This window comes from Polyodon spathula, chromosome 16, assembly GCF_017654505.1.
Source record: "Polyodon spathula isolate WHYD16114869_AA chromosome 16, ASM1765450v1, whole genome shotgun sequence".
NCBI classification, from domain to species: Eukaryota; Metazoa; Chordata; class Actinopteri; order Acipenseriformes; family Polyodontidae; genus Polyodon; species Polyodon spathula.
In genome coordinates, this window is record NC_054549.1 from 36,673,309 (window position 1) to 36,815,900 (window position 142,592).

General features: G+C 41.6%; 9 protein-coding genes and 1 long non-coding RNA gene across 21 annotated transcripts in view; 4 read left to right on the forward strand and 6 right to left on the reverse strand.

Annotated features, from left to right (window-relative positions):
* Positions 1-11,420: 11,420 nt before the first annotated feature.
* Positions 11,421-20,690, reverse strand: LOC121329146 (hyaluronidase-2-like). Of its 3 annotated transcripts, XM_041274539.1 has the most exons (5): positions 17,019-17,229; positions 16,843-16,918; positions 14,876-15,858; positions 13,590-13,679; positions 11,421-13,321 (listed from the first exon to the last, which is right to left on the reverse strand). In XM_041274539.1, exons 3-5 carry the CDS (start codon positions 15,788-15,790, stop codon positions 12,929-12,931), a joined length of 1,398 nt encoding a protein of 465 aa, XP_041130473.1. In that variant the 5' UTR covers positions 15,791-15,858; positions 16,843-16,918; positions 17,019-17,229; the 3' UTR covers positions 11,421-12,928. The 3 variants fall into 3 exon arrangements, with proteins under 3 accessions (XP_041130473.1, XP_041130472.1, XP_041130474.1); XM_041274538.1 differs by lacking the exons at positions 16,843-16,918; positions 17,019-17,229 and adding an exon at positions 20,437-20,690; XM_041274540.1 differs by lacking the exon at positions 16,843-16,918.
* A 3,934-nt stretch (positions 20,691-24,624) lies between these two features.
* On the reverse strand, positions 24,625-28,601 carry LOC121328364 (tumor suppressor candidate 2-like). The gene is made up of 3 exons (XM_041272990.1): positions 27,464-28,601; positions 26,872-26,992; positions 24,625-26,482 (listed from the first exon to the last, which is right to left on the reverse strand). Exons 1-3 carry the CDS (start codon positions 27,610-27,612, stop codon positions 26,417-26,419), a joined length of 336 nt encoding a protein of 111 aa, XP_041128924.1. The 5' UTR covers positions 27,613-28,601; the 3' UTR covers positions 24,625-26,416.
* Positions 28,602-30,124: 1,523 nt separating this feature from the next.
* Positions 30,125-53,151, reverse strand: LOC121328363 (ras association domain-containing protein 1-like). Of its 2 annotated transcripts, XM_041272988.1 has the most exons (7): positions 52,283-53,151; positions 49,904-50,684; positions 43,753-43,877; positions 32,662-32,766; positions 32,259-32,547; positions 31,763-31,878; positions 30,125-31,445 (listed from the first exon to the last, which is right to left on the reverse strand). In XM_041272988.1, the coding sequence occupies exons 2-7, from the start codon at positions 50,202-50,204 to the stop codon at positions 31,299-31,301; spliced, it is 1,083 nt and encodes a 360-aa protein (XP_041128922.1). In that variant the 5' UTR covers positions 50,205-50,684; positions 52,283-53,151; the 3' UTR covers positions 30,125-31,298. The 2 variants fall into 2 exon arrangements, with proteins under 2 accessions (XP_041128922.1, XP_041128923.1); XM_041272989.1 differs by lacking the exons at positions 43,753-43,877; positions 49,904-50,684; positions 52,283-53,151 and adding an exon at positions 39,700-40,221 and having other exon boundaries at positions 30,646-31,445.
* A 610-nt stretch (positions 53,152-53,761) lies between these two features.
* zmynd10 (zinc finger, MYND-type containing 10) lies at positions 53,762-59,356 on the reverse strand. Its single transcript, XM_041273073.1, has 12 exons — positions 59,133-59,356; positions 58,643-58,751; positions 58,349-58,465; positions 58,179-58,232; positions 57,918-58,070; positions 57,368-57,456; positions 57,169-57,269; positions 56,656-56,828; positions 55,771-55,896; positions 55,359-55,480; positions 55,076-55,201; positions 53,762-54,682 (listed from the first exon to the last, which is right to left on the reverse strand). The coding sequence occupies exons 1-12, from the start codon at positions 59,225-59,227 to the stop codon at positions 54,583-54,585; spliced, it is 1,365 nt and encodes a 454-aa protein (XP_041129007.1). The 5' UTR covers positions 59,228-59,356; the 3' UTR covers positions 53,762-54,582.
* Positions 59,357-59,913: 557 nt separating this feature from the next.
* Positions 59,914-62,199, reverse strand: LOC121328428. Its single transcript, XR_005951685.1, has 4 exons — positions 61,790-62,199; positions 61,405-61,520; positions 60,874-61,016; positions 59,914-60,545 (listed from the first exon to the last, which is right to left on the reverse strand). It is a non-coding gene; the product is annotated as an uncharacterized LOC121328428 (long non-coding RNA).
* A 425-nt stretch (positions 62,200-62,624) lies between these two features.
* Positions 62,625-65,633, forward strand: LOC121328427 (cytochrome b561 domain-containing protein 2-like). Of its 3 annotated transcripts, none has more exons than XM_041273076.1 (4): positions 62,625-62,988; positions 63,539-63,791; positions 64,273-64,310; positions 64,515-65,633. In XM_041273076.1, the coding sequence occupies exons 2-4, from the start codon at positions 63,728-63,730 to the stop codon at positions 65,016-65,018; spliced, it is 606 nt and encodes a 201-aa protein (XP_041129010.1). In that variant the 5' UTR covers positions 62,625-62,988; positions 63,539-63,727; the 3' UTR covers positions 65,019-65,633. The 3 variants fall into 3 exon arrangements, with proteins under 3 accessions (XP_041129010.1, XP_041129012.1, XP_041129009.1); XM_041273078.1 differs by having other exon boundaries at positions 63,539-63,785; XM_041273075.1 differs by having other exon boundaries at positions 62,631-62,988; positions 63,539-63,854.
* Positions 65,634-67,471: 1,838 nt separating this feature from the next.
* LOC121328426 (transmembrane protein 115-like) lies at positions 67,472-70,468 on the reverse strand. Its single transcript, XM_041273074.1, has 2 exons — positions 68,659-70,468; positions 67,472-67,823 (listed from the first exon to the last, which is right to left on the reverse strand). The coding sequence occupies exons 1-2, from the start codon at positions 69,513-69,515 to the stop codon at positions 67,619-67,621; spliced, it is 1,062 nt and encodes a 353-aa protein (XP_041129008.1). The 5' UTR covers positions 69,516-70,468; the 3' UTR covers positions 67,472-67,618.
* Positions 70,469-70,542: 74 nt separating this feature from the next.
* LOC121328429 (protein ABHD14A-like) lies at positions 70,543-75,287 on the forward strand. Of its 3 annotated transcripts, none has more exons than XM_041273079.1 (6): positions 71,215-71,270; positions 71,784-71,838; positions 72,168-72,464; positions 73,034-73,149; positions 73,631-73,848; positions 74,641-75,287. In XM_041273079.1, the coding sequence occupies exons 3-6, from the start codon at positions 72,187-72,189 to the stop codon at positions 74,842-74,844; spliced, it is 816 nt and encodes a 271-aa protein (XP_041129013.1). In that variant the 5' UTR covers positions 71,215-71,270; positions 71,784-71,838; positions 72,168-72,186; the 3' UTR covers positions 74,845-75,287. The 3 variants fall into 3 exon arrangements, with proteins under 3 accessions (XP_041129015.1, XP_041129013.1, XP_041129014.1); XM_041273080.1 differs by lacking the exon at positions 71,215-71,270 and adding an exon at positions 71,330-71,385; XM_041273081.1 differs by lacking the exons at positions 71,215-71,270; positions 71,784-71,838 and adding an exon at positions 70,543-70,560.
* Positions 75,288-76,475: 1,188 nt separating this feature from the next.
* LOC121329388 (aminoacylase-1A-like) lies at positions 76,476-87,318 on the forward strand. Of its 4 annotated transcripts, none has more exons than XM_041274971.1 (16): positions 76,498-76,564; positions 77,653-77,728; positions 77,992-78,140; positions 79,224-79,288; positions 79,937-80,041; positions 80,567-80,661; positions 81,199-81,275; positions 81,742-81,831; positions 82,180-82,236; positions 82,773-82,846; positions 83,057-83,106; positions 84,700-84,844; positions 85,091-85,159; positions 85,965-86,044; positions 86,147-86,207; positions 86,327-87,318. In XM_041274971.1, exons 2-16 carry the CDS (start codon positions 77,697-77,699, stop codon positions 86,489-86,491), a joined length of 1,314 nt encoding a protein of 437 aa, XP_041130905.1. In that variant the 5' UTR covers positions 76,498-76,564; positions 77,653-77,696; the 3' UTR covers positions 86,492-87,318. The 4 variants fall into 4 exon arrangements, with proteins under 4 accessions (XP_041130906.1, XP_041130907.1, XP_041130905.1 ...); XM_041274970.1 differs by having other exon boundaries at positions 76,506-76,569; XM_041274972.1 differs by lacking the exon at positions 77,653-77,728 and having other exon boundaries at positions 76,476-76,569.
* A 42,924-nt stretch (positions 87,319-130,242) lies between these two features.
* The window catches only part of LOC121328816 (voltage-dependent calcium channel subunit alpha-2/delta-2-like), a 185,657-nt gene continuing 173,307 nt past the window's right edge, over positions 130,243-142,592 (forward strand). The window contains exons 1-2 of one of the 2 annotated variants that reach the window (XM_041273897.1): positions 130,243-130,681; positions 141,368-141,449. In XM_041273897.1, the coding sequence (XP_041129831.1) occupies positions 130,566-130,681; positions 141,368-141,449 (198 nt within the window). In that variant the 5' untranslated portion in view covers positions 130,243-130,565. The remainder of the gene's footprint in view (positions 130,682-141,367; positions 141,450-142,592) is intronic. The other variant, XM_041273898.1, reaches the window with a different exon arrangement.

Here is a 142,592-nt window from a genome sequence, read left to right on the forward strand (position 1 = left end):
TGAAGCACTGTTGATAAGAAGCATTTGATTTTTACATTAAAAGAAAAATAAAGTCTTTGTGGTCATCAATTCCGGTGAGGAGAAATGCAGCTCAAATCATGCACTACCTTCTAATTAACATTACGTAGTCGAAGATTTATTGGACGTTCGTTTGAAATGTTCCTTCCTTTCAAAGAACTGGATCATGTCTTATATAGACAATGATAAAGAAGCCTTTTCCATGGAAGTGAGATGGCACAGTGGGCTAATTTGCTAATGTGATCTGTTCCACCTTGAGGGTCTGGGTTCAAACCCAGCTGTTCCTTTTCCAAAAAATGTTTTAATTTCTTATATATTCAATGAAAAAGCTGGTTCTTTCACTGAAGTGAGGTGGCACAGTGGATTAATCCACCAGCAGGATGTGCTGTTCCTTTTTGGGGTACTGGGTTCGAATCCAGCAGATTCCTTCCTGTTTTCAGAAAATCGGTTAATTGATCTTATATTCGGTGTGAAAGAGCACTTTCCTGTGGGAGCTGGTGGTGCAGTGGGCTAAGCCCATGGCTTTCTCTCCCTGAAGACAGCAGTTCAAGTCCAGCTCTGGGTAAGTTCCTGTGGTGAGTAATATGATTGTTGGTTGTAAGTAAGGATGTTGGTTGTGTTTCCACAGATGGTGGAGGAGATGCAGACCTGCCCTGAGCCAGTGAGGATAGAAAGGGGGGGGTCTGGCCCCCCCCACCTGGGAGGAGAGTGCCAGGCTGGGGTGTTGTTACCAGAGAGAATTGTGGTTTAGTTACTTAATGTGTGGTCTCTTTAAACCACTAAATGTCAATAAGAATTAAGACCACACATATCAAGAATCTTGGATAAAAGTTCAAGTAACTGAACCACATTTCTCTTCACTCAGGTGACAACACCCCAACCTGACACTCCTCCCAGGTGGGGGGGGGCCAGACCCCCCCCTTTCTATCCTCTGCTGGCTCCTCCATCTGTGGAAACACAACCAACATCATTACTTATAACCCACAATTTTATTACTCACCAGAGGAACTTACCCAGAGCTGGATTTGAACTGTTATCTTCAGGGAGAGAAGAGCAAGGGCTTAGCCCACTGCACCACCAGCTCCCGCAGGAAATATTTGTTTCACTCTGAATATAAGGTCAATTCACCAATTTTTTAAAATTAAGGAATTTGCTGGATTCGAACCAATACCCCAAAATGAACAGCACAGCATGCTGGTGAATGAGTCCACTGTGTCACCTCACTTGAGTGGAAGAGCCTGCTTTTTCATTGAGTATATGGACTTCTTAACCAATTCTTTGAAACAAGGAAAAAAGGAACTCAATTCAAAGCCATTACCTCAAAAAGAACAACACAGCATGCTAGTGAATTAGCTCACTGTGCCATCTCACTTCCATGGAAGAGTCTGCCTTTTCATTGACTTTAAGGTTAATGAACAAAGTCTTTGAAACAAGCAAGGAATTAACGATTTGAACTCCGTACAAACCACACAGTACACATGTGAATTATTGTTTGAAAATAAAGGAAGGACAAGTGGATTTCAACACAGTCCTCCATGGAGAACAGCACTGTACCATCTCTTTCGTGGAACAGCTTGCTTTTGCATTGCCTATAACGTAAATTAACTGTCTTCAAAAATATAGGAAGACAGTCCACTTGATCCAAACTAAGTCCTGCAAGAAAGAACAACACAGCATGGTAGTGAATTATCTCACTGCACCACTAGGCTCCACATAAGACACCAACACTGCATAGAAAATCTTATATCAACCTCTTTATATTGTTAAGACCACTGACATACCTGGGTTTTGAGATAAGATCCACGATTCTCAACTCCAGAAGGTCCCAAGGGTTAGTATCGGTAGGCTCCTACACTCAGACACTTGGAAACAAGTAAGCAACTACAAGCAGCAATAAGAATGACACTTGCATCACGCAGACAGTGAAATGGGTTTTTATTCAAAATCACTGAGACATGGCAGACAAAAGCACACATTGCAAAGTCATTTTTTACAAAGATTTTCACAAAGCTTATAACATGATTTGCCAACCAAAAATATAATGGAAAAAATATCAGCACTATTCCATAGATCCAGTGTTAGCAGGTGTTAGCTAAAGCTGGAATACAGGCCCCTAGCATTCTGCATTTCAGTGTTCTAGAATGGAGAGACAAAGGGGAGGAGCACAAGTGTGTAGAGGGGCATGTCAATACAAGTAGGTGGGAGGAGCCTCACTTAGAGGCGGGGAATAAATACATTTCAAGTGACAGGTCATGACAAACTTCAATAGAGAAGACATTTAGTATAACATGCAGTAATAACTAAATGAGAGCAATAATGAGAAGTTAGTGAACAAGTTAATAGGGTAAGCAATGACAACACACAAATATGTTCAATGGGGTTGCAATGCACAATGCTGAATTATCAATAGGTGACAGTTCCAAAGGCTGCAACTTGATGAGGAAACTTATCAAACATAAAAACTGATCAAATAATGAACATCAACAAACCCCACATAGCTACTAGATTTATAGTAACCTGGGGAAATAAACCATGCAATTAACTCAAGCTAATCCCTACAGTACCACAATAATGAATATGTACCTAAACACACACACCAAGCACATATCCAGTACCAGCACATTCAGCACATACCAAATACCAGCACATAACCTTCCCAGCCTCACATCATTATCAACAGGGTGTGTTTACCAGCTCATTCTAAACCCTGCAATGCACAGCCTGCTGCAGCAACCCTGACTAATGCTATTAAATAATATCAAATCTAGCAAGACAACATTGTACAGCACATTCATTTAAAAAAAGAAGAAAAGGGTTACGGCTACAAGCTGGTATGGTTGGCAAACTCATTTAAAACAAGTGAATCATTTCTTCAACGCGGTCTATGCTGTGCCTCTGCTGGCTGCCAGCTGAACTGAAATAATGACATGATCATGCCAACACAGAAGGCAATGAGTATTATTAATACTAGTCAAACTATCAAGGAACAATTGAAACACACCTTTATCCAAACCCACTAATAATACAGACCCCAGCACCCACAGATGTCATCTGCACAACCTCAGAAATCTTGGATAAAGAAGATTCAGAGAAGTAGTAATAAGAGTTGGGGAAACTAAGTTATGTTCAGTCGAGGCAACCTGCGTGCCTGTAGTGATGGCAGGCTTACCAAATATTCACAAACACATTTGGAAAGAACTATTCATTCTTCACAATCAGAAATAATCAAGCAGATATTTCCTAAGCACTAATGGTAGTTTTACAAGAGATATATTTTGGTTTTTAATAAACAAGAGGATAAGTCTATCATTCATATATAATATATATATATATATATATATATATATATATATATATATATATATATATATATATGAATCAAAAGAATAATTAAAAAACACAATAACAACAACAACATAATGCAGTTTATGTGCAATGACACTGATTGTTATTTTTTATTTTTTTAGTTAATAAATAGATATCATATTTGGACAGTTCACTGGACTTTAAACCACGACATGACTATGACACTGACACACTACTAGAGCAACACTACACTGACACACTACTACAGCAACGCTACACTGACACACTACTACAGCAACACTACACTGACAAACTACTACAGCAACGCTACACTGACAAACTACTACAGCAACGCTACACTGACAAACTACTACAGCAACACTACACTGACACACTACTAGACCAACACTACACTGACACACTACTACAGCAACGCTACACTGACACACTACTACAGCAACGCTACACTGACAAACTACTACAGCAACGCTACACTGACAAACTACTACAGCAACACTACTAGACAAACAATACACTGACACACTGCTAGAGCAACGCTACACTGACACACTACTAGAGCAACACTACATTGACAAACTACTAGACAAACACTACACTGACACACTACTACAGCAACGCTACACTGACAAACTACTAGAGCAACGCTACACTGACACACTACTACAGCAACGCTACACTGACAAACTACTAGACAAACACTACACTGACAAACTACTAGAGCAACACTACAGACACACTACTAGAGCAACACTACACTGACACACTACTAGAGCAACGCTACACTGACACACTACTAGAGCAACACTACACTGACACACTACTACAGCAACGCTACACTGACAAACTACTAGAGCAACACTACACTGACAAACTACTAGACAAACACTACACTGACAAACTACTAGACAAACACTACAGACACACTACTAGAGCAACACTACACTGACACACTACTAGAGCAACACTACACTGACACACTGTACTACAGCAACACTACACTGACAAACTCTACTAGAGCAACACTACACTGACACACTCTACTAGAGCAACACTACACTGACACACTACTAGAGCAACACTACACTGACAAACTACTACAGCAACACTACACTGACAAACTACTAGAGCAACACTACACTGACACACTACTAGAGCAACACTACACTGACACACTACTACAGCAACACTACACTGACACACTCTACTAGAGCAACACTACACGACACACTCTACTAGAGCAACACTACACTGACACACTGTACTACAGCAACGCTATACTGACGCTCAGCAAACAGTAACAAACCGACCCATGACACACAAGTGAAAAACACCACAAGCGGGTACGGCCGGTCATTTGTCACTACCAATGTGGACTGCACGGAATAATAAAGAAGTAAACGGGGTGCATTCACCTGTTTTACGAGCTCTGTGTCGTAATATTCTCAAAACAGTAGCAAAAGCTTGGCTTTGTTGTTCAGCAAACTAACATTAAATACATTGGTTTCACACAACACGCCCCAGGTGGACCTCATTAATTCGGTGCGGTTGCGGTGCCCTCTGCTGTTTACAATGGGTAGTGCAGGTAGTGAAGTAGACGGCCCAGGCTTTAGCTTTCATTTCTTATACAATGCTGCCATCGTGTGGCCATTTAGTAGAACTGCTGTTTATATATAATCAAAACACGTAACCCAACCTGCCCACAATCTGATTGGATAAAACAAGCTACCTGATTGGCGATCTAAAGTTAGCGAATCAAACTGAAAAAAAGCAATATCTAATTTGCATATAGGCTGTGGCTGTCCACCATGCGCCATGTTTAAAAACGTACTTTTGATTATTTAAAAAAATTGCAGTACAGGTATCTACAGCCATATTTTACAAATATTATATTTTACTGTTTCTTGTGACGTATTGTTTTATTAGCGATAATATTTTAAAAGATGCGATTTCGAAATAACCAATAAAAACACATTAAGCCGTTTCAACTGTGGTTCTCTACCGACGCTGCCGACGTGTGTCGATAAAATGGACCTGTCACGTCAGTGCACTATATCTGTCAGTTCATCCGTGAGACAGAGAAATCATTCTGTCTGTGGATCAGAAGTGAGTTCATAACACTGGTCTGTGAGAATGTGAAGCAGTTACAGTTAATATGAATCCTGATCCATCCCATCGCTGTGCCTCTAGTTTGTTGTGGCTGAGTGTGTGTCCTAGCACCTTGGCAGGTCTGTGCGAAGGCAGGACAGTTTCACTGTTAGTACTCACTGTTGCCTGTCTGAAGTGTGTATTGAGACACGCCTTTGAGAATGAAGATGCAGTTTCAGTGTTTCATACTCATCCCCTCACTGTCTGAAGTGTGTGTGTTTTGGTCCCTTGATGGGTCTATGAGGATGAGAAGGTCTCACAGTCCGCTCCGAGAGACCCGAGGTTTTCTACGGTGTGGCTCTGCTGGTGTTTTTGAAGAGAACCCAACCCTCTGAATCTCTTCCCACTCTGAATACTGACTGCCCTGCACTTCGCTTGCAGGAGTCTGCTCGTGTATTTTCAGTTGTCACGAATCTGGGAAGCTCTTTCCACGCTTCACACCGTGTCTACACGGAGAGTGATCGACCAATCGGTGTCTTTAAGTGAACACCTTAAATCAATGACGTCTGATTTCTCGCTCCTGAAGTCCGGTGCAGTACTGCTGTAGTTTCAGTGAAGTAGTGACCGTCTATGGTTACAAACTTACGATTCAATTAATGCAATGAAACGCGCAATAAAAAAGTAAAGGCATTGTAAACATTTAAAAAAAAATATTAGCATCCAGTGCAGGGCTGTTTTTTTTGCTTGTTTGTTTTTGGGCAGAATATCTTGATAGGAGCTGGTGGTCTTGTAAAACTGTTGTGGGATATTTCTCCAAAAACTGACCCAACACATTGTGCCATTTTTGTAAAAGGGCTACAGTTTAGTACACCTTTTCATTGTGACCACGCCTGTGTGCACCGCTCCAGCTCCCACAGGCTGCGTGCACCCGTGTGGATTCCTTTTAAAGAAGCACTCACAGCACCTTGGTCCAGGAAGGGGCATTTTAAGCGCAGGCAGTACATGTCTTGCATGGAGCCCAGGCACCCAGGTGTTTATTGTGTTCTTGCCTGCTTGTCACACTTTCTTTCAAAAGCAATATTAATAAAATACTTTCACACAACAGATTGCCGTAGTAAATAATTACACTACCTTTTTACGATATTGTGTTTATACTTATGACCCTTGGTTTTATTAATATACATCCCAACCCTGTGACTTTATAGTCATCTTGTGTTATTAAGAAAGGCTTCAGATTGAAGTATTGCAACGGTTAATGTGTGCTGAACTGTAGTGTGTGTGTGTGTGTGTGTGTGTGTGTGTATATATATATATATATATATATATATATATATATATATATATATATATATATATATATATATATATATATATATATATTAAACTGGCCGGCGCTCACAGTCGGTTGTTTGCCCCTTTCAATACAAATCCAGACACACAGACCTGAAGTTTTAAAGAGCTGACTCGCTATGTGTAATAAACAATCAAATAAACAAAAATAAACACCTAGCTCATTTTGAGCACTACCTAAACGTTAACCGCAACTCTAAACTAATCACCAGTCAGCTACGCTGCAATTTGCATGTGAAGTACAATTAAAAGCTATTTTTATTTAATCTATTTGCAAAACAAACAAAAAAAAAAACATATTAAGGATGTAAGTAAATGCAGACACGTAAACATCTTTAGCAACATCATCACTGCTTCCCACACTGCGATCTAAACAAGCGTGTTACTAAACCTCTATGCTATACACATCTCACGCAATGTGAAACGCTCCACAGTCACAACTCCATAGTGCCAATATAAAATGTTCTCTTCATACTGTAAATGACTGAAACCCCCGAAAGGGCTGCAGAATAGTTGCACACACTGACACAGCGTGCGCTGAGGGGTATGGTCGGGACCCGAAGACTTTCTTCTAGGTATCATTTATTGGGAGCCGACAGTAACCATCTCTTGTCAGATTCAAAGTGAAATAGGAATATTAAGATTTTGGACATTCTGCAATCCTGTACTGATTGTGCTAATGCTAACACTGCAAATCTGTGTTTCACGTACAGAACATGAATCCATTGTTTTTGGTACTTCTAAAAGGTCTGCTGAAGGAGATGACTGGGAAAAGCTGTGCCCAAGTGATTCTCCAGTAAACCAAGTCGTGAAGCTTGTGTCTCAGAGTGCAGGTTACCTGTGACTGTGCGTAGTGCGCATCTCCCCACAGCACTACTCCAGCTGCTCCCAGAGCGGCACTCTCGCCAATAGTGTGAATCAACTCCTCCTGCATAACGATCAATCTGGTGATGTTCACAGTTTAGCCTGGGTCAGATGTGGCAAGTTTGCCTTTCCACTACTGATCTTTGTTCCAGCCCTGTTCTAAATTGTTTACTTGAACCAATTAAACCTCCTCAGACGCTGAAATAATGAAGTATCCTGTTTAACCCTGGAGTGGAATGGCCCTGCAGCCCTGAAACTGGACACAACCTTGTGCCTGCAGGGTCAGCACTGGTACATCTCAATAGTGCAAGAACTAATACAAAGAAAGACCTAAATAGTCCATAATCTATACAATATAAAAACAATACAGCAATAATATAATTCCAAAGAGTTACTATACATCCAAAAATGATATATCTAAAGTCTAATCAATTATTGAACTTGAGGATGTCCACTAACATCTCATTAACATGAGGAGTTTATATTAACTACGCCATTCCCTTTACCTGTGTGAGGAATTTCAAAGTGTAGGTGTAAACAATGTGGGCGCAGTCAGCCTTGACATGCAGGTCAGAATCCAGGTAGATACTGGGGTACAGGGCTGAGCTGGCACTCCACAGCCAGCCCAGCTCGTCATTGCACTTCACCTCCAGCTGGGGGCAGCGTCCTGTGTAGTTTTTCAGTAGAGTTCTTGTACTGGTAGCTGTAGTAGGCTGGGAAGCCATAGAAGCCCCACAAGCCGCCAGGTCTCAGGCTGAGGCCGAGCTTGAGGGTCCCCTCCATGAAAGATTGCCCAGCCTCCTGGAACATCCTCAAGCTCTCCCAGTTCACCGTCTTCAAGTTCCAGTTACGCACCCACAGGGGGCGCCAGCTCTCCCAGTCCACGACGGCCAGACTGCTAAAATCAGGGCGAGGGATGTACTTCCGGATGTCAGGTGTTCTGGGGGTCCATTTTTGTTCGAATATTTGCAACAGAACTATTAAAAACACACTTTACAACAAATAAATATGATGCTGGTGCAAGAAGAAATGGAAACCTGCTCACACTAAAAGAAGTCCTAGCCAAGTATTTGTTTTAAATAAATCATACAATATATTAGCGGAGAAAAAAAAAACTTACTTAATTAGCCAGGAAGTGAAAACACAAGCCCATTGCTGACTTCAGATCAGCAATATATGAGAAACTGTATAGCTACTGCAACAGATGGAACAAAGACTCTTATATGGAGATGGTCTTGCTGTGCATTATACAATATAGGCTACTGGTCCAGGGGCTAACAGTAATGTCTGCAATAAGACTCCCATTGCATAGCACAGTGATCCTTGCCAGGATTTATTATCTCACAGTGTGCGGGCAAGAAGCTCATGGTGTGTCGAGTAAAGTTCATTGACAAAAATGCTATGCAAAGAGTGTCTTATTTCCAGCCCTGCTGTCTGTCTGATTGTTTGTCTGTCCAAACCCAGGGCAGGTATTGTACAGAGAATAACACAGAGCCTGTTAAAGGTGAGGGTGTTGGGAGCACTAAATCTACAGTGAATAGCGCCCTGTCCTTCACTACACTGACAGACAGATCCCACCCAGTGCTGTGTGCTGGCTTAGAAATGCAGGAAGGGGTTTGGAAAGTACCAAGCTGTTTATCAACTTCAGGCCCCACAGAGAGCATAGGCTCAGCCAAACATACTCAGAGCTTCCTGCAGAGTCATTCTTACCAGAGGAAGCTGGGCTCAACACTAAGCAGAGTGTCTAAGAATTTTCCATTTTGACTGATAATGCTGGCAAAGCAGAGCACTGGGGTGGCTGTAGCTTTCAGCCCCCTCACAGGTTCTCCTGCCAATCAACAGCTTATCCTGCTCACGTGAGTATTCTTAGTGACTGTGCTGGAATAGCCAGAAAAACTCCTGTGCTGACTGATGGAATGCAAACGTGGCTTCAGATGTTTTGGATTTAGCTGTAATTCTATCACATCTCAAAGTATTAAAGACATTATAGACAAGCTAACTACAGGAAATACACACAGAGAGGAAACTAGCCAAAGTCAGGAAGCAGTTATTAACACATTAGGAGCTGTTTGCGCTTTATAAACAGTAACTGCTGACTTCAACCAGTGAGGATCTGTGCTAGAAATCACCTTCCACACTGCAGCCCAAAACTCCAACCACTGAGCTACTCAAAACCACTGCCTTCCACACTGCAGCCCAAAACTCCAACCACTGAGCTACTCAAAACCACTGCCTTCCACACTGCAGCCCAAAACTCCAACCACTGAGCTACTCAAAACCACTGCCTTCCACACTGCAGCCCAGAACTCTAACCACTGAGCTACTCAAAACCACTGCCTTCCACATTGCAGCCCAGCACTCTAACCACTGAGCTACTCAAAACTACTGCCTTCCACACTGCAGCCCAGCACTCCAACCACTGAGCTACTCAAAACCACTGCCTTCCACACTGCAGCCCAAAACTCCAACCACTGAGCTACTCAAAACCACTGCCTTCCACACTGCAGCCCAAAACTCCAACCACTGAGCTACTCAAAACCACAGCCTTCCACACTGCAGCCCAGCAGTTTTACAAATCTACACAAAACCATCACTGCGATCCCTCTTTAAAAGTACACCATACCAAAGCAGAGTAGTAAACCTTAGCATCACGGTGAAGCACAGGTAAACATGTTCAATCTCAGGTAAGATTGTCCCAGGCAAAGCATGCTTACATTCATGGCAGTGAACTTTTCCAACTGGCTATGTATGCAAACAAAATTGAAAAACTTGGTTTGCATGTGCTTCTCAAAAAGAGCTGTGTGAGGAAGCTCGTAATTTAAGGAGCAATACCCCCACCCTCCCGCAGCATTAAAAACTGCTTCAGGGTCCTGCCCCCTGCTAAGGGTCAGAGTGCAGGGGCTTGTAAATCCAAGGGATCCCTGCGTGTGCTGCTGTAGGCCTGGTTTAAGTTAGAAAACAAGGCATTCTCTGTTTTGCAAGCGCAATAATATTGTTTTTGGCATTTGCGCATTGCCCATTACTGGAAAAGATCCCCCCCCCCCCCAAAAAAAAAGCAAGGAATGTTGTCGTGCACAATGGTAATCAGGTTCATTCATACTGCCTGCAAACACATTCAGTGGCTGCCTGAGGGAGAAGGCTACCCAGAGGAGAAGGCTACCAGGAGGAGAAGGCTGCCAGGAGGAGAAGGCTGCCCGGAGAAGAAGGCTGCCCAGAGAAGGCTGCCCGGAGAAGAAGGCTGCCCGGAGAAGGCGGCTCGGAATTTTACCACCGGATATCAGTTTTGACAGAGTTCAAGCATTAAATTAAACTGATAAAAACAGTAAATTAAGAAGCTGTTTCAGGCTTCACTTGCTTAATCAGCCATACCCTATCCACAGTACCTAAACAATGCGTGATCAACACACATCTTGTGATTGCCATTCACTTTATTAAACGTCCATGTTTTGGAGACTTGATAATTGCACCTTATTTAGGTGGCATGCTTAGGTCTTCGTCCTCCAGGATGTGCCTAATTTAGCTCCGGTGCGAGTAATTAAGATCATGGTTACAATGCAATGGTAGTCTTATGTGTTTGCCTGATTGCACTATAGCATCTTCAACAGGGTTATTTAATGTGTGACCTGGGACGCGGTTGAAGGTCTATTTCTTTGGCGGGTCGGTGTGCATGTCGAGCCCGGTGATTCAGATATCAGTCACACACACACTAGCTTTGCAAAAATTTCTATTGCTTTTGCGGTCCTTGGGAAGCAACAAACCATCACAACAAAGCTGTATATCATCAATGAAAACATATTTAAGCACTGTATTCAAAACAATACAAATACAAAATGTTCATAACAACACCTGCCATTTAAACAATAATTTAGATCCGGTTACATTTGCAGATCATTCTAGTTGGCATAAAAATCCAGTTTGCTTTGCTTTATACATGATTGCACTCATAAATCAAGAATTACACTGCTTGGCATCAGGAGGTCATGAAAACTGCAAAAACAAAAGTTAACAAAAATGTAAAAGATTCTTTAACGGTCAGTGACCAGCTACCTGTGTTTTAAACAGCCTCTGTATGTTTTTAGAACACAACCCCAATCGTGCTTCAGCCAGCCTGTGAAAACCCAACGCCACTAATCAGCTTACAAAGACAGCCGTGAATGTTTCCTAAATGTTAAGCAAACCAGAAAGGGGTAAGCGTGTTCTTTCACAAGCTGAAGCTTTATTACACAATTGTGTTTTCCAGTTAATTTTTTTTTTCGTCCTTGAAAATAATGTTAAAGGTAGCGCTGAAGAAGATTATGTGAGGCACTTGTTAAAAAACAGACACACCCTTTGAATGTGGATGAGTGGAGCGGCACATGCAAGCGGAATTTACAAAAAGGAAAACGGAACAAAGACTCCTGTCATGGAGGTGAAATATGTTTGGAGACAATAAAAAGAGGGATGCAGAACGGGGAGTGGAGTACACATTAGCCTTGAGATACGGTCTGACATTTATCTTTGGTTTATGTCCAGAGATTAACTTGTCTTTCCAAGAACCTTTAAAAACTCTCTCCTCCCCTCTGATTTTTAATAAACAAGCTGTGGTTAAACTAATTTCCAGATACAGCCCCCCCTCCCCCCTTCAATGCTATTTCCTCCTTCAATGTTATTTTTAAAAAGCTAATATATTAACAGCATTTAGGTTTCACTTTTTCTGAACATATTAGCAAAGTTCAAAAAACAAATCAGCCATGTTTACAAACTTTACTGCTTCTTTCTTTTTTTCTGCTTGCAATCTGATTTTAGGACACATGGCAAATACTGTAAGACAGTTTACACTGCCTGCAAGAAAATCACGTCTTGAGTAAAGGTAAAGTGTGTCACGCACTGGTTGCACCGAGTTGAGATTAGGAGTCTAAAGTTCTTTAAACCCTGGAAAACGACACTGCTCAGTGTTATCTTGAGAAAGTTGACACACAATGGCGTGCGGAACAAGAAACAATCTTTGGATATTTCACGCTGCGTTTCAGGATGAAGTCTATGGTCCACCAAAGTCTTTGGAAGAATGCACTCCTAATTATTAATTGCTATTTATTCTTTGGATAACACATACTCTCATAGGTTCATTACCCTCCTCCAAAAGACACGATTTTCTGTCATGATTTTGGTTGATTTAGTGTTTTGATTATCCCTGGAAATATTAATTTATCCTTTGGGAAAGTTGATACTGGATTAGGAATGCTGGTTTGGAGTCTCTAGAGAGTTTAATTTGCCCTTGACATGCTGTTCTTGTTGTTTCACAGCACTACTGGAGGAGAACCTGCAGAGCCAACACTGCCAGCAGGGCAGCGATAGTGGGTGTCAGACAGAGGGCAGCACCCCTCTGGGCCCCAGCCTCCGGAACCCCGCAGGAGTCCCCGCTGTAGCCGCTGTAGCACTGGCAGATGAAGTCCCTCCGGAAGTCGTCCCTGTCAGCGGAGCTCAGCTCCCCCTTCACCTCCAGGCTGCCCCCCTCCTGTGTGATCTGGAAGCTGCGGGCGTTCAGGTGCAGGTAGGTGTTGGTGTTGGGGTTGAGCCGCACGCAGCGCCCGTTCAGGCTGCACCGCGAGCCGCTGCAGAGCTGCGCTGCCGTCGACACGTTGAGCAGGTAGCTCCCCAGCGTCCCCTGCAAGGCGCCCTGCAGCACCCTGCAGCTAGCCTGCAACCACAGGGAGAAAACATCAGCTCACATGTTACACAGCAGTCAGCCACTCAGCCCCTTGCAGTTCTACTAGAGAGAGGACACAGGCACTGGGAAAGCAAAAGTTTTGAAGTCCAGTTCACTGCCAGGCAGAATGAGAAAATAAAAAACAAGGCTGATGTCTTCGGCAGGAATTTCACAAGCATGCAAATTGCTACATCATGTCTGGTACCTAGTTAACTAAAAAAAAAAAAAAAAAAAAAGAAAGAAAGAAAGACCAACTTACAGAGCTGCTGGCATGAGTTGCATCTCCCCAAAAGATAAGTCCAGCAGCTCCCAGAGCTGCACTCTCTCCAATGGTATAGACCAGGTCCATCTGCAGAGAGCAATGAACAGGCATTTTATACAACCATACTTCAAGAAAAGCTCTCTTGCATTTAGACCAGAGCTTCTCAAACTCGGTCCTGGGGACCCCCTGTGCCTGCTTGTTTTCATTCCAGCCAAGCTCTCAATTACTTAACTAGACCATTAATTGAACTGAATTTGCTTATTTAGACATTTTTACTTATTTTCAGCTCTTAAACAGTTGCAGTTCAAGTTACTTATCAAACGTTACAGCTAACTTGAAATATGCAACTGTTCAAGAGCTGAAAACAAGTAAAAAGGTCCAATTAAGCAAATTATCAGTTCAATTAATGGTCTAGTTAAGTAATTGAGAGCTTGGCTGGAATGAAAACGAGCAGGCACAGGGGGTCCCCAGGACCGAGTTTGAGAAGCCCTGACTTACACAGTCTGGGGCAGGGGTCTCCAACCCTGGTCCTGGAGAGCCCCTGTCCAGCAGGTTTTATAGATGTCTTTACATCATCAATGGCTAAAGATCTGGAACACCTGTTAATCTTGACTAATTAAGCCAATAATTGGTTCAATTAAGTAACAGAGATTGGTTGAAACAAAAGCCAGCAGCCAGAGTAGCTCTCCAGGACCAGGGTTGGAGACCCCTGGTCTAGGTTTTACTGGGAGCCGAATAAGTCACACCTGTACCTCATTAGGAAAACCGTAGACAGCTCAGGTGGCCAAGTCATGGTACTACTCCGATATTACACAAAGAGAGGCACGCTACTGTGCTGGATTGTGGCAAAATGATTATTCTGTATTTTATTCGGTATGTTTCTGTCAACAAACTGACGTTGAAATGAAAACCTTACTGTAGAACTAAACTGCCCAGTTTGTGATCAATGCCCTTTAATGATTACTGCTCCTCTGCTTCCAGAAGGTCTCTGGTTTTACTCAGCCAGCAAAAATATTTGCTGAAACGAACTTCTGAAATTCAAATACAGAGGAAAATAAACTCTACTCCCACGACTCCCCAGTTTTAAAAAGTACAAAGAAGTGCATTTAAAGCCTTTTAGAAATGCGGCTCTTCACTGAAAGAGAGGTGGGCTGCACTTCGAGGAAAAGTTTCCCCGGAACAACCCAGAAGAGAAAAGATTGCACCCCAATTTCATGGCTGTGAGAGAGGGGCATCTGTGTGATTGTTACAGTCTGAGTTCAGAAGTCTGACCCCAGTCTCACCTGAGAGAGCAGCTCCAGGCCGTTAGAGTAGGTGGGCCGTGTGTAAACGAAGACCGGTCGTGCCAGCCCCTCCCCGACAGACGCCAGCCTTATACCCTCCTTGACCCTGTTGCGCACAAACTGCCGGCCGGACTCGCTGGAGCGCAGCACAGTGCCCATGTAGATGGAGGGGTAGAGGGCTGTGCTCTCCTCCCACAGCCAGTCCAGCTGGTCATTGCGGCTGATCTCCACGTCGGGGCAGCGGCCAGTGTAGTCCTTCAGGCTGTTCTTGTAGTCATGGTTGTAGCAGTCTGGGAAGAGGTAGTAGCCCCAGAGCTGGTTGGGCCGCAGGCTCTTGGCCGTCCTCAGGGTCTGCAGCATGAATTGCTTGGCAGAGGCTTCAAACTCTACTTGGGCCACCTTGTTCACCTGTTCCTTGGACCAGCCGGGGTTCTTCTGGGCGATCATTGAGCGCGAGATGTTGCGGTAAACGTCCTTGGTGTCCCAGTTACGGATCCACAGGGGCCGCCACTCCTCCCAGTCGATCACAGCCAGACCACTGGACTGGGCATCTCGGATGTATTTGTCCATCGCTTCTGGCATCTTTTCCAGGTGTTCTCGGAGGCGGGCGAGCTGGGGTATCCCCCTGTTGACAGGCTGCCCTTTCTCTGTGTGATAGGGGTAAAGGCCCAAGCGGTCATTGTAGAAGATGGTAAGCTTCTGCCCCACAAAGCCCTCGTTGGGCGAGGCCGTGACCTGGAACTGTTTTAAATTGAGCGTCACCCCATAGCGTGGTCTGCAGTCCTCAGTGGGCGCATTCCAGACCAAGGCAAAGGGCTTTTCAGAGAAGATGGGGTAACTGGTTGGCTTCAACCTTTCACCCCAGCAGCATGCCCAGAGCTCCACCAGCAAGAGGAGGTAAATTCTAAATGACATCTTTTTTCCGTCCTCTTTTCTTTTTAAGCTAGGAGGTAGACACTTAATGGTAACACCAATATGTTTATCTAAAAAGAGGGGAAATAAAAGAGAAAATATTTTTTATGTTTAATCTAAAACATTTACACACAGTATTCTTGTGCGGAGTCTGTTCATTATTACATAAAATAACAGTACTCATTTTACACTGGACCAAAATGTTAGCAAACCAGGCTTGATAGGAGGTCTATATAAAGACTTAAATGGGAAGATTAGCCACTATTGCCAGGCACTCCCAATTTCTAAAACTTCCAGTTCATAACCAAGATTGCAAAAACATGCTTGAGAAAGGGGCACAGCCCTCCTTCTGAACACACCACAGGCCTGCTCTTGCTGGATTTCAATGCAAGAACTAAAACCCATCTACACTTGCTGCAAGGATAGAAATAAGACTCCCGCTGCATAGCAGTTTGATCCATTCCTGGCTTTATGAGCCACACCAACAATTTAGTGCAATTAAGTAACTGAGAACTCGGTTGATTAAGCTTGCAAACAGAAAGATATGCTTGCTTTAAAGTTTAAAACCAAAGAATGTCAGCCAATCTAAACCAGGGGCTGCATGCAATAAATACACATAGGGCAGTGTAGTCTATACCTAAACATAAACCGCTTGTTAATTGCGTACTTTTGTTTTAATGATTAATTGAACATCGTCAACCAACATTTGGTCTCAAAGTAACAATTAGCAAAATAGCTTGCGGAGATCGGGCAATTAGAGCCATTACGACCTTGTCAGGAGATAATTACGATTATGTTGGCACACATAGCTGTATGTGCATTAAACACACCTGTCGCGACAAACCTGCGCGACACGGGACCGCTAGACCACACAGGAGCGAAGCGTCTTAATAAATCAGACACATTAAATAAATCAAAGGTCGCAACTTGGATACAATTACGCTTGCAGTACTTTGAAAAAGCTACTGTAAAGTCAACTGTGAAATGCGCTCTTCTTAATCAAAACAGGACCATTGCTTCCCACAGAGCTCCAAACTAAACAAACTTTACCATACCTTTTCAGTGTGTGTGTTACATTAAAAGGTAAAAATAAAAGAGCACGCAGCTTGTTCGACCACTGGAAAAGATGACCTGGAACAAGAAAAATACCCGGTGAAAAAACCGGCGACTGTGAATTAAACTCGATACGAGTCAAGGAAAAAAAAAAAAAAAAAAAAAAAAAATCACTGACCAAAACTTCATCGTTCATTAACCATCCTCCTTCGCGTAGTGTCCTTCCATGCAAATATTTTTTTTTATAAAAGTGCTGGTACTCTAAAGTTTTGTTGTTTTGTTTTTAATTCGTGTATTTAGTCCAAACCACATGCTCAGACCTGACAGAAATGCACAACTAAAATACAAACAATCAGGTTTTTATTAAAGAGCACGCTAAAAATGTAAGAATCCAGCTTCGGCACGTTTCATAAGAAGGAAGGGGTGGTGGCACTGATGGCGCATAGATAAAAAATAAAAATGTGAAATATATCTAGGGTGTGCATTTCTGTAGAAATCAGATGTGCTGCTTCTAAGAGAAGACGTTTACTTTTGAATTATAACATATCAACGGTTTTGTTGTCTGTATATTGTTTACACTCCACCCCCCATTTCATTTTGGTAGCATCCACAGGCAGCACGCGCTCCCTGCAGTGAAGGAAACTTTTTGCAAACTTTACAATGATTTGGTCGCTGAGTCAGAATGTAGCAACGTTAAGACTGGCCGTGTTCAGATAGCTGTAACTTGTGAAAAAAAAAATGGCGGTATAATACTAAATCTTGTATGGTACTGATAATATCAGTCGTATGGCGAAATATATTTTTAAATATGTAAACCGTTACCGTCTGGAACTGGATTTTTCAGGGTTATTATTTGAGAAGATTTACATTAAAAACTCTCCACACTTCTCTTCCGGTTTATGTGGCAAATTAAATTGCCCACAACGCAGGAAGTAAAAAAACAAACAAACAAACAAAAACTTAAGGATCTGAGTTTAATATATATATATATATATATATATATATATATGATTTAACAGTTACAATCCTCCTATGTATCTCGAAAAAGCTTGCTGACATTAAAACTGAATAAGGCGAAAACTCTGAGACGGAAAGTCAGGAGCCCCATAGTATATCGGCGGGGATATATATATATATATATATATATATATATATATATATATATATATATATATATATACACTCTATATATTCTATATATTCTTACTAATGCTATAAAAAACTGTATTTTTCCAGTTAGGCTAATAGAAAAACTACCCTGGTAAATGTGACCCTGGGGTTAAAATCACCCCGAACGACACAGTCTTTCCAAGCCGTTGCTAAGACAGCCTCTCTGCCCTGAGGAATGTGTGTTCTCAGCATGGGTGTGTCTGGGGTCAGCGCTCTGAAAGCATGGAGCAGGATGCTGGCTGGCATCTGTTTATTTATTTTAACCTTTATTTAACTTGGAGGTTGTGTTATGACACAGGTAGAGACTGCTCTCAAATGTTTTGTAAAATGCAGGCTTCACTTCTTGGCTTTTGTAAACCCCGACAGCTGTAACAGACTGACTGACTGACCAGCAGTTGAAGGATAGGGGTTATTCTCTGGCATCTTGTTTGTTTTGTTGGAGTGGGGCAGCACAGTACACTTCCACCCTGCACTAAGAGTATGTAATGCCTTTCCTTCCTTTGTTGTCACTTTTTAATGCTGACTCACCTGCCGATGTCATTCAATAAGGGAATGGCTGCATCCTGTGCTGACGGTAGCTGCATCTACTTGATTCTGTTCTTGGGATTTTCAGCCAGGAAATAAAGACAATGGGGGCCCCTCTGATTGTTATCACACCGCACAGGCAGTGGTGTGGCCTGGGGGTGGTTATAGAGGTTACTATGACTCCTGGTTTTTAGTCACAGGATTATTTTTTCCCTGTGCCCAGATCTAGTTTGGGTGGGGACACACACACAAAAAAGTGCTACCATCAATCAGAAGATCCGCTTTTCCAGTATGATGCCTGTCCACTCATCACACAGTGCTTTATAAAGTGAGTACATTATAGGGACAGTAGGAAAGTTCAAGGACAAACTGCATTTCTCTCAACTATGTAGTAGCCACCTGAACTTATCAGCTAGTACTTTGAAAGAGGGAGACCTTAAATAAGCAGTCACAGCACGTTTGGTGACAGCCGATCTGATGTGTGGGGTCTATTTTAATGATCTAGATACTGCCGCACTTTAACTCTGTATTAATCCTGCTAGTGTTTCCATCCAGGGCTGATTTATTGACCTGCTTATTTTTATTACTTCATGAAACGAGGACCATGGAACTCGGGTTCAGACATTTTAGAAGCGAGATGTTTCTGTTTGTCACTTCTGCAAGAAGTTCTCAAAGCACACAGTCATGACATCATGCTGTGCTACTCAGTATAATTAGCAGATAGGAAGCCTTGAACTGCTAATTCCATTGCTAGCTGAAAACACAACAGCCTCACCTTATCCCAGCTTCCCTCAGCAACTTGACTCAAATTGCCTGCAAGAATTCTACAAATCAGGGGATTTGTGTTCTCTTTGTTCTTTCAGAACAGCGCTGCTACTTTGAGGTCTGTGAGCGCAGCTGTTTGTTTAAAGATATTCTTTAAAGTACAATGTCTTCAGGTTAGCCTGTGTTTCCTAGATCTGAAATGGTCTTAATAAAACATGTTGATGCTTTAGAACACAATCGTCTGGCTTCTCAAAGCTATTTACTTCATATTGTAAAAACTTAAGGCAACTCACAAGCCCTTAAATGAAATGTCTGAGTTGTTTAGTTTCTAGTTTGTGTAACTTTATTAGGTGTATTTTTACTATCTGAATAATGCCTGTGACAGTTTGGAGTGAATATCTCAATGTGGCGCAATAAGCACAGGTTTTGAATTAGATCTGGGAAGACAGCAGCCATATACCTTAGAATCTCAAAGTTACGAGCCCCACACTGATGAAGTGGAGCTGTCAACACTCGCAGACAGGGCTCCCTGTTAGTGTAAAGCACATGAAGATCTGATCTTTTGCACTGGACATTTTATGAAACTACTTTGGTCAGTTATGTCTCCCTGGCAACGGCCGCTGCATCTGACATTAATGTTTCTTTATTAGCCTCAGCCAATCCGGTTGTGAGTTTCGTGGTCATTATCTTTAAAATAGTTGCTGTCAGTAATCAAGAAGGGATGGCTGTTGTGTGGTATAGTAGTATGATCCCTGAGAACCCTAAAAGACTGAGGGAATCAGACACTCACAAAACAAACAAAATATTGTACGAACAGTCCAACAGCTGCTTTTACAGATGATCAGCACTAATTGTGGACTATCTTACCTATGAAAAGAGCTGTAAAACTTTTTTCCAGCAGTAATACACAAGGAAGCTGTATTTCCTATCTGATAATGTCCTTCTGGGAGGCTTGTCCATATGAGCAGGGCATTGCCATGTGGTAATTACTGTGAGGATTCAATGTTGCATATGGGAAAAATTCTGTCTTACATGATATGCAATCACTCAGCTGGCTTCAGGAAGCAAGGTAAAGGAGTCAAGAATCCCAGACCTTTTCAATACTAGTACATCCCCAGAAGAATAAAAACACTTACCCAGTAAAGCAAAACCAACAAGCCCTCCGAGGAATAAGCGCTCTTGTGCCCTTGTGCCTTCACCTCCAGGGAAAGAAAAGGATTCACTTATAGGATCACCAAATAGGAAAAATAACTATATATAATTCTTTTCTGTAAAAATGTTGAATATTGAATGGAGAATGTCGGAATTGTAGCTGTAGTCTGCATTTAAGAGAATTCACCCCCTTCACAATCTTAATATCTCTCTCGCTCTCTGTCTCTCTCTCTCTCTCTCTCTCTCTCTCTCTCTCTCTCTATCTATCTATCTATCTTGGAGCAGCCGTTGCCTTCTAGTGACACCCTTCCTCCCAGTCTCAGTGCAATTTCCTGACATTACTGGAGAGAGGAAAGTCAAATTCAATCTGCCTAGCCCTCACAGTCTGGATGACTGGCCAGGACTGTGCAGAATCAATGGGATTGCAGGGGAACCCCCCATCCACTGCTCTTCCTCAGTTTACTGTAGACCCTAGCAATTGTATTTCATTATCTACAGGTGAGATTCAGTGAGGTTGTGATTGCCAGTGTTCACAAGCCTCAGCAGCTTGATAAGCACATGCTAGGCACAGCTCCGCACTCCCAGGCAGTCATCCCACCTCTAGCTATCTGCTTTTTCACGACTTCATGAAAGCATCTGTCCCCAGCCAGTGAACTAGCTATAGATATTCCAACACAGTACCCTCTCTGATAAAATGAGGTAACAAGAGATGTGGCACAACAAGTAGTTTGTTCTGCAGAGAGTCTCAGAGCTGAATGGGTGCATTGTTGGGGCTTTACTGAGATGCTCACATGTCGAAGCTCCTGCCTGCACCTGTTTTGGCCGGAGCCCTCACAATAAAGCAAAATGCATGAACTCAGTTTACATTAAGTGTCAGGTTAAACGTTTGTACAAGCAGTTTATCAGTTGATAGTTTTTTTGGACAGTGCTATATTATTTAGTTATATCAGATAGATAAGGGTTCCTTTGGGGTTGTTGGGTTTCCTGGGTTTTGTAAGCGGTTTGTTTGTAATATTGGTGCCCTTAAAAGCTTTTCTGATCCATTGTTACGTGAATCAGGAAACCTCTGACACAACATTTACACCGGATGCCGTGTGTTACCAGTGTGTGCCATTCACAGAAAATCACAGGCCTGTCCAGAACTCCTTTCCTTAGTAAAGGGTGTAAAACTTGGCTATAAAACGACATGCTAACAGAAAACGGGGGTAAAGACTGAGGATAGAGGTTCTTCGAAGTTGTTTGCTGTGTTGTGAGTCTTTAATATAACAGAACTCAGTTCTAGACAGCTAACCATGACATGCTTTTCATAACTAAGGGACATGATTCAGAGTAGTACTCTGTGATCACAGGCAGGGCACAGTTAGACAAAGACTTATCAGCTGTGGAAACTGTATACAGTAGCTTAATGTCATCTAAAGAGATTGAGCATGCACTAACTTGTCAGTAAGTACATTTTAAAAAAAGTTTGTTGTGGTTTAGTGAAAGCACAGCAAAGTGTAATCACAGGTAAGCATGGTAAAGAACAGATATGTACAGGAAAGCACGTGAAAGCATGGTCAAACTGCAAAGCCTCTTTGCATTATTGTATTTACCATAAGAAATGTTTATATGTCATATTCAGTGAATAGATCACACACACACACACCCCAGCTAAAATGCTAATTAAATCTGACAACTTAGGCTTCAGATCGTAAAGTAGGAAACTTGCATTCCAGAATTACATGTAGAATGTACAACACTGTTGGGCTGTTTAAAGTGTCTGCGCTGTGATCCAAGGGCATTCTTAAGTGTGCTGTGAATCCATTATAGCGGATAAACCACAGAAGCAGCCATACTGAAGCAGGACTGTGGATCAAGAGGTCTAATCATCCTTGAGAGGAAGTGGGTGATGTCATCATGCCAAGAAGCACTGCAAAGAGACTTTAAAGAGCTGCAAGAAAGGAGAGGGCCCTTCAAAGGGGACGGCTTCTCTTGCCTGCACTGTATATTCATGAACACCAGTCATTATTTTCTTCTAAATGACTTGCAGAGCTCCAAGAAAGTGGCAGTCCAGCAATTGCAGCCGTGCGTGCCTGCAGAGCACAAAGGAACCCTGCCTGTCTGCTTCTCACAAGGCTCTTCATTGAGCAGTGAAGTTCTGCGGGGACACTGTCCTAGCACAATGCTGTAAAGGACTAGGCTTCTCAGCATTAATGGAGAAACAGGGTCTGGACACAAACTAAGAAACTCACGGATCAAAGATTAATGTCAAGGACAGAGCTAGCTCCGCAGTCATAATCTACTTGTGATATGGTAGATTTGAATTTACACTTGAGCAATATTACTCTAACAGACAGAATCATTCCCTGTATGGAAGGCATTATTAGGGTTATATGGCAATTCATTTTCTTCTATTCTTTGGCTGCGGAAAGTGAAACAATTTGTGGTAAATAGGGATACAGAGCGAGCGGTTAACATAGGTGAACCATTCTGAGTAACGGAAACAGTCAGTGTGCTCAGTGCACATTGAGGGAGAGCAAAACGTTGGGCAAAAGTGGAAAAATACGTCAAGGTTTGGTCTGGAGGTCAGAAACCTGGACTTTCTGCCCCATGGGTGTAATGTGTTATTTCCCCTTTGGTGTGTGATTTCTAATGGACATTACACAGATTACTGACACCATAGCAAATAATCTATTCAAACAGCTGGGTAATAACCTAGGTTTTAAGAGTTCAAATACAGGAAAGGAAGGCCAGTTAAGAGATATATGGGGCACAGCTCAATAGATACGTACAAGGTGGGCCCAAGGGACTGAAGACAGCAAGACTGGAGGGTTACAGACCCTCATTGTGAACAATGACAGCATTACCAGACCTCAATTTCCACGGCTGAGGAAATCCGCTACCGAACTGCCGAATGGGAAAGGGAAGTGCTGGACAGGACTTCCTCTCGAAATTGATTTCTTTGCACACGTTGCCAAGGAACAAGTTTCTTACAGGCAATAACACACCACAAGAACCAGGCACTAATTTTAGATCCCCCCCACCCCCCATATAGACAACTACATGGGGTCATGTTTAACCAAAATACATTCAGTGGGTGTATAGAGCAAAGTACTTTTTTTACTTTTTTTTTTTTTTTTTTTTTTAACATTCAGAAACTAGCAGTGACCTTGGCCAACTTTGTCACCTCATGTAAAGCAGTATTTGTGGTAATCAGAGTGATTGAGTTGTGACTGGATAATTCAGGGAGGAAATAAGACTCCTATTGCAAAGCAGTTCAATACAAGCTTGATTAGCCATAGAGGGTGTGTGTAATAAGCTCAGGTGTGTTTTGTTAAACTCCTAGTGAAACCAGGAATGGATTATACTGCTATGCAATGGGAATCTTATTCCCATCCCTGTAAATAGTCTTCATCGGAGACCAATTGAAAACAAAATGTGGAAAACTTAAACAGTGCTGGATTTGTGAGAGGACGGTACGCTTATGACTTCTAAACACGTTTTCTTTTTTTAAACTTTGGCTATTAGAACTTTAAAAAGCTCTGACTATAATGACATGATCCGCACCATCCAGACGAAAGGGTTGGAAATAATTAAAAAAAAAAAAATTCCACAATTCACTGAGGATTTTGTTTTATTACTTTTAACAAACACAAGACACAAAAACATTATTTTAACTTAAAAAAAAAAAAAAAATCCATAAATACTGACAATCAAAACTGATTTTTTTTTTTCATCTACTCACATTTTTTTTTTTTTTTATTTCATCCCCTCCCAAACAGAAATGCAATAAGTACTAGTGCTGCACACAGGATATCATTTATTATACACACATTGATGAAAAGCCTACCCTTGCCTGTACTGGGCTGCTGACTCAAGGAGCTACACCACAGCTACGTATGTACACAGTAATTAAAGACACAGCATCCCTTTTTTGATTTCATTATTCTGTTGAAGCAGGGAGATTTCAGTTTTGTTTTATCCCAAGTGCTCAAGGGGGCGGCAGATTGCTGCGTCCCACACAGCTTTCCAACTTTGGTATTGCAACACAGAACTTTGTCTTGTAACAACACTGGCACCTGCTTGATACTTCAAAACAAAACAACCAAACACACACCAGCTGGAGTGCATTGTGGTTTTGTGTTCTCAATTATACCCTGCACAATTTTTAATGGGCGCTATCAGAACAAAAAGATAACGCAAAGTTCATGGTAATTAGATTAGGTATATTTGTTTCTGAGGCACAGCATCATAACACCGACCCAGCAATAACGTATTTAACTAGACTCAATCCTTGTTGAAAAAGGCAATGGGGTCCATTTATATGATTTCTACAGCAGCATCAGGGATTACTCCCACTGTCACTAAATGTATTTAGAAATTCCAGCAAAAAAATAATCTATTTGCCTAAAAAGACCAATGTTAACGGAACACGATGCAGACGCAACAGATCAGGTCACCACAGTCAGACATTGCTGTCTAAGAATAAATAAATCTCTTCATTTTTATGACATCTGCACTAGAACAGCAGGGAGCTGTGGATTTGTTTTTTTTTTTTAAGCAACCTTAAGCAACCTTTTTAAAAAACACACAAAGCAGGAATGAAAATGGGAGCCATGCACACTGGTCTGAATACATATTACAATATATTTTCTTGAATTAACTTTAGTTTTTGTTTTAATTAAATTGAGGAATTACTTATGTTAATACAAAAAAAACACACAAGCTTGCTAAATGTTGCCCAGCCATTTTTCTCATTGCTATTTTGAGAATGATTAACTTCACCGATATTGACTGTGCAGTCCAAAACTAAAAGCACACTGGAGCCCATTCCTTAGGCTATGCTGCCACCTTACGTTGCAACATTGTCACAGCACCACTTCCCAGGCAGGCTCACACATACAGGGAATGATTACATATGTATTTCTCCCAGACCAATACAATGAAAATGATTACTGATAAAGGAACCTATTGCCAGCTGTAATAGAGGTGTGACACATATACACATAGGTATCAAGCAGCCTATGTAAAATCATCTTAAGATTTAAAGCTCAATTTAACCACATCTCATCAGAAACATGCAATTTATTGTAGAATTCAATATTGTAACCGAGTAGCATAAAATATTACATTATTTTTGTTGTAATGATTCAAATATTGCTAACTGCTACGAACACCCATTCATGACCACTAATTGAGGTATTGCTGTCTAAATGTATAAGACTAGGGCGATGTACAATCCCCCCCAACACACACACACACTACTAATTATTTTAGGGCTCTTGCAGTTGTTATGACGAGCTATTCGGCTAAGGGGGACCTGTTATCTTTTACTTCCCTTCATTCAGTATCTGTAGAAAGGGGGCTGCCAAAAAAGTATTTTTCAATTTTTCAAACAAAAAACAACACAACAAGCAAATAAGTTTATTTTTCCTAATTTATCTTCCTTTTGATAATCTGTGGGCAGAATAAATACAGTCAAACCCGTATTAAAGACCACTTGTATATAAGGACCACTCACACAGCCCCAGGAGGGGTGCAGAGTCAGGTTTGACTGTACATGACTTTCACATTGACATTTGTAGGATTCAAAGAGTACAAGTTCAATCAGAAACCCACGACATAAAAAAGAAAGTAAGGCCAGTATGTTTTAAAGAGGGTGGGTTAGATGGGGGATGAATCTGAACCAACAACACTTTATATGAACCTCCTCCCTGACTGAACTCGCCGATCATGGTGTTAAAATTACACCACCCCCTTTTTCTTTTACAGCAAGCAGACGGGTGTTTATAGTTTCCATGAGGCACGACACAGCAGCTGCCGCCAAAGAGCTCCCAGCCCACCAGCCGGCCCCCAGGACACGCGCACTCCTGAGGCACCGTGGTGAGAATGGAAGTTCAGGAGGGACTGCATGGGGGAGCAGGGGGGAGAGGGGGCAGAGTCGTAACAGCATCAGCCGTGGTCTTTCCTTCAAACATCTCGCCGTCACACCTCACAGAGCACGACCGGGAAATCCACATGGATACGGGGGTGATCCAGCTTCACCATTCCCTGCAGGAGCAAGAGGATTTCACGATTAAAAAGTGGGGAAAAAAACACAGCGCTATTATCAATTGTTTTACCTGAAAATCAGATGGCCACATCGCGACCGCAAGCCGCTTAATGATCCAGCGGGCTGATAAGGAGGGAAAGAACCGTCACCCTTCTGTTAGGATGTGCTCTGCAATCCAGCCTACAGCCAACCTTCCCTTGCAGTGGACTTGGGAAATGTTTTACTGGGATGGAGTTGAAATGTACCAACCCAGATATTAGTTACTGGTTTACCTTTCTGCTGTTCTTACGCCAATACTAGCAATGTGTTAAGTTATTAAAAAGGTGGGTTAAGGTGTTCTCTGCTGTTAGCTGTGTAACGTGATGATTTGTCTGAGCCAGGTGCTCACCTGAGGTATTAGATTCTTCTGAATCTTCTTCAGTTTCGCCCTCTTCCTGCCATTCTTCATCACGAAGGTCTCCTCGTAGAACTCGTGGGCCAGGTCTCCATCCTCATCGTAATACAGGGAGCTGTGGAGATGAGAGAGGCTCCTGGGAATCTATGGCGATCTTGGATCTAATTAATGGGTCACTAATCAAAAACACATCTAACAGACAAGGCACACAGCAGCAAAGTGTTGACCCTTGTGGACCAATCACACATTCTTGTCAAAGCTGGCAGATGGACAGCACTGGACACTCGTCTTTGAGGGGGTGGCTACAATGGTGTCAATTGGTACTAACTGTACTCAACTAGTGACTTAATGTGGCTCTTTAGTTAACGTGCACTGCTGCAGGACTATCATTTAAATGCAATATTCAATGTTCATTTCATCTGACTTCTAGCGAAACCTAGAATTGATCAAACAGCGTTATTTCTATCCCTGTGTCACTGTTTGCTACAGACATTTTTTGGAGTTCGCTTTAGTGATTAATTAGTAGCAACCACAAAATAAAATAAAAAAAAATCAGATTAGCAAAAGTTTAATTTTGTACACGTACCTCCTTCTAGTAAACACGAAGGGAGTGCACGACCTGCTGCCCCTAAGCCTGGACAGTGTCTGCTCATTGCCACCGTTGGCTGGATCAGATCCGATACCGGAGCCAGCAAAAGGCCAGAACCCACGCGATTTGGAGCCGCTGCCACCCATCTTCAGCGCCGGGACATTATTTTCTGGCCGGACAGAGCCAGCAGAGAAGGTGCGACTGAATCCCAAAACAGATGCTGGTCACAACAAAATAAACTGATTTGTCTGTTCCGAGTAAAAACAATAAACTGATGGAGCGACTGAAACCGAACAGCAATGTTTTATTTTTATAAATGCACAAAACAAACTAACACCAGCCTTGGTCTCAGACGCAGTATGACAAGCCCACACTCGACACAAACGCTTTCTAATAAATACTACCCACACAATAGCGCTTTACAGCTAACAAGACTCCCATCTATCGGAAACTAACCCGGGTATTACTATTATGGGATTTTACACTTAAACCACTAGCTGTATGCCATACAACTTAAAGAGATTGACAAACGGTAAACAAGATAGCAGTGTCGGGCCTGCTGTAGACTTAGAAAAAAATCACTGGCCCGTCAAACCAGTTTTTCGTCTACACGCTGTAGCCGGAGTTATTTGCGTGTTTAATCTGTCTTCTCGGCGTCTCCTCGCTCGTAGTTCACTACCCGACAGCTCTCAACTATCTATTCGTATTTATTTATTTCTGTTCCTCTGCTCCGTAGACTCGAGCGAGCGTCCTGTCAGTGATTTAGCCGGTTACACAAACGCATGTGACATCCTGTACTGCTTCGCTAAATGCTCTAACCGACCCCGACTGGACCTTTCTACGGGTCAGATATAGTAACTGTTACCACTCTCGCAGCTAAACTATTATCATCAGGTATGAATGCTAATCTAGCGTTTCTTTTTGCGAGGCCTGTCTCAAAGCAGGTCAATAATTATCATACACCTCAGTCTACTGTTTGGTAATTATGTGCAGACAAGTTCCAGAGTCGGGTCTCGGATCGGACGGCTCGGTTTTCTATTTTCTACACCCCTCTTAAAAATAAAAGAGACGCTCCTTAAGAGAATCTATCCTTTTCTAGATAAACACCAAGCGCGTCGAGACTTGACTGAAATAACATCACTTCCGTTCCCTGACGGCCTTGGTCACATGGCGAGTTCTTCTTCGTGTCGTAGAAAACGTCCCATTCTCTTCCAAGGACACAGGGTACGTGAGTGACAATTTTGTAGTTCACTTACAGTCGTGTACCTGTGGCAACGACCCTGGAGCAATTTCATCCTGCAGTGCTCAGAGGTCAGAGCTGACCCCTTGCGATTTAACTGAACATATTAACCTGCTAATTTGATTAATAACTTGCATTCTTCAGAAATGGGTGATTAAGGGTTACCAGTAAAACCTGCTGGATTGTGGCTCTCCAGAACCAGGGCTGGACACCCCCGTGCCACTCCCCAAGGATTCCTTCAGGGATTAATGCATTGGGGTCTCCCGGCCTGGCCCTGGAACTACTGGGGCTTCTGCTTTTCATTTCAACCAATCTCTCAGTTACTTCATTGAACCAACTATTGGCTTGCTTTGTCAAGATTGGTAGGTGTTCAGGATCCTTAGCCACTGATGATTGGGGCTGTCCAGCACCAGGATTGGAGACCCCTGGATTATTCAGCACTGATTTAACACTAAAATGACACCCTGGGATCCTTCAGGAAGCTGCTTGATGGGATGCAGGGATCAATAAGCTACTAACAACCAAACGAGCAAGATGGGCCGAATGGCCTCCTCTTGTTTGTAACCTTTCTTATGTAAGTTGCCTCTTAAAAGTGGTTTTACAGTGGTGCGCTAATTCAAATTTGACTAATTTACTTCCAAGGAAGAAGCAATACGACTTCCTTTTGGAAGGACCTGAAATTATATTATCACCAAAAGCTACCCTGGAAGGAAAATATATAATATGCTATTAATGTAAATGAAACACATTGTGAACAAGAAAAAAAAAAAAAAAAAAAAAAAGAAATTTAAGCCAACTAAAGCCTTTTTTAGTTTTATTTTAACATGTGGACCCTTCTGCAGGGATCGAGTCCTGCTGTCGTTTTCACCGTCCACAATAACAAATCTTCTCTTAACCACGGCCTCTTGTCATCCTGTAGATTACTGCATTTGGGTGTAATTTGATAACTGATTCACAAATCCATATTCGAGAGATGAAGGTAGTGCAAAATAATGAGGACCCCTTGTATGCTTTTGCAGTTTAAAAAGAATGAAGTTTCCAATACAGTCCTGTTCTATTTCACAGTGAAGCGTGTGGTCCCTACCCTGTGACATTGTCACAGGGATACAGCAGAGTGGGCACTATAGACAGTTGGTTTCCAACACATGGTGAGAATTTTGCAAACTTTTTTGACAGCCCAGCTTTTTTACATTCTCCAAAGGATTCAGCAGCACAGGAACACGATCCCCACCCTCTCCAAACCAGCATGCAGCTTCGTCCCTCTGCAAGTCAAACTGGTACGCACTGGCTCCCAGCCACAGTGAGTGTGTGGTGAAGGGGCTTGGGATTATACCGATAACACTTTGAAGGGTAGAAATGTATAGGGAGCTTTACATTTCAAACCAGCACAGAGATGCATGCAACATCAACACAGTTCATTGCAGCCAGCCTTTCTCTTCAGTTTTTATTTCTCTTTTCAGGCACAAAGTTGTCTCATGACTTACAGTCACAGGCTTGAATATGAAAAAGAACCAAAGGGTTTTTTTTTTTTTTTTTTTTTTTTTAAATCGAAGGGGATGAGAAAAATCAAACTTGAAACTCAAAAAGCAGGAAAGTCATCAGTGAACTTCACATCCATGTTTTGAACTGAACCTCAGATTACAGAGGGTTCACATTGGATTCTACCTGAACTTATCCTCAAAAGAACAAAACAGAAAAAAAAACTGAGCCACTCAGGCTCGTTAAAACAGAATACAGGGCGGTCGTTGCTGTGTGGGATATAGCATGCTGCAAAACATGTGTTACCAGTACACTGCCCTAAACTCTTCAATTGGTATCAAATTACAATTAGAAAATGTAACGCAAAGGCATTAAACAAATACACATCCAAAAAGTACTGGACTGAAGAAATGTGACATGTGTTATTTGGGACTGTTTAAAAAAAAAAAACGCACACACATTACAAATATGAAATTTCACGTTTTATATATAAAAGCCTACAATATAAAAGGGTTTAAAAAAAACGTAAATAATGTAAAATCTCCCATCCCACCCACCAAGACTTGAGAATTACTACTCCAATAAAAAGCAAAGCGAAAGTGGGCAGAGCACAAGATTCAGTCAAAGTGCTTCTCAACACAGAAGCCTTGTGACCTACACTGTGTACTGTACAGACAGTCCAGCCATTCAATATAAACACTGTGGGCTTTGATACCCGGGTGGCTAGTTTGGCAGTCTCTTACACTTCAACAAGGTTCCACAGTGCTGATGGTGGTGATGGGGTGGAGTGACCCTCAAAGAAATTAAAGGAGTACTCCATTTCCATGTCCCCCGCACATTATTTCAGAATACACTGGAATCATACAACAGTCTATTAAGGCAATCAATCATTGCTGGACACAGCCAGTCTCTCACAATCTCTCTCTTTCACAAGCGCAACTCATTCTCTCTCTCATTCCGGGTCGAAGGCACATCACGGTTCGTTCCATTCGCTCTCTTCACCACCCACACTCAGGCAGTGTCCATCCGCTCTCTCGGTCAGCTGTGATCTTTGGAGAAAAGGCAACTGAGGCCCCCTGGTGGCCTCTTGGCAGCACTGCAGCGCGTCGCATCTCAGCCGGGGGTGTGGGTAGTCAGGGCCTCCTGCATCTTCTTGCGTGTGCGGGTGTAGCGCTCCACCAGCTGTTTCACGTGCTCCTCCTCCTCGCGCTTCAAAATGCGCAGGAAGTTGTGCAGCTCCGGCATACTGAAGGCATCCCACTGCAGAGATACAAACACAGGGTTAAGGAAACAGAGCCCCCTGGTGGACTCTTTGTAACAATGCAACAGTCAGCTGCTGTGTTCGACCTTGCATTTCTTTAGGTACGTTTAATTAGATTTTATATATTGGCTGGGTGATGACAGAACATTATTTATAAGTCAGAGAGCACTCTTTTCTACTGCTCTTCTATAAATGGCATAGAAGTAGCAAGACCCCTTTTTTCTGATGCCTAACATTGCTCAGAAAGATTCTCTACACATCCTGTCTCTTGAATGCTGCGTGGATTAAGATCCTCTTTGCTCCCGTCCTCACTCACATTCACGTCTCCAGTCTCGTTCTCCTTGAGCACCAGGCTGAGCACCTTCTCGCTGGGGCCAGCACACAGACGCAGGTGGAGGGGCCGCTCCTCATCAGGCAGCTTCCTCAGGTACACTGCAAACACACAAACAAGACGGACCGCTAGGTCAGACCCAGTGTGCAGCACAGCTGTGTCACAACATCACATCCTTAGAACATGAACTAACACCTGACCAATTCACCTTTACAAATACTAAAAGAAACATAATCAATTCAATGACAGTTTCATTGTGTGTAACTGCAACTAAGCTTTTTTTTGTGTATTTCAATTTTGAACACATTATCAATAATGAAATTGAATATGGATTAACATGCGATGGGTGTATTTGACTCATTTGTATTTTCTTTCCTTTTTCTCAGCTTTGAGTTTGTTTATCCGAGTTGAAAGACGCTGGAAGAACTGCATGCGCAGATCCATCACACTGGAAATGATGGGATCCCACACAGCGGCTCACCTTGGCCTTCGCGCTCGCTGCGCTCAAACAGGGCGAACTTGCGGGGGTTGTCCACCACGGTGAACTTGTTGAGCAGCGCCTCGATGACCTCGTGTGCCTTCGTCTTGGAGCTGATGTGCAGGTGCTTGGCCGTGTCCTTGGGCAGGTAGAAGGAGGTGCGCCGCTTCACAGCCGTGCCTTTCCGCACCTCCAGGGCAGAGGACGCCTTGCGGGGCGGGGGAGGCACGGAGACCGGGCGCACCAGCTTCAGCTGCACCTTGATAAACCCTGTGTAGGAACCGTCCTTGTTCTGGGGACAAAACAACAGACACACGGCATTGAGACACCAAGGCAAGCAAGGGATCTTCCGTCGTGCTGTAGAAGCAATGGTTTGATCAAAGCAGGTTCCTTTCTGTGTGCTCACCATGGTCATGAAGAGGTTGCTGTTGATCTGTGCATTGTACTCCCTCACTTTCTGCTCAATCTCGCTCGGAGACAGCTCCTGCTTCTCCCGGTCCTTTTGCTCGTCCTGAAAGAGAGACAATTCAACCTTCAAGCACATCGTTGGCTGAAACAAGGTTTGCCCACTTATCCCTTTCAGTCCTGGTGCCTCATCTTAGCGCCGCATGTATACACATGCTGTAGGAAATGCCTGATTCCCCAGTGTTTTCTGGTATTCCACAAGGGGACAGCAGAGTACTGCTCAGTTACTTTAATAGAGCTTTCTGATGATTTACCACAAGGTGGGGCACTCTTGAGCCATAGGGCCCTTAATAGTAACAGCCTGCAAACCGTTACATGTCTGCTGCCGAGCTTCAGAGGGCAGAATTTAAACCGAACAGGAACAAAACAACGACCTAAAAACAAGAGATGCCCAGGAAAGGGGAAGCGCAACAGTGGCCCAGCAGCAATGTTAATATTCCTCCCATAAATCTTGTACAAGGCATCTCCCCAAAGAGCTGCTCCCTCCTCTGCCACTGCATCTCTGGGAAGGTTTTTGATTTATTAAGCACAGCCTCCCATTTCTACTGTGGCCGCCTTTCCATTGCAGTTTCTGATAGCTCAGTAGTGCTTTACCATGAAAGGTAGCATTAACTTTGATGACACAGTATAACAAATAAACAGCATGCTTTTTTATTTTTTATTAAGTATTATTTATTAAGATAAATGCATGCTTTTGAGAGAAGACCAATTGTACAAGCCTACTATTTGTTTTTAAAGCTTTGTAGAAAGAAAAAGGAAAACGCCCACAACATGAAATCACTTCTTTAAAAGTTGGAAGTGGATGTGAAAGTTTACATACTGCTCCCAAGGCCAGCGCTCTCTGAACACGGTCACGGCTCTGGCTATATTTAGCTGAACACATGCAAGGGGTTTGTACACCAACAGAGCAGCTTCCTTCCCAGAGAAGGACAGCCTCGCCTCCCCTGGGGCTGAGCCCACAGCCTAGCAGACGAGGCTTGTGTAAATCAGCACGCTCTGTGTAGAGCACAGCCACTGTCTTCAGAGTAACACTGTGCTACATGTATATATTTAAAAAGATTCAAGTTAATGCAAAACAAAGTGAAATACATGCAGAACTGAAGCTCCAGTTTTATATAAAAGCAACACAACCAGTTAATTAAAACTAGTAAGAAACAACATTTGAATTGCCTTTAACCTGCAACTGTCATGTTCCTATTTGTAGAAGCATTAGGCTTCCATTCCCTTCAGAATGTTACTGCATGCTTTGCACCCAGTCATGAGTCACACAGGGACTGCAGCGGGTACACAGAAGATGAGGCGGCAGGCACAGAATTGGGTCTGAATATACAGGGGTTTTATTTTTGTTTGTTTTTTAATTCCAATTTTATAAAATGTGTAATCTCTTTTTTTTAATTTCAGTTTGCATTACATTTTGTATTGGACTGTTTCCCCAGCCAATACAGATAATTACAGCCGTCACGAAACCCACAATTGAGTGTAAAACGTGACTGATTACCTCATTTACTGCTAAATCAATCAAGCAAGCTGGCAGGACTATTTCATGCTGCAAATCAAATACCCCCTGCCCCCTCCACTGACAAATGTTCTGTGCAGTTCTTTCAAAATAATGATGTTTTTAATTGCATTCGTGGTTTTCAAGTTTTTCACTATCCAATCTCACGGACAGGAGACAGGGCAGAATCCATAACGGCAGGGCACCACGCAACACTACCCGCTAGGCCGCTACACAATAACTGCATTGCTGTTAAGAGCAGGTGTGGAGACTGCTTCCCTGATACAGAGCCTGCAGTAGATGAGCTGAAGGCAGCACTGAGAGAGCCAGAGTGCTGTAAACCAGGCGGTGCTGTGAACACGGCAGAGCCCCGAGTGCAACCACGACATCAACCAACCAGCCCCAGGACGGGACTCCCTTCTGCAGCTGCTGCCCTCATTCAATCCCAATCGCTCTCTCCCCTGTGGCTGAGAGTTACAGCAAGGATGCGTTAGCCTGCTTGTGTATCGACAGCAGGGATGGATGCTAGACGTTTCTCTTTTACCAGTCTTTAAGGCTAAGTAAAAACGGTACCTAAATGATCTATGTTGCCGGAGAAAGGTATGGCACTGAAACAACGCTCTTTGAGTCTTTAGTTCCTAGCTTTTAGTTTAAATTTTTCTCAATGGACGAATACTTTGGGATGAGGCACCTGTGGAAGCCAGGGGAGGGTCTGACTCTGTCAACTGTTAACAGACCCGGGGATGGGAACACAGCGGGAAATGTTACGGGAATCTTTCCTAGAGCAGCTGGAAGAGCAACTGGAGAAGGAAACGCCAAGCTCCTGCCCCTCTGGCCCTGTCCCTCAACAACTCAGCAATCCATTTGCTGCTCTATCTTTTTCTTTGTGCTTGCTCTTTTCTTTCCTGATCTCAATATGACAAATGAAAGTGACGTTAGCAAGCACTGAGTTCCACTCCCTCTCTCTCGCATTACTTACCCACAATGTTCTTGCTCACTTGTTGCATCAGACTTACTTCCTGTTCTCATCCTCAACCCATGACATCACCGTTAACCAATTGGATCCCTCCTCTGGGTGTGTGTGCCTGCGTGCATGTGTGTGGGGGCGGGGAACACTTTGCTGCCCCTCCTATCTCCATATATGTGGCAATGCAATACCGACACTGCCAAGCCTGTGGTTTCCTAGTCTGCATTCCAAAGCACTGTATTCATACAAAAATAATTACATTCTTCCTTTGTTCAAAAGGAACGGCCCACAACGAAAGGCTTGTTTTACAACAGTTTCTTTTGCAAGAATCACAGCTGACACCAGCACTAACCATCTCAATGGCAGCACTCGCTATACTGGAAAGAATGGTTAAAAATACACTTACAATGCTTAAATTCTTTAAGCATGTTTGTCCCTGGTGGGATGAACTGGTGAGGTACAGTAGGTGGCTATTCATAACTCATACATGCAAAAGGCTGATCTATTGGACAGTCACCAGGATTTCAAGTAAGACTCAGCACAGCTCATAGTTCACCAGACAGGTCTTGAATGACCAATAAGTGCATTTCATAGTTGGTATAAATATACTGTCTGTCTCATTTCATTTTTTGTCTAAACAAAATAGTCGATCATTTGATCTGATTATGCGTGATATAAGTACAGGTACTGCGACCTGTGTATCGCGATACATATCCTATTGTGACATTAGCGTATCATTACAGCCCTACATCTTGGCTAACAAGAGACAGCATTTACTCCCAATTCAGAACTGATGTATGAATGCTTTCTGAATCTCACTCCAGGTACAGTACTGTACTGCAGATCATGCTGCACTAGTGTGGAAGGGTGTGTGAAAGTTCCTCGTACTCCAGCAGGGTTGGGGTCTCAGTTTGAGATTGCATATTGACCCTTCCCAGGCCCTGCTATGAAGCCCCTTTCCCAAGCCTGACCCTGTCCAGGGAGCTACCTGCAGTTCTCACTGTTCTGGGAGTGGCGGCTCAGCCCCTTTCCCTTTCCCTTTCCTCTCTGCTGAAGCCCAGCCTGGACTTGAGGAAATGGAGCTTTCCTGAGGAAACACCAGGAGGAGATGTGTGGAGCAAAGGTTTTGTTTTGATACAAATCAGCCTCCCGAGCAGAACATCCTCAGAATAGCTCTCTCACCTCTCTCTTGTACCACTCCAGGTCATGCTTGCTGCAAAGGGCATCGTTGCTTTTATAAGCTGAAAATGATGTGTTATAAGTTGAAAATGATGTGGCCAAAAATGAACAGGTCAGTCAGCAGGGATGGAAATAAGACTCATGTTGAAAAACAGTTTCAGCCATTCCAGGTTTTCCTATGAACTTGATTAGCCACAATGTATAGGTAACAAGCCCAGGATTTGTCTTATTAAGCCCCTAATAAAACCAGGAATGGATCAGACTGCTATGCAATGGGAGTTTCCATCCCTGGTCAGGGAGGCCCCAAATGTCTGAGCTCTGGTTATTTCAGAAGACTAAATACCAGTCTGTCATATCAAAAATGCCAACAGGCAACACCATTTTAAATAAATAACTACTGAGAAAAAAAAGAGCAGACAAAATTAACATCTGCTCAATGGAGGCACTCGTTTTGCATCTCAGACTGATCAAAGAGAAAATCCACTCCCTGCAGAAATAAGCTAAACTGGGAAAATGTTGTGGGTGTTGATTCTAGCCATTCAGCTCCTGTCTAGACCAAACGGTAAGTCAACTTTAGCCTTTGCAGTCTAAAACAAAGACTGCGTGTCAAAATCCCAGAGAAGGACAGTATATAGAAAACCTGTTTTAAAGTCGAGTCTAGGCAGCAGGATAGCATCACCCGTGCACTCGCCTGCATGTGGGACAAAAGCAAACCAGGCAGGTATAAAGCAGGCGAGAGTGAGCTGGCAGCAGAGCCAGCATCTCCTGAGTGAATCCGGGACACGACCTCAGAGGCAGTCTGTCCAGCAAAGCCAGCCTGCCCAGCTTCCTAAGGAAAGAGGCTGCAGGAAACACACTGACCCAGAAAACAGCAGCAGCCCGCTGCAGGACAATGACATCCAGCAGGCTGCCAACGTTTCTCGGTTAATGGCAGTGTGGTGTGTGCAAACAAGCCAAACACAGCACTCTCAGCAAACACTATGAGCCATTACTGATGTGTTCTCAGCAGCATCCATACAGATAACGGGAACAGATAGGTAGTTTTCAAGCATTTCAGTTCCAGATAGTGGATCAATTTCCTCTTAAAACAGACAGCAACCACCAGAACTCAGTCTATAGCAGCCAGATCCAAAGCATGTCACAGTGCTGGGACCTTTCAGCTGCACCTGCCAGGCTATGCTGGGTGAACGTAAGAACAATTTCTTGTCCACTAATCACATATTTTCTTCTGTCATTAACATCTACCATTCCAGTGTGTTGTGCGATCCAGCGTTACAGCTCTCAGGCAGGACTGCAGCTCTAAACAGTCCTGCTATGTATATTTACAGCACTAACTCCACAACCATTTCAATCTTCTGGTAACAAAACAAAAAGACAAGCAGTGGAGCCAGACTCCAATGTTGAAACGTCACCATTTCTGTTCAAACTACACACATCTAATGTTCTTTTAAGCCTTTTGTTTTTATTGCTTTACGATTGGTGTTCTCCACTAAGCTTATCTTGGTGTCAGCAGGTTGAAGTGCTTCAGCTCCTCCTTATCGGATGCAAGCAAGGAAACCTGCAAGGTGCTGGATCTACTACTGTCGATCATTGGGATAGGAATCGTACTGTTTCTTTGAGCTTGCTTCAGAAAAACCTTTGCAGATCACAATTCTGGATGAAAGGAACTATAAAATATGACTTTGCATGGTATAACTGAGATGGTGATGGAACGCTAGATTGGAATCTTCCTGATCACATTCCCGTATCATTCTCTGGGTTTAGTTTGTCCTAGCATATAGTCCAAGCTGTCACACTTGGGATGACTAATACCAAACAGCCTGTCTTCACTTTCTCCATGTCTACGAGCACATGGGCATGGCAGCTCAGGGTGCAGATGGGGCAGAAGCTGCACTGACAGGGATTGCACTGGGTTTGAGACTTTGCCCAAAGCTGGGCACCTCCCAGTCCATCAAGGCATTTCCCTGGAGACGCCAGAGCGGTCACCAGGATTGTTTGTCATGCAGAGGGCTGGAAGACAAGCTCAAACACACGGCCCGCCAGCGCCTTGTTTACCAGTCTAACAGATTAAACACACCCCTCCCCACCACCACCTTCCAACAAACAAATGAAACCTCTGCATTAAAAACCCATTTCTGATGTGCAGTCTAGACTGCTTGTAACGACAATGCACTGCGCACCGTCATGCATGAGACACGCAGAAGTGTTTTTACTATGCAAGTATAATATTTCCATATATTCAAATGAAATGAATACAGATCCACGATATGAACGTTACGCAAAACACATGCCTAGTGTGCACCTCAGTTCAGATGCAGGTGGAAGCTGGACAGACCTGGACACATTGTGAAGAGACGAGGAAAGACCTGGTCTTTAGCCAATCGGATCAAAGGCTGACCAAAACCTTCCTCAATCCATAAGGATGAGAAGGTGGCAGACTGTGTGATTCATTGCCTGAATCAGACCATAAGGGAATGGAAGTCTTGTTCAGTTACAGCTACAAATGTGATTGAGCTACACCAGCAGCGACACAATCGTGTTCCAAGAACAATGCTTTGAAAAAAAAGAATAGAAGAGCGGGTTACAGTTATGTTTATAAAGTAATTTAAATAATACGTTTTCACACCCAAAGTAATTCCCCAGACCAATGCCAGGCCATTGTGGGGCATTACTGGGAGATTCTTCCTGCTGACTCATATAACAATGGGGGTGGGGAGATTAAATTCAGGGTTCAGACACCAATTATGTATGCCCCTCAGTGTGGTGATTTGATCTCTCTTGTGACAGTACATTGTAACCCCCCACCCCCACCCCGTCACATTATTCCCCAAGAGGCAAAGAGGCTTAACCAGTTATACTACAACTGCTTCATATAATAAAAACATTTAGATCTTTTGCTATACCAGAATTACTATATTTAAACGAAAGAACGGTTTGCACACTGATGTTGATATATATATATATATATATATATATATATATATATATATATATATATATATATATATATAAATTATATGCCACATAAGCCGGTATTATTTAATATCTTAAGATATATATATATTAAATACACGTATTATTTAATAAAAATTATTAGAAAAAGATAATTTCGATTGCTACCAATACACGTTATTATTTTTAAATATGACCATTAGCAGCTTTATTTCATTTCTTAATTAATGGAGTTATTACGGATCTAACTCAATTTGGGTTAAAAATGTTACTACACTTTAGTTACCGATCTAAACAGCCCAAACCCCCAGAGACATTCAAACACACACGCTACCCCTAGCCGATCTCAGCTCAGGATCCCGGCGATCCTGGGTACAGCATCTCACCTTGCCGACGTCTTTGCGAGGCTTGCGGAAGAACGAGGTCCGGGCTGTGAAGTACTGCTCTAACTCCGAGTCCGAGTCATCCTGGCTGCAGTAGCCGCTGCTTGTGGTGCTGCCCCAAGTCTTCTCAAAGGACGGGGTCGACACTTCAACACCGTCTCTCATGCCGGTACTCGCCCAAGAAAACTATACAGCTGTATAACTAATATAAGAAGCCCTGCCAGCAACGCCTTTCAAAATAAAAAAAATAAAAAAACAAAACTACCACAAAGTTAAAACGGCCGTCAGCGAGTCTTGATTTGAATACGATATATTTGCTTAGATAATGTAGCTCTCGACATACACGTTTACCTTACTTTATTTTTCCTAATGTAATATAAACTGCGATCTCTTTATAAATATGCTTTGTATATGTCTTGATTTTGTGTCTTGTTAATTGTGCTTGACTGTAAAAATGCGTCTAGTTTTTCCAGTACTTGTCTCCACCCACGCTGTCGATTCTGAAAATGACTCGGTCTGTGCTCCGCTTCTCGCTTCTCTCCAACTCCTCCTGCAACACCCCCCTCCCCGCCCCCGGCCGTTGGAATTGGAAAATACACAGCTGTCCAGCACCCCTCCTCGATTGGATAGCGAGGTAACTTCCAACTCCCTAATGACTTCATATTCCCCTCCCTTTTCCTGTTCCAAGCAAAACCTAGGGATTCCTGCCAAGCGCCATTAACCCCTTCACTGCCAGGCTGTACCAAAAAACACTTACATTTTTTTTTTTTTTTTTTAAATCTTAAACTCTGAAATACACCTGACTTATGCTGTTTATTCTGAAATAATAAAAAAAAAAAATTCTAATGAAAGTTTACTGTGCCATTCCACTGTAAAAGTGTAGCAAAGTGGAAAACAAAAATCCGATGGTACACCATGACAGAGCCCTTTATAAGCTAGTGTTACACATTTTATTAATTTGACAGCCAGATCTAACTTCTTAATAGACTTCGCTATCTGTAATATTCTGACATGTAAACGCTATAGGAGATCCACAATGCAGTCTTGTGGCAAAGCATTGGCAGAGTTACGACCAGAGGTGTTTATAGGTTCTGAAGTCCTGTTGTGGTGAGGTAGGAATCTTCAGCCCATTAGCACAGAGTCCTTCTAGTTCTACATTCCATTTGAATTGTATATTGGACCCACAGAAGCATCTGTTCACACCTTCGACCATCTGAAACAATCAATGTCACTCCAGAATTAACCCTAACTGCTTCATTAATGTAGCTAATACAGTGCACACTGCATAGGCTTGTGTATTGAAACACACTAAGACCTCAGACTGACAATCAATAGATGTCCCAGACTTCAGTCACAGCAGAATGAATTGAGTAGTACCCATTTAACTGTCCACTGCTGTAATAATAGTATCACAGCAGAGCACAGAACGCTCGAAAAATCATTAATCTAACACACACACCCACACTAGCACGCACGCTCACATACACACATACACACACACCCACACTAGCACGCACGCTCACATACACACACACCCACACTAGCACGCACGCTCACATACACACATACACACACTAGCACGCACGCTCACATACACACACACCCACACACGCTCACATACACACACACACCCACACTAGCATGCACGCTCACATACACACATACACACACTAGCACGCACGCTCACATACACACATACACACACTAGCACGCACGCTCACATACACACACACACACTAGCACGCACGCTCACACACACACACACACACTAGCACGCACGCTCACATACACACACACCCACACTACGCACGCTCACACACACACACACACACACACCACACACTAGCACGCACGCTCACATACACACACACACACACACGCTCACACACACACACACGCTCACATACACCCACACTAGCATGCACGCTCACATACACACACACACGCACTAGCACGCACGCTCACATACACACACACCCACACTAGCACGCACGCTCACATACACACACACCCACACTAGCACGCACGCTTACATACACACACACCCACACTAGCACGCACGCTCACATACACACATACACACATACACACACTAACACGCACGCTCACATACACACACTAACACGCACGCTCACACACAGACACGATCCAGTACGATGTGGAATTGAAGGTGCTGTACCCTCCCCCCCCCCAAAACCTCCAGAAAAAGAATAGATTCAAATCCCTACAATTCACTGTTTCATAGCACCAGTGAGCACGTCAGAGACAAAGTCCAGAAGAGGCGAACCGTACAAATGAAAAATGCTTTGGCCTGGTAGCAAGTTTTATAAGACCTTCAAGGGGTTTTATATCCTTGATTTCCAAGGGTTGAATCTTAAAATAGACTATTTCTAGTCAGTTATTTCCTCAGAAGTCACATCCTAAGCTTGTCTGCATAATAATTCAACTTATGAAATATTCATTTTAAGGTACTGTTAGCTCATGCATTATCAAAGAGAACGCTATCACTGGCTTGCATGCTCTGCATCCACAATGTTCAAAATGTAACCCCAGAATGGTTCACCCCGTACATCACATAGGAACAGAAGAGGCTTATCTCCTAGCCTCAGGGTAGTATCTAACAGGTTCTTGAATAAGAACTAGTCAAACACATGTGTTTACTTCTGCTCTTCTGCTCATAACTGTTTCTCACTGTCTGTGCAGTCTGAGATGGCAATTAGCAGTGCTCTATATTTGAAAGTTTAGGCTCCACCCATGATAGAAATGGACTAATTCGCCATATCTGTGAATTTTACAACAGCCGTACTGCAAAGCGCCAATGAATTCTGAGATGACAATTCTCATCTCATCTGTGACAGTGTGTGTAACAACAGCTCTTCACTATGGAAGCTTTCAACTTGGTATGGAAGCTTTCAACTTGGTAAGAATACTGTGCTGACTAACCAGTATTGCTCACAATTCTGACCTTCACCCCCCCCCCCCCCACGTGCCCGACTGACAGCCCACCGTGGTTGCCTGGTAACACAGAACTCCATTACCAGGCCAGCAGCCCATTTTCAGTTGCTTGGTAACCCCCCACCCCCACCTTCGCTGCTGGAAAATTGTTTAAATTGTTGCTGGGTTCTGGCATGGCATGAATAGATAGGTAATAAAATCTGGGCTCTCTACAGATGGTAGAGATCCCTGGGGTCTGCCTTGAGGTCAAAGCTTGAAGCTATCTCCCAGTCCGGGGCACTCTCATCTCTCAACCTACCACCTGAGCAATGAACAAACCTCCTGCTTCCAACTCACCCTGCAAAGCAGCCCGATGATATACAGTAACTTACTGTGCAAATGTTTCTTTAGATCCCATCACTTTTCATATATACTGCAGGATAAGCCGGTCTCGCCCTCCTGTCTCCAGTCTCAATCCCAAGCAAACTGGAGCCAACTGTGCAATGAAAACCACACTTCCAAACCATCTACAGCTATGCTGATTCATAATGCAACAGTCATACTGATGATGAGGATGAATATGTGTATATATCTTCAATCTTTTAAATTCAGATTTCTCCTACATCTGGGCTGAACAAATACATTACAAACTTCTTTCCCTCCTTGTTAAAATAAAGAGGTAACAGTTTCCCACTTAGAAACATACTTTCCAGGTATTAAACTCCATTACTGAACTCCACCCCCATCCCAAACAGAGCTGCCCTCTTTCATCCCCTTGTTCTCCCTTCACCCCATGGATATTGGAGGCGTCAACAGCCTCCCTTCCTTCCTCGGAAACTCTTTTGCATGTGAAAAATTCAAATTCATTATTTCACCTATCAGTTCAGAACACATTTTCATATACCAGTATTGCAGAGATCCGGGGAATAGGGAGCTGTAAATAATTTAAATATCCTTACATACTGTATATTAGCATATGAGCCCATGCAATTTTAATTGAAACAGAGACAGAATTTCACTAAAGATTGGTCTATTTTCAGATCCATATATATAAATCTAGGGATCATCTTGGGGAGTCACAAAAAATTCAGTTAGGAGGGCTCAACCAAGATCATCTCTTACCACATTGGTGTCAGTCTCCACAGTGTGCTCTGCAGGATCTGATTGGTCGGTGAAGCGGTTCCTTTGAACGCTGCAGTCCAACTGGATGAGTGCCCGACACCTGTAGTGACACGTGAACCCGCAGTCTGAAAATAAATAAATACATAAATATAAAAAAAAGAAAAGAAAGCTACCTGTCTTTCTTCTTCATGGTATTTGATGTCACCCATACTTGCTGCAGCTACAGCAATTACACTTTCCATTGTGTTTGAAAAGCAGAATGACACTGGTATCCTTTCTACAGAAGGGTGAGTAATATTAAAACACACTTATTCAATGACAAAGAGATTCCCCAAAACCGTAGGAGTGGACAAGGCAATAAGGGGAGGCGATGGCAAGGAGAAAGCCATAGATTTATTATCTTTTCATCTATACGCTCTCTTGAATCGATAAAGAAGTAATTAAACCAAAAAAAAAAAAACGATTCTGAAGTTTGATGAATTTGATCACGTTGGGGTTTTTGTAACCAGTGTGACAATGCTGATGTGTTTCTGTATGACTTTGCCCTTTATTGACACAGCAAGATGTAAATCTCAATTTTATGGGAAAACATAAAGGCTAAACTAAAATAAGTTTTGTACTGTGAACTGCTGGCTGTAACCGGCGAGATGAGAAGCTACATTGTGCACTATAAAGAAGCCTACTGTATGCAATGCTTTTAATAGACAGCTCATTAATCAGCCCTGTGAAGACGAGCTGCTGCCCCATCCAGCTCTGCAATACAGGAAAAGCAGTATCCCTGCCCAGCCAGAGCCTGCATTCACTGCTCCCCCACCTTCCCATTGCCAGGGCAGGGAATTCTATATATACACACAGGCACGGCATTGCAGGAGCATTACATCACTGGAGAGCCCTGGCAAGCTCAAATCACATGGCAGCCTGTGAGGAGTGTGGGAACAGGGGGTTCAGCTCTCTCTGACAGGGTGGAACCAGCAGCATGTCCAGCATGAAGGAGCTGCCTGGGGGGCAAACCAGTTTGCTGTGCCCTGGAAACACTACACAGCCTGGCCTCCAGGGGGGGCTTCTTGTCCAGTGATAGAACTGGTTCTACGAACTGTGAAACAATTTCTGCAAACGATTTAGCGCTAGAGCAATCTATGAGTCCTTACCAGCTGCAACAAGATGCGAGTCAGGCTGTTCTATCAGATTCCACAGAGCAAAATCACAATACAATGTGTCACAGTGTAAGATCGGAGGAGTCAAGGAGAGGGGATATGAATCTTAACGAAGACACTGACTCACTGTTACTCAGCCTCCTGTTTCCTTCAATTGAAGTGGAAGTATATTGTGGAAGTGGAGCACTTGTGTGACATATTACACTGCGCTAATGTATTCTTTTAATTGTTCAGATACTCTTTGTATTATATTCTGTTTGACTTTTTCAATCCCCAAAGTTTAAAGCACCCCTGTGGCCTACAGAGCTCCTAAACATTCTTCTCTGCCAGTACAGCCAGTCCCCCACCCCAAACTGGAGCTTATACATTAGATAGATTCTGAAAAAACAGATATCTTGTGTTAAAGAAAGTTACACAGGATCACAGCTTGATTTGGGTTTCTCCAGATAGAGCTCAAACATGTAGAGAATGAATTTGCAGGGCATGCAATGGAGCTGTGCTGTAAGTAAAGGTGGCTTGAACTGCTCAAGGGCTACACTGCCATCTAGTGCTGGCTTCAGGTAGTAACAGAAGAAAAAAATGTTTGTCAAACTAGTTGTGGTTTTTAATATGCAGCACACCCACATGTGCAGCACTACTTGCACACTAAAGCCATCATATAGATTCATTTAAAACACTTTAGCATGTAATAAATACATAATATGTACACTGTAGATACTGCTATGAAACATTTGAAGTTATTTGCACAACAGTCAGTATACAGAATATAAACTCCAACCACCACATCTTCACTCTAACATGGAGTGTGAACACTTACTTTATATGTGTCTAAATGAAAGTAAAAAAAAGATCAATATATCTACATGTGAGAGGTGAACTCAGACTAAAAAAAGCTGAAAATTGTTGCTGAAGATGTTGAACACAACGGTAGCAGATAAGAAGAGCTGGGTGATCTCTGCCATCACTTCATGTTTCCCACCCTGCCCAAAACCACATCCACCCTCACTCTCAGATACACTGACGCTACACACACTCGCACACACACCAAGACACACACACTGACACTCACTCACTGAGACACACACAGTGACACACACACACAAACCTGATGGAATCCTGTCTGTTCATTACTGGAGGGGCGTCAAGAGTAACAGTCTGACCCGAGTGCTGTTTGGAATAGGTAGCAGCATGGCACAGAGGTTAGATTTAAGGGACTGTAGTGTGAAGCAGTGTTTCTACTAGTGTGAGACAAGGGGCTGTGAAGCACCTTGGCACAGTGGTTACAGCTGAAGGACTAGGAGGCAGCGTGGCACAGTGGTTAGGGATGAAGGACTAGGAGGCAGCGTGGCACACTGGTTAGAGATGAAGGACTAGGAGGCAGTGTGGCACAGTGGTTACAGCTGAAGGACTAGGAGGCAGCGTGGCACAGTGGTTAGAGATGAAGGATTAGGAGGCAGAGTGGCACAGTGGTTACAGCTCAAGGACTAGGAGGCAGCGTGGCACAGTGGTTAGAGATGAAGGACTAGGAGGCAGAATGGCACAGTGGTTACAGCTCAAGGTCTAGGAGGCAGTGTGGCACAGTGGTTAGAGATGAAGGACTAGGAGGCAGTGTGGTACAATGGTTAGGGATGAAGGACTAGGAGGCAGAGTGGCACAGTGGTTACAGCTGAAGGACTAGGAGGCAGCGTGGCACAGTGGTTAGGGATGAAGGACTAGGAGGCAGCGTGGCACACTGGTTAGAGATGAAGGACTAGGAGGCAGTGTGGCACAGTGGTTACAGCTCAAGGACTAGGAGGCAGCGTGGCACAGTGGTTAGAGATGAAGGACTAGGAGGCAGTGTGGCACAGTGGTTAGGGATGAAGGACTAGGAGGCAGCGTGGCACAGTGGTTAGAGATGAAGGACTAGGAGGCAGTGTGGCACAGTGGTTACAGCTCAAGGACTAGGAGGCAGCGTGGCACAGTGGTTAGAGATGAAGGACTAGGAGGCAGTGTGGTACAATGGTTAGGGATGAAGGACTAGGAGGCAGAGTGGCACAGTGGTTACAGCTGAAGGACTAGGAGGCAGCGTGGCACAGTGGTTAGGGATGAAGGACTAGGAGGCAGCGTGGCACAGTGGTTGAAGGAGGTTTGTGTTAGAGCAAGTGTTTGTCATTTCCTCCTACCTGTGATGTCTAAGTCATGTATGCTAATGTTATTATCAGGGCACATTCTCACTGTGCCCCCAGCCCTCCCCCCTCCTCCAGTCTGAGAAATACCAGGGCACCCACACAGGGAGCCAAGCCATCTTGAGCACAGACAGAGAGAGCACTGTCTCAGTGTGAAACAAGGACAGGGACACAGATCTATACAAAGTAGGAAACGCTACAGTTCAACCCAAACCACACTGATAAAGCACTTATTTAGCATTTTAAGTATTCAGCCAAGCACTCTGTCCATTTGAACCCTTTAAGATCTCTTAAAGTAGTAAGTCTATCAGCTGTGCATGGAAGCATCAAAGTAAGATTAAAGAGTAACGTGTCAGTTAAGGGTTTTCATGTTTACAATGGGTCTGGCAGGGCTGGAGCTGCTCTTAATATTTCCTTCTTATCTATTTATTATACTTACTACTTCCACTTAATGGAATTTACTCTTAGAACCAAATATTTGTAAATTGAACTGCTCTTAGTTAAGATCACTCTCAAACATAATTATTTATTGTATTTTTAAAATTCTCTCACTTGAATTTGCTCTTACTTTCTACAGATTTTATTGCATTTTATAACTGCTCTTATCTGTAATATGATAGTCTGTATTGTGATATTTCATAATATGATATTTTGTATTGTGATATTTTGTAACAACTGTAAGTCGTCCTGGATAAGGGCGTCTGCTAATACTAATAATAATAATAATAATAATAATAATAATAATAATAATTTCCGTCACACAATTCACAGCAGCCCTTGTTCCTCTATAGGCAGGACCACATCGACAGGGCGAGAGCTACGTCCTGGGTCACGTCAGCAGGGAGCCCTGAGATGAGAAAGGGTTGTAAAAGCATACTGCTGAAACTGAGAAAACACTACAATAAGAAGAACTACAACACCTACAATCAGACCATTCTACACCCTTTACAGTCAGTACTTATTTATGCTTTATTTTAACCTTGCACTTCAGATTCCTTTAGTTGAAGAATGCCTTTGGGGAGTATGACAGAATGAGATCTACTACAGAAAATCTACCATGACCTCTCCATCCTGACATTGTCAGCATCAGTTCACAGTGGCCTTCGCAATGAAACTGATCACATAGCCGCACAGAAACAAGGAAGCGCTCTGTTTGTTGAGTTGCCTCAGTTTTTACCCACGCTCCCAGATTTGACCCCTTATCTACTGCTAGTTTCCCTGGGAGGGGGTCACTCCAATGCCACTTCCTGTAGATCAGAACACAGGCTCCCACACACAGATGTACACTCCAGGGTGCTGGGTTTCTTGTCCACACCCTTCCCAGCTCCCTCATCTCCCCCTGCCTTGCAAAGCTGCCTTAAAATCCTCACTGGAGACTTTCCAATAAGGATTGGGTCCCTTGTTTTGGGATCTGAATGCAGTGCATTTCGTTTTTCTACTTGCATGAAACGGGTCCTAACTAAAGAGTTCCCTGAGAAGCTGGTTCTAAACCAGAAAACATCCACTGCTTGGTGCAAAGCTGGAAAAGTGTAATCATGCACTTTGCATTGCAAAAAAGCCACACATTATAAAACTTAGTATTTACGTCAAGAATGAAAAAAATTATGGTTTCACTTTTCCTTCCTAACACATTCTGCAGAACCTTGTGAAAGGAAGCACTGAACTCTCTCAAAATACACCAAAGAAAAACTGCAACTCAGTTTCATGATGTAAAAAAGTAAGGCAATTTAACCCACAGTGAGGCTGAGCTTGTGTTCCACATACAGTGTGGTTAAACAGACATACTGAAACAGAAAACAGCACAGCTGCTCATTTTGGTTCATCTTTAAAGGGCACATAAGGACTGTTTTATTGTACTGTGTTACATGTTCCCATGTATTGCTACAGCTGTTTATGTAAGGTGTGTGTATTGATTTAATTATGATTATTATTTTTTAACATTTTAACCACTTTTTAAAACTTTTACATTGCATTCCCTGCCTCAAGATTCCCATGTACCTGCATGGACCTCTCAGAACTACATTTCCCATTATCCTCCTGCTCACTGGTAAATCCATCTCAGTCACATATGGGAACAGGAGGATGATGGGAAATGTAGTCTTTCTTTAATATCGGTTTTAATAGCCAAACATGCTCAATCATGTACAATGTACAGTGCAATCTCGGTATATAAAGTTCCTCCAGAGCTACACATATTCATGTTTTCAGTTTTCAAGACAAGTAAAATAAATGGAATTAAGAAGTCACAAAAGGAAGATTTTCCAACATGGAAAATATGCTAATAGTAATAATAAATAAAAATAACTGCTGATTAAACCTGACCGACAACCACAGTGTTTATTTTTACTTGATCTGTGTCATTTCTCTCTGATTCCTCAATAAAAAACTGCAAATGCAGAACTGAAGTGTACCTGAATACTAATCACCACCCGCCCTAAAACAACTCACTTCCACTGTTAACGGCAGGAGCCTGATCTGACAGACACTTTCCCAGGATTCCCTTCAGTGCAAACGATGCCCCACTTATAGAATGCCCTTACTGTATGTAAACACACTAGTGCTACTAAACCATGTTAAAAAAAAAAGAATGTTTCCTTATCTACGCTTCAGTGTGAGCTGTGTTTGAGATTTCTAATCCTTCCCCAGTACTCTTTAGAGCTTGTCAGTAATTCTGGGGAACCTCAGTCAGTTCCGTTTCCCCGGTCTGCTTTGTGTGGAGAAGGTCTTTGCACAGTTTTACTGCAGTTTGGAGGCCTCCCCCCTGTTACACATGCTTTGATGTGATAATGATGTCACTGCTGATAATGATGTCACTGCGTTTCCTTTACTCACGTGTGCAGCGCAGGCTCTGCTTGTACAGCCCCCAGATGAAGTCCCCACAGAGGTCACACCAGGTGGGCTGGGCATGGGTGCAGGGCTGGAAGTCATGCCCTTCCCCGGCCTCGTCAGTCAGACGAGGGTCCAGGCTCTCCCCCAGCAGCCGGATGACCCTCACTCGACTCAGCAGCTCGGGCAGCTTCCCCGGGCTGATCCGTAGCGCGTTGACCCTCTCCAGCCGGGGGGTCTGCGGGGTGAGCTCTATACTATCCTCCAGGGACATCTCCTGCAGCTCGATCAGCTCGCCCTGGGACATCCCGACGGACAGGCAGCTGGACCGCTGTGGAGGACACTGCACAAGGGGTCTACACTCTTACTCCAGAGTCTTGCTGCTGAGAAAGTCAATACTACTTTGATTGGGAGCTGAACATTTAAAAAAAAAAAAAAAAAGAGAGAGAGAATTCTAATCCAGGCTTGAGCAGTTCCTTATCATGCATGCATTATCTCAGCGCTATAAAACGAAACACATTTCTGTTTTCATTAGCGTAGTGCGACCCCCTTTCTTCTGAAGCTGTGAGAAAAGTCCACGCAAGGAGATACTGGAGGTGTGGAAAAAATACTGGAATCAGAGACATTGCAATCTGACCAAGCCAGCAGGTGTGTTCAGGTTTCCAGTTTCCCCTTCTAGTTCTGATCTGGAGCACACAACCAGAGTGTCCACAGGTCCTTTCTCAGAAACTGTCCTTGTCCTATTCTAAAACATGCTTTATATAAAGAACAGTGATTTTCTTAGTGCCTGTAAAAAAAAAAAGGCAGTGATGACTATGATAAATGAAGGTATGAATCTGACAATATACAACAGTGCACACTGGGTAGTGCCAGCATGAGTCTGTTCATGCCATCTCAATGGAGTAGCTCCGCACAGCTGCAGGGGCGCTGGGACCATGCTCACATGCTCAACGCTCACCTTGCTATATTGCTGTTCTGTTGTGCAATACAGAGGTTAAGTTGTTACACTCATAAATGATATGACACTAGGGAAAGTCTGCTGGCCATATCCACCACAGTGTGACAAGGGTAACAAGTTAATGGTTTTTCCCACTGAGAATGCACACTTATGAGCATTAACTCCCGACTGCTTTTTCAAACTGTGGCTCTATGTTTTGTTTTTTGTTTTTTAAGAGAGGAGCCATGTTCCATGCTTGTTAAACCTCCTTACGCTATTAAATTCAGGATTTCAAACAGAATTGAAAACGACAACACAAACTGTATGGGAGGAATAAAATCAAATTTAAAAAATGGCCACTGAAGCATGAAAATGTGAAACCTCTTACAGTTCTCCAAGAATATGTCATTTCAGCTTAAGTGGCTAATTTAAATGGGCAGCAGAGGGCTGTGATTCCAGCAATGCAGGGACAGATTTGAAAACCGGGAATCTATTAAGAATCTAAAGACCAGTACCAATTGACTCCTAATCTAAAAGGGTTCTCCGGCCCTAGTCACAGAACGGAAAGGACTGCTTTAAAGAACGTTTTTTTATAAAGACTTTTTGAATGTTTCAAATTAGGGTTTATAAATGTTCTTTACTACAGCTGAAAATTATTTTTTTTAGGAATTGCAAACTCGATACTATCAATCAAAATAGATCTTTAAACAAACCGTCCTCAACAAAACAACCATTAAAGGCTTGCCAATAAGTATTCCAAATACCTTGTTTAACGATTATGCTCTCCACTAGTAAATTTAAAACAACACCATGCTTGGTGCTCTGTATCCCGGGGCATCGTTATAGAAAGTGGCTACTCAATGCGGATGGGAGCTTCCACATTCGCATATGAATCGAGCCACTGTTCGTGCACATTTTCACATAACGCACAAAGACCAAGCAGAAACTAAGACGCGCATTAAAAATGTATTTCACCCTCAATACGCAATACAATTATGTAACTATAATCAACTGACTTCCAGCATTTGATGTAATGATGCTGTGAGCGCAAAACTACTTTGACATCAAAGATAGTAAACAGTGTCTCCCATGTCAACCTTGAGAAGAGGGTGCACAGCAAAACAGCACCCCGTTAAGTACTTATATGTGTGCAAGATAAACTTTTCACTGCAGACAGAAGGGCCGTCTGCTTGACACCAAAGCCCGCTGTAAACCGACGACACCGCAGAATATACGTAGTTCAAAGAGTAAACTACACGGTCATAAAGATTCTCTCTTTTCTCGATCCCATATTTTTTAGGTAGTAATAAACGCCGTATTTAGCTCCTGTAAATACGACTTACTTGTTTTCAGTACTGTTTTTTTTTTTTTTTTTTTCCAGCTAGCTTCTAGTTCACTACTAGTCTGACAAAAAAACAACGACTTGGGTAGGAAAATGAAAAGCATACCTTTTTTTTATTTTAATTCACCAAACGCCCTTCTACTGTCGGTTAAAACTGTCCATGCCCATCACTGCAGAAGATGGAGTAATGTTTATAAATCCACTTGATTTCGCCAAGGAGAATGATAAAAACACATCGTCGGGCTCTGTTTGTTTAATTGCGCTGAGTAAAGCACTTGTCCAAAATGTAACCAAGAAAACCAAAAACAAAACAACACACACACACACACACACACACACACACACACACACAGCGAGTCCAGTCTTTCCAATCTACTTCTTTTACTCTATTAACCCAAGCATTCAGCGGCCCGTAAAATCGCACAATGGACTGTGAGCACACAAGCACACAGCGTCCCGTGAATATATGAATTGTTGCATTTCCACACAGGCAACTCAAATGGGGCAGCCCCCGTGCACGTCCCGTTTAAGAACGCTCAAGAAGTATCTTAGCCCAGTTCTGTAGTTTTGGGGGGGAAAAAAAACCGTGGTGATTTTATTTTTTAAATATGCAAACTGGCAGTCCCGTAAAAAAGTAGCGGTGTTGCAGAATCAAACGCAAATCCATGATCGTATATTGTCATTTTTAAAGCCAGCGCAGTAAGTACCAATGTAGCGTCGCAGTAACACAGACCCCTTGCAGTTGATTCAAAAGTTGCACAGACGTAGTTGTCTTTTTTTCTTTTCTTTTTGTTGTTAACAATTTTCAGAAGTTTCAATAGAAATGGTTAAGGAGGCGAGGCGGGTGACTGGAGTGACAGCTTTAAAACATATTTAAATATAAGATAAATATGCGTTCTTCGTAAACGGTTACGAAAAATAAATTTGAATTAAATCAAAAGAACGACACTGCCCTGAAACAGCCTCCTTAAGAATCAGCCAGGAGATCCACCTTTAAAAAAGAAAAGGCTGCTGTTTCTGCTCGAAGCTGTCAGTCTTGGGGTTGGAAGTGGGAGGCATTTCGAATTAACTGGTGCTAGGCTGTGGTTAACCTTTACGCTGTTTGCATCGTTGCTTTTAGTTCAAAGTCTGTTATTTTAAAATGAATATTTGATGACAGAAGGGGAAACATTCACCTATTGTAAATTCTCGCGAGCAAAAGTAGAACCAGCCGCTTAAAGGCAAAGCAAAGACGCACATAAGGAAGACTGTTAAAGTCTTTTCTTACTAGTCTTGTCTAAACATTTTCTTCCTAGTAGTTTATTTTTCACTTTTAGAAAAAAAGCCTACTTGAGAGAAATAGTAGCTATAACAAAGCTGTTGATACATAACCTTTTATAATGGCTCTATATTACCAGTAGCAATAAAGTTGTTTGTTTAAGGACCCGAGATGCGTTCTTAAATGCTTTCTCATTTAATGTGAAAGATATACAGAAAGCATACACGCTACTGAAACCCTGCCTGCCAGCTAACATTTCCAGGAGACTCAGAAGGTAAGGATTCCAGGGAACAGCTATTGTTGACTGGCTGGGATGTCAGTTATCAAAGCAGTTTTCACACACAAGGAAAAACACAACATCTTGTTACCATCCACAGGAAGAGGGATCCTTGGAAATGCATGATAGTAGACACCAATTCTGTGTCTGTTTCACGTTTATTCTTTGACACATTTTTTTAGAGGCTTGGAATTGCATCCCATGGGAAACAGATTTTCCTTTGCAGTACTTTGTTGGATCACAGAATTAGGTCAACCCATCAGTTGAGTAGACATGGAACATGCAGCCACTGCATTCACGGCCATGTCCTGTTGGAAGTGTAGAGTTGTAACTGATAGGCATTTAATTGTGTTAAGGGATATTTACAAGGAAAATAACATAACTCACATGCACAAAGCAACTCCTAAACAAACATCACTAAAAAAAAACAATGCTAGGCTTATTTTAACAATCTTTGTGTACAAAACAGGTCCCTGTCCTTAACAAAAGGTTAAAGAAATAAAGTTTAACAGCTGCTGGACCTCGGGGCTTCCTCTCTTTCTTTTGCTGTTTACATTGTTAAGTTGGACTTGTTCAAGCTCTGCTAACGTTTACATGGACCAGATCAGGATGACCATTCCGTCACAGCAACAAAGAAATCCTTCTGTTCAAGAGTGACCCCTGCTGGAAGAGCTGGGAATGAAGTTGCAAGTTGCAAATTGCAATCACCCAGTTCTGAAGAAACTGCTGCAGTTCAATTATGCCTTCCCCATTCCCCATGCCTTCCCCTTATTTATTGTGTGTATTTTATGAAGACGAGTCTCCCTGCCCCTATAAGCAGGGATGGTGCATCAGTTCCCAGTTGCTTGTTCTGTGCTGTTTTGCTGGATTTCTATGCTTCGATTTTCGAGTCCCCATGAAGTTTAGTCACAGCTTCAGCCATTAGCTCACATGCTTTCTTGTGCTTCTGCCAGTGTTTGACCTGGCATTCCCTGTGAGGAAATAAAACAAGTCAGCCAGGCAACCTCGAGCCCGTCCACAAAATAATACTGTCATTGCTAGTCAATCACCAAAGCAATTTCATGCAGGAGACAGTACATTTGTACATAGACGCTGGGTCTCTACACATTAGAAAACTACACAGCTATGTGAGATTTGGACCCAGATTAAGATAAACATGCTCAGTTCGGCAAGGCTTGAAAAATTCTTTACAGTCAAAAAGTCGACTGATCAAACCATTTTTCTTCCCAGATTTTCTGCCTATGAAGCTTAACTGTGTTTCTTGTACTTGGTAAAAGAAAAAGAAGAGGCCTTTCAGCCCATCAAGGCGTATTCCTTGTTTATTTTTTTAAAGAGGGTGCTGGGTGTGTGTCGATGTCTCTTACCGGCGGCAGTACCACTCGCCCTGGCAGCGGGAGCAGCGCTTAGATGCCTCCGAACCACAGAAGCCACACTTGGGTTTCTCTGGGATCAGGCTTTCCATCACGTCCAGGTTGTAGGTCTGTGCCAGTCTGAGGAGAGCCAGAGATTAGGATGAGAGAACAGAGAACACACCGGGCATCGAGCAGCGGCACCAAGAACACATTGTTGCAGTGCTTCAGTGTACACTAAGAGTGAGGCTGTGCTTACATGTCTGTGTGGCATGAACAATAAGGCTATCTAGCTTACCTGCGTGCATGCTTCTGCAGGTCCTCATCAGAGGGGTTGAATGCCTGCTTCACCTGGTACTTTGCGATCGCTTTCCATTTACCAGAATTCTCCTTCAGAATGTTGTCCATAATCTCAGGGATCTAATAAATAGTTAAAAACAAATGGGAAGGTGCATTTCTGTCCACTCAGCAGAGAGGGATGATCTATTTTTCTTGCCTAAGGAGAGGGATTAAAAAACATGGAAACTTTCTGACAAGCTTACCGGCCGAGTTTGCTCTGAACTAAAGCAGAGTCTACCCACTGGTTTACCCCCAATCTATTTCTCTACCACATTAAAAACACTTGTGTGAGGTCATTTTGCCCTGTTTGTCGTCATACTGATTTGACTGGTGTTAAACACAGTGTCCTGGATTAAAGCCTGAGATCTAACCTGCTCCAGAATCAGGTCCCTCTTTGGAGGAGCAGGATCAGTCACAGACAGGTGGCTGAGGAAGCGTTGCAACTCGCCTAGGTTAGGCAGCTGGTCAATCAGGACTTCTGTGAGGAAGCCTCGCAGCTGCAGATAAAAAAGCAAGTATCAGGTGACACACAAGCCTCTCGGAACAGCAGTGCTTCCCTTACCCAGCCACCTTCAACAGCAGTGCAGTGGCATTACAAAACCAATGCGATGCAAAGGAGCAATGGAAGAACAAGGACAGCTACAGTGGTAGCACCAGTGATCTGCTGTATCTGTAACGCTACCGCTGTTTGTAATTGCTGTCTGCTAAAGATCCCACTATTGTTTTTCCAGGGAAATACACTGGTATTACAATGGCATCCAAAAATATATTATATGGATGTTGTCCAGATAGTACCAGAGTTTTGCTTGCCTTTCTATAGGTATTTGTTCCTTGTACACTATTTTAAACCATTCTGCAGGAAGTTTTATTAAGAAGAAGAAAAATGTCCTGCCAGCGGATTACAATTAGACCAGCCATCTGGAAATTAGCTTGTTCACCATTGAGGGCCACACTAACAACAAACGAATGCAGTTTAAAATCTGAATACAGAATATCCTGCCAAAGAAAAAGCAATTATATATATATATATATCTCCTTCCTAATAGCTTTCCGTATGTAAATTTATTTTGGTTACAGAACTTTTGGGCAAAAACAGATTTAAAAATCACTCTTTTCCTCTATAAAAAATGTATTCTGAGCATTAAAATAAATAATAAAAAAACACTTTGATATAACTTCCTCAGCACAAGCGTATTCTAACGGAATCCCTTCGTACTCAAGCGCCAGGGTACAGAGGTGTATCTTCTGGATTGCACCTTTAATAGCTGGCCCTTGTTGAAGTCGTTGAAGTCATATTTCTGTTGGCACTCCGGTCTCAGCAGCAGGTTGAGCAGACAGATCCACACCTGGCCGTCCAGCTTAGTCATCTTCAGCTGGTCCTCTTTGGGGACCTGGTACCACTTCCCATCCATGTACTTCTCCAGCTGACCTGCGGGGAGAATACACCTGTCAGCACAGCGGTACAGGCAACAGGGCAGTGTTGTTAGTTTGCCAACAACCAGTAAGAAAAGTACATTTAAGACTGGGGCCTCTGAAGTGTAACTAATTTAGTGTTACAGTGTAATATGCTGTTACAATACATTGCACACTCTTGATGACAATTGTTTGTAACTGTAATTCTTATCAGTCACTCAGAATGCTGGGTATTGTGCTGTAGGTGACAAACACAGGATGCTACAGTTACCACAGGGATTGCAGCTGCTGCCTCACCAAAACTAGATGCGCTGGCTCTTTTCTACCATATAGTAATCCAGTTTATTAGTGCATACCTTTAGTGTGTCGGCTCCAGGGGCAGTGCTCCACTAACTGCACGAGCACACAGGGCAGGTTGTGTGTGTTCAGCATCCTGGTTAGGGTGCTCAGAGTTAAACTGCAACAAGGAACAAGAAGCCATGATGCTAGGGGCTAAAGAGCAACTTGTAACAGAACCCAACCCAGCCGAATAGGCAATCCACAAGAACAACCTACCTGTCCATGTGATCAGTGATGTAGCGCAGGATGGAGAGGGCTTTTAGTGACACATCAAATTCCAGTGCCGTGCTCTGTTCCTGAAGATCCTGACAAAACAAAAAACAGTGAAGTGTGTTGAAAAGGATTTTTAAAAACAACCCTTTCCTTTTAAAGTTTATTACAGGCCGACCCAACGATGTATGGCACAAAACACAACTGCACCCCAAACCAAGGAAATACCGCATTCGAACAGGAAATGTCATGGACCAATTCAATTGATGCTTCTGCTGAAGTGAACCTCAAATTTAAAACTTGAAATGTAGTTATGTTCGGTAGTCCCTTTCCTGATCTCTTAGGTTCTGAAACAGCGTTGCAGGTCATGTTTAGCCCTTATTCACAGCATTTCTGGAACGTTTTCAGCAATGCAGATTCAAGGTATTATTGCAAAACCGACATTTTAAATGACTTTGACTTTGTGACTTGTATTTTATTGCATCTGGGTAACATCTGAATGGGTTATATTTGGGACTGCGTAAAAACAACCCCCTTTCCTCCTGCAGTGTCTCACTTGCAGTGTGGCTGTGTCCGAGTGGTCACTCTGGGTCAGTTTGTCCTGGGTCTTAGTCTCCCCCGTCACAGACTGAGCGGCCAGACAGGTGACTTTCCGAAGGCAGTAATCGAGGAGATCCAGAACAGCCTCCTCTGCAGCCTCGCAGGACTCCTGCCGTCACAAACAGAGCTTAGCATTTCAACCCGACACCACCTGATCCAGTTGGTACCTTCTGGTATCAACCGCAGGAGACGTTTCAATAGATAGCTGAACGCATACCTTGTGGAACAGGACAGTCTCTAGGAGGTTGATAATGGTGGCTTCATGATGAATCTGTTAATCCATTGGAAAAAAAAACACAATGAGGATAGGACTGCTAGGGTATAATCTATCTAAATTCACCTGTGGATTTAATTTATCACCAGGGCTGCACAGTACAGCTGACTCACCACCATGTATATAGGGAAGGTGCTTTTGGGGCTGAAGTCCTGCAACTGACATAAGACTGGGAACACTTTATGTTTCCAAATTTCTACAGAAATAATTTCATAAATCAGAATGGGGATCTGTAAAACAAGAACAGAAATGAAATAACGTTACATCGAGTCATCTAAGAAAACCCATACAGAGCCGGACACACTAAAAATAATATAATAATAATAATAATAATAATAATAATAATAATAATAATAATAATAATAAAAGGCACTTTTGCTTGACTTGTCGGATCAGGTGATGTGTACCTTGCTGTAGGAGATGAGGTGCTCCTTCACAAACTCATCCTGGCTGGCTGAAGCGTTCAGAATTGCCTGCATGTTCAGCTTCTCGATGTATTCGTGTTGTCGGAACCATCTGCACAATGCACAGCGACGATGAAACACATACTAAATTCTGAGCAATAGAAAACCCCAAACTGGAACTGGAACTGGAGGCAGGTTTTTACTTTTATTTAAATCAACTCACTCTGGGTGAAAACCATACGCGAGAACACGTTTAATGCTTCAAACATGTAAACAAAGCTAGTTTTAATCAAGCACCTTTTAGAAGACATTGCTGTACAATAATGAAGATTTTATACACGCTTATTTTAGGTACTATACTAGTGTACGGAACTGTACGGTAACTTAAGTTGGTAGATATTTCTGTACTATCAAATGAGAGGTACAATACATGGAAAATGTTACACGTTGCAAATGTTTAATGATGTTTAACATAAAATATCAGCCGGCTTACCGGGCGCTTCCAATTTCTTTGAGTGGGTAAGTTTCCAAACTCTGGACGTACCCCTCGGATTCTCCGGGTAACATCACTGCTGTTGTAATCTCCATCGCTATGTCTGTATTGATGAGCGGTGGTGGGATGTATGATGTGTGCTGCTTTATGGCCTGAGTCTTTCCCCTGTGCTGTTGTCAAATCTGCTCCCTCCACTGAGCCCGCCGCCGTCACCGTGGCAACCACAAACATACGCAGGCGCACTGCAACCTATTTCTTTATAAACCCGAATACTGTTTGCCCGATGCGAATGCTTTTTCCTATACTGTATCACTTTTTTTTGACAGTCAAACTTTTAATATAATTGTTTGCGTCTTATATAGTTAAATAAATCAATTAGAAGGGAAACATTTTATTACGAAAACAATCTTAACCAGTACAGGGTATGGGCACTTTATATCATAGTATATCTTGATGTAATAATATTTTAGACGTTCAGTGAGACGTTATATTAAACATTATTGCAATTCTGCAAATGTAAAATGTTACAGGTATTGTACCATACAGTTCAGTAGGTGTTATTTTATTTCATTTTGAGAACACAGAAAAAATAACACTCGATTTCAAAAGCTATAATACAATTCACTTAAACAACCACAACATTGAAAACAGGTACCACGAACCCTTATAATATGAACGTATTACTTTATTAGGACGTTCTCATATTTTCAGTAATTGTCATACAGATCACACTCAACACCTATGCGTACGTGCGTGCGTGCTTGCGTGACGCATGGGACAATGTAAACTTTGCATGGATTCCAGTGAAACACGTAGGTGAAGATCATGGTATTTTCACGTCTTGTTTTTTTTTTTTTTTTTTTTTAACAAAAACTGAAACTGTTTGAAGAGCACATTCACATGAAACATTAACAGTTTTTTCCCCCCTTTTGGGAAAAAAGAACACATTTTGCAGTCTAAGCTATGCAGATTGACAGAGCTGACATCCTATTGCAGTAGAGAGTGCAGTCGGTTGTAGGGTAAGTCACCTCGTATGCATTATATAAAACAACACATTTTACTAACCAACACACGCTTTTATTTTTGCATGATTTTAATACAGCTGCACCCAGTATTGTGGAATCATTCCTTCTGTTTCAATGAAAACAGATTCATTTCTATACAAAAACTGTGGTTCTCTTTCATCCCAGTGCACAGCAAGTCCTTCGCTATGATACTGGCATGTGCTTTCACTTTGATTTCCTGGGTATTTGTGATCCCTCTTCATCTCTCTGCTGACTTGGCTCGTCCCAGCCTGTCTCTTCCCTGCGTTAGCTGCAGCTGCAGCTGACTGGCCCCAGCGAGTTCATTTCCAGCACACGATGATGTTGGGATCGTTCTCCAGCCTCTCGTCCAGCTCTCTGTAGCTCATTCCTGCAGGAACGGAGATAAGCAAGTACAGTACTGCAGGGAATCCAAAACAAAGACTCCCATTGCGTAGCAGTGTCTGAGCCATTCCAGGTTTTACTCGGAGTTTAAAGCAGAGAGTCCAATCAACTAAAGCGCAGCTATAAAACCTGGAATGGGTCATTCTGTTCAGAACGGGAGTCTCACCTCCACCTGCTGCAAGTTGCTGTACCTACTGCGTGGAATCAATGCCACATCCAACCTTTTAAAAAGAACTGACTAGACAAAGTTCTGGGATCAGAACAGATATTATGAAGCAAACCAGCACATTCGTAACTGGATCTGGTTAGGCTACCTGTTTTGCAGCAGATCTCATCGTAGCTATGGCAGCCAGTGTACAGCCGGGACGGGCGGCTTCTATCGCCGCGGGTTGTCTTCACGGGGTACTTCTGCAGCCTGCGGATGAACCCTTTTATCAACCCAAACTGGATCAGCTTCCTGTAGAGACAGTGCCAACCGTTACAGGCTGCCTTGCTTTTGGGACAGGCATTTTCGAGGTATCTGCTCCAGCGCTTGTTTGTTTTCCTCTAAACATCTGCAAACTTTGCACGGGAATAAATGCATACTGAATGCATCTACTGTGTCAGAAACAGGACAACAGGCCCCATTCAGTTTACTTTCAGCAGAGGAACAGCATTTTAAAAATGCAAAGAACACAAGCACAAAAACAGGAACAGTTCTTATTTGAATTTGTTCAACGCATAATCAATAATACATCACAACAAAAATGGATGTGCATGCCCTGGGTTTGTTACATGAACTTTTTTTTTTCTCCCGCTCCCCCCTCCCAAAAGCGAGTTGAATTGTGCCCTGTGTGGACACTGACCTCTTGTCGACTCTCTGGAGCTGCTGAGCGTATCTGGAGCACAGATCTCATGGTGGTACCAGGGCTCAGTCCACAGTAGAGCTGGAACACATCTCGCAGGCTGGCACGCTTCTGACCTGCCCACAGACATGCACACAGACACATTTAGACACGGAATGGCTGGGCAGCCCCCTTCATTAATACAATACCTTTCTGCTTCCTATTCCCCTTAAAAATATACATATTACCCTTTACATCTCAGTTCAACTCCCACTCTGCACCCATCTAAACCTGTAACAGAGCCCCTAACCCTCACTCAATTGTTACCCCTCTATACCTCACTGCAACACAGCCCCAGCTCTCCTTCAATAGGCAGCCCTCTTTACCTCAGTCATGCTGCCTTTACCTGGCTTTGTGACATAAAACAGGCACTCCTCCTGAGCTGCCTTGTTATCCATGAGATTCTGGACCTTGGGGGTGGTGCAGTACACATTTGAATATTGAAAACAGATACAATTCAATATTAGTGTTCCCCATAGCATTGCTGCGGCACATCGATACAGCAGGGTAAATCTGAACTCTACAAATAGCTACACAAGTAGTCCATGTTTCTTGGACATTATACTGTACCTACAATTGAAATAGAATGGGTGAATACTGGTACAAGAGTTTATGGTTTCTACCATAGATAAATTAAAAAGTCTATTCTTGTGCTTCACATAAATATGTATTTAATTCTCAAAAGACAGATAGATAGAGATAAACAGACAGACATATTAAACTATTATTAAAATGAAAATGGTTACTTGAAAGATAGAGACTAAGGTCATAACACCATAGTACCTAGTCAGAATAAAAATAAAAAAAAAACACAGTTGTTTAAATGCGTCGTCCAGATGCTGTACAAACTAAAGAACATTCAAATTATTATATATAATTCCTGCACTTGAGAAGAGAAAACGGTTTGACGTAGCGGGGCAATAATAAAGCTGCGACTAGACACTATTTTATGACTACCCTTATTTATTTACAAGTATCTGTCTTGTTTCAGCTCCGAGCATTTATGCTGTGAAGGGTAGCTACAAAAACAAATAAAGACAATTACGAGCCTGGAACCTCTTTTTCAAGATCTTAAATTCATTGCATAACGTGTGCTAACAGGAAGCGGTGCCCCGGGATGTGCCATTGAAAGGGGGCGGGTTGGTGGGGGAGAAGAAAGGATGAATTGGCTTCTAAAATCAACCCCTGGGACGGGAATGGGTGTGGCTTGCTTTGTATTGATTTCATTGATTAAAACGCTATCTCTGCGTGCTACCGAATTAATGCAGAATATAGATAGTGCGGGGATAATCCTCTGATTGATAGCTCTCCTCTACTGTCTGGGCGGGACAACTGTTTCCTGTGCAAAGCAAATAACAGCTTGATTACATACACGTCACAATAAAGACTAGAATATTTGATTCGCCGTTTGATCACGTTATCTTTGCTTTATTATGCTTTTATAACAAACAAACATATTGATCGAACTAACAAAACTATGTATGTAGTTAAATATATGAGGGTTACTTGATTACCTACAGCAGAGGAACAAATACATCTGAATAGGTAAGTTAAGCCACGTCTTTAAAATATCAAGTTGATGTTTTTACTAAAGAACACGCACGCTTGTGCATTTTGCAGTGGTTGTGTAAGGTGTGGGTATATTAGGGCGGATGCAGTGACTCGTTTGGGGTTGAATACGGAAGTTTAACATTCAAAACCTTTTCTTCTTTAAAGCAACTGTTTGTCTTTTTGTGTTTAGAATTGCACTGTGCTGCTCCTAGAGAGAGCAGAGGGGTTTAAAGGGCAGAAACCAAGTGTACTGTACTTCTGTACTGTAGGTGTGTGTGTGTGTTTGCTTTCAGTAAGACGTTACTATCTAAAAAAAAAAAAGGTATTTATTTTGTTTTACGCATATGGTAGAGTTTAAGAAATGCAACGGGAGACAATGTTAGCCAATATTGTGCTACTGTACTAACTGGTGGAATGGCGTACCATTAATGGCGTTAACATTATTAGCATTAAATTCAGTAGCACGAACTCTTGGTTTTAAATGAGCACCCTTCTCTCAACAGAGAAGACCAAGAGACTGAATATTCCTTATCTTCTGTTCTAGAACTCCAGCTGTCTATTCTTGCTTCCCGATTCTTGAAGCTCAGACAGAGTCCTGCTTGTGGAAGGAGGACAGTAACAACCCCTCTGAATGGATTAGCCTTGGCGACTAGTTTACAAGTGACAAAGTGACAAAGCGAACAACGGCGTACCAGGAGGAGAGAGCCGCCTTGGCGCTGGTTCAGCCCGGAGAATGACACTGAGCGTGGATTCCGAATCACGGCTGTACAGCATCCTGCGCAGAGTGGCTGGTGTGGGTGTGCATGTGCTGTGTGTGGGGTTCACAGTGTTTCTAGCTGTAGTGGCCAGGCCTGGGACTAGTGAGTACAGCTCTGCACGGTCCTCTTTGCAACCAGTGCAGTGTATACTGTCTCTAACTTCAACAGCTTTGCTTTGTATTTAGCGCGCTCACTCCCTAATATACTCCAGCAGCTGCAACACCTAAAAGACTCGTCTTGCAAAGTATATCTCTAAAAAGAGATACTGTGCTCCAAACTCCAAACATTAAGCTCTTTCAGATTGGTTTATATGTACAAAGGAGTTAAAAACAACTTATGAGATTCCCACTTTGGTGTCAGGAAATATTGCACTTGAAAATACTGCCTTAAAAAAAAAAAAAATATATATATATATATATATATATATATATATATATAAAAAGTAATGACTACTTAATTTATTATAGACAGTAGCCTAGTGTTGGGAGCAGACTCTTATCCTATCTTATCTGTTTTTCAGGTTTATTTTCTTGGCATCCGTTCCTGATGACTTTCTCTGTAAGTACTGTAATTAATAGAGTACATCTTCCTCTGCATTTGTTCCCCGACCCGACTCCAATGTAAGACTCACTGCTGTCCACCTTGCACTTATAATAACAGGACTTTGGTTTTCATCTGTATTGTGTTCATTTTACATATATAACACATGGGTATTAATTGATGTGCTTTGAATTGTTATTTTTTTTCTTTTTCCCTTCCCAGTTTTCCTTCTTCATGACAGAGGCCCTGCTCATCTTCTCCCCAGACAGCTCTCCCATTCAGCACTTCTCCCACAAGATCAAAGGCCGCTACCATTGGATCCTGCAGACCCTAGCCACTACCTGCGCCTTGCTGGGATTGGCTGCCATCTTCTACAACAAGCACCTCAACAGCAAGCCACACTTCGCCACCTGGCACGGGCTGGTTGGCTTGCTGACTGTCCTGTTTGCTGTGATGCAGTCCCTGGGTGGGGTCTCCCTGCTCTTCCCCAAACTGGCCAAAGGCTGGTCGCTGGCCAAACTGAAGCGCTACCACGCTGCATCAGGACTGGTGGGGTACCTGCTGGGCTGCTCCAGCCTACTGCTGGGCATGTCTTCCTTATGGTTTACTACTGCTGTCCATAGCCTGCGCTGGTACCTGGCTGCCTTGTGCCCTATACTTAGCACCTTGGTCATCATGAACCAAGTCACCAGCTCCTACATGACAAAGAAACGCTTCCAGACTTAAAGGAGCAGAGCATTTTGGGATCAGCCAATGATTATAACATGACTCAGAAATACAAGCTGTGTAAAATAAAAATCTACCAGCCGTTTCTCCGTCCATCCCAGCATGTACTGTTGAGTAAACGATGCACTTCAGGGAAGCTCAACTGGAGCCCCCCCCCAGGATTCATTTGTTCCCCATTTTAGTGATACAGTATGTAAACTGTTAGGGTTACAAAAAAATGTCAAGACAGTGTTTCAACAAATGATGAAATGAAAAAAAAGATTATTAGCAAAATGTATTCTGCAATTTACCATTGTACTGTTTATATCTGTATGAATGTTTTCACTGAATGTTCTTCCCTTTTTTTTAGCCTAAAAATGATCAAAATTATGTCCATTAGTATTTTTTCCTGTTAGGTGAATATGATGTGTGTGTGCATTATCTAACACTTAGCAGGATTTAAACACTCTCTTAATAAACGTGTGTGTGTGAGGACAGATAGGAACACAAGTAATCAAACAACTAAAATGTACAAGTTTGTGGACTTTTATTTGTAATAGGTACTGCCAGCTCTTCCAGTCATTGTCACTAGTATGTGTTGAAATTCAAAAAGCAAATAAAGAAAAGTTTTTACTATTTTTTTTTTCCAATTGTCCTTCATTCACATAATTCTTTACGTATATTTTCATTAAATGGAACTAAGTAAAAAACATAAAAATATGAATGGGTTTTGTACCAAACTACTTGCTATTTTTGTTTCAGGTAATTTATCTTTTTAAGTGGTGCAAAATGTGCCCTGGATAAATGACAGCTTATTGAACATGCCCCAAAGCATCAGCATGCTATTTTGTTATGAATACCACCCACAAAGCTGTTCTAGTACTGCTCATCAATGTAAAAATGTAAGAACACTGACGCATTTCCTATCAAAGCTACATTCATCTCAATGGTTTTTGACACCCTCCTCAGTTCTTGCGGTTTTTCTTGGTTTCCTGTTAAGAGTTAGATTCTAACAGCACTGACATCCTAGTGTTCAGTTTGGCTGGCCAACAAATCATTATGTGAAGCGAAAGTGACGTCTACATTTAGTTGCACTGCAGATTAGACAACAGAACATCATTAACGAGCAGCTTAAAACCAGTGCTTGCTATGCTTGGGTTTGTGAACACTTTCATATCGATTTTGTATTATTACAATCAACCCCTTGAGATGCAACCTCTTTAGAAGTGCGTGGGAGATTCTCAGACACTTGATATATGGCAGTTAGTTGCCTTGCTTACTTCATTTCTGTTGCAGTTTTGCTTTCACGCTCTTGATTAAGACACAGTCCTACCCATGCAATGCTAGCTGAAACTCTAAACCCTGCAAATACTCAGCAATTCTGTGGCCAAGTCGTAAGACCAGGTTGTTCAATTGGTTAGTTACCCATTCGCACACACTGTTCATTGGCATGCACAGAAGTCTCTGCCAATTGCTTATATCAAACTGACACCTGGTGACAAAAAACTATTATTACAGCTGCCACTTTTCTACTAATCAAATGCACTATTCTTTAACAGACACTGGCACAACGGAACCAGCAAGGGAAAGAAAACCAACTCCAAACCAGCTCTTCAGTTCACATCACAATGGTCTATTTTCTTTTAGTGGTAATGTGACTCCATAACTTCATGAGCATAATAAGTAATGCTAAGTGTTGAAACAATAAAGAAGTAGGTCATGGTTGGGCATTTTGGGACTGAAACAGAAATCAAACCCTAGCCTCCAAAAATAAAAGGCTAGTGTATAATTTCACAGCACCAAGGTAAATAATGCAGTGATAAAACCCAACATCAGCTCTACTTCAACAATGCTCGGTATAAATGTGTCTTTTTCTTATACAAGATCTTTATTCAACATGTTAAAGCAAAATGAAGATTCAGGAGTGTGGGACTGTTGTGATATTCTACAGAAGTTGAACACAAAAATTATTCTGCAAAGCCTAGAAAATTCAGGAAACCGATCATTTAAGATAGAGTATGTCTCTCAAGTAGCACGATTTCACAATTTCAAAGATTTATTGAAGTAGAAATAGACCTTTAAGCACTTAACGAAAATGGATGCTGTTTGCAAGCATTTCTAAAGTTTATGTGAAAAAAAACAAAAATGAAAGGTTTACAAATCGGACACAACCATGACTAACTGGTAGCACAAAGGGTATCCTACAAGTTGTTTATGTAGCACTTTCAGCTGAAACCTACTTTGTTAGGAAACAACACGGTACATAAAATTTAACAACGAAATTCTGGCAGGTGCCTGTCAAGTCAAGGAAACTGTCCTGCAGACTTTAAAGTTTACACCTACTGGCTGAAAGAGAAATAAAAACCTGCCCCTGCCCCAAGTGTAAATGGATCGAGCGCTGACATAGGATTTTTTTTACATATATAATTTATATATATATATAATATATATATACACATATATATATACATATATATATATAATATATATACACACACACACACTTTGTTTTAACTGTTACTTTTCCCATTAACAAGTGCAAGGAGGTCCTCATGATGGTAAGGAGCTGAATTCATATCTCTCTCTGTTGGTCTCATGTCAGTCTTGTCTTCGCTGTGGCATTAGGACTGTAAAGGTGCGTCCTCGAAGCTGATGATGCCGGACTCCTGGCCCCCGCCCGCCCCAGCAGTGGATGGGGCCTCACGTCCAGGGAGGAGCGGCGCGTCAGCTCCACTTTCGTCCTCCTCCTCCTCCTCCATGTTCGGCCAGGCAGACTGGTCCTCCACTCGCTTCAGACGTTCGTTCAAAGCCTTCAGGGCAAGCTGCCTGTCAGAGACACAGATACAACAGCATCATTACAAATCACATCCTTGTTCTATAAGATTTCTATAGACACATTTTAACCTGTTTTAATGTGCACTGGTCACAGTGCCATTCAGTTCACTGCAGGTAATTTACATTAAAAAAATATATACGTAGAAGCCTTGGTAGAAATTATTAGTACAGTAATACATACTGTATGATTATTATGTCATGCAATCACAGCACCTGTGCAAGTCAGCAAATTGCACAGGTGGGAACTGGAGGCAGGGAGTCTTCAGAGAACACTAATTTAGTCATTGATCACAGATCAGCAGGCAAAGCAGGTAATTGCTGTTTTCTACCAGCAGCAGTGGAGGACGAATAAGAGCAACGTCCTAGAAGGCATAAACTGTACCAGATGGCCAGAGCATCTTATTTTTACTGTAGATCACACCACTTATTTTACATCTCTCGCAATCGTTGTGTAGTCTATAGGCTTGTCAAAGTTTACAGAGCTTGCTAGTTTACTCTGTTCTGCCTGCCTCCACCACAGGCAGGCTGGCAGTTGCAACAAAGAAAAGTTGTAATAATGACATCATCACTCACTGCACCCATAATATTTTAACATATTACCTCATACATGCACCTATTGGGGAGTAAAGTATCTACTTGTTCAGGGTCCAAGCTAAAACCAAAGTCCTTAGGATCACAAACCTAAGATCTGTTACTCTGAGACTTTTCTTATGGCGTTTGTGTTTTACAATTTCACTTGGCAGTTCAGTGTACAAGACATAAGCTAACACCAACCCCCTAATTTGTTTAGACCTTCATTCTCACCTCCTGTGCAGATTGTACCCACCTTCTTCTCTCAGCATCTTGAGGGTCGGTGCCGGGCAGGCTGATGGTGATGGAGGAAGGCGCTCCCACGTCATACCGCTTGACGGTTTTGCGGCACACCTTCACCTTGACCAGTACGCTGTGCACCAGCCCAGCCAGGAGGCCCACCAGTGGCTGCAGGATCTCTGGGAAGAAGGAGGCAAAGGCAAAGTGGTCCGACATGTCCCCCCGGCCACGGCTGTGCTTCTGGTAGAACCGCAGGTACACCCACCCGGACAGCACGCCGTAGCCGTACGCTGCTAGTGGGGCCGTGGTGTCAATCAACGTGGTGAAGCGCAGGACAGCCAGGGCCAGCAGCACCAGCATGGGGGCCACCTTGAGCCGCACCTGGGGCACGCGCAGCACTGTGGAGTCACCCATCGTCTGCTTGAGGGCCACCAGCACTCCTCCCAAGAAGCCCAGCATGCCGTGGACCCGCACCTCAAACAGGTAGTCCAGGTTGAAGGTGGACATGTAGGTGAGCAGGTAAGAGAAGCCGGACAGCAGGCCCACGGAGACGTTGATGACGGCAAAGAAAATGAGCAGCTCCAGGGCACCCCACAGGGGCTCCAGCAGCCTCCCAGCCACGATCACCGTGGCCAGGCTAACCACCACATCCCACACGTGCTGTTCTGTCACCGCGTGGGTGGCTAGGGTCCAGATCCAGAAGTTCGGGGGAAAGAGAAAGCCAGGTGTCACCCCCAGCACGTAGACAGTGTCCACCACTAGAGACAGCAGGTACAAAAGGATGACTACGGCACAGATGGCTTTGACCACCACGCTGGTGCTGGCTAGGGCAGCCAGAAAGTGTTGGCGGGCAACTGGCAGATAGCGGTTCATTTTTATTTAGTTACTGAATAAAGTAAATGCTGTGGCACTAGATCTTAATGTCTTGAAGAGAGTTAAAATTGCAAAAGCAGAAAAATACTAAAGAGATGTGCTTGGATTTCTCTGCTGGAATACATCTAGCGTTTAAAAAACAGCAGCATCCAAACAAATAATTCGCTTTATTATTAAAACCGGTCCCATCAGTATATTAATAGAGAGATGGCCTGGTGTAGAAAAGAAGCTAAATCTTGAGCACACACAGTAAATCATTAATGAAATATTAATCAGGAAAGCAAACGGTTACTAGTAGCAATACTGGTAACTAGTAAACTTAAGAGGAAAAAGTAAACCGAGGATAATCAAAGTTAGACCTTAACTACTATCTATGCGCGTACTACAACTATATGCTTTTCCCCATTGAGGAAAACTCTTATTCCAATAGACAGGTTGTAAGCATCTCAGCCAGCAGTACAAATAAGAGATAACAGAGAAAAACAAAACCTGCACTTAAAGAAAATAAACTTCCAAATCAGCTGGTTCGTTTACTCCAGTCGTCTGCTCACAGTACAGCTGCTGGTTAATCGTTAACTTTTTGTCGTACTATTTCGGCCTCCGGAGTACAGACAATCAGCATTAAGCTTCCTATTCCAAAGATAGAGTTCCACGGCTCCTCTCCGCCTCTCCCCGTCCTCGCTCTCCCCCACCTTTTCCCGGCCACAATCCACAGGTGAGCCCGGGGATTATCCTCCCTCGCCAGGCCCAGATAACTGAAATTAAATGGATATTACCCCTGTCCACTCAACGGATCTGAACTCCGCTGCTGTTCGATGGTTCTGAGTGTATTTTGGCAGCTTAACTGTTTTTTCTGGTGACGTTTATCAGAACTGTTTCTCCCTGTAACGTAAACTCAAAGCACTCCCAGCTATACCCCACAGCCGCCACCGTCACCAAAACCAAACAACTGCCAACTGCGCATGCGCACTGGGGAGACGACGTAAGGAGCAGCAGGGAATCATGGGGAATGAAGTTTGGGCTAAATTCACCTTCTCTATTATGGGTGAGATATTTTTTTGACGCCAACACTTAACAAATATATCCACATGTTGACAGTAAAACCAGACAGAGGTCAGGCAGCATAGGTGGGTACAGGTGAGCCAAGGTTTTTGACATTGTCGTCACTGTGAAAATGAATTCCATTGAACTCTCGGCGCACATTCACCCAGTGTGTTTGAGCAATCCTGTCTGTTGGTTGCTGAAATTCAGAGACCAAATTCATCTGCAGTCAGTGGTAATTGTGTCTGCTGTTGTTTTATTTTATATATATATATATATATATATATATATATATATATATATATATATATATATATATATATTAAACATACCGCAACCTTGGCAAGTTGGCTCTTTGAGCAAAAACTATATATATATATATATATATATATATATATATATATATATATATATATATATATATATATACATACATACATATACACATACATACATACATATACACATACATACATACACACACACACACACACACAGACGTATATTGTTTTTGGATTATTAATTGCATAAAAACAAACAGAAAACAACAAAGTGGAATCTTATTTAATCGTTTTTCCCCCGTCGGACTGCTTACACAGACGCACACAAGTCCGGTCGAAGCTGCGAAGCTCTCGTTATCGCGTCAGAAGAAAGGCAAGTGCTGGTGTGCACTGTGTGTGTGATGAGACAGGCACTGGCGAGCAGGACAAACAAGTGACTGCAGTTTATCGTTATTGTTAGCTAAGATAACAGACTTGTTTGGGAGACTATAATCAATATGGTCAATATGTTTTAGGTTTAGAGATTAAACCTGCAATTTTAGTGCAGTGTAGGTTACGATTTATTTAGGATTATGTTAATTACGACATCTTTTCTAGGATTGTGTAAAATAAGATGACTGTAAAAACACCTTTTTATTTTTCTGCTTAATTTTATTTAAAGTATTTTATCTAGTGTTTATTTTGTTGCTTAATTTCCTGGAGATATTAAATTATTATGCATTGTGTTGAGTAATTTGCTATGTATTGTTTTTTTTTGTTTTGTTTTTTTTAAGTATATGCTTTTGATTTTGACCCCTTTCTGTGGGATAAAACTTTTGCCTTGTTTAAAATGTGTGTTTTTTTTTATACGGTGTTGTTAAGGACATGATTGGAACAAAGACCAGGGTTGGTCTATTGTGTTGTTCTTAAACAAGTCCTAATGGTTTACTGCTCTTTCGTACTTTAGGACTGTGCCACTGGTCTAAACTGTGACAGAGGGCATAAGTGAAAGCTGAGCAAAAGTAAGTTTAGAAGAGGAGGTATGAAGCACATTATTACAGTTAGAAATGCAGGGAATAGCCCACCAGGTGCACAGTGGGATCCGAAACACTGGCAACATTCAAACAAAGACTTGATTCTGTGCTTTTGATCCCCCCTCCCCTCCCCTCCCCTCCCCCAAGGGGAGAATGGTGTGCTAACAAGGAACAAACCTTGATGGGCCGAATGGCCTTTTCTTGTTCCCAAACTTTTCATCTGTTTTTATGGAAATCTTCCTAGCACGACAGTTAAGGTAAGTTTCTGTAGCCAGTGTATAACCTTAGCCTCTCCTTTCTCCCCTCCCATTCTTTAGACTGTGCCGCGCTGGGATAATGCATTTCTTCCGAAACCGGCTGGTAGTCCTGGGTCTAGTGCTGCTGGCGACGGTGCTGCTGTACCTGCTGCTGCCCGCCATTCGCCAGGGCAGTATGGAGCCCTTCCTGAATGTCCGGAGGATGGGGCTGACGGGAGGCTCTCCCACAGCTCCGACCGCTAAATTCTCTAAGCCAGTCAACATCACAATCCGCACGGGCCAGCTGGCTGGAGACCCGCCTCTCTCCTTCAGGGAAACAATCAGCGTCGATGCAGCGGGGAAGAAGATGCAGCCCAGGTGGGTACCAGTGACCAAGGCATTGAACGCAGTGCTGCTCCCTGTCTTTGAATTCTTCAGATTCTTGGTAGTGAAAGAACTACACTTCTGCATTTTATTTATGAGTTACATTTGTTTAGTTTAGTTTTGTTTTATAGTAACATAAAATAAATGAAGGGTTGAGGTCAATTCCTGTTTTTCAAATTTTTAGAAACGATTCCCAATTCCAAATCTAGTTCCTTCGAAGGAATTGATAGTTTAGAGATGTAATAATTATTGTGATTGTTAAGTTGCTTTAATTTGAAGCCAGTTTAATTGACTGACAGTGACTTCAATGTAAGTAATTTATTGCCACTGTGAGAAGCTCATTTTAACAGAATACGGTGAATTGCAATTTTGATCAGTGGTGTGCTGGAATTGGTTAAAAGGTAATGAGAATTGTAATTGGGAATTGATCTTAGAAAAGAATTGGAATTGCAGCAGGTATTGTACCCTAACCCTTCTAATAGGAGTCCCCTTATTCCAGCAGCCATTAAATCCAGTGCTGAACTTGCATTACCTAATTGTAACCGTGCTGCTCGCGCACACAGGCTGCAGGTGGTTCTGCTGCATGGTCAGGCCTTCACCTCAAAGACCTGGGAGGACCTGGGCACCCTCGCTTTACTGGCCAGTCACGGCTACCAAGCACTGGCCCTGGACTTGCCCGGTAAGAACATGTTGTGCACCAGACTAACTATGTACCGAGTTCTATAATACATTAAAAGGTATTAAGTAAAGTAACCCAAGGTTTGTTGATGCAGATCCAGTTCGTCGTGACTGTAAAATATGTATACATAATGTTGTCCAAAGTGAATTAACATTTTAAGGGGGAAAAAAACAACCTTTATCACACAGTTGTGATGGGTTTTCTGACTTTAAAAAAATTAATTATGGAAATAAGACTCCTTTTGCATAGCAGTTTCATTCATTCCAGGTTTTACAGGAGCTTAGATAAAAAGCTCAGCTGTGTCTTTTTAAACTCGTAGTAAAACAGGAATGCTAAGCATTGGGAGTCTTATTTCCATCCCTGTACATTTTGAGATTGGTGGAATTCTTAATTAAAACTAAAAAGAAATGCCTGTTATTGTATTGCATAAATTAAACATGCCTCGTTTCACAATGCAATGGATAAATTTGGATCTGAGCAGATTCGGAATTAGTGAAGACGGATCAGAACCGGACTAACCTCCTGCTGAGGTTCCTGGACTCCCTGGAGGTGCAGGCGCCGGTCCTGATCAGCCCCTCGATGAGCGGGCGCTTCTCTCTCCCCCTCCTGATGCTCCACAGCTCCCGTCTCAGAGGCTTCGTCGCTGTCGCCCCTGTGGGCACCAAGCTCTACAGCGAGCAGCAGTACCACAACATACAGGTAGAGAAGACGCGTTCTTCATTATGTCAGCATCAGTCAGTTTGGTCAAACCACAGTTGATCGGGCACTTTGTGTTCTATAGCGTTTGGACAGCAGTACTCATTTGGGGCTCCCGAGTGGTGCATCTGTTAAAGGCGCTCCACGTGGAGCACAGGATGTGCCCTGTAGCCTGGAAGTTGCCAGTTCGAGTACAGGCTATTCCACTGCTGACAGTGGACGACCGCTTCCAAGGGGCAGCGCACAACTGGCTGAGTATCGCTTGGGTGGGGAGGGCTTGGATTGGCCACGGTGTCCTTGGCTCTCTGTGCACCAGCGACCTCAGCTGCGTTGTGGGCTTGCAGAGTGAAAAAAAAAAAGCATTTGGCTGATGGGACACGTTTCGGAGGACTGCGTTTGTTCGTCTTCAACACTCCCGAGTCAGCACAGCTGGTGGCCTAAAAATAATTGGCTATTTCAAATTGGGAGGTTGCTTGTGTAAAAGATCAAAAGAATCATCAAAAGAAATACAAAAAAAGTGCAAAAAAGGAGGTGAAATGCAGCACATGGATTAGTGACTAGGTTATAGTTACTATATATAGCAACAAGATAGTCAAGAAGTTACATTTGTGATTTACTGCACGCAGAATAAAAAATAGCTTTCATAGTCTGGTCCTGTTTATCCTCAATCCCCTGATCATTTTAATTAAGAAATCTCAACAAGGTAGTTTTAAGAACCAGAACTGGGCACAATAAAAGGGAATTTCATCAGCCCCTGCAATACATCTGTTTCTGTCTCCCTTTCTCCTCTCATAGACCCCGACTCTGATAGTGTTTGGTGCCCTGGATGGCAGTCTGGGGACCCAGTCATTGAAGAACCTGAGCCAGCTCCCTCACCACACTGTAGTGCGAATCGATGGAGCCAAGCACGCGTGCTACATGGACAAGCCAAGGGAGTTCCACCAGGCACTGCTCACCTTCCTGAGCGGGCTGACAGTCACTGGAACAAGCAGTTTATAATTACTAACTATGTGTATATATAGGTATTAATAACTCTCTTATTTAAGGGCTTTTACCCACACCTGAAGTTTTATATTTTATTTGCAAGTTGTTTGTTTGTTTTTGATTTTTTTTTTGCTGTTTTCATTTGTGAGCGCACTTAGCTTCTGTGCACTTTGCAAAATTTAATCTGGACGGTTGGAGGGGTCAGTTCCGACTCCCACCTTACAGCACAAGAACAGAACCACTTTCCAAATGAGCAAGTCCCAGGATGACATCAGTTCCTTGTGTTGAGATTAGACACACATTAAACAAGGTTTAGTCCTTTGGGATTTGTAGTTGTTTCATGGTTCTACAAACCTTCAATTCCCAGCACCCTTTAAAACATGTTACTGTTACTGGTTAAATAAATAGCTGGAAAAAGTTGTTAATGTATTTAATGAAATAAATGTTATTTAAACTAACAACCTCAAGTCTTTTTTGAATCCAGTGTGTGCAGAAAAAAAAAATGTGTTTCCAACATTGCTTATCAAAAATCAAGTTTGTTTGCGTTTACCCCAGCTGAATAGAATAAGAAACATGGACTGCAGTAAAATAATCCCATTGCACAGCAGAAAAGAACCAACATGTGTTTAAAGTGAGTGGCTGACATTGCTATGCAGCGTTGAGTGTTTATTTTTAAATGTAGGGTTTAAAAACTCATACCGTCAGACTGGTTGTAAGGACCAGGTACTCGTTTTGTGTTCAGGCCACAATGCTTAAGACTGCCAACTATAGACATTTGAGGGAAGTGCATTTAACACCTTTGTATACTAGACACCAGTGGGTTAACAGCATTGTGAGTAGGCAGTAGTGCCAAATGACCTTTGTCCGTGTAGTATAAAGCTTTTGCTGCTAGTGATGCTGATTCACCAGTTTTGGCTCTTTGAGTTCATGTGCTTTAGTGCTGACAAAGCGCCATATATGATAAGAGATCAATGACTGGGAGAACATTTAAACTCCTGCTGCATGATTACTACAGTATTTAACCCTTTGCTTTACCAGTGCTTGGTTCTTGGTTCTATAGCATCACAGTATCCCCTAATGCCTGTATTTGTTGTTAGCAGTGCTCAGTAAACTGATTTCGGTGGCTCTGAGACAGTATCTTTAAAGTGATTTGACGAGTTTTGATCCCAAGTAGTTCTAGTGAGCTATCTGTATTGAAGCTGTTCTATTGAATTTGCAGGCTTTCAGATCCCCAGTATAGAGTACATTACACTGAATGTGTTGGCTTAGTGTCTCACAGTATTCAGGTGTCGCATTTGCTGGCTGTCAGATCCATAATACTTATTTTCTATACTGAATTTGCAGGTTATTTATTATTATTATTTTATTATTATTATTATTATTATTATTATTATTATTATTATTAGTTTTACATTTTTTTTAACCGTTCAGGACAATATGCACGTTTATTCAATAATATATATATATATATATATATATATATATATATATATATATAAATGAGGAATGCGAAATTTGCAATGAGATTTACTGAGAACAGTTGGGCCATATATATGTATATCTGGAGTTGTATTGCAGGCAGGGTCATTGACGACACTGCTTTGCATCGATCATTAGGTAATCCTTTAACTAGCCTGGTTGTGTGGGTCAGTGGCAGAAGGCGAGCTGTGTTGTTTTGCACACAAGTTCTTTCAGGTTGAGGTTTGGCTTTGTAGAGCTCCGCGCTGTACTCCAAGTAAGGTAGTATCTAATCGCGTGTTATTATTAATTATTTATGTTTGCATGCCATAGGAAGCCACGCCGTTTTCATCGTTTTGTTTTTCGTGTAACGTGTAATGACTCTGCATTGATTCTTGACAATGCAATGCAGAAATTGTTCAGAAAGAGAACGATTATTGCTGAAAATGAACGGGATCGAAGTAGCACAGTTGCAAACAGTGATTTTCTTTGCATTGCAATGACCATTATGTCTCATACAACAATCAGAATCCGTTTTTGAATCAGGATGTGTAATGTCAAAAATAAATACACTGATATACGTCGTGATATGCACTCTATTACCGGTAACTGACGCTATATGGTTATGATAAAGTTGCCCGGTCTGTCAAAAACAAAGCACGCAGTTGGAGACTGTCTCCTTGGCATGTATAATTTATTAATGTATTGCGATAACTTGTTTAGCTGTGTGTGTGTGTGTGTGTCTGTCCATTCTAGTGCATTGGAACACACTTTTTCACGTTTTAACGTAATTTTATTTAGTTACTGTACAAAAGCTTTGATTTTATTTATTATTTGTATCTCTATGTGTCTTGAAATGGCATTTGTGTTCCTCCACAGTACTGGCAATCCAGATTAATCTCAACAGTTTTTACTAATTAGATCAGTAATCCACTCGCAGGAAGTGAACATAGTCACTGTTCTCTGTATCCCTATCGATGCCTCAGACCGTGCTTATACATGCAAGAAACGTAGGGTGAATGGTAAACTCCGAAAACTGAAGGTTACAATATTGCGTTTCCTGTTTGGTTGATTCTGCCCCATGAGTGTGATGCTAAAGTCAACAGTGGCTTAATAGAATTCAACACGCACACGCACACACACACACACACACACACGCACACACACACACACACAAGTCCCATTGCTGTTGTGCATTTTTACTAGTTCCTAGTTAGACATTAAGTGGAGTGCTGTGCAATGAAACCATCTAGACGACACCAAATCGACAGAATATACAACGGTGTACCCTCCCCATTGAGATTCTTTATATGCAATAGGTGTACCCTCCCCATTTTGAGATTCTTTTTTACATTCGTGTTTCAGAATAAACCTGGACTTTATTAGTTATCATCCAGTCCTCTCCTCATATGCTTTTACTTTTCTGTTGGTGCAGAGCAAGGTAAGTTTAATGACCTGAAGTTATATTTAGGAGAGTTAATAAAGCTGAAGAAGTCATGACTAGTCATTGGTTGGGCTAATGCATGCTATATCACACTGAGAATGTAGCTCAAGGTGACCTACAGTATTTTTTATTTTTTTTTTGCTGTATTGATTGGCTGAACTGTTGATGGCTAACTTTTGGTGGCTTGCTGTCTTCTTCTTATTGAGTTCATTTGTACAGATGTGGTGGCATTAGGGTGTTGATTGACTCTCTTACTCCAGGCAAGGTGAGTCTGAGATGCTACCAGGTAAAGATGGGCCGACAGAGGCAGGAAGGAGCCAGGACCCCTCTGTGTCTTCCGAGGACCCCTCTGTTAGTCTCTTCAGGGAGTACCTGAGGATCAAGACTGTCCACCCAGAGCCTGATTACGGTCGGTGCTTTTCCCTGAAAAAATACCAACCAACTCACACAACAAACTCACAATGTTGAAACAAACACACCACAAAGGCCCCTGAAGCCATTTAGCATTTAATAATCAGCTTGCTGTCTCTGTACCTATTCAGCCTGAGTCCTGTTTGATTGGGTTATTGTTGCACTATTACTGTTGCTCATTTTTGTAGACACTGCTAACAGTAAAGAGTTCCCTTTTAAAACCTGGAATTGCAAGTTTCACTGTGTTTCATATGAACCAGTACCCCACCTGTTATTCAGAGTACCGGGGCAGCATCCTTCGAAATACTAACATTCACACTACCGCTCGCAGTATTCTATATTAAACCAGTTTATGAGAGTGGAAACTGTATTCCGAACACTGATACTGTGCATGCAGACAGGGTTAAATTGCAAAGTCCACTGGAAGGATCAAAGTCCCTGGACATCTCGCTGCAACAACAGAATGCTGCATTAGCGGTTGTATAGTTGGTCACTGATTGTGGAGCACTGATAATGGAAAATAGGCTGTTGGTCTTGGTCACAATAGGAAAGTCATTGTTTAACAGACTAGCTAACTCGATCGAGCCCTGGAACGTCCTGGGAAATTCTTCTTTGAGAATGTAGATATTTCTCTAGTGCTTCTTAGCCACTTTCTTAACATGTTTGTACTTGGCTTAAACAAGTGTATTCAGACCAAATCAGATGTGTTTGGAACATCTAAACATATCCTATAAAAAAAACAAGCATGGAATTACATTATGATACACAGTACCAGCTAAAAAAAAAAAAAAACATGGGAGCAATTTAGTTTATAATAGCTAACTATAACGATATGGTATCTCTTATTATATGGGATGTCGTTTCACACAGTTTGAGCTCCCCACACTGCACAATATGAGATCTCTTATTGTATACAATGAACTCTTCACCTTGCATACAGTAACAGTTTGTTCCAGAACTGTCCGTGCAGATCCAGAGTTGGGGGTCCCAGGTTTGTGCAGTGTCCTGTCTGGCACGTTGCAGCCCTCATGTTTTGTTGTTGTTGTTGCACTAATGATGGCTCTGCTCTTTTTTTTTGCAGAGGCTGCTCTTAAGTTCCTGGATCGAATTGCAGCCGAGCTGGGGCTGCCCTTTAAGAAAGTTGAGGTATATTTAAAAACACAGCAGGATCATCTATCCCTCAGCCAGGAAAGCCGTGGTTGGGCTTGTCCATCAAAAGTGAAGCAGTGCAGGAACAAGGCACAGTGACAGCTTAATAAAATGTGCGTCTGTCAGTCTTTTACAACATGTGTAGGTGTAGCTGGGGTAGATGCTTCCTCACAGTCCCACATGCGTTTACTCAACACGCAGTCCTTCAACCTCCATGGCAGGAGTTATTTTATTGTTTATATCATTTACTTTTTCCAACATAAATTGGTAGGCGATTGGCCATCTCTACCAGATCTTACAAATCTGGAAATGATTAAAAATTGCAAACAGACCTAGTAATATATAGGGTAGGAAATGTAATAAATTAATAAACCGATAATAAACCAGTCGTTATCTATTTTTTCAGATTTTGAAACCTGTATTGATTAGGTGTTTTTAAATTTATATATATATTTTTTAAAGATATGTATTTGTTATGAATTTTTTTAAAGAGATGTATTTGTTGTGTTTTTTTTTTTAAAGATCTGTCTTTGTTTTGAATTGGTTAAGTGTGATTCTGCATGTCTAAGTTTTGTGAACCCCAGCGTTTAAAGTGGACTTGGTATTATCTGGTTTTCAGGGGAGTCTCTCTGTGTATTCACTCAGGTCTGTCCCGGGCGAGTTGTGGGTGTAATGACCTGGGAAGGGACGAACCCAAAGCTCAGATCAGTCCTGTTGAACTCCCACACGGACGTGGTGCCTGTCTTCCAGGTAAGATGGTACAATAACGTAAACTAACGTATTGGTTTTACACCTGATTTACTACTGGAACCGTAGCACACTGAGCCAGGGGTCTCCAATCACAGTCCTGGAGGACTATTCCGCTCCAGGGTTAGCATGGAAAATGAGATAATGAGCCGGGACTGGACGGGGTTTCATTGGTTCAGTTAAACAATTTAGAACAGGGTTGGAACAGAAACCTTGAGTGGAATGCCAGCTTTGGTCACTGCTGCTGTAAGCTATCGTATTGTATTATTTAAAAAAAAAACAGGACAAAATATTGGCAGGCCTTTCTTACAAATACATAATTCCAGTGAAAGCTGAGGGTTTGTTTACAATGTATTAGTGATGCTCCTGCTTTACTTTAACCACGAAACTTGTTTTAATGGACCTGGCTGCAAGGAGGGAGCTTGCTGTACAGTAACTCAACCACAGCTGTACCACAAACGCACTATGGCCAGTGAATTGGAGTAGGGGGACTCCTGTCTGCTCACACGTGTGCTGTGCTGTCTATAGGAACACTGGAAGCACGATGCATTTGGTGCATTCAAGGACGGAGAAGGGAACATATACGGCAGGGGCACTCAGGATATGAAGTGTGTCACCATCCAGTGAGTTTCAACTTGAATCCTGTTCGCTTACTTACATAAAACAAACCCACCGAAGATAGGGGAGCCTGTTCACAAAGGTTTCACTTCATGTTTTCATAAATTAAAAGCTGTGTTTTGTTTTTGTTTTTTGTTTTTTGTGAACCTAGTCATGGATTCCAAACCTGTATTTTATTCATAAAATGCAAACTTCAGACAGGCATTGTACTGAGTGAAAGCTTTGGGAACTTGCTTCTGTAGATGACAGCATGGTGCAGCAGGAGAATAATCCTGGGTCTTAGTCATGCCAAGCCTTATAGACCTACTGTAGTTTTCCTTTCATAAAAAAAGCTTTGCAAGCTGCCCTATAGGAGTCTAGTCCATGGTCTCTGACTTGCAATATAGTTCTCTTGGGACGCTAGTATAGCCCGAGTAGAAGGTGTGCTTTGAATGATGTGTGTTTTATTTTGAAGTACATCTGTATATATGTGTATGTGTATTTAAAAAGTTTTTTCAGAGTTGTGTGAAGTTCTATTGTGTAATTAATAATGTTGTTTTCAGGTACATAGAAGCTATTAGGAGACTGAAGTCTGAGGGGAGAAGGTTTCCTCGCACAGTACATTTGATGTTTGTCCCAGGTGAAAAATATGTCTATTTTTTTTTTCAACTAGTTTTGGAGAATTTTAACGTTCATTAACGGTAATCACCTCACCAGAAAAGTAAAAATAAGATTGCATTCATTCTGAAAAATAACGCAATAAAATAAAGGTAGAGGGACTAATCGCTGTATTATATTTTTCATTCAGCACCTTTTGATTAAAGGCGTATTCAAATATTAAAGTGTAGTTAGGCATAAAAAAGTGGGGAATGGCTTAACTTTAAGTCCTGGCTGAAGGCCTATTTGTTCTCTCAAGCGTTTGGAGTGTGATTACATTTTATGTCTTTATTCTGCATTTTCATTTTACTTTTATTTTTTTAGCATTCGGTCTTGTTTCACAGGCCTGTTTACTTTGTGATGGTGAAGCGCTTTGGCTGAGCCGCAAGAGGCGCTATATAAAAACAATGTGATTCATTTCTCTGCTGATCGTCTGTGCTTGTGTTTAGATGAGGAGGTTGGGGGTCACAAAGGAATGGAGATGTTTGTAAATCTCCCTGAGTTTCAAGCTCTGAACATTGGCTTTGCACTGGACGAAGGTAATGTGGGGAAGGGGGACAGGGCTGGTTTAAAAAGCATGGCTAGTACAGCTGCTAATGATCACCTCTGTCAGTGTAAGCCTGCTGTGATGGATGAAATAAGGTTGGTGTTAATGAAACCTTTCGTGAGTTGAGTCTTTCAAAATCGTCTTGTAGGGAAATGTTACTGATTCAAGTGAATGGCAGAAAAACTGTTTGCTGAGTAGAGTTGCTTATGCCTTAGGCTGAGAATGTTGTGTGTTAATGCATGTGCAGCAGTGTATGGAAAAGAAGACCTATAGGAAAGAATTATACACAGTAACCTTGTGAAGGAGAGCTGTGGTAAAGAATGAATGTCTCTTTCTCTAGGCCTGGCGAACCCTGGAGACTCCTTCACAGTTTTCTATGGAGAGAGGAACCCATGGTGTGAGTAACATTACCAAGGGCAAGGATGCCAGCTATAGTTTGAGACTTGAAGTAGGCACCAGCCACAACGTGCTTCTTTCTTGTCTCCTTAAAATTTTACATCAAAGTCTATAAATGAATGTAACGTTAATGTGTAAGACATGTGACAGCCTTGATGTGTGCATGAAAAAGAGTAAATACTGAATTTGAAACAATGCATTTCTCTTACACTATACACATACAACTGTATAAAATGCTAGGCAAGCAACTATATATAAGATTTTGACAACATTTATTTCCAATTTGTAAATGAACTTTTCATGTTAACGTTACCAAAAGTATAGCTCTTTGTTACCATGGTTATGAGCAGAAGAAAATGTAGAAGACAGAATTCCTTTTAAAAATGAGTTTTCCATTTTACTGCCTGTTGGTCCGACTCGAAATACAAACCTGAATCATTTCAGAATTTTGTCAGCTCAGCAGCTGTCATAGTGTAGCAGCTTGTGTGTCTCTTTCTGTTGGATTTAAGCTGACGTTTCGCATTGCGTCGCTTGCAGGGATAACAGTAAGGTGTACTGGAAACCCAGGGCATGGGTCAAGATTCGTTGAAAACACTGCAGCTGAGAAGCTGGTAGGTGTCCCTGACCACAGCGTGTACAGCGTACGGTTTGTTGTGTACAGTATGGATCTATATTCACTAGGGTCTATTTTATTGATCTGAAACCATGGCGGGTCTAAGTAGCACCATCATTTAAAGTCATTCAGTTAGAACCCTCCTTGCAGTTTTTACATGTTTTTGCAGACAAAGAAAACATTAGTTTTTTGTTTTTTTTTTTTACAGCGCAAAATTATAAATTCCTTCATGGACTTCAGAGAGAAGGAGAAGACCAGGTAAGACTGTCCAGTCCTGTGCAGAGCTGTTAGTCAGACTGTCCACTCCTGTGCTGTTAGTGTGACTGTCCGGTCCTGTGCTGTGCTGTTAGTGTGCCTGTCCACTCCTGTGCTGTTAGTGTGACTGTCCGGTCCTGTGCTGTGCTGTTAGTGTGCCTGTCCGGTCCTGTGCTGTGCTGTTAGTGTGCCTGTCCGGTCCTGTGCTGTGCTGTTAGTGTGCCTGTCCAGTCCTGTGCTGTGCTGTTAGTGTGCCTGTCCAGTCCTGTGCTGTGCTGTTAGTGTGCCTGTCCAGTCCTGTGCTGTGCTGTTAGTGTGCCTGTCCGGTCCTGTGCAGAGCTGTTAGTCAGACTGTCCACTCCTGTGCTGTTAGTTTGCCTGTCCAGTCCTGTGCTGTGCTGTTAGTGTGCCTGTCCAGTCCTGTGCTGTGCTGTTAGTGTGCCTGTCCACTCCTGTGCTGTTAGTGTGCCTGTCCAGTCCTGTGCTGTGCTGTTAGTGTGCCTGTCCAGTCCTGTGCTGTTAGTGTGCCTGTCCAGTCCTGTGCAGAGCTGTTAGTGTGCCTGTCCGGTCCTGTGCAGAGCTGTTAGTCAGACTGTCCACTCCTGTGCTGTTAGTGTGCCTGTCCAGTCCTGTGCTGTGCTGTTAGTGTGCCTGTCCAGTCCTGTGCTGTGCTGTTAGTGTGCCTGTCCGGTCCTGTGCAGAGCTGTTAGTCAGACTGTCCACTCCTGTGCTGTTAGTGTGCCTGTCCAGTCCTGTGCTGTGCTGTTAGTGTGCCTGTCCAGTCCTGTGCAGAGCTGTTAGTGTGCCTGTCCAGCACTGTGCAGAGCTGTTAGTCAGACTGTCCACTCCTGTTCAGAGCTGTTCTTGGCTTTTAATAACAAGAACGATGTCATTCAGGCAGCCATATGTATCCTGGCTTTTAATAACAAGAACAGTGTCATTCAGAAGCGTGTTCCAGGGGGAGGAGAGTCATATCTGGGAATGACAGGGCATGACGGTGCTATCTGAGAGTTGATGTGATTATTCCCTGCTGCTGCGGCTGCTCTTACCCTGGTTAATGCATTGCTCTCCAGGGCTGCTCTCTCCCGTGTCGTCCTCTATAGTGGAGCTGTATCTTGACGAATGCTTTTCTGTCAAGTGCTGTGCTGGGGCTGGCTGTGTAATTTGCGATGTTACGAGCCTCTCGGCAGTGTTAAATAGTAAAAGGAATGAATGGGATTTTAATTGTTACTGCAAATGTTTGATTTGGATCTCTGTTGGTCCAGGTTATTAAACACAATGCTTTTAAATGTGTAACTGCTTGTAGCTGCCTACGCAGGGATGAGTGCAATAAATATGAGTAGGAGTCATGCCTGGGAAATGAAAGGGTTAGAAGATACTTGATTGCAGTTCCACCACGTCAACCCCGTCCACTATATCAAGGACAGAAACCCGGACCAGAGGACCCTTTTATAAACTGAGTGGAGTCAGACTCGGGACAGAGGGTAGGAGCTGGGTAACAGAATGTCCAAAATCATCAGGGCATGGACTCCAAACCTGAAACAACTAAAATGAATGAAATCCATTCTCATTGCTTTTGTTCTTTTTCTCCTCCAGATTGAACACCAGTGAGTGTTTCACGCTGGGTGACGTCACCACAGTGAACATGACCATGGTGCAAGGGGGCGTGGCCTATAACGTCATCCCCCCTAACATGGACGTCAGCTTTGACATGAGGATCCCACCCACCGTCAGTCTGAAGGTACGGGGCTGCATTCGCAGTGCTTCGGTGCACAATTACCCCAGCTTTAACCTGAGAACGAAAAAGAAATGGAGAATCTGAACCCCTGTGTATGACCCATAACTTGAGCTCTGCAGCAAGATTCATGTAGCGCTCTGGTGGCAGCATTGCTAATTACACCCTGACTCTGTTCCATGATGAACCGTGCTCCGCGGTGTTATTTGATTTGTTTCTAATGTTTGTTGAAAATCAATCTCTTTCCAATAGGAATTTGAAGAGCAGATTAAAGTGTGGTGTGAGGCCGCTGGGGAAGGTGTCACCTATCAGTTTGCACAGGTACAGTATCTGTGCTGTTCAGTCTTAACTAACTCCTCACCAGATCTTACAGTCGGTCATGGACAGCAAGCCAAGGTCTTGTACTCGGACAACAAAGATCACAGGGTTCACTGGTATGAACCGAGCTGAACTATTAAGTGTCTGATGGGAGTCTTTCTCTCTCCGATTCCAGCCTCAGCTCTGTCACTGCTGTCCATGACTCCCTTGTAGCCTGGTGATGTTAAAGGTGATGTAAAACAGACTGACCGAAGGTCACTGTGCGCAGTTTCCCAGCTATGAGAAGACAGCTTAACAAACGGGTTCCCTCATGCCTCTTTACTGTTTTCTATAGGGGTCTGTTTTAATGCTCAGTACTGCAGATTTTGAAACAAATCTACCTTTTAAACCCAATAACTCAGGCTAGCATGGGTCCCTTTCCACTCCGTTTTCTAGCTTCACAGTCTTGGAGTAAACTTCAGGAAGAACTGAAACTTACTGACTTGATACCTTCTGAAGGAGCTCAAACAAAAAATGTGTATCTACTTAGCTGAAACATGTTTTAGTTTTGCCTGGTGCTCCTGAGTTGTTTCTGATAATTAGATTAACTGGTTTGTATTGGCTACCTTCTTGACCAGGACTTCAAGGTTAAATACAATACAATTTTTGTTGTGTTTTATTTAGTAATGTTAATAATAATTGGGTCTAAAAAATTACCTGCCTAGGTGTAAGGGGACACCAGTAATATTAATATAGTTAGAATAAGGGTAGCAGTATTTCTGTTAAAAACTAGACTGGTCAGTCTCTCGTGTCGTGCCTTCCTGAACAGAAACACATGAACCAGAACTTGACCTCCACGGAGCACACTGACCCCTGGTGGAGAGCCTTCAGCACTGCGTGCAGCGCCATGTGAGTGCAGCCTGCAGAGATGTACAGACCAGCACTGCTTTTCAAAAACATTAACCATGTTAACAAACAAGAATTTCCTTTCTGTTAATTTCCTTTCATCAGGAACTTGGCTTTAAAAAAGGAAATCTTTCCAGCAGCAACCGACAGCCGGTTTATTCGAGCAGTAAGTCTCTTTCTTTTACTATTGCTTTTGTCCGTAGCAACCATGCGCCACTTTCTCTGGATCTATCAGAAATGGTAAATAAGTTCAAACTGCCCTACTCCTGTTACTTTCCTCTGCAGGTTGGGTTGCCAGCAATCGGCTTCTCGCCGATGAATCGAACCCCGATCCTGTTACACGACCACAACGAGTTCTTGAACGAGCGAGTCTTCCTGCACGGCATTGAGATCTACTGCAGCCTCATCCCTGCACTGGCCAGCGTGTCAGCCCTGCCCAGCGAGGCCTAAAGAGCGCGTGACTCCCACAGACACAACACGCTCTCACACAGAGCCAGTAGCACTTTACAATCTATACTGATACATCCTTCCTGAGTGCACCAATACTGTTCAAGGGCTTGTATTAGGTCATTCGGGTAGGGCAACACAAATAGAATTGCCAAATATATTCTGTCATACAATTTTAAGTACATTATAAAACCTCTAATCAAGAGCATCTCAGAACGCAGAAGAAAACATTTGGATACTAAATTTTGTAGGAGGCAACGGTTTGAGAATGAGCTTGCCTATCAGGATTCAGTCATTTTAATTTTTTTAACTTGGTGTCAGTGAATCTTTGGAAAAGCTCCCAAAATCTGACACCGTTTGAGATTCAGCTGTGAATAAAAATAAATAAAAAGCTGATTTTTAATTGGCAAATGCACTTCTGAAAATGAAAAATAAACACAAATGAGCTAGAGGCATTGTCAGGGTTGATACTAGATGAGAAATACAAAGAAAGAATCTTTGGCATTGGATAGGAAAGGGTTTGCATGCTCCAATCCCACGAGGTGGAACATACAGCTGGGAATCCTGATGGATCTGTTCCAAGGCAACGGCACTGATCTGCTCTCAATGAGATATAAAACAAGCTTAAAAACTCCCTTTCATTTCAGATTCATCCTGTTTCAGTCATCACCTCTATTCGTCTATTACGCTTATCTTTTCAGATTTGATTTGTACAGACTTTGCAGGGCTGATGTCTTAATTAACTTAAAAAATATGTAAAAAAAAGAAGGTCTCTTAATAGTATTGAATCTACTTTTTTTCTAATTCTAATAAAGCTTCTCTTGTTCAAAGACGGGATGATGTCATTTGTTCCGTATTCGTGTCAGTTAGCGCCAGTTAAACATTATTAAGTTCCATAGTGAGCATGCTTGGAGAGATGGGGGTGTGCTTTCAAATGCTGGCATTTTAAAATGTTGTAAGTCTGAGATCTGAACGCAGTTGTCGGGTTATAGAAAAGTTCAAAATACAACCTGATTTTGTGAAAAAATTAAACTTGAAGAATTCCTGCCTTATCAAATTCAGATATAGTAACATACATCGATAATCACACGTCAGCATTCAAGGAAGTTGTCGGGGACTGTGAGAGACTCTGTCACGAGGTGGTGCAAGTTTGTCAAGTCAGTCGTATTGTGGTCTGCTGCTCTGCAGTGAGATTTCCAGAGGGAGTGTTGCATTGGGCTTGGCACTCCCGTCAGTTAGGGAGGCAAAACTGTTGTCAGGGGTCTGTATAAAAGAATAGCATTGCAGAAGACAGAAAAGGACTGAATAAAGCGCCCTTCCGCTAAACACATGCACGGCCGCGTAAAGACCTTGTAAAGTTGTACAGTCACAATGAAAATGTCACGCTTTATCATAACCTTTATTCAAGCAGGTTATCTGTGGTGATAGCACAGCTGAGCCTCGAAAGGTCGCTGTGCCAGCCCCGCCTGCGGGCTATCTGCCTTTCACAGTTCAGTGACACCAGCCTTCTCCCCAATCTCAGAGACGGTGGGAATTCGCTGGTCTGTTCTGCCTGCGTATGTTTCTGTTCTTGGCTCTGTGTAAAAATATAATTACAAACGCCTCAGTATTGCATTTGCTCACCCTGGGATTGCATTCGGTTAGAGTTTTTATTTTTTTTAGTGTTAGATAACAAAACGTATGATCATTTGTTGAATTATTGATTGCCAGCACTATCTTTCTCACAGCTGCAGCTTATTTTGTTGTTTCGGTGCATTTTAAAGCTGCTGTACGGTTGATTGAAATCGTAAGAGATGTCTCAATTCTTGGTTTAGGACTGGAGTACCCTTTTTTGTTTAAAGCAGTAATATCCAATGATGCCGGTCTTCCAGGGAACCATTTTACACTGGGTCCCAGAGGTTCACATTCACCAACTACTTACATCTAAATATATAGCAAATCCAATGGAGGGGACACGCTTTGTCACTGTCACAAAGTGCATGCATGTTACTGAAAGACTAATCCATGTCAGTCCCTTATAAAGGTAAAAGCATAGTGAAAGCATGCCAACGCATAGGTGAGCATTGTAAAGAACAGCAATGCATGGGTAAAGTATATTAATAAACATGGAAACCCAGGGTAAACTGCTAAATTCAGAGTTTAACCATAGGAAACGCTTGGGATAAACTGCAGAAATACCGACCGGTTCTTAGAAGAGGAACTGCAGATCAATGCTTGTCACACCCTTCTTGGGACGGACGGACGGACTGATTGCTGGCAGGTAGGTGCCCTTTTCTTCACTCCTGCTCTGTACAGTTGCCTTGTTATTCTGCTTGGACAAAGTGCTGATGGCTTTACCTGTCACATTACTGCCTGTGATAGCTGTGATCAGGTGTACATGCCAGATTTTAGCATTGCCTGACAAGACATTTCAAATGACCAAAAAAAGCAGTAAAGGGACATTGTGGCTCGGTAGATAGATAAACTAAAATGAAGGTTCTTCACTCAAGATCTTGATATCTTGGATCAGGCTGTCACCCTCCTTCATTTTGGTATTGCAACCCTGTTGTAGCTTTTCAGCTGTCATGCAAGGCTCTTGGGCTGTTGTAAGGAGTTTCAAATTAAATTATACTTGCCCTCACAATTCTTACTCTGGGAGGAAAAAACAAAACTGCTGACAGCTAGCCTTGTCTCTGATGATCTCCCCTGTGTGTTGGGTAGGTGGGGAGGGGGGGGGGTCCCCAGGTCTGGGGGGAGGGGTTTAGAACAGGGAGAACTCCACGGTAGAGACAATCATTAGTGGTTTGCAGGGGTTTTGTGTTATTGTTTAAAAAGGGGATGTGACAGGACGGCCAGTGGTCTGGCAGGCAAGGCAGCAATCAAACAAACAGATATGTGAATGTAAGCCCTTTTTAAATAAAATAAATACTTAAACAAAATTAAACTTAAAAACAAGAGTTGCCAACACACAGGATTTTAACTAATACATCTCTCTCTCTCTCTCTCTCTCTCTCTCTCTCTCTCTCTCTCTCTCTCTCTCTCTCTCTATATATATATATATATATATATATATATATATATATATATATATATATATTTCAGTTGACGCATGTATACTATATATACTGTACTTTACCTTACAGCCACTTGGAGGCAGTATATACAAAGATTCAACACACTCTTTCCAGTCTTGGCCGTTCATTTCAAGTCTTCTGTGTGACACGGGTTGAATGCTGTCAAAATGGGGTACCCTCACCAAGGGCAGCCTTAAATGGTTCTGAAGGGATCCATTGAATTATTTGACCAGTACAGTAAAATAATTGAATATCACAGATCTATTTTTAAGTCCTGACAAGCTAACTGTTACACAAATACACTGCAGCATTATTGATCGATTTGTTGGATGTCTGGAGTGACGCATCTTAAAAACAAAACTACACAGTGATGTGTGATTTCTGTACTAACCTGGCATAACAGATTGCTGTACAGTGCAGTTTCAGTAGCTTTGCTCAGAGGAGGGAGTAGTAGTGCAACAAGGGTTCAAACAGCCATGTAATTCCTACAGCTGCCAAGTTAGGCTGGCTGTGCTCTTAATTGACATTGTAGTGCAACAGGTGCGCAAAACCTGCTGAATGCGGTCAGGTTAAATTGAGTAATATATTACCAACCACACTGTCTACCCATCCAGGCAACCAGAACCAGGAGGACACCCACAAAATGCTTCAGCTAGTTGTTTGAATACAGAATTGCTTTTCCAAACTGGGCAGCTGCAGCATGCAGTATATTTGGACTATATCTGTACAACGTAACATAGTTTCTGACATACTACAGAAATCTCACAGGGTTTTGAAATCTTTCAAACTCTTCAGTAACAGTGGGTGACGGTAGTTCCAAGGAGCCATTTTAAACCTGTCTTCGTGCACACAAACCCATTTTCAGTTTAATATCCACGTTATCAACCTCAGCTGTGGGCATTACCTGGCTGCTGGGTAATTACCTCATTATTGCAGTGGCCAGTTATTTAGCAGGTCATTCTAGCCAGGCTGGATATTAATGTTTGATCGACACACGCTGGTCAGAAAAGGCTCAACACACAGTCCTACGAATGCTTACACTCAGCACAGCCACCTGAGCTGCAACGATCTTTTAAAAATTGCCATTGCAAATCATTACAGGCTGATCAAGGAGATGGAGAGAGAGCATGCAGTGCTAGGCTATAAAGCGCCTGCACATTGACAGTTGCAATGGAGCATACAAATGAACAGGGCAATGATCGCGTTGATTATCAGCAGTCATAAATGATTCCTCAGCCAACAGGAACTGCTCTCTCCACTCCACTGAGCGAATGTCTGGCTCTACGTGAATGATCACCATATTTTTGGTGTTTTCAGAAAGATTCATATGCCAGTGATTAGAGCAAATATTTTTCCAGATTAAATTGCAAACAACAAATGAAATTGTTTAGGTTAAATCTGGAAAAAACACCCGGTAAAGGTTTTGCACTTAACCTCCCACAACTAACACCAGACTCCTACATGGGAATTATTAACTCCAGGCCAATCATGTTATTGAAACAGGGTTCATTTTGTTTAAAGGCACATTTAAAGATGTTACCGTAGTATGTTAGAAAATGAGATCAGCTATTATTTTATTCAAACCATTTTATTAGCTTACAAATAGGTTAATATATATTAACTAACTGTGAACACAAATTGAGCAACATATGTTTACATGCTAGTTAGCTCATTGTTAATAAAGGAAAAGGTTCCCATTTAAATAATGCCCTTGGTTTTACATTAGAGACCTTTTACACAGCAAAACACCCAACAGCACTGGAAAGCGCTTTGTGTGGCCGGCAGATGCCTTTTGTTTGCACAAGAAGAGAAACAATAGAGTCACTGATGCCCCGAGGACTACATGCACCAGAATCAAATTACATTTTTCAACTTGACAGAGAAGGAGGTTACATAGAAAGTGGATCGTTCCAAAGAATCTGAGGTTAAAAGCCATGCATTACAACTACACAGAAAGCCAATTTAACATTGCTTTAAAAACAGATACCAACGTCAAGTGGCAGGCATCAGTTCTGAGGACCTTTCTTATAGACAGCAGTTGTATTTAGTTATGGTCAGTGACGCACACTGCTCACCAACACAAATTGAGACACCCTGTGTGTAAATTTTTACTGGTTCTGCAGATTCCCCTGCCTAGCCTTGCTTCATGTGCAATATTCCCTTGACAGGCAGAGATTGTCAAACCTGTCATCTGTTTTGTGTTTTGTCTTTGACCTCTTGTACAGGCAACTGGGAGCCCCCCCCCCCCCCCCCCCCCCTTCAAAAGAGAAGGCGGAAGGTGGTCCACTGCGGAGGACCTCCTTGACTTGCAAGTAATCAGCTGAAAAATGTCTCTCAGCTACGCGCTTCCCAAGGTCGAAACCCAGTCAGCATCCTGACTGCCGCAGACAAAAGTCCTCCGAGACGGAGGTGAGCTTTCGGGTGAGAGCACATTGCCTCTCTTCTGTTTTCCTTTTTTTCTTCTTTTTTGGTTTGATTGGCAGGGTTTCAGGGCAAAGCCTGTCGTTATTTTAAAATTCAGACATCGGCTGAACCCCTTTAAGACCAACGACCAGTCTGCGGGATACACATTTTAGATTATGTGTCGGTATGGAGCGGTATCTGTAACGTTCAAGGCTCATTTGATAAATCTAGTTTATGCAGGGGCACGTTTTCATATACAGGTTCCTGCGAGGTGCAAACCCTAATGACCTTGTTCAGAATCAGGCAGTAACTGTCATCTGTTCCGAGCGTGTGATAGTCTTTGATTGAGTAATCTCTAAGACGCGTGGAAATGACATTCCGATGTTTTTTTTCCCCTACTAAGGGGATTTAATGTAAGACCTCTTAAAGAATAAATAGCTTCCCTCTTTCTATCGTATGCTTGATGTCTGCAGAGTTCTGTTTCTCCAGTATTGAGTTTAATTAAGGTTCCCCAATTGCTTCCTTTGATTGCTTTTCAGTTCAGCTAGACTACGTGCTGCTGTGGAATGTCAACTGTCCTTGATTTCCTCATCAAGAAAGTGATATGAGTCTGTGACCTTTCAACTCTGTCAGCACCATCTGCTCTATCCACCACAAGACAATGCAATACAATACAACTATATCATAATAATCTTGTCTATTCTAATATACTATACTTTACTACATCAAAGAACAAGTGGAGCCAAAAAAAGGTCACAGCCTCACACAGTTTTCTACATTGTTATTTGATGGTCTCTCATTGCGTCAGGAGTCACATGGTTTTCCAGGTAGTTGTGCTGTCATGGTGATGATGTTGGTTCCAGCTTCCCATGATAAAAGTATGGAAGAACTGAAGCCATCCCGAGTCTGTCCACAGTGCAGCTTTGTGTACAGCAGACCTTTGGTCTAGTGGCACGCCGTTAACCCACTCTAAAAACGAAAGCACTTTCACAGACTCATCCACACAGATGTATGTACGCACACAAAGACACACACGCACAAAGTGATTACTGCTGCTAAGCTATGACAGAAATTACAAGAAGCCGGTTTGCTATCTTGCACTGCCCGCTTGCCGCTGCCCACTTAAAGATTGGAAATGGCATTGCAGAGATTTTTGCTGTTGTGTTTTGTTTGTTTGTTTGTTTGTTTTTTTCCCCCTAGACAGAGCTTTATAAAACATTGGCGTCTTCCATAATTTTTCGCAGGTCATAAAAGAGAAGAGCCAGGGAAGATAATAACAATAAAATAAAAAACAAACAAATAAAAAGCACTCGGGGCTATGCTGCTATTCTCTTTCCCATTGTCTCACTCTCTGTGCGTCTCACGCTCCCTTTCCAAATCTGGGGTTAATGTTCTGTGATAGAAGATAACTATCTGAAAATAAATATACTGCCTGTAGCTTTTTATTTATTTATTTTTTTAGGCAGACAATTTACCAGCTATTAAATTATTACTCAGTTGCTGCCTCTAAGTTGTTGTACTGCCCCTGGGCATATGAGGATGAAATTCTGACATGGAAAATAAAAGCGTTCTTTACATGAGAGCAGTTTCAACAGAGAAATATAAAGACTGCTGCTTTTTCCTAGTGGCAGAGGTCCGTACACACTATGTAATTGCTGAGAGAGAATGATTTGGATTTATTGGTTTAACTGGAGTCCAGTGATCTGGTCTGTGGTTCTAAACTGATAACAGAAGAGCAGGAGGAATGTTACTGTTTTGAGAACACATGGGGAGGGGGGGGGGGGGGGGGGGGGGGGGGGGGCGGGGGGGGGGGGGGGGGCCTGTGAGATACACTGATGTTACGGTTCTGTCCTGTCCCCCATCAGTGTGATGCGATGAGCTTGAAAGCTGCTTTCCTAGTTTGAGCTTCTCCTGAGGCACTGCCATGCGTTCACACAGATGGTGTCTTGTGGTTTGTCACGGACCTCAGTACCTGAATCTTATTCCAATTCAGCTCTTTCGGCTCTGGACAGCTAGGCAGATCTGGGCTGGGAGAGCTGAGGCTGTGGTGGAGAGCAGGGTGCTCGTAGAGAGTCATCTCTGTGAAGCACAGATGAACTCGCTGGGTATTTCTACAGAATGTGCATCCAAAACTCAGACTGACACCTGATAGAAAAATATTAAAACTAATACAGAGCAACAGCCGGTTTTCACTTTCAAATATAGAGTTAAAGATGCTATTTGGCTTTTATTTATTTATTTTTTTAGCAGGAACCTAATTTACTCACAACTAGGGCTGTATTTTTTCACAGTAATATAAATGCTCATTTAGGTATTTCAAGATATTTTACGATTAAACATATGTGGTATCAAAGCTTCAGAAAAGCAGTCTTGTCACTTTTAAAACTGACCATTTTTCTCAAGTTATTATACAGCAAATGCTCCTAAATATTGAACTGGTGACTTTCTGGTTACAAACCCTGGACTTTAACCACTGCACCACACTGCCTGCTATTTTTTATTCAGGGTCACACACAGTGATGAGTCAGTGGCAGGGGTGGGATTTGCACCTGTGATGTTCTGGTTACAAGCCCTGGGAATTCCCTCAGAAATGGGAATTTTCAATGGGTATATTTCATCGAAATTGTGAAACCTGATAAGCATAAACAATATAGCCTTATCCTAAATACTCAATCATAAAATACGGTGCCAAATTCAACATGTGCCCCTATCATACCCTGACAGTGTTGTTAGTTTGTATTGAGATGGTTGGTTGGCTCCTTGCTGAAAGGACGTTTCAGAGAGAGCAACCCAGTGTTGCATGATGCGATTCTCTCACTCGCTGGGCAATCAATAGGCAGCCAAGATCGATTCCTTCCCTCGATGGTTGTTGCTCTCATTCATCGTCGGTAAACATCTGGCCCGGGGAAATTACTTCTGCCACAGCAAGCCCCCAGCAGGTCATTGAAATGAACGGGAGCATGACAAATCTCAAAGCGTGGTAAGTAACACTTGTCATTGCTTTGCACTTATTAACATTCCAGGTCCACCATTAATTGCATCCTGTCACATATACATTCCTGAGCACAAACACATGGTGCCATATGCTGCAATCTCACTCCAGCAAGCATACAGTATCCTAACCCAAAGACCCATACTTACGCATACACAAGTACTGTGAATATGTACACACCACGTCCCTATGGAGCATGGCTGGGTATGGTATATAAAACATCTGCCTGGCCTTTATCGGTTTCTTTCAGAGAAGGCCTGAGTTTGGCATTGGTTTACATGGCAAACTGACCATTCCTTTTGTGGCATGGCTGTGAACATAATGGAGGAGCAACATCTTGTGTTTCACACAAGATTGATTTGAAAATGCTTACAGTTTCTTACAAAATTCTTACATCTCCAACCCCAACCCCCAACCCCCAACCCTCAACCCTCAACCCTCAACCCCAACCCAAACCCTCACCCTAATTCCGCAGTGATCCATGACTGAAAGGGTTCTGGAGATCTGCTCCGGAACGCTTAGGACATTCAGAAATCAGACGACTGCTCTTCATTCAATCTGCTTTATTACACTCTCAGAGTGAGCCTAGAGTCTCATTGTCAGCTCCTCTAATTGGCCTGTCAGTCTCTGTTAGGTTCACTCTGCTGTGTTTATTCAGCACACTTCACAGCTGGGTTTCCGTTGATGCTGTGTCCTTTATCTGGGTGCACTGTAGAGACAGCACCACACCCACCCTGACATCTCCTGTGGTCCATTAGTAAAAGCGAACCAAAAAAGAAGTTATAGGAAAGATAGCTGATCCATACCTTCAAACATCAATGGCTGGCTTCACAGACCCTGAATAGCACAAATCTTGGACTACCTTACCTAAGTTAACATTGCAATAGGCAGAGGAAGATGAGTGCTAATCAGGGTCTATGAAACCACCCCTCAATCATAAACTCTAGTCACATAAATACATGTACACTTACATCTCAGTGATCGCTCCAGTTAAACAAAATGTTTGGGTAGGAAAATGTTTTTTTTTCAGGCTGAGCTGAGCTGTATTTATAATTGTCCATGATAAAATAACACACTTTGATTCAGCGCATTTTGAGAATCTGTGCGCAGATGAGCGGGGGGAGCATTGAGCTTACAAAATACAGCTGGCTTATTAATACAACTATTATTGATGTTTGATGGCGTACAGTACATTCACTTATCCTCTGTAAAAATACAAAGAAAAAGAAAACATCAAAAAAAGAGATGACCTCCATTGGGAGAAGGAAAGTGCTGTGGAAAAAATATCCCTCCAGCCTGAGTCACCAATCAATTTAACTGTTATTTTGAGCAGAAAAAGCTTTATGTTAAAGGAAATGTTTGTCCCACTACTGTAGCCCTGTTCTGTGTTCCCCTGTTTGTATTATTGTGGTGCGGTGAAGCTCAAGTACTTTCTTTACATCATCAAAATCTAAATATTTAAGTGAAGTACCCCAGTGAAAATATAATAAGAATGCAAACACAAACACATTTTTTCTTCAGGATTTGATTTCCCCGATAGATGCAAAAAGGAACATTTTGTGAAGAGTATTCATAAGCATTCTCTTACATTAAACAGTTCTCTTAAATTAAACATGCAGTGCTAAACCAGCTTAATAAACTGCCGACATTTATCTTGCAGCGTTACCTGCTTGAATTTGTATAAACTGCTAACGCCAGACTATAATGAAGTTCAAACGATGATGTTAAAAGGTTTGATAAACTTGCTTATAGTATGTCAAACACACAGTATAGATGCATTATTTATGCCGAATTAAATAAAGTGAAGAATAGCCTGCTGGGGAGATCGCCAACCATTCTAACAAGATGTAATACATATCTGCACAGTGGCATGTTAGTCACAATTGTTATTTTAAGGACATTAGCAGTATAGATTTTGTGCAGCCACTGTTGCAGTAAATTTGTTTTATCAGAAAGCTGTACATTTTAAATGCCTCAAAGCACCAGGTGATAGATGAATTATACCCTCCTCTCTCTCTCTCTCTCTCTCGTTCTCTCTCATACACACATAATCAGTAAGGAGCTTGCTAGTTTTGTCAGCACACTTAACACAGTATAGGCAGTAGAGATTGAACCGAGGTGACTTGGTTATCCCTTATAAAAGTTTCCCATAGCATAGTGAAAGCATGGCAAAGCAAATCAATAGCAAGATACAGTAAAGCATATTAATGAACATGGCAAAGCTGGTGAAACGGCTTTCTATAAATTCATGGTAAAACTGCAAAAATACTGTGGTAAACTGTCATAAGAGCTGTGGTAAAAGAGCCATCAATGGAGCAGAAAAGTGTCCTTCTAAATAAGTCCTGAACCACACAATCATATCCATGCACAAGCAATCAAGTAAACACACACATTGCCTCCTGATTTCAGCTTTCACAGCGTTTACCCTTTACACAGAAGAAAGAAAAAAAATGACAGACCTAATTACATTAACAGGAAGCCTGTGATTTCCTTACATGGTTTTAAAATAATATTAATTAGCTGCCCTTTCCCTGGTGATGTGGAAGAATCACCTGGCATTTAAAAGTGTTTAACTACAGAACAGTATGACATTCATAATTTATAGCCATACATATATATTTACCACCTTGGTCTGCTAATGGTTCAGCTAAAATTACTCCAAGGTAAAACATTTGTATCATAACAATATTTAAAAATGTCCTGTGAGTTCAACTTTGATAAAGCCTTTGCACTTTCTCTGCTTCAAAACCTACTCCAAATTTCAATTCCAAAATGGTTAATACTGCATTGGATTCCAATCCTACTGCCTTACTGTAATGCCTGTGACTCTGCAATCAATACCAAGCATTACCATTGATCCTGAGATAGCGTGTCCTGTCTGTATGCTCATTTGTCAGCTAGTGTGCTTGAAGGAGAGGCAGCTCATTGGTCTTGGATCCCCGGAGGTTTCCTCTTCATGATTTCACACGGTCAACCAAACACTATCATCCTTCATTAGAGTCGTGGTGAAATCTGCATGGGCAACATTGAGAGCGGGCGGTCAAGCCAGGATCTCGGAGGCAGGAGAGCCAAGCTAAAGCTTAATTAATCATGTCTTGGGTGTTTTTCCAGTCCTGTTCTGTTTCATCTGCACCAGTTACTATCAATACTACAAAGATTGCTATTGAGGTCTATAGTGAGAGTCATCCATAACGTAAAGAAAATATATCTAACAGAAGAATTGCAGTGAATATTATTTCATCTGTATTTCCTTCACTTTGCAGGGCTCACATTTTCCTATATGAAAGATGCACACATGGTCATGAAAGAGCAGTTTTTGTTTTATTTTCTTGCCAAGAAATCAGAAAAAAAAAGTTCAACAATTGCTTGTTGCACATATTTCAATAGTGAGTCATAGGGAAATCGTCCATAACTTCAAAACACTCAATCAGAATGCACTGAAGAAGGCCAAAATGTTCGTCTAGTTTTTTTAAATATTTTTTTATATAGATTTACCTTTAAGTCTTAGGATCAGTTACTGAGAAGGAGAGCTAAAGGGTGGAGAAGGTGGCTTCTGGGAATTGGAGTTCTTGTTAAAGAGAAGAAGTGGCAGGTCAACATATTATTCCCATTGAGCGGAGAAGCCAATTTTAATGAAATACTAGTCGTATTTATTGCCATATTTCTTATATCTTTAAATTCCTGAAATGTTATGTTTATGAATTGTATTTATTCTAGATGTAATTTATATTTCTTAAGAGCAGTGTATCAATTGTAATAATTATTCAATACTAATTATAAAACAAAATCTATAAAAAGAATGAACATGCCGATCTCTGTTGAATGTGCTCTTTTGAAAGGATGCGCCTTGTTTTTGCAGATTTCATCAGGACTGAAGCACAGAGCAGTGGGAAGAAAATGGCAACGAAAAATACAAATCCACTTTGACTGGTTGGGTCTGGAGGAGGGGAGGGGTGGAGAAGTGAGTCACCATCCTTTCAAATCTCTTAACAAAATCAAAGTGAAATGAGTGGAATGAGTTGCAATGAGATATAAATCAGGACTCTATTCAGCGTGACACACTCGACAGAGACAAGACAACCTCGAGGCACAATGAGCGCTCCAGGTAGAGACACAGAGAGCAGAAAATTAAGTTACCTTTTATCCCTGCCGCTAAGTGACTCCAATACAGGTCTTTTTTGACTCTGCTTCATTCACTGCTCCCTCTCTAATCACTGAGTTAATAAAAAGGACAATTCCGCTCCTCTAATTAAATGTCCTTGCACTTTTTTGAATTTTTTTTTTTTTTGTACCTGTTTCAGCGCAATAAATTTTTTTATTTTTAGTCAAAGAAATTAAAAAAATAAAGCATATGCTTCCCCATCTCTGCAGAGCTTCTTAGAGTAAAAACTCTGGAAAGTAACCTTTATTATGAATTGATTTCCTCTCTTTTTTCTTCTAATATAGAATTGTAATGTCAAGAGCGGATGGGTGACTCAGCTACTAGCATATATAATCTCTTGAATTAAAATAAATGATAATTATTGTTTGACAATTGAAGCCGTCAGTAACTGTAAATGATATCTCAAGTTATCTCATATTGTAAGCACTTTGTGTAAATGGTAGGTATAGAATTGAATAAGCCATCCAAGCAGCATTTATATATAGTATATTTCTATAGCAATCAGAGCAAGGACCGGTAAACTAATACCATCATAGACAGTTTTTTCTTGGTTACTTATAGGATTTGTCAGGTACAGTGTGAGCGTCAGCTGGGTCTGCTGGAGTGCACTGATGCATATCCCTCGTTGCTTTTCTCTTCACAGGGCCTATGCTATACATGCTGTATATCCTGTATGGCTCCACCAGAGACTTGCTTCACTTCAGACGCCCATCTTTGAGTTGCCACCAGGATGCCGTCGCTAGTTAGTGCCGTGGTGACAGCTGGTTCCAGCAGACTTGTCAGTGCCATGACAGGAGCCTGTTAACTACAACAGCCCAGCACCAGCACTAACACAGCTGTAGCGTCCGAAAGCCCCGCTCCAACGCATGTCTTTAATTAGCCCAAGACAGACAACCCTGATAATGCTGCTCAAGATAGATTTAAGGATCATTTGACCAGTGAAGCGTGGGGCTTGTTTGGATACTTGATTGGGTGTGCTTGTCAGTTAAAGTCCATAGCCGGCAGAGCAATTAGAGGTTCACATTACTTCTCAGTTAATTCTGCTAACAGTGGGCGCTGACAACGACTTTTAACATGGCCGTCATCTGAACCCAGCTGTGATCTTTCGATAGAGCTTAAGGGCTTGTGGTTTTATGTTGACTGCCTAATAAACTGCAATATAATGGATCCAATCCACAAAGCTTTAATCATGTCTGTTTTGATGAATTACAGGCATGAGTATTTCTTGACAAAACAACATCCAGGAAACATATTTGCTAACATCAAACATTTCTCTTTAATGAAAACGAGACTTCATAATGCTAGCTGCATGTACATCTTGTATTTTCAAGACTATATGATGGCAAATATTATGTTACATGTGCATGCATTTTAAAATATATACAACATTGGGTATCAATCTATGTACACAGAAAAAGCATACATCAAAACTCTCCTTCCAGATCTATATCTTTCCGTACAGAAAACATGTTGAGTGTCTCGTAAACAAAGTAGCATTAATGTTGGGATATTGAATGCATTTATAAAAAGAGAAAGGTGAAATTGCCGTGCAATTACTGTTATCCATTTTAGATTATGGTGATGCCATTTTAATTTACCACTGTGCCTCAAAGTAATCACTTGTTAAATTGGATGCTGTTTTTAGTAATTTTAAACAGTCATTACAGAAACACATCATTATGATATGTAGGTTACGTTGAACTGGGATAATTTGCACAAGAAGCGACAGCTTGGCTGGCAGCAGTCTTTCATAATGCATCCAAAAATGTATCTGATTTACAAAAGATGTCTTATTTAATGCATGTGCGTGCATGTTCTTAGATCAGTTACTGCCAAAATCCTAATGTGTACATTGACAAGAATTCAGCAGAGAGCTCAACAGCTCTGTTATATAGCTGCTAATTTTGTTTTATTGGCATGTCATAGTACTATGACAGCTTGTCATAATAAGGTTGATGCTGGGCAGACTTCTCTGAATCCTATTGGTTAACCAAAAGATCCCTAAAGGTTATTAAAGTCTTCTTCCTCCACCTCCCCAATTAAAAGGGCCCAAGCAGTGCCTGTGCTATAGTAGGTTTGATGGGTGAATAAAGGCATTTATTTTCCTTGACAGCAGAAACAATGGTCCCCCATTGTCCTGGTCTGACTATCAGGGGGCAAAAATAACCCTGGGAAAGGGTTAATTTTGTTTCGAAGGCTGGAGTAACGTTCAGCCTTGATTGGCTGGTCCAGTCAATTTGATTTAATTGATGCAAGTGGGTGTAAAAGGCTGCACCTGTCCTAGATGTTCAGTCTTGTAGAGGCTGGGATTAGGAAAAAGTGTCAGTCTGTTGCTATGAAAAAGCAGCCAAAAGTTTGACTGCATAGTGTTATTTGTTAAAAATCAGTTGTTTTGTTAAATAAAAGTTCTCATTAGCGCCTCTGTTTCAATGGCTGTCTGATTTCCTGCCTTTTGCCTGATGGTTTGTGCCAAACCCTCACATTGACATATGAATTGAGCATTTTAAGTGGGTAGAAAAAATAGAAGGCAAATAATAATAATAATAATAATAATAATAATAATAATAATAATAATAATAATGACTGAATACATTTGAATTTAGCGTTTTAATTGAAAAATATGTGACCCAGGAAAAACCATTAATTCCCTAACCATTAATATTCCCCTTGTCTTACATCTTCATTTATTTTCAACTGGAATTTCACAGAACTGCCTCTGTGGGAGTGCATTCAGGGAGTGCTGTCAGACAGCAGAGTTATTACGAAGCTCTTTGAGAGAGGACGACTGCGGAGAATAATCTCGCTGCAATAAAGCATAGAAAACCACTGCAGATGCATTTAAGCAAAACAAACAGACATCTTTATTAAAAAAAACAGTGAACGCTCTCCATCAAATTATTAATTACAGTTTTTATGATGGTAATTATTTCCTCCAAGGTGCGTAGTGTTGCTGAGTGCAATTACAGATGCACAAGCGTCTCTGCAGTGGTGGGGTGCAGTGCAATTACAGATGCACAAGCGTCTCTGCAGTGGTGTTGCTCAGTGCAATTACAGATGCACAAGCGTCTCTGCAGTGGTGGGGTGCAGTGCAATTACAGATGCACAAGCATCTCTGCAGTGGTGGGGTGCAGTGCAATTACAGATGCACAAGCGTCTCTGCAGTGGTGGGGTGCAGTGCAATTACAGATGCACAAGCATCTCTGCAGAGGAGGGGCTACATATGTATGTATATATATATATATATATATATATATATATATATATAGAGAGAGAGAGAGAGAGAGAGAGAGAGAGAGAGAGAGAGAGAGAGAATAAGTGGGGCTAGTAGCAGTGAAAAATAACATTTAGCTAAAATCTTCTGTAACAGTTCCATCACTTTCCCACAGGATTCACAAAGATTTAAGACATTGTTTGTTTGTCAGTCACCTTGGGAGAGCAGCAGGTTGGTGCCAGTGTGAAAAATGATGCAGAGGCCCAGACAGTCTTGCCTAACCCCACTGCTTCATCCATCACCTTACAGCCAGATACTGCACAGCAGGGGGAGCCCAGGGAAAAGCTTCCTCCATTTCTCAAAACATCCACCAATGGAGCACAAAGCTTTCACACTAAAGTATAAATACAGTAACATCACTTTTTTTAAAAGGAATAAAAACACTGAACTATTCATTTTGTGAGTACAGGTGCATTTCTCAGCTCCTCCTCTGTGTGTGTGTGTGTGTGCGTGCGTGCATGCGTGTCCTACCTAGTGTGTGTGTGTGTGTGTGTGTTGAGGGCATGATCCAGCAGGCTGCTGGTCGATTCTAACAAGATGGAATATGAATCAAGCCCAGTGCGAGAGGCAGGAGCCAGCTCCCTGGATCAGACATTGATTAGGGTCGATAAGGTGTAAAAATACATCACTACCTCGGGACACGCGTTAAGATAACAGCATAAATCCTGCTTTATAACCAGAGCCAGCAAGAAACAATAAGCAAAACCCACAAGCAAACAGGTCAGCACTTGCTGCTACTCGAGAGGAACCAGAGGAGACGAAACTCTCAACAGTCTTAATGTGGAAATCTTTCTGCACAATATAACCCTAGCCCGAAGCCTAAGACTCTTCTGATTCAATTGTATACTTACATATGTCGTTAAAATACAGCTTAAGTACTGTTAAACTGTATTAGCTTGCTGTACCACACGGCCCACCATAGACTTTATATGTGGAGGTTGAATCTGGCATCTCATTTGCACACCACTGTCATCAGATTTACAGCACTAGCACATCATAAATTAGTTCCTTTTAAAGGCAGTTCCTCTATTAGACAAATAAAGCCTATTGTCAGCTTTTTAATACACAGAGTGATGGCTCCCTATAAAGTATTACATGGAACGAAGGACACAGCCTACGCAAACAAAGAGGATTTATTGGAACAGGGCACAGGAAAAGCCACCAAAGCTTTATATATATATATATATATATATATATATATATATATATATATATATATATATATATATATATATATATATACACTTTACATCAATTTTTATAGGTATACCGGTATAGAAGTTTAGAAATCAATATTAAAAGTGCTCATAAGTGTTTGAAGATTTAGCGACATGTACACCAAACCTGTGTGTTCAAGTTTTAGCAGAAGTCAAGCAGGTAGCACACACTCAACACTGATGAAGACATTAGCCAAAACTTATGCCTCTTGTGCTTAGTTTCTTGTTCATAATGTCAAAGGTGCTCAATCAGAATTCAATCTGAAGGTAAAACTTCTTCAGTGTACACCTGTGGTCTCAACTTCTTATAGTTTTACCTTAGTTGTGTGTCCTTTTTACCTCCAGATTTGTGAGTGTGTGTTCAAGGTTATGGGTAAGCTTTCCAGAACACAGATAAACAGCAGCTCAATTGAAAGCAGTTCAGTTAATAAAGTACAGGCTGGCCTGCTTCCAAACTGACACTGCTGACATTGCTGCTTAGCTGCTTAGCTGTCTGCATCTCAAGCCTGGGTTCTGATCCCAGCCTGACCAGCAGGGGGCTTGTTGCATTTCTACACTGGCAATCAAACTCACAAAAACTCTTCTTTTTTTACACATGCCAGTGTGATGTGCTGCAAACTGCAATGCTTAAAGTTCAGAGACCAAGAGAGTAACAGTTGCTTTCAACAAGTAAGATGTGAAAGTGTTTTTTGTACTGTACTAGCTTGTGGCAGGGCAGCGTTGTGGTGAAGACCAGCCAGCAGCAAGAATAGCAGATATAGAGGCTCCCAGTCCTTTTCCTAGAGTAACTGAGTCCCAGAACAAAGGAACTGGCCTCTCTGGTACCACAGTGCTAGGGCTGATTGTCAGTCAATCAATCAATCAGTCAATCAGCACCTGGCCACAATCTGCACATGAATGAGACAGGGATGAGATTTTATTTAAAAAAAAAAAACTTTTTACAACCAAAAAACAAACAAACATGCAGAATATTTACAAGTGCAGGTACTCAGCTCTGCCACATAGTCTATATGCCTAGGGGAGAGAAAATAGGATAAAAAATGCCTGGATGCAATGATAAATAAAGAAATCAATAAATATCCATTAACCAATTGACCAGAACAGTAGCTCATTATTCAACCCAGTCCAGCAAAACATCACAAAATGTTGCATAATAAAAAATCTGGTATCTGTATACAATACCTGGAAATGCTTATTGATTTCAGCCCAGAAGATGATTCATTTTCCTTTAAGGATGCTGCCTGATGTACTCAGTTTCACAGCCAGGTGGCAGTATGAGCACTAAGCTGGTGTAGTGGTCAGACACGCAGATACAATTCGGCTGAACTAGGATGGCATACATCTTGACTGTTTATTAACATGTAGCTAAACTTCAGCAAATGGTTAAACTGCATATGAATTCAATACATATTTATGACACTCAAAACAAAGCATTACCAGAAAATGAAATGTATTGGCAACACATATTGGTTATCCACATGTTCTAATCTCTGCCTGTAAGTCATCAATACATAAGGATGCTGTAAGGAGATCATTTACTAATTGGAATTCACTGCTCCCCTGATAATTCACAATGTGATCACTGCAGAGTGCACCTTTCACATCTACTGCACTTCAATGTAATGCTCCTTCACTAATTCATTGTTTTCCATAGTTCCTGATTATCTGATGTGTAAGTCAGATGGAATAGTAAAGAGGGAGAACTCAAATATGTATTTTTGTGTTTATGAAAACCAATAAAACCTCATGCAGTTACATGAATGTGGAGCTATTGCCTGTGTTTTAGAAACGTTGCAGGAATCAGATCAGATTACTGGACGGGGATATCAGATGGTAAGCATCTGTGCATGAGGTTACAATATCAGCCAGAGCAGGTGGGAACCAGCTGAGGCCTCTGGCAGGGGCTGCTTGACTTGCTGCAAGCGCTGATATAAACCGTATACATGCCTTGTGCATTCTCCATCTGCTTACCTGGTAATTAACTGCAGTGTGAACATTCAAACTAAAAACAGAGGGCGTTGTGTCTCATCAGCCTCAAATTACTGTGCACTGGCCACACTGAGCTGCAGTCACAAGGAACCAGCCCTATAACGACAAAGTAGGACATGTTCCTTGATTCCTTATGATCTTCAGTGGCACAGCAGTTGTACTACAGTGGCAAAGCAAAGGCTCTGTGCAAATGGGCAATGGTATTGCAGCACTAGGGCAGACACAGAGGAATATGCTTTGGCTCATGGTGTTTTGAAATGCAAAGAGAAGCTATGTTGGGTTAAGTGTTTGAACATGTCACTCCAACACCGTACTTAAGCATGGTGTAGCCTAATTAGCCAGGCTTTCTTTACATTTCAACATCGTTGTGTCTCTTGTAATAAATTGACATCTTAACTTATTGAATTGAATGGAAAGGCCAAGGCTGGACGCCAACAGAAAACCGTATGGTTCAAAGACGAACGTCTTACCATTCAACTGAAGAGCGAGCTCTGTATTCAAGAGGCGAGTATGGGTCGGATGCTGATGTCAGTGTCATTAACTCATCAGCTGCTAGGAGGAGATCAATTATATTCTTTTTGCCAAAACCTTTGGTCAGCTTTGGGATAAGTCATTGGTAAATGGCACTGTGGTAAAAATGTCATGTTTAGAGACTGTTTCACAGTAGTAATCCATGGCAGTACCACGGTACCGTATCAATACCCAAGTCTTACTGTATTTGTTTCTTATCCATTACATTGCCATTGCTAGTAATGCTGCATTGAATATCTTCAGGGTAATGCACTAATATTAGAGTGGGATTGTAATGGATTTTTTAATTTTTTAAATTAAGTAAAAAATGTCTTAAAAATTAGACCTGATTCAAAATATCTCCAGAGGTGATTGGAACGGGTCAGGCACTAAACATTTGCTTTCCTCTCACAACGGAGCCAATATCTAAATTAAACAGCTTCATTATCTGCTTTCAACATGCTGACACAACTCATTTAGGCAAAGCCAGCTTGATATCAGGGGAAGAAAATGTACTCTGCCTAGCGGGCAAATGTGCACTCCATATCAAACAGGGTGTGCAGAATCGGAGACGAAGCCAGACCGCTGTGACACGTCGCTAGGGCGCGCAGACCGACCTCGACCCGAAACTAAAAAACTTTGGGTGGACCAATACAGAAAAACCCACCTGGTTATGAGAAAAAGGAAGCTTCCTGCTAGTTCCCTATATTCGATTCCAGTGAGAACTCACTGGCAATGTGGCCGATCAAATGAAGAAGAGAAGCCCTGTTAACATATGAACCCAGCAGTGGGTCCTGCACTCCTTTCCCAGACTGCTCATGCCTCAGCTTCTGATAAGTACTGACGAGAGCTATTAAAAGTGGTCAAGTGATTATCATTGAGGACTCCTTCCTGTACATCCCAACAACATTGCTAACTTGTCTAAAGATCTCTTCCCCAGTTTTGTTGTACAATAATTACAATCTTATAGTTGAGCAATGGCATTTTATCAGTAGGGTTTCAGAGGATGCAATTTGGGCTTTATTGGTTACGTAACTCCTGGGTCAATTACATAACGGCTTGAAAGGATCCCCCGCGTTCAAGTCTGATATCCAAACAGTATTCATTAAAAATCAGAAAGCTCTTTAATTAATGAACAATGGGCATCCTATTGAAGTTTCTATCACTGCACATTGAGGTCACATAGCTGGCGGTTCTTATGACTGGGGGCTTGTTTCGGTAAGAGAAGCTAAAGTAATGTGAGATTGGGTTTGTCACAATGATCTGAAGGGAGGCAGTAGATCTTTTTGCAGGCTAGAACCCTAACCCGAACTCTAAACCCATCCGTAACCTTTTTCAGATACAATTGTGTACTTATATATATAGTGCAAAAAGATTTACACATTAAGTACATTGCCACTATGCATAATAACATTGTAATGATGTGTAAGTACACATGTGTTTACAAAGTAACTCCTATGTAAATGCATAGTAATTAGAGAAACAATGCAAAGTGTTGTCATTTGGTACTAAACCACATCCTGAACACGGATAACACAACCTTCAGCTGAGGGATTCCACATTCTCAAACAATGGGGTTGTTTAAACAATTGCTATACAGTCCATTAGATACACTTCCAAATCTTTACTTCAGTGTGCTGACTTTTCTATTCTAATACATTACCTTCACAATTAGCACTTGGATCCTTGAATATTTCTATCAAAACAGCACTTCACTTAGGTGACATGAATACAAAGGCCTCTCACACTGAAACAGGACAAGCTGTTATTATGGTGCAGAGAATGAGGGTGAGATGTGTATTTAACAGCACATGATTGCTATTAGACTGTCGACTTACACACTGCCTTCCCTATTAGGTTCATTTTTCCATAGTATTAGATTCCTACAGTTCACTGCACACAACACATACAAATATATGCCATATATTCACCTGAACAGCCCATCTCAGCACCCCTGTCTGCACAGTTTCCAAACAGATTTGCAGGCTCCAGAAACACAATTCTTCATAATATATAATTTGAATGAAATGGAATAAAAAAAAAAAACACTAGCCAGGGAATGAGACAGCGGAGATTGATTCTTAACGAGTTCTATAGAAAAAAAAAAAAAAATGAAGCGAATAAGCAAGAGTGTAAGTGCAGATGGGTTGATAGAAAGGACACTGTACTTTCATTGTCATGTACACACATGTGTAATTATAGTGTATTTAGAGATGCTATGGGATGGCCCAATGCTGAGCTGGTGAGACAGGATCCAATTTAGTCGTCGCCAATGGTTTTTACCCTGGTTTTCTCCCCAGTTTGGAATGCCCAATTATTATTTTTATCCTGGTTCACTGCTGCAACCCCCCAACGGCTCGGGAAAGGGAGGCTGTAACATGCTTCCTGCCAAGCCGTAATTTTTCACACTGAGGATCCACGGCGAAGCCACCAGACCTATAGTGCCGGAGGACAACACAGATCTGAATGGCTTTACTGCAGACACGCTGGCATCCTATCAGCCACAGGGGTCACTGGTGTACTGTGAACTGGGGATTGCCCTGCCAAACCTAATCCCTTCCCACAATCCGTCCCCCTAGGAACCTCTGGTCATGGTCGGCAATGACCTGGATTGGAACCTGCGTTCTCCAGGCTATGGGGCGCACCCTGCACTCCAGACGGAGCGCCTTTACTGGATGCACCATTCAGGAGCCCCTTGACAGCTTTGTTTTTAATGTGGTATTTTACAGTAAAGTGGAAAGAATTTACCTGCATATTGGTACCTGTCACATTCATTCAATCCACAGTGAACCAATGAAGTGTAGAAAGACCTTCATCATGAAGATGAGGGGTGTCGTATGCATGAGAAATGAAACAGTAACGTGAGGGACTGTTTGTTCACTTAAGCAAAGTGTATATGATGAGAAATTAATTGATATGGAGGCTCTCTCTCTCTCTCTCTCTCTCTCTCTCTCTCTCTCTCTCTCTTTCTCTCACTGCTTTTAAAGTAAGATTAAAAATATTTTTTTTCATTTAGCAAATTTATCTTTTTTTTATAAAAGATGTACATTTTGTCACTGTTTTTCAAAGCAAGATTAAAAAGGCATTTCTATTATTTTAATGTATATAATTTAAAGGAGTATTTTTGTCATCCTGTCTTTTGCTATTTCTCCACATGGTTTTGTATATTATACATGCTTTGTGGCGATTGATCACGAGAGGTGATATATAAGAAATAAAGCTTGATTGATTAATTGATTCTTGTTGCTATTACAGGTAGTAGTGGTTGAGTAGGAAGCAGGTAGACTGGTCCTTCTCTGCTGTAAACATATCTTAATGCCTTCAGTCCTGATTCTCTGCTCCATGCAGTGTGCATGGAGAGCCGTCTGTAGCCAGGGTACCCAGCCGTTGCAGCCATTAAGCACAGTTTTATTACTAAGAGAGAGAGGATAAGAGGGGACTCTTCGCAGTCCGTTAGCCTGGCAAATATCCTTCATCTATTATCATAAAATTCACAGAGGGAAAAAAAGTTCCATTTGCATTGCCCAGTCGTGGTGTTTGCAGTTACATGGTGTTATTGATGAATCATTGGGATTCTTAAAGACTCTGTTTGACAAAGTTTGAGATCAATCAGCTGCTCAGAACAGGACAAGTGCTGTAAAATGTGGGCATGAGGAGAAAAAAGCAGAACTTTAAACTATGCATTGAGCCACCGATAAAATGGTGTTCATTGCCTGCTTGGAAACAGATTACCATTAAATATTCAAAAACACATTTATCACAACATGCGTGTCTTGTGTAATTGAAAATGTGAGATCTCCTGTAGAGAGCAATGAGAACACATTCCCATTTACTGGACATGTTTGCAGTTTTCTTAGCTCTGTGTACTTTTAGAGCTTGTTTTTCCACTTTCTCTAGAAGTCTCCACTGTTTTTAACAAGGCAAGCCCAGGAATTATCCCTCTAATAGCAGACGTATAACAGTGGATGTATTGTGACAATGTGATATACAAATCATGCATAAAACACACATCCGAGAGTTAGAAACATATAAATCCCTGGTGGAGGCTTTCTATAATTATATTTACTCTCAGCATGATTGAATATGAAGCTGAAGCACTGTGCTGTGGAATATCAGTGACACGGAGCAGAATGGGATTCTGGTATTAGTGATGTCCTGCTAGGACTGAAGTTGCTCGGACACTAGAGAAGACTGAAAAAGGAAGAATGAAGCAGCGGCCCCCACTGAGAGTACCTCCCTGAGGGTTTATTTGTCGTGACTCCCCTCCTCTTCACAACAAGAGAAATGCGGAGTGACATCACTGCGCAAGACTGGAGGGATGAGCTGTAATGGGAGCCAGAGCAGGTGGAGAGATGTGAGGTGACAGGAAAGAGTGGGGGGAGCAGGGAGTGAGGGGGTGCAGGGTAGGGACACTGTAAAGCTTAGCCATAAATATTGGTGATAATAGGCTTTTTTATGTGATCTACTGATACCAGAATGACTGGCAAGTGTAACCAGAGGAATAACTTTGGTATGTGACTAACACATACTATCGCCTAATAAAGCGCTATACTATCATGCTGCCAAAAACTAAACGATTAGAGAATTACCAGTACCTTGCTTGTTCCAGTGAGTGATGCAGCTGCACAGTTTATCAGTTTGTATGCTGTAGTTCTCAGTTTCCTGTACGGTAGCTCTTGGTGTTGTTATTATGACCTCCTCTTTTGTTGTTTTGGTTTTGGGGCAGTGATGTCTATATTGTGTGACAGCAGAGCGCTTCAGGTAGCTGTTAAGCCACTTTAAAGAATGGAAATGTTTTATTCCTATCAAGGAAAGCTCTCAGCATGATATAATACTAATGCCTGAAGGATGGGAATGGTGTTCCAAAAAAAAAAAAAAAACCTGCACCATTAAGATTCTAATGCAGAATTGGGGTGTTTACTAGAGCCCATTAGAAAAGAACAAAGCAGTGCATAGCTTCCAGGAAAAAATAATACAAAATATCACCTTACAGACAAGCCATAGCCCTCCAGCAGTGATGATTATCCCTTTCATCAACTTTCTTCTTTTCTTTTTCGTTAACCCCAGAAGTGAACCCGAGCCACTTCAACCAACCTCCTCCTGCTACACTGGAGTGCTTTATCGGATTTAATTGGCCAATTCATTTAATGACTGAGCTTTTAGTCATCACCAATGGAGGTAAAACAACAGGCATCGCTGGCTGACACAGAGGGGTAACCTTGGCAACGCTTGCACTGTGGGCAAAACAAGGGTTAAGGTAGTGATGAATGAAGTACCAGCACTTATGAAGTGTCAAAGGAGTGGCAGAACAGAGATTGAAGTTCTCTGTGCATCCAGGAAACAGGTCTCCCCTCACCCCACGTCCACTCTGCTCAGATTGATCAAGGTGTTTGTGTAAAAGGGCGGGGGCTGGGTGTGCACCAGCAACCCTGTGTGAGCCGGGCTCGTCCTCATTCCTGGTTTTAGAGCTTTTAACCTCCTCTCATCTCACTGACAGGGAACAGGACAGAATCCGCAATGGCTCGTGTTTAGTATTACCTAATTAAGTGGATGGTTTAAATACATGGCTGTTCTTCAGCTGTTAGCATTGAGAGTGTTCTTGAATTGACCGAAACGTTTGTACTTTTTCACTCCTGCACTGTTTGTCCTGCACTTCTGTATAAAATAAATGTCTCTATATTTTTAATAGCTTGGTAATTTAGAGATTTATTTTTGCTGACATATTTAGTGTTCAGTATGCAGATCTAGTATATGTCTACATTAAATAGAAAGGAAATCCAAAATATTATTCCCAGTCAATAGGTTAGTTAAAATACTTTAAAGGATTGATCAGATTTGAATGATCTAATGAAAGGTATGATAACATATATGCATGTACATGGTCTTCGTTTTTTTATTTGCCATTTTTATTTAATAAACTGGTTATAAAACAACATTGTATTTTAAGATCATCTTGTTTGTAACATCGTATCCACGCCAAGTTTCCCAGGCTGCAATTCTAACATATTGCACGGTAACTATGCATCTTGATGGCTCACTTACCGTTTTACAGTATGCCTATCTTCAGTCTCAACACAATTAAGAGAAGTTCAAAAAATAAAACAACACTGAAACAATTAATACACCAACTTTTTTTTCTTTCCAAGTCTGGATTTTCACTTATTAACATGGCTAAATTTAATGAAGGTTTTAAGTAAAGATTGAATGGAAATGCAATACAAAGGCGAAATGCATTTACCAATTAACACCTGACCAGAAAATGACTTTACAAAGTCTATTCCTAACCACTGCAGGCAGGATCCGTTGGCACTAGTCCAATTACAGCTTTTTGAACTACAGCAGTCCCTCGTGACAGTTTTCAATTACCCTCATTTTTATCAGCATTAATGTATTAATGTTCATTAGCTTTAGCTATAGTACCTAATCATATCATCTCTTACTGTGAACATACGGCATGTTGCACTCAAACAACATGCTTCAGCAAACATGCTGAAATGAATCTGCCAATGTTATAGCAGCCCCAAGTTAATTGAATCCTGACCTCAGTGAATCGCTTCTTGAGCGCCACAGCTTGGTGACTTGTTGAGTCTTCTTAATGCTGTTCATAAACACTGTGCGTTTATCTTATATTTGGTCATTCATTGTGTGGTTAGTCCTTAAAAGAACTTTACAAGTTTGATTTTGTATTTTTACTTTCAGCTGTAAACTTTTTTATGTTATATGTCTGGAATGAACAAACCAAAAAGATCACTTTATATATCTGATATAGTTAAATATTGAACTCACTAAAATAAGGTTTGGTATTCAATCGTCATTGGTCTGTCTTGGTTCCTTTATAGATGTTTACCACACTTATTTTGTATGGTAATGTTACAGTAAGTGAGGCTAACCTGTACTGATGTTGTAAAGAGATCTGATCAAGTACAGACATGTATAGAATACATGCCACTCGTTGGTTGATGACTGAAGCAATGCTGGGTAATTGAAAACCTGTTTGTCTCCCACACTGCCAGCCCCAGCCCCAGCACGCTCCAATGCTTTGGGAAAAGCAGCTCTGTTGTACAAAGGGCCTTGGTCTCTTGCTGCCAGATCCCATATACCTCACCTTCCTCAAGAGAGACAACACTATACATGCTCCACCGCACCAAGGGATCAATCCCACTTCAGGTAAAGCAGGAGAACAGCTCTGTGGATCAGCTGCCTTTGGTGTTTAGAGCCCACAAAAGAAGTAGCTTTGGGATGCCACAAGCTGTCCAGCTGTGTTGCGGCTTCCAGAGCTGGATTATTTTACAAGGAATGCTTTTGAGTTTCAAAAGCTAGGAAAGCAGAGTAGGATGGAAGATTTTCTTGATTTTGCAATGTCTGTTCCTGAAAGACTGCAGTTCAGTAAGACACCTAGACTAACAGTTCTGCAGTACATCTCCTCTCTCCTCTCCTCCCCTATTCTGAATGATAATCTGCTCAAAGATATTAATAATTAGTTAGTGCTCCATTCAGAATATAGGTAACAAATCTGTATTGTACTGGCCTGGGCTTTGGTCTTAGCCCCTGTGGAAGAACACCATTAACCTTGAGTGACCCCAGTAATGAGTAAGAGTCCAGCCAATTGGCAATTAATTTGCATATTAAAGGTCAGACAAAAATCTAAATGAACAATGGATTTGTGAGACTAGTACGACATGATGAATGGTTCCAGTCTTGATATTTCTTGTATTGCTTGTAGATAATCCTAAACTCCTTGCTTCCCATGCTCTTGAAGCCTGATATCTACTATTAGCTGCTGTGTTGCTGCTACTATTTCATGTATTATGTTACTGTCATGTATTATGCACTTTCCACTGTATTTAATGTACTATTTCATGTATTATGCTAATATCACGTATTATGTACTTTCCACTGTATTTAATGTGTTATGCATTTTTTTTTTTTTACTGTATATCATGTATTATGCATTTCTCTGTATTTGAAGTATTATGGATTTTCTTGTTACTGCATCTTGTGCAGCGCTTTGTAATGGTGGTCCACTATGAAAGGCACTATATAAAATAAAGATTAATTGATTCATAATCTAGATGTGTGCACCCAACCAAAACTCCCCCCCAGAATGTAACTTTTCCAAACCCTGGGGGAAGCAACCATTTTAAAAGTTCACCAGAATACATTTGCCCAGTAAATTGCACTGTGTTATTTTTTACCCTGCCTATGCAATGCATTTTCAGTGCTTTGCCAGGGTTTATGGTGTTTTTTCAATGCATAGATGTTCGACTGACCATGCACTCTGCTTTACTACACTTCCCTAGCCCTTTATCATGGCATACCACAGTTAACTCTGAAAGGGAAATGCAATACCCATACAGTGCCTTTTAAACACCCGTTTCCACAGCTCCTGAGGACTCATCCCTGCCTCGCTATTCCTGTAGGACTGGGACACTACAATACAAACCAGGCTCCTGGTCTTTATCTGTCCAGCACAAACCAAGCTTCATAGACATTCTGCAGAAAACTCCACTAAAACCATAAATTGGCCTCTGTTATCGGAGTGGACGTTTTAAACATTGAGTCTAAAAATGACTACAAGATATCTCATAATGATGCCTAGAATGAATGAATTGTTCAGAGAAATCTCTGTTGGGAGCTGCAATTTCACCTCTGGTGCCCTTACTCAGATTTACAGATTACATCTGGTATTCAATTTTGAAGCAATTACAGTGTGTTGTGTATAAACTGATATTTTGGTAAAGCTCAGGAGCTGGACTGGGGGTTGGAGGGAGGGGGGATGTGACAAAACATCTCCTTGGTGACCGAGCTGGAGAAGAAGACAGATAAAAAGCAATGGTTACCTAACATCTGAATGGTCTGCAAACAGCAACGGAGAACCCACCAGCTATCCTGGGCTTTTCTCAGCCACTGTCTCAATTTAAAGAACGCCATTAAAAAGAGAAGAAATACAATACCACTTTGATTGTACCTGCTCCTCATTGCCCTTAAAGCAATGCTGGACAAATGCACGAAGCAGCAGACGGACGGGTTGGATTGATATTATTCCAGGTCAGAAGTCAGTATAGAGAGTCCAGAGACGGATTGTGGGTACAAGCACAAAATACGTTTTATTTAGTAGTCAGAGCATAGCCTAGTTCCGCAGTTCTGTTCTTTAACACACAAGCCAAAGGGTCCAGTGCCTCTATTATTTAGCATACTAGTTAACCCACGATACTCTGGATAGTTCTGAGGCTCGCCTGCACAGTGAAAGCAATTGTATGCATTACCGAGCAGTATGGTAAAGTATTATAAATGCATACACTGTAGCATAAGCATAGGAGAAGAATGAGCAGCTGCTAAATTACCATGCAGATTTACTATGGGGGACTGTCAAGGGAACATCATGGCTCGTGGTGCCTGTCCTGCAGGCTTCTCAAACATCTAGCCCATTTAGTAGCCCCGTGGCAGGTGCCAGAGCTGTGTGTTTCAGCACCAATAAAAACTGCCAGCCTTCCCCACTCATCAGTGGCTATATTGCTTTCCTCAAGGCGTGGAAATCTAGCCCATCTGTACACAAGAAAAAAAGGAATGATTACCTAATGGTCCATGCTCTCTGCTTTTCTTTTCTTTATTTGCCGTTTATCAGCCCTGCCAGGTTTACCTGCGTCGGGCTGTTAACCAGGAATAGATTGAGGTCAGAGCTTTATGGCTGCTGATGGGAGATGGGGGTCTGGAGCTGAGATACTGGGATGAAAATGAAAACTTGTCCTGTCTGTTTTGTACTGCAGGAGAAGCACAGTGAGATGTGTGCAGATGTGCATGTATAAATGATGCGAGGAGATCGAGTTGTGAAACAGGATTTCTGCGAGTGTTTAAGCAGCTTTTATACCCTAAAGTATTTCGTTCAGTCCCAGCTTCATCCACGGCCATGCGGATTTTGGAATCCTTTGGAATGCTTTTTTTTTTTTTTCCAGTGATGCTTTGTAATTCTTAATTTTGTGTAATTAACTATGTATTGAGGTTCACAACAGTCAATATATATGCAATAGTGAAACCACATACACATTGTATCAGTATTATTCCAAAATATTATAAACTGTTGTTTGCATAGCTGATTTTTTATATCACTTTTTTTTTTTTGGCACAGGAAGCAACCTATGTCTTAAAAATATGAGCACAAAGTTGAAATTGCAGTCTAATTGTGTACACAAACAAGCACACTAATTGCATATCTGTAACTGAATTTAAATACACAAGTCATTGCATACCACTTAAATAGCTATTAGTTCCATTCAAAATAAAACAGTACAGTTGTTACCACAACTGTATAATTAATTTAACATCAAAGGATGTTATTACCCACGAACACCACAGCAGAATTTACATTTCAGAAAAAAAGGAAATCAGACCTTGAATTGGTTATTTTGAATTTCTTCAGGAAATGTAATAATGCTTCATGAAATGCACTTTGCTGTCAATATGCGGTCATGTCATTCAATCGCAGTAACAGCATTATTTGGGGGTCAATGGTACGTATGTGCTCTGTGGGTGTGCATGAACCCAAACCTAGTACCATGCCGAATCAGGGCGCAGTCAAACCAAAGCCAGTGCTGGCATTGCCTTGCTCTGGAGGTTCAGGAGAGCTATTTAATTCACAGGCAAAGGCAGCGCAGTTAGACATATAAAGTATCCCAGAGAAAATGATTTAATGGGTCAATGGATTAATCAGAAACTAAAGGAGGGGATAAACTATGCAAGTGGTAGTTTAAAGCAATCTGTCTAAATGACACTTTCCAGTAATTACTCTCGGCTTTGCCTTGTAAATTGAAGAAATGAGCCCCTATATCTGTTACCCATGAACACTCCTCTAGGGATTAGGATATCTTGGAGTCTATAGTAAGTGAACAGGGGCTAATGCTGTGGAAATCATCATTTGGGATGATAAGGACAAATAGGTTTCAACTACCAGGGCTAATTATCAGTGCCTGGTCAGGAGCTCTCCTGTGCTTGTGGAGAGCACGATGTCAGGAGCTGTTTGTCATCCTCACTGGTGATTTGTGTTGCTTCTATCTTTGCATTTCACACATTTGCTCCCATTATTTATTTATTTTTTTAAATAAATAAAGGGGCTTATACGATATGAATGTGCTGTAAATACACGTCCCTGCGTGCTGTAAATACTGTACATAACCTACCTATAAACATCCTGAGAACTGTTTACACCCAAAACAAGTTTCAAAGCTATTTTAAAACGTCTGCTCTAGAGCACTGATAGTGTAAGGATTACTGCCCACGTTGTCAAACAGGTAGCACAGCAATAAAGATCCATGTTGTGGTACGGAACAGAAAAACCACAGCATTTGTTGATATGTTTGTTTGTTTTTTTTAATGCAGTGATTTATTTGAAAATCCCAGTGCACTAGAGCGGACATTTTGAGAAAAGCTTTGAAACAGATGTTAAAGTTCTAAGCATAAAAAGGTGCCAGGATGTTAACAATGAAAAGAAAAATTACAGGTACGTTATTTAAACAGTTCTAGCAGCACTTGGGCAAGGGTAACATTATATTTTCATGAACCCCGCTACTTACTCTTTAAAGGGGAGAACCTTTTAAAAGAAGCACAGCATTGCCACTAATCTCAATAATACAAGTTGGCAGGCATATTCCTATTATTGTATGAAATATTTCTGCACAGCTCAGAAATACATGCAGTGGATTGTAAGGAATCAATCAAAGAAAGTGGTACCAGGTCAGTGGCAGGATCAGGGGACCAATATCCAGGAAAATTTCCCATTGCCATCATATGGCCTAGAATATGGGTCTCTAAATCTGATTTCAGTGCAGCGAGGGGAGTCCCTGAAGAACCTGAGATCGGATGCATTTCACCTGAATAATGCCGCCACCTCTGTAATATAAGTGTATGATTTATAATAAGATTACATTTTAAAGTGCTCTAATTCCCATTCTCTGTACGTATTAGAGAGCTTAAAGGTGTTGTCTCAAAGGTTTAAACATCCATTATCCTGCCCTTGATTAGCACAGGTGCTGTTTTAACTGCACTTCCTATCATTGTATAGTGAATCTTTCTGTTCTAATACATTTCCTCCCTTTGAAAAGATTTCCAAAAGGTCTAGAGAACATGTTTTTTCCTCCTCCCATGTTCTACCCTTTTCTAGCCGCAGATCTAGAAAGGTGCGACAGTATAAAAGTTTGACTCTTTTTGTAAAGCGTACATTAATCGCAATGGGAGTCATTACTACAGGAGTCAAACAACACAATTATATACAGTTTTACATGTATACCTTACCATAGGAATCGTAAGGGATCTTGTGTTCTGATTATTCAGAAGACTCAGGCTTTCTCCATTGATGCTCAGTCAAGCTCTTTAGGTCAATTGTAACTAATCTGATACTTGTATACGATACAATAGGAATAAAGACCAAGGCATTATACTATATTGTGATAGAGCTGCCCAAAGCCAGCATGATCCAGCTCTGAGTGGCAGAAAGTCCTTTTAGGCTGCCAAAGGGCAATTATGCCTTGAATTAGTGGCAGGCTAGGGTTTTATTTTAATTATATATCAATACGGATTTAGGATTAAGACAGAGGATTAAAGGACACGTAAGCAGGTTTAAACACTGTTACACTTGCATGTATAATTAACGTTGAAGTGATTGCCATGTCTTCCTCCTGCGCTATCCCCACAGCTCTTGGTATGGAAGCAAGGTGTCAACCATTGAGTACAGAGGATTCTAAATGTAACGTTTGTGACAATGGGATTCTAAGAAGGCCTTCTGTGTAAATAAGGTCCACAATCAGCATGGACTATATAATTAGCAATACATGTTCAGTGATGACATACGAGACAAATGAGAAATGATAACACTTTACATTGTGTCTCTAATTACTGTGTATTTACATAGTAGTTACATGGTAGATACATGTGTATTTACACATAATTACAATGTTATTATGCATCGTTACAATATACTTATCATGCTAATTGTTTTGCATGATATAACCCTAACCCATTTGTAATATAACTGTGTACTTACATATATCATGCAAAAAGATTTATGCATTAAATACATTGTAACTGTGCATAATAACATTGTAATTATGTGTAAGTACACATGTATTTACTACTATGTAAATACACAGTAATTAGAGGCAGTTAATGCAAAGTGTTACCTGAGAAATAGCATTGGCATACAATTATATTTTAGTTGTTAGACAACCCACTGGGGAAAAAAAGGTGAAATATGCTGTTCTGAATAAGCAGTGGGGCTTGGTAAAGGAGTGGGCCAGAGGAGGCATGAAATGATATTGAGTCCTGTGGAGCAGAGCCGTATCGCAGCTCACAGAGAGCTCTGTCCTTTGCCTCTGCTCAACCTCGGGAGAATCTGATTAACCCAATCAATGGAAGGTCCCCATATCCTATTAGCCAGGAGTGTAGGGAAGAGGTGTCATTAGGAATGGCAATGAAGGTGTTTTTATTTTCATTAACGCAGGCTGTCGGAGTGAGAGCTGAAGCTGAGTGGCAGGGGGCTAGGTGACTCAGAAGGTACCCTTCCAGGTGCTTGCAGACACCCCAGAGAGAGAACCTGATGAGGGGGGAACAGGAAACCAGTCTCTGCTTTGTGTTGTCCAGCAGTCTACACTCTGCTCTCCAGATGGGTGCAACAGAATAACACGTTAAGTGCATTGTAACTGTACATAATAACACTGCAGTTATATGTATTTAGTTCACTTGTATTTAGTAAGTATCTACTATGTAAATACACAGTAGTTAGAGACACTTAATGCAAAGTGTTGCTGAAAACATTAACATCCATTAATGATGCACAATGAGAAAATAAGAAGACTCATTGCAGCTTCTTAAGTGCATCTCACTCTCTTATCTATGCATGAAGTTAGGTCATTTTTAGTAAATAAAATGTAATCCAATGGGATACTACAGACTATTGAAATCTTGTTGGATCCATCACTGTATGAAGGACATTTGGAAAGGTGCATACATGTCAACAGCTGAATATGGTGTATGGAGTCTAACATCTCAGAGAAAGTAAAAGAGAATCCTGGGAGGAAAAAGTACTTTGCTGATATGATCGCTTCTGTTGTACAAAATGTATTTTTTGTGTTGAATGCTGTAGAATCATGACCGCTGCTGATAGCAATGCATTTTCACAGACTCCCAGAGGGTAAACCTGATCAGAATTCCTCGCTGTGCCTCTTTGAATAAGAGAAGGAGAGAATTGGATGTCAATCTGTAATTAATAAACTCAGCTCTCCTCGGCTCATCTGGGGGGCTGATCAATACCCATTGTGCGCGGCATCAGATGGAAGCCATTCAGATTTATATGTTAATATCCTCTATGTAAGACTGTGCCAGCCTGGAAATGACAAGACGGTCAAATCCCATTACTCCGTTGGTTAGTGATTGACATTCCGTGTCTGCCCTGGTCTCATTCTCTAACAGAATAGAGATTTCTGCTCCCCGTCATGCTCCCCAAGAGCTGCTCAAGGTGAATGAGGAGGCAATGATGGGATCGGGAGGGGGATTCACTGTGGGAGTGCAATTTCCTTATTGATTATTATACATATTTTTGGCAAAATTAATTATATTGCTCTCCAAGCTATATATACGTATGTTATGCATTCATTCATTGGTAACACACTGCTTTTCAACCCTGGTTAGAATTATTATTGCTGTTTTATTGAGCAGTTTTAATAAAAACACAGTAACTTGCACTTGCCAGGCTAATGCCTCAGCAAATGTTCAAAATAGCCATTGTAAATATGTCTCCTACGTGAACTACCTTTTTCACTACAATGGTTATAGTATGCATTTACCAGAGTTCACCATAGGTTTCCATGTTTATTAAAATGCTTTACCATACCTCCCTATGCTTTACCATGCTTTGACTGTTCTTTATGACACCTAGCTATGCCTTTACTATGGGAAACATTCATAAGGATAATTTGGCTGCTCATGCAGTATAATCCTGTCTGACCGCAGATCAGGCCCCAAATGTGACACCCGTCCATGAGATGTCATGTATTTTGTGTGTGCTCAGCTCTTCCCTGCTGTAATCTCCAATCAGCCCTTTAATTCCAGCAGTTCTTTGTTCTATTTAGAAGAATTATATATTTTTAAAAAAGGTCAGGATTTTGATCTTGGTTTAATGTGTTTTGTTCATTACTCATGGCAGGCGTAAAGGTCAGCTTCCATCAACCTCCTCTAATCGCGTTATCATCTGATTGCGTCGTGTTTTCAGACCACAAACAAGGGCAAGTGGGCAACGGCTGGCGTTCCCTGGAGGAATCAGGGTGCCTGACATGATCTTCAGGATGATGCTCAGCTGTACTATCTCACTGACACTGGCCCCTCCCCTTAGAGTGTTATTTGTTAGATTGGATTCTAATTCCTATTTTTTTGCCAGATGTAACATAATTCTTCTAAAATGCTCATACTAGTTTGGAGGCTGGGTTGCAGTACATTAAAAAAGGGCATTGCAATGCTGCATGGATTTTATTTAAAATGCTGGTTTGCAAGCCAGGTTAGTTCCAAGTAAGCAGAACCATAATTCAAGGTTTGACTTCTTAAACTCTTTCCAAAGACAGAACTTTTTTACATCTTCTGTATGATATAAACTTATTCCTAACCCGAACCCGAGCCCTTTTCTGATACAACTGTGTACTACATATAGTGTGCAAAAACATTTACACACTCAGTACATTGTAACTATGCATAGTAATTATGTGTCAGTACACATCATTTTACTAAGTATTTACTAAGTACACATGTATTTTTTATGTATTTACTAAGTACACATGTATTTCCTAACCTGTGTGTGTGTGTGTGTGTGTGTGTGTGTGCAAGAGTGTGTGTGTGTGTGTGTGCGTGTGTGTGTTTGTGTGTGTGTTTGTGTGTGTGTGTGTGTGTGTGTGTGTGTGTGTGTGCAAGAGTGTGTGGTGTGTGTGTGCGTGTGTGTGTTTAGGTGTGTGCTGGGTGAACCTTTGTTTCTTAAGCTTTTCTTTTTACACAATCCCAGAATATTAAGAGGTAATAAGGGCTCTGCCCATGGGAATGCTGTCGGAATGTGTTTTGCAGCCACATTCCCTCATTTCAGAAAGTGATCCTTCTTATTAACACTTCACACTAAATTAACATCACTCAGGCAGTTCATTAGTGCCAGGGTCCCAGGGCTCATGCATCCTATAATAAACTGATTATGGAGAGCAGAGGTTGGGCACGGAATGAGGAGCAGTCCTGCACAGTGTGGTTAGCGCTGCTATTAAGATCGCAAGGCAAAGGGAGGTGGAGAGAGAGAGTGATCTGTTTGTAAGAGAGCCTGTACAGCATATTGGAATTTAAAACGTATTATTTAAAGATTCTGTGTTCCAAGGCTACTGTCCCCTCCCATTGTTTTTCTACACCATAAAAAATATATTTAATATAAGAAAAAATATATTTTCTGTGACATCATGTCATGTAGTATTAATATGAATATCTCATAAACATATATTAAAAAATATCTAATGCAAACAAAATTTCTTCTTGAAAAAACAACGATGTTTATAATTGTAATAAATTAAAAGGGGTATTTTTTTAATTGATATTTATAGAAGATTGCAATAAAAGTTATTATTATTATTATTATTATTATTATTATTATTATTATTATTATTATTATTATTATTATTATTAATAATAATAATAATAATAATAATAATAATAATAATAATAATAATAATAATAATAAATGCTGACCTGAGCATGTTACAGCAGAACAACAGCAATGTAAGGACTTTTGCTTATACCTCGCAGCAGGCCTAAAAATGTAATTATGCAATATTCTCTCTCTCTGAAAAGGTAATCACATTGACTAAACAGGAGATGCATTGAAATGTTAAGAAAACAATTAAAAAATGAAACTTCGAAGTGTATATCTAGATTTAATATGTTATATTAAAGGGATAGTTCCCTAAATTTTGTAAATAATAATATTATTATATTATTATATAATGATAATAATATGTAATAATCATTGTACACAATGGTACACGTTTCAAGCCCAGCAAGTCCAATGCACAGTTTCCTTTTCTGTCTTGCTTCAGAGCCTTTTTAAATGAGATGCATTACGGGAGCACAGAGGATTGCCTCCTCATTAATAGTGTAGGGACAAGTGATTTGTTTTCAGTGGCTTGATAGTCCGAGACGCTAATTCTTCTTTTCATTGGAGCCCTTCTGTACTAGCTTCCATTGTGGATGCAACACACATGTGTAACAGAACTTACTTGTATGGAGAGATTCATCTCCCTCACTGTTCTCATTTACTCATCATTGGGTAATGTTCGTTCTAATAGACTGTGCAATAGCCTGGTCGGGTCTCCGCACAACCAACCAGAGAGTGGCTGCATTATGGGTAAGTCTAATATCCAAAGGATGTGTGACCTTTAGTCTCTTCCCAGATGGGTTTTTTCAAGCCTTAAAGGACAGAGCTGTTTTGGAGACGTGCTTCCAGGAAGGGTTCAAACGAACCTCAGCAGCCTGACCTTTTCTGCTTCCTGTTTAGAGAATAAATTACTAGTTGATGTTTGAATGCCAGCTGATGTGACCACTTCCCTTGCTTCTAAGCTCAGAGCCTCCTGTGTGTGTGTGTGTGTGTGGCGGTTTAATTCATCATATGTATCTTTTTGTGAGCAGTGTGACTTGGCTGTGATGTAACCCGAGGCTGATAGTGTCAGAATGCACTTGGAAAGGGTTTTTGGCCAGGCTTTATTTTAATGTTTTTTTTTTTTTGTTAATTGACTGATAATATCCAGTTTACTACAAAACTTTTTTTTTGTTAATGCTTAGTAGCCATAGTAGAGTAACATATTTATAATCAAACACTTCTAAAACGAATTCAATGCAATTCACTGATATGACTGAAAACCAGGAACTGAGAGTCATGGAATGAGAGGCGGGGGGGTGAGGTGGGGGGATCAAATGACAAACAAGTCACTACACATTACCTCACTGAGGGAACACATTGTTTAGCATGTTAATAAGCTAGTTATTAGGAGTTAATAAACAGAAAGCCCTGATTAGATCGTCTTAAACAAATAAACAAACTAACTAACAGAAGAGCAACCAAACAAATACACATAACTATGCTAAAGGGCTGTATTTAATAGCACTGAAAGACGTGGTGGTCCAGTCACACTTTAACAAATACACCCAGACAGAAATGAAAACACCTTCCAGCATCGAAGCGGGAAAATTAAGCAACTAACAACCAACAACAAAAACGACAGTTTTCAATGGTCTCCACTTAGCTCTTGCTATAGAACTGAACTGGGGATAATTCCAGACCCATTCACAAAACAGCAGTTTATTGATATGAATCAACTTGCTCTTACATTTAAAAATAAACCACATCTGCAATCATTTCGTCAGGTGAAGGGGATAACAGCAGCTTATGTAACTAGCTTGCTGAGCAAATGGACTTGTTATATGTTAGGTGACAACAAATGAAAAAACGTTTCTTCAATTCATTCGACCCAACACACGACGGCTCTGCATCACACAGTCCCTGAATGCCAATGCTGAAGTCACACTCTTGAAAATAAATACAGAGACTCTGCCTTATCATCTAATTCCTTCATTTAGCCCTTATCTGTCTTCCTAATGATTAAAGAGTAACAGATCTGCAGCCTCCCTCGTTTCTGACTAACCCTGCTAAGCTAAAAATAATTTCACTTGTGTCCTAACAGGAGATATTTAGTTTTTTTTTTTTTTTTTTTTTTTTTTTTATCAAAAATACTTCTTGATTCTGCTGTTTGTTGGCTAAAACGGTGATTTTTAGACTTAAAAACAGAGTAATTAGAGTAATTAAAAGTCACACATAGACTGCTGCCAGTAATTTAACATCATCTGGACTGAAGAAAGCGAAATAATTATATTGAATTGACTTTAAGTGTAGAGAAAGTGAAATGGGTGGTTATATTAAGAATTTGTTTTGTGCAGCTACTGGCAGCGGTGGAATCAGCTGCCTTAGTGCCAATAAAAAAAATACTGGTAGTAACATAATGCATTGCATTATACTTGAAGTACAGACGCACTGAGTATGGGCATAGTCTTCTGTGCCCTGTAACCGCCTGGAAAGAGAATGAAAAGGTCATGGTACAGAACCCGAGGAAAAGAATGATTGCTGTAGCCAGCTGTCAGAAATAATGAGAGAGAGAGAGAGAGAGAGAGAGAGAGAGAGAGAGAGAGAGAGAGAGAGAGAGAGAGAGAGAGGGGTCTGAGAGAGAGTTGCCCAGGGCATGCATGGATAAAGTGGAACACCGACCCCTATTCACGGGACTGGCTGGGGAGTGCACAGATGGGGGGGGGGGAATTGGTGGACACCCCCGTCCCCCCCCTGTGGATTGAAACACTTCTGAGACAAGGACCCTTAATCGCGAGTTTCTGGGAAGGAAGTCTGTTGGAAGTAATTGGAAGACTCACTGCCTTACTTAAATCTTTGTACAGGAAAATAAACTTCTCCCTCTTTGGGGGGGCCGTTGTTTTTTTTTAAATCAAATCTAAAGTAAGAATGAGTCATGAGTCGTTGCAACTTAACGAGTGATTTATAGTCTTCAAATAACCTGGCCCAGAGGGGCTGGATTAAGCCTGCGCTAGACCCTCATTAATGGCCTTCCTGACTACCTTTATAATGAACTTAGAACTTCTGTGAGAAGTGCCAACACTGCAGCCTGGCTGGCTGACTGCACCCCTTAAACTAAAACAACAAAACAACAGATGAGAAAAAGGTTATACTGGACCTAGACAGCCATCATGGTTACAGCCCAGAAAAACACATATTCTGTGCTGGTCAAATGATCTCTGAGCAGGACTGTTGAATACAAATTGTGTGTTGATCCTGGATCCTCAAAGTTCTCTCTTTGTCAGGTAAAATGAATAAAAAGATTCAAAGGTGGAATATTTAAAATTCCATTCTATTGTATTTTTTTACAAGGGCATATACTGTAAAATACCCAATACAGTACGAACTGACACGGAGATGTATTTCCATGGTTGATAACCATCTGCTTACTAGATAATCTAGACAATACACCTGGATCTTATATTCATCCTAGCCACCTGCTGAAAAATAAAAAAAATTTCACAGTGGGGCCTTTTAATTTGAAACTGCCGACCGAAAGTGAGAATTTTACTGCGAAATCAAACGCTCCGCTAACCTCACAGAAATTGCAACCATCTAACACTCAAACTCACACTGATACGTAAATATAAACAGATATACCTCCGCTGAAATATGTGCAGAAGCACATGCTCAGGGAGGAGGTGCATGCATGTGCGCTGTGCACTAGTGTGTATGTGCTGAGTCAATAACATTCTGAGCTGAGGCAAGCTGTGAATGTATTCATATACATTTGTACCTAATAAACTCTGCAACATCATACAACATGGGTCATAGGAGAGAACAAATTGCTTTCCAGTGCAGAGAAATGTTTCCTGTGCCCGGAGACAAGAAGAACAAGCTCTGATTAATTCTTCTGTAACAATGTCCTACTTCAGCTTCTCCACAGAGGAGTAACCCTGAAAGAACTGCAAGGCTACCTAAAATAGTCTCCCATAGCAGCGATATTCCAGTGCTCTGAGCAGATCGATAGCAGATTGGCAGGTGGAGCATTACAGGCTTGTCTCTCTCCCAATCAGAAGGTTCTCTGTGGCCTCCGACCCTGCCTCTAGCCCAGGGTCTGTAGAGATCAATAGCCAGAAGAGATTGATTTGTATGCTTTCGTAAAGCGAATTCAATACCAGCGCAATCAGTCATCTGGTTTACTAATAAAGATTAGTGGCTTCACAGCAACAGTATCAAGCAGCAGCCTGCAGAGATTAAACTGTTGGAAGGAAACTGTCGGCTCATCTGTTTCCTGTCTTTCATAGCTATGGGAATTTCAAAGAAAGGAGAGTAACAGAAACAGAACTTTATAATTGGTTTTTTTTTTGTCTGAGGAAAGATGCAAAGAGTCAGTAATAGAATTGCTGCTTTCAGGAGGGTTACATGTTAAAAGGGATCGTCATAGTCTTGCACTGACCATGCAGACTGCCTTGTAGAAATACCAGTAACCCTAATTGCAGTCTGATTCATTGACAAGGAGAATTGATGTAATGAGGTCAACATGGACACATTGAGGCCATTTATAGGTCCAATAGCAGTCCCTGAAGACAATAAGTAGTGATGTCAAGCTTAAAAAATAAATAAATAAATAACTTATACCTTGTGCACAGAAGGTTTGAGATTATAATACACCACATGGAGGGCAGTGGTATATTTTATAGGTGCAATGTTTTTACTATCCAGCAGGGGTTGTCTTGAGTCCAGTGCTGTAAAACCACTGTCAGGTGGCTGCACTAAATGATGGGAAACAAGATTATAATAAATGGGTAGCTGAAGCCTGCAACTTTTATTGGGTCTCAGAGTGCATCGTTTTCATTGGGGCATATAGCAGACATGCATCTTATAAATGGTTTATTGTTTCAACAGCAGCATTTCAAATGGTTTTCTAGCCCTGCTGTATAATTGCAAAACCCACACACCTCAGCCCCTGGCTTGCTTTGTGAGTTTCAGATCAGGTAATATAAGCATTGCTTCGCTCTGTGCTGTAAGTTGCTTAACAGGTGACTTATCATGTATCCTATTTCCACCCAATTCAGCCCTAATGCTCCATTAATGTAATTTGTTCAGTTCTCCTCCCTCTCATGGAACCAATTTCAATCCTCTCAAATCTATTTCCTGTTTTATACATTTGAGTTATACATTTTATTAGTATTAAAATAAACTGAGTCAGAGAGAGAGAGAGAGAGAGAGAGAGAGAGAGAGAGAGAGAGAGAGAGAGAGAGAGAAAGAGCGAGATAGTCAGAAATATGGAACATTTTACTTATATGACTCACATTGTAAATACATATTACCAATATTCAAGTAAACCATTTTTATTTTTCTACAAAGCTGGCAGTTTGAATATTTGTCTGAAGACTGGATATCTTTGCAAGAGGGGCAGCACTTCTGGGTTTTAAAGTGAATGGATTTCTGTACGCTTTCACTAAAACATTTTTAAACAGGGTGTGGAAAACCAGAAATAATAGTGCATAAATCTATAAATTAGATGAAGAATACGCCTGCCCCCGTCCTTCCATGTCAGTGTGGAGAGGATAATTAACAGTAAAACAGCGAGGCTGAGTTGAGCTGTTTCTTAATCAGAGGCGGAGAGGATTTGCATGTCTCATTTTAGGTGAAGCTGCACTCTGGCATCTCAACCTGGCTTCATTGGGTTACTCTTCATGTCTTTACTGGCAGCGGGGAGCAGTTTTCACTCATCGAGATTGACAGGTTGTTCTTAAGCTCAACCCTGAGCTGGTATTTTTGAAACACAATTCTGTTCAGCGCAATAGGATTGGGCGCTTTGATGCTTTGTGTGAGAGCCGAGTGCAGCAAAATGGGTTCCTACCTCAAAGCATCAAACCCACCCCAGTGGCTTAGCTGCCACTACACTGTGACAGCAAGCTGCAGCAGTGTATGCATATTCTAAATTAACATGGACAAAGCACATGAAGAATACAAATATCCCAGTAATAAGAAGAATAAGACTAAAAACAGCACAGTAAGAAATGCTGGTGATATTTCAAAATCCCAAAAGTGAGAAGTTCTATTGGAAGGAAAACTTTGGATTTTGCTGCCCCCTCAACTGGAATAAAATCCAAAAAGAACTCAGATCCAGTGACACTTTCTCATTGTAAGAGATTGCTGTTCGATCATTTGAACCAGCTTCGTGATTGCATGTGATGTGAAATGAATACTGTAACTCATGGATTATAAAAGTGGGCTGAGCCAGCGATGGAGTCTGTATTGAGAGGCAGGATCTCCTTGCTCCCAGTCCTTATCTCAGTCCTTTCCACAATACTGTGCAACTATCCCACGGAACCAGACACTTAGTGTGGCTGTTGAATCAGAATGGTGAGTTTAATCTACAACACAAGCATGGGGGCACACACACACACACACACACACACACACACACACACACACACACACACACACACACACACACACACACACACACACACACACACACACACACACACACACACACACACACACACACACACACACACACACACACACACACACACACACACACACATACACACACACACACACACACACACACACAGATGCACACACTGACACACACAGATGCACACACACACACACACACACACACACACACACACACACAGATGCACACACACACACACACACACACACACACACACACACACAGTAATGCATGTTTAAATAGCAGCACATCCCAAGCTATCTCACTGCTGTAGTAGCGCATGCACAGTAGATGACTGTGAGGTCTGAATGCAGAATTCCTGTCCTGTTATGTAAATAACTTGCACACTGTATCAATCTAAGCGGGAGACTTGCAGGGTATGAGAGCATCACTGCCGATCAAACTAAAAACAAAATCCTTCATGTGCTCTGTTTGTTGTGATGTAGACCTGACAGGAGAGCTGTTATAATCCTGACACTGACATATTGGAACGCATGGGTGTAAATGAAGCCTCTGATTTGTTGGCCCTATGCCTGTGAGTGTGTAAAGTAACACATGCAGTTCTGTAATCATGTCTGATTAATATAGAATTTGGGGGAGGTGTGGTGGTTGTGTGTATGGATGTAGCACAGTGGATGTAAGTAATTTCAACGTGAACGATTCATGAAATATAAAGTTTGTAGGTAATCAAGTCCAAAGTCATATTTTCTGAGAAGAATAAAGCTACTCATAATTGTAATATCAGCAATAAATAATCCGTTAATGTATTGTTCTGGTTTCATTGAGTTAGACGCCAATTTGCCTTTGCACTGAGAGAGCAAACAAAATAAATCCATCCATTTTTTATTTGCAAAAAAAAAAAATGCTGCACGCATGCAAGTATATACCAAACAAATGACGTTACTTCAAAATGTTGAACTGCAATTTTTAATAACTAACAGGCGCTTCTTTCTTTTTTCCGGTCTGGAGCTCGTGTCCGTGGCTGACTGGAACGCTGGCAAGGGAAACAGGACAGGGGGTGTGGCCTATTGCGCGCCCCCGCCAGACGTGTATGCATGTATATTTGAGTGAATATATCGGTTTGTATTGGCTCTGTGTGTTTGTTACAGCAGGGAGAGGAGAGAGTAAAGTCTCAGCACAGGCGGCGTCGGCAGCAGCAGCATCAGTGTATATGTGTGTCTTAACATCGCACATACCTTGTGCTGTCGCTCCAGCAACAAAACATTCAGATTGAGATTTGGAACCGGGAATAGTGACGAGCCTGTTGTCTATAAACACAGGAAGAAGAGCGAAGGCTTGATTTTTAGGGAGGGTGTTGTAAAGAAAATACACTGGCTATAATAATATATTAATTTTTTTCACAGTTTGTTGAATTTTTAATTGAAAAATGGCGATCCGTGCTCAATCCTGCAGCCTCTTCTGCTTCGTCTCAATTCAAACAGTCCTCATTTTCAGCTTGTCAGCTCCCGGGACGAATGGCTTCTTATTTCCCCAGCATTACACGTAAGTAAACCCCCGAAACGGGAGTGCCGATGGCTTGGCAGGGCGCAGGGGGAACAAGAACTGGGACAGGTGGCTCGAACTGCGCTGATTTTTAGATCTGGTGACGGGAAGCAGAGCGCTATCGCTGCTGCTGCTGAAACTAGGACCACAATTAAGATCCTTAAAATCCTTGATTATTTCTAATTAGGTCACGGATTCTCCAAGTGGCTCGTTATTATTAGGGGTATTAATATTACTTCTAATGCTGGTTAAACTGTAGCGAGCTGGGCGGCATCTCGAATCCCAGTGTGCAGTGGCTCAGTTTCCATGCGTGGCACACAGGTGTTTTACAAGCACTGCTGTTTGGAGCAGAAGCTTTTAAGTACCGCACCTAACAGATGGGGAAGGTGCCGGTTATGTTTATTTACTCGAATGCACACCTGCCAGCTTTTTATTACTATTTTTTTTAAAAGGACGTCAACAATGTGCTTGTGTGTGTGTTCGTTTTAAGGATAATGTCTATACCTGCTTCTGGCTAGTCTTTTTGGCTTCTAGTAGCCGATAAGTCACATGATCTATACATACCATTCTGGAATGTGTAAAACTGGCTTAAGCCCTTCGTTTTCTTTTAAAACCAGAACCCTCAGCTATGTTTTAGCTCGCCAATGCAGCTGCTTGTTTTCATCTAAATATTTTCTGATGTGGAAACACACGGCGGAGTAGTAGCAGGCTATGTCTGGAGATGTACAGCAGGCGAGGGGACTGGGAGGGCGCATCAGAGCTACGGCATTTTGAACTGGGCTGCATTTTAAACGAACGCTTCCTTTGCATTCCTTGGCACAACTTTGTTTTCAATAGAGCCACTGCAGAACCGGCACGGCCACTACATATTTACACTCACGTTATTAAATATGAAATGGCTTTTGTGTTGAGCTTTACATTTTTTATTCGGGGTTGATACAGAGTTCTTGTTCCGCTGAAAGCATGCTAGCTTAATGATAACATTATTTATTTATTTATTTATTTATCTATCTATTTATTTATTTATAATTATTATTATTATCTTTGTTGTTGTTATTATTATTATTATTATTATTATTATTATTATTATTATTATTATTATTATTACATACACATTGTACTGTCTTCAAAATGTTCCGCTGTCTTTGCTTCTGCAACACTACAGACAGAGTACCCATGGTCTGTGTATAGCGCTGTGTATTTGTAAGCAGGAACTTGTCCCTTTTTGGTTTAACAGATACAAGTACAGTACTTTACACCAGGCTTCATACTAGCTCCAATCCTGGAAGCTATTTTGAAAGAGCCTGGCCAGTCTGTCGTGTATTAAATACGTAGTATATACTGCAATACAAAATAGGTGTTTTTTTTTTTTTTTGTTGTTAAGTATTAATTATAATTATGTAACTGAATATTAATATATCTGATAATATATATATATATATATATATATATATATATATATATATATATATATATATATATCATTCTGTATCATAAAATAATACAATTCATACATGTAACTATCAATTTGAATTAATACTACACAACACGAAAACATATATCCTATTTTTTTTCCACTGATCAAAAATACAGATTGCACATCTAGCACGACTCTCTGACACTCAGCTGTGCGGAGTTGCATTGCAATGATATGTGCAGACCTGCAATACAATTCGTGCCTGTACCGGTGTTATGATAAGGATCGGTGTCTGTGGGGTGTTTTAACTGGAGCTTGCTAGCCGTCGACAGAGCTTGGACAGTGTCTATGTATTTTAAAGACAGCGTATGTTCTAGCAGATTCCTATTTAGAAAGCGAAGATTGCATTTGCTTCACAGTACAGTAACATGTTGCAGATCTAGACTCGGATAAAATGACACATACTGGTTGATATTAAACGGCACCGCTGTCCTTGGTCCTGACTGTTCACGCACCCAAGCGATTTCGTAATGTAGCGGTATGAAATTCTGCTAATATAACATTTATTTAAGAATATGATTATAACATTATCAGCAATTTTCCACCGTTTCTTTATGGAAATACTGTTATTTGTTATTGTTTATTTTTTTTTTTAATTTATTTTTTGCTGTACAAACTGCTGCTACAGTCACTGTGCGCTTTACCTGGTTATTATGAAGAATAGTATTTGAGCAGGCATTTTACCTATATAGCACTGAAACGCATGTATTTGCAAAATAATCAATACCGGTTGTAAGAACTTCAGTGCGGTATTTACTGTTTATTTTGTATTAATATTGTGCACATACGTTATTATTATTATTATTATTATTATTATTATTATTATTATTATTATTATATTATTATTATTATTATTATTATTATACATACATATATTTATATAATGTATCGGGAATATGAGGCTTCCTTACATTCCAGATGCTACGTTTTTTTAAAGACTGCCTCAACCCTAATGAATAAATAATCCTGACCTGAGCGTGTTACACCAAAGCCGCAGCAATGGTAATGATATTTTGCGTATACCTCTCAGCGGTTGTAAACATTTAAGCGTGCAATATTCTCTCTCTCTCTCTCTGAAAAGGGCTTGTGATTATAGTACATTGAATACATGGATGACATGATGAAAACATCAAGTGAAACATTAAAGAAGATTGAAGAGTATTGCGAGCTTCCTGGATCTATTGAATACGTTCTAATAAAGGGATACCTGCAGTAAAATAATAATAATAATAATAATAATATAATAATAATAATAATAATAATAATAAATAATAATAATAATCAAATTGGCATAATTTACCCTGTTCATCAAGAGTAGGCCAATAGGGGAGGCGATTACCTTGCAGCAGGTTTAGTGAGACGTGTTTCAATCAGTTTCAGAAGAGCAGGACTGAGTCCAGGAATAACCTTGCTCCACAATGGGACGATGAGAACAATGCCTCTAGCTGAATTGGGAATTATGCGTGATGCTTGTACTCAGTTGCAGATATATAAATAGCACTTTGTTATTGTCACTGTTCAAGCAGCAGTACTTGGAACTGCTCAGAAAGACTGTAAACGTAGCCTTCTATACTAGACTGTGCCCATTGGATCAAAGTTAAAAGTAAGCCTAATCGGTGAATTGCAAATTAAAAACTCGACCTGTGTTTTGAAAGGCAGAATGTTTTAAACAAATGCCCTGATTAGCCCTTAGTGGTTGAGACCATCGTCTTTTTTACTCTTTTTAAAGACCATCGTCTTTAAGTCTGTCTTTTATGCTGACATGTCGGGTTTGCAGCATAATGAAATCGAGCAGTGCTCTTTAATTAAGAATGAATACAGCGATGCTCAAAAGGCATTAGAGGATTGCTGTTGCAGGAGCAGACCAGCCTCTCCAGTACTGTGCATTATGATTTCTTGCTGCTGACACTGTTATATTTATGGGGAAAAAAGCAGCAAAATAATAATTCCCATGACAATTCTGCTTTATTTAGTACATATGCCTTTTCTGCTCAGCTTCCAGTGCTCTGTTCTGAAAAGTTTAGTGTCATTGGAAAACCAGCCTGGTATCCTGATATAGCCACGGACACATCGCAATAAACCGCAATATGATTGACACCAAGCAAAGGTTCAAACATCTTCACCAGGGAAGTTGGAATATATTGCATTCATAAGATAGCTATACCAGTAGTTTGAAATGTTACCACTGGGAGCTTATGCCAGCCTCATGCCCTTGTGTTACCATTAGTACAGAACAGTTGCCATTGTGGAGTGACACTTTTTTCCCAGTGAGGATTAAGCATAAGCAGATAATTTCCTACTGGCCAGAAAAATGCTGACCTGGTTTCCCTGCTATATTAAATATCTAGTACCATATACCTGCATATAGCTCCCTTCTTCACCTTGATTAAGCATATTGTTTTATTTTTGGCTTACCATACAGTTCTGCAAATGTATGAGCATATACTTGGGTATTCACAGAGGAAATGAAGTTACTCCTTTGGTTTTGTATATTAGCCCATGCACCTGTGACTGTGTATAAGCCACCTATGGTTGAAGATGAACACAAATGCAAGGTGTGGGTGCTGTCATGGTTATGAACTTGTGTTACTTTACAACAGCATTGTACGTTGTGTTAGTAACATTTATAAGAGACTGTGTTAAAGCCTAATAATTGTATTTCTAATAATCATTTACTTTCTTCTTCCTATAACTCTTTTGTAAAATAATTACGCATACAAGCCCATTTGTTGATCTTGCATACACCCTATTTGCATGGTTATAGGGTACAAAGGATGGGACTTTGCTGGCTTGCTTTATTTTGTGTTTTGTTTTGGGAAGAGGAATTTCCCACTAGTTTTCCTGGCATGAAGTGAAGCATCCTCTGATGTGAGCGTGGAACATTGAGAAATAATAAGGACTTTGCCAAGTCTATCACAGCTCATTGGACAATGAGTCATAATCACAGGGCAGAAAGAAAACTGGGCAGAGAACGCCACCACCAAGGAGGTTCAGGACCCAGAAGTGGCTCCTCTAGGGACAGTTTTGAGCAGCGAGGCGATGGGACAGGGAGAGGGTAGGGGGAAGGTGACGTCGGGTCCTAATTTAGCCTCCAGCATCACTTCAGATAAATCTCCTTATTTAGTGCACCCTTGCATTTTTTTAATTGAATGCAAAGCATGCATTTTTGTGTACAAACTAGAAGAGACTGATAAGGAGCACATTTTGACAGTGTCTGACTTCAGCATTTTCTGACACATCAGGTGTCAAACCACAAGCCTCAACTCCACCCCTGTTCTTTTTGTAATGCTGAAAGATGCCAAAATAGAAGAACAGTTCAGGGCTGAACATGTCAGTGAAGCTATTCATTTGCAACGTCAAGATCTCAAGAAAGTTTTCATTAACAATTACAGTGAAAACCACTTAATGGGGTCAAGTTTGTAGGCTTTCTATTGGACTATAGAATTGCAAAGAGAATATAGCTTTTTTTGATTAAAATAAGAAGATGATGATGGCCAACCAGAACATCACACAGACATTCACACTGCCATAGAGAACATCACCACACAGCCATAGAGAACATCACACAGCCATTCACACTGCCCAACCAGAACATCACACTGCCCATCAGAAAACCACACAACCATTCACACTGCCCAACCAGAAAACCACACAGACATTCACACAGCAATAGAGAACATCACACAGCCATTCACACTGCCCAACCAGAAAACCACACAGCCATTCACACTGCCCAACCAGAAAACCACACAGCCATTCACACTGCCCAACCAGAACATTGCACAGCCATTCACACTGCCCAACCAGAAAACCACACAGACATTCACACAGCCATAGAGAACATCACACAGCCATTCACACTGCCCAACCAGAACATCACACTGCCACAGTTTGGCAGTTACCGTCACAGTGTTCTGTACCAGTGTCTCATCATTAACTTTTCTGTATTGCTAAGTGACCTTTTCCAAATCAGCATTATTTCTGTGCTGCTTTAAACATGTCTTTAAAAAAATGTTCAGAAAAGGTTTTTTTTCTAGGAGAAGAAGAATATAATTGTTTTGAAGCAGCAGAGCTTTCTCATGTTCTACCCATGTTATCAGTTGGATAGTTAATTGCAAAACTGCTTAACAAAACCATTGGTTAATTATAATTATTTAGCAGACAATGTCATCCAAGCAACTTTAGAGACTTGGGGTGAACTGTGCATCAACTAATGAGTCACTTACAATAGGACCTCAGTTTTATGTCTCATCCAAAGGATGGAGCACAAGGAGGTTATGTGACTTGCTCAGGGTCACACACAGTGAGTCAGTGGCTAGGATTGAACCAGTAACCTCCTAGTAACAAGCCCATTTCTTTAACCACTAGTCCATCAAGCCTCAGTCTGGGGAGTGTGAATGGCTGTGTGGTTTTCTGGTTGGGCAGTGTGAATGGCTGTGTGGTTTTCTGGTTGGGTAGTGTGAATGGCTGTGCAATGTTCTGGTTGGGCAGTGTGAATGGCTGTGTGGTTTTCTGGTTGGGCAGTGTGAATGGCTGTGTGGTTTTCTGGTTGGGCAGTGTGAATGGCTGTGCAATGTTCTGGTTGGGCAGTGTGAATGGCTGTGTGGTTTTCTGGTTGGGCAGTGTGAATGGCTGTGTGGTTTTCTGGTTGGGCAGTGTGAATGGCTGTGTGGTTTTCTGGTTGGGCAGTGTGAATGGCTGTGTGGTTTTCTGGTTGGGCAGTGTGAATGGCTGTGTGGTTTTCTGGTTGGGCAGTGTGAATGGCTGTGTGGTTTTCTGGTTGGGCAGTGTGAATGGCTGTGTGGTTTTCTGGTTGGGCAGTGTGAATGGCTGTGTGGTTTTCTGGTTGGGCAGTGTGAATGGCTGTGTGGTGTTCTGGTTGGGCAGTGTGAATGGCTGTGTGGTTTTCTGGTTGGGCAGTGTGAATGGCTGTGTGGTTTTCTGGTTGGGCAGTGTGAATGGCTGTGTGATGTTCTGGTTGGGCAGTGTGAATGGCTGTGTGGTTTTCTGGTTGGGCAGTGTGAATGGCTGTGTGGTTTTCTGGTTGGGCAGTGTGAATGGCTGTGTGGTTTTCTGGTTGGGCAGTGTGAATGGCTGTGTGGTTTTCTGGTTGGGCAGTGTGAATGGCTGTGTGGTTTTCTGGTTGGGCAGTGTGAATGGCTGTGTGGTTTTCTGGTTGGGCAGTGTGAATGGCAGTGTGATGTTCTGGTTGGGCAGTGTGAATGGCTGTGTGATGTTCTCTATGGCTGTGTGAATGTAATTGTTAATGAAAACTTTCTTGAGATCTTGACGTTGCAAATGAATAGCTTCACTGACATGTTCAGCCCTGAACTGTTCTTCTATTTTGGCATCTTTCAGCATTACAAAAAGAACAGGGGTGGAGTTGAGGCTTGTGGTTTGACACCTGATGTGTCAGAAAATGCTGAAGTCAGACACTAGTAAAACTGTGTGTCTATTGCACTGAGGTTGTTATAAGTGTTACCTTCTATTTATAAAAAAGAATGCTGTCTTTCAAATCGACCAAACAAATGCAAACCAATTCACTGATCCAATCTGAGAATATAATCCTTACGTAATGAGCGGGGGCCCTCACTTTACTTAAAAACGAAAGACAAGTCACGACATATTAAGTAAGCCTTACAGTACCCGACCATTAAGATGTTCGGAAGCTAGTTAATAATGGTTCATTTAATCATATAGACAACAGCCAATTTGGAAAGTTTGACTGTGTAAAGTTACAGAACAGTGCAAAATGTACAGGGCTTTGTGATGTGGACTGATGTGGAGTACTGCTCACGAAGAGACCAGCTCGCTTCACTTGTGTTCTAAATTCAAGCCCAGTGTGCCACTCAGAACCCTTCCCATTCTGGATGCATTCTGAACTTGGAGTTCAGTGATCATAGTGGCTATATTGTATTCTGGTCAGGATGAAATGATGAAAAACTTTAAATCCTTTCTGACACTTTTATTTACACAGAGAGGAGTGCAATGTTTTCTCAAACCCCTTTAGAACAGATCTCTGGTTTGGTTTACCTGAAGAGCACAGTCTCGTGTCCTGTGCAGAGTGTCCGCCTGGCACCTAAATATGCAGCAAAATACTTAATTCCCAGGCTGGGAATGTCATCCTGCGCTTTGTTGAGCAACTAACACACTGTTCAGAGCTTCTCAGCATTGCTGCTGCACTGCACCGGCTGCACCCAGGAAGCCAGCCTGAAAACTAGACCAGAAGAGAAAGGAATTCTCATGACAGGACTGACCTTTCACAGTGTGACTTAAAGAGCAGCCAGAGCTAATTGCTAGAAGCATCTGAGATTCACGAAGCTTAACAACACAGAAGAAAGGTTTGAAACATCAGTACCACGAAGTTGGAATTTATGTAATTTTTTTAGCTGTAACTGGAATTTAAATGAATATGAAACATTCAAGCATAAGGGTTTTTATTACCTTTATACCTAGTTATATTTCTGATCACAGCCTTACATTCTTATTCAAATCTAAATATTGTACTGCAGTTCTATAAGAGATAGGATTCGGACATATGAATCTCATTAAATACATGAACTCATTAAACAAGCCCTTTCCCATAGTAAGAATCCTGGATTCCTTCAGTGGCCAACATGTGGTGTGCTCTATGGCTCCTGCCTTCTACTGAATTGTAGTAAAACAAACAGCTTTTTTTTTTTTGAGCATCAGCCCCTGCTTTCCTGATCAGTTCCAGTAGTTTCAATCCTCTTATCACCCACCACCGCCAGTCAAACAGACACCCCTGTTCTGGCACCCAAAGAGGAGCTAGGATAAGAAAAGAGATTATACTGGAGTGATAGGGAAGTAGTGGTCAAGCTTTCAGAAGGCTGGTCATGTGTAGAACAACCCCGCCCCCCACCCGTCACTAATTAACTGAAGAACTTTGAAACCAACAGTGATACTAGACAACTTGAACCAACTGATCCCATGTACAAGAATGTTATAGTAGAATCATTTATTTATTAAAATTAGCACAGTCTCCCCCCCCCCCCCCCCCCCCCAAAAAAAAAAGTCACCATTCTTTATTATAGAGTATTTATCGATACTTTTCTGTGATTTCCATCACTAGCCAAAACGTTCACTATATTTGACTGTCCTTTGCTGTACATTGATCGTGACACACCTCGGTAAACTGTGGAAAATGCAACTCAAAGCAATAGAAGCTGGTAGTGGAATCATCCCATGACATCAGCGAGATTACCTAGAACTACCACTCCAGGTCACAAGAGGCAATGCAGTGAAAACTTACCGGTGTTGATGCATTAACCGCTCAATACATCCGTCGTTTGTCCCGAGAAGGGCTTCGATCTATGGGATAATATTAGCAATGGCAGGTTCTTTCTCAGGTTCATCATTTCTCTTTGTGTAATGCTTATGTTGCCCAGTGGTGCCCTGATTGGTGCATTCCGAGGTTTACAAAAAATAGCTTTTCCGTTGTGGCGTCCAGTCCGATCACCAAACTTCTTTATATCTGAATTCCTCCCAGTGAATGAAAAAGCAGGCTGCATTAACAGAGCCCGGTGCTTCACAGGGTAAAAACTGAATGATTAATGAGCGTGGCTCAGATCACCTCAAGGGATTGTCTCCCAAGTCTTTAGCAAAGAGCTGCTGTGTTTGCTTAAATGCTGGTTCCCTGCCCCGCCTCTGTGTAAGACTAATCAGAGTTGGGTTCAGTCTCTATGCACCTGAACGATAGCGCTGCTCCAATTTGCATTGTAGAGGCAGATATCCTCCATCATGCAATAGAGTGTGGGATGAGCAGATGAGAGAGGCGTTCACGGTCCCGCACTCCCCAGTGTAAATCTGCAGACATCACCCTCAGATTGCGCCATTTAAGCTGTTCCGTTGCATTTGTTTCAAACGTACAGATTGATTGTCTTGATAAAAGCCTGTGACAAGGATATTGCATATGTAATAGCGGATTGAATTATGCATGTGTTCTGTACAGCAGCTTGAGTCTTTGAGAGAGATGAATAGTGTAACAATAAACATGACAGGTCAGTCGCAGGTTAGCAATATTACCACTTTGTGTTTTTTTGTGGTTTGTTTGTTTTTGGTGCTTGTGAAAGAAGCTGGATTGGTAACAATGGAAGTGGAAATCACCCTTTATCTGCAGGGCAGGGGATAACACAGCAAGCTTGCCTCAAGCCTGACCTCAATGGATGTTGTTACCAATTGACAGAGTGATTCAGTCTCCATGCCCGTCCACTTACTTGGTACAGATGCCCAGTTTAAATCCTGGTTCTCTCACTGACTCACTATGTGACCCTGAGAAAGTCACTGAACCTCCTTGTGCTGTCTTTCAGGTGAGACGTTGTTGTAAGTGACTCTGCAGCTGATGCATAGTTCATACACCCTAGTCTCTGTAAGTTGCCTTTGATAAATGTGTCTGCTAAATAAACAAATAATAATAAAAAAAAATCTACTGTATTAAAGGACCACCTTTCTAAGGAGGAAATACAACTTTAAAAGTAACATTTTTGCTTTTTTAAATAAACAAAAATAGAATTTCTAATTCTAAAAACGTTGAGACAACACACTTAACACCACCCCAGCAGTCGTCTTCTTGAACGAAAGTTGCACAGTAATTATGTCACATTAGCCAAACAGATTCTCAGCTGACTAGAGAAAGTTAATGATAGGGAACACAGAGGAAAGAAGTTCAGAATTACATATAGTGTGAGCCAAACGCCCTGACAGCTATTCCTTTCACGTTGGGTAGGAATTGCTAAAACAACCAGGTGTAAAACAAAACAAAAGACAGCTTGTTGAGGAACAAAAGCTAAAAGGGAAAGGTAGCCTGGGATGCAAACTGCAGTATTCAGTGTGGCAAATCTCTCCTCTGGGCAGATTATATATACATTCCTCCAGCCAGAATCTGTGAATGTTCTCTTTTCTCTGAGTCTTAAGTGGTGCAGATTACGAAAAAATAATAAAACAAAAAGCAACTTTGATATTGATTAAAAAAAATGAATAAATCCTTCCTAGATTGTCATTAATGAATAAAGCAACAACATTCGTTTTCATGAAAACTCACGAATTTCATGAATAGCAAAGAGATAAAACAATAAGGTCATTCTTCCAATAACAGGACTTGCTATTGTACAAGTTAGGATTTGGAGCGTATGTGTTTGTAAATGCACTCTCCCTGCAAGCTGACCTGTCTTCTCTTCCTCACCCTGCAGAATGCAGTACTGGGCTGGGCGGATAGAGCAGGAGATCGACCGAGTGGTTCGGCTGGTCAGTGGAGTCCAGCAGATCAAAGGGGTGAGTCCACGCTCCAAGACCCATTAGTTTCATTGGAAAAATCTAATGGGATATTGAATACTCTAACACTCAGGAGATTCTAGTCCATTGGGGTAGGACTACATCTGGTTTGCTGTTTGCAGTTCTACTCTTATCATGTGCTTTATAATTCTGTGCTATCCCATAGTATAGCAGTGCCTATACTAGTACACTACCCTTCAACACATTACTGTGTACTATACTATAGAACTGTGTACATTGGGGCATTAAGATGTTTTCCTATGTGCTGCATTACACAGATTATATCTCCAGGGTAAACTGTTGGAACCCACGTGTTCAGGCAATGCAGCCTTTTTTCATTTGTACATTCGGGCACTAGATCCAGCTGTATTACATTCTGTATGTTGGCAGTAGTCACAGAAATCAGAACCAGCAACACATTTGTGCACAGCGTCTGTTTTCAAGCTCGTCATATCTGTCACTTGCCACAACAATCTGGTGATGGGGAATGATTTGCTGGCACTGCCTTGTGTTTTGTGGCCAATGTTGCTTTTGGATTGACTGTTTCCTAAGATGCTTTTGTCTTGAAACTGAGATACACAGTTGTCCATGTGTTCTGATGGGGGAGTTGTAAATGCATTCCCGGGAATGTATATCCATTTCGGTCACACGTTTTTTATTTCATTTTTAGAAATTTTAAAATGGTTTGTGGAGTCTGAGAAGTTGCTCTGCCATAATTAAAAAAAAAAAAAAAGAAGCGTGGAAGTGGCCCCTTTAATATACAGAAGTAGTTCAGCAAACTGAGTAATAATCCCAGACCCCTATCATAATGAAAGGCAGGCAGATAGCAGCTGCAGAACTGCAATGTTACACTTCCTGGGGTTTTTGTTCTCTGTAATTCTCTCTGTATTTTTACAGTTACAGTATCAGTAATAATCTAAATGAGGTTACTATGAATTAAAAAGGGGTGCAGAGTAAGTAGGCGTCCCATTCTACTACAGGTGTGCAGAATTCCAAACAGTTCAGGTCAGCTCTTTCTTGTTTAACCAGAATGAAATCTCAATAAGTACCACTCAACCCACGCTTATTCACAAGATCAAAGAGGAAGCACTGTTAAACAGTTAACAATACAAACCCTTCTGTAGCGATACACAGAGCTAATGA

Bases quoted from the DNA above. Each gene is read 5' to 3' on its own strand.
- LOC121329146 (XM_041274538.1), bottom strand. From the start codon at position 15,790: ATGTCATTTAGAATTTACCTCCTCTTGCTGGTGGAGCTCTGGGCATGC. The intron at 13,680-14,875 runs GTGAGACTGGGG...TGCTCTCTGCAG, and splicing joins GCCTGGAGCTGCTCTCTCAG to ATGGACCTGGTCTATACCAT. The intron at 13,322-13,589 runs GTAAGTTGGTCT...CTGTGGTTGCAG, and splicing joins CAACTCATGCCAGCAGCTCT to GCTAGCTGCAGGGTGCTGCA.
- LOC121328364 (XM_041272990.1), bottom strand. From the start codon at position 27,612: ATGGGTGGCAGCGGCTCCAAATCGCGTGGGTTCTGGCCTTTTGCTGGC. The intron at 26,993-27,463 runs GTACGTGTACAA...TCATCTCCACAG, and splicing joins TTCGTGTTTACTAGAAGGAG to CTCCCTGTATTACGATGAGG. The intron at 26,483-26,871 runs GTGAGCACCTGG...TTGCTCCTGCAG, and splicing joins AGAAGAATCTAATACCTCAG to GGAATGGTGAAGCTGGATCA.
- LOC121328363 (XM_041272988.1), bottom strand. From the start codon at position 50,204: ATGTCCCAGGGCGAGCTGATCGAGCTGCAGGAGATGTCCCTGGAGGAT. The intron at 43,878-49,903 runs GTGAGTAAAGGA...ATTTATTTTCAG, and splicing joins GCAGAGCCTGCGCTGCACAC to ACTGCGGGTTCACGTGTCAC. The intron at 32,767-43,752 runs GTAAGAGATGAT...TCTCTCTTTCAG, and splicing joins TGGAGACTGACACCAATGTG to GACGAGCAAAAGGACCGGGA.
- zmynd10 (XM_041273073.1), bottom strand. From the start codon at position 59,227: ATGGAGATTACAACAGCAGTGATGTTACCCGGAGAATCCGAGGGGTAC. The intron at 57,457-57,917 runs GTGAGACACTGC...TTGTTTTGTCAG, and splicing joins CGGACACAGCCACACTGCAA to GATCTTCAGGAACAGAGCAC. The intron at 54,683-55,075 runs GTAAGAGACATC...ATTTCCTCACAG, and splicing joins GGCGAGTGGTACTGCCGCCG to GGAATGCCAGGTCAAACACT.
- LOC121328427 (XM_041273075.1), top strand. From the start codon at position 63,728: ATGACACTGAGCGTGGATTCCGAATCACGGCTGTACAGCATCCTGCGC. The intron at 63,855-64,272 runs GTGAGTACAGCT...TCTGTTTTTCAG, and splicing joins AGTGGCCAGGCCTGGGACTA to GTTTATTTTCTTGGCATCCG. The intron at 64,311-64,514 runs GTAAGTACTGTA...TTCCCTTCCCAG, and splicing joins CGTTCCTGATGACTTTCTCT to TTTTCCTTCTTCATGACAGA.
- LOC121328426 (XM_041273074.1), bottom strand. From the start codon at position 69,515: ATGAACCGCTATCTGCCAGTTGCCCGCCAACACTTTCTGGCTGCCCTA. The intron at 67,824-68,658 runs GTGGGTACAATC...TGTCTCTGACAG, and splicing joins CAAGATGCTGAGAGAAGAAG to GCAGCTTGCCCTGAAGGCTT.
- LOC121328429 (XM_041273081.1), top strand. From the start codon at position 72,187: ATGCATTTCTTCCGAAACCGGCTGGTAGTCCTGGGTCTAGTGCTGCTG. The intron at 72,465-73,033 runs GTGGGTACCAGT...TCGCGCACACAG, and splicing joins GGGAAGAAGATGCAGCCCAG to GCTGCAGGTGGTTCTGCTGC. The intron at 73,150-73,630 runs GTAAGAACATGT...GGATCTGAGCAG, and splicing joins ACTGGCCCTGGACTTGCCCG to ATTCGGAATTAGTGAAGACG.
- LOC121329388 (XM_041274971.1), top strand. From the start codon at position 77,697: ATGCTTTTACTTTTCTGTTGGTGCAGAGCAAG. The intron at 77,729-77,991 runs GTAAGTTTAATG...CTCTTACTCCAG, and splicing joins TTCTGTTGGTGCAGAGCAAG to GCAAGGTGAGTCTGAGATGC. The intron at 83,107-84,699 runs GTAAGACTGTCC...TTTCTCCTCCAG, and splicing joins AGAGAGAAGGAGAAGACCAG to ATTGAACACCAGTGAGTGTT.